The sequence below is a fragment of the Mobula hypostoma genome, chromosome 25 (genome assembly GCF_963921235.1).
Source record: "Mobula hypostoma chromosome 25, sMobHyp1.1, whole genome shotgun sequence".
NCBI lineage: Eukaryota > Metazoa > Chordata > Chondrichthyes > Myliobatiformes > Myliobatidae > Mobula > Mobula hypostoma.
Genome location: NC_086121.1, coordinates 37,697,058 through 37,841,236, shown reverse-complemented (window position 1 = coordinate 37,841,236; position 144,179 = coordinate 37,697,058). Strand labels below are relative to the sequence as shown.

Below are 144,179 nucleotides of genomic sequence, written 5' to 3'. Positions count from 1 at the left end.
GAAAATATAGAGTAAGGAGTTCGTTAATGTGATTCAATATACTGTATCTGGTATTATTATATTTTTTCTTTTGTTTTATAATATGTATTCTCTTGGACTCTGTATTCTATATAGAAATCAATAAAAATATTGGAAAAGGAAAGGAAAAGTTACGATAGTCATGGGAGATTTCGATATACAGATTGGGAAAATCAGGTTGGTCTGAATCCCAAGAGAGAGAATTTGTAGAATGCCTACAAAATGGCTTTTTAGAGCAGCTTGTGGTTGAGCCCACAATGGAAAAGGCAATTCTGTATTAGGGGTTGAGTAATAAATCAGATTTAATTAGGGAGCTGAAAGTAAAGGAACCATCTGGAGTCAGTGATCGTAATATAGTGAAATTCATCCTGCAGTTTGGGAGGAAGGTAAAGTCAGATGTATCAGTATTACAGTAGAGTAAAGGGAATTACAGGGCCGTGAGACAGTAAATGGTCAAAGTTGATTGGAAGGAGATGCCAGCGGGTTGAGAGCAGAAGAGCAATTCAGAAGGCAGAGGATAGATACATCCCAAAGAAGAAGGAACATTCTAAAGGAGGGGATGAGGCCACTGTGGCTGACAAAGGATGTCAAAGACAGCATAAAAGCAAAAGAGAGGGCATATAATATAGGAAAAATTAGTGGGAAGTTAGAGCATTGGAAAAATTTTTAAAAACCAACAGAAGATAACTGAAATGCCATGGGGAGAAAAAAGATTAAATAGGAAGGTAAACTAGCCAATAATATAAAAGGTTATACTAGAAGTTCTATAAAGAGTGAAAGAAAGATGAAAGTGGTCATTGGTTCGCTGGAAAACAACACTGGAAAGGTTGTAATTGGGGACAAAACAATGGCAGATGAACAAGAAGTATTTTGTGTCAGTCTTTACTGTGGGTTACACTAGCAATGTGCCAGAAATTTGACAGTGTCAGGTGGCAGAAGTGAGTACAGTTGCTATTACTAAGGAGAAGGTGAAAGGTTTGAAGGTAGATAAGTCGCCTGGACCAGATGGACTACATTCCAGGATTCTGAAAGCGATAGCTGAAGAAATTGTGGAGGCATTAGTAGTGATCTTTCAAGGATCACTGGAACCTGGAATGGCCCCGAAAGACTGGAAAATTGCAAATATCATTCTATTCTTTAAGAAGGGAGGGAGTGAAAAAGGGAAGTTTTAGGCAGCTAGCTTGACTTCAATGGTTGGGAAGCTGTTGGAGTCTATTATTAAGGGTGAGAATTTAAGGTACTAGCAGGTACATGATAAAATAAGCCAAAGTCAGCATGGTGGCCTGTACTCACTGGAGTTTAGAGGAATGAAGGGGGATCACATTGAAACGTATTGAATACTGAAATGCCCAGATCGAATGGACAGAGAAAGAATGTTTCTTATCGTGGGGGAGTCTCAGACCAGTGTGCACTGCTCCAGAATAGAGGGGCATCCATTTCAAACACGGATGAGGAGGAATTCCTTTGGGCAGAGAGTGATGAATCTGTGGAATTTATTGCCGCAGACGACTGCAGAGGCAAAGTGATTGGTTATGTTTAACACAAAGGTTGATAGGTTCTTGATTAGTCAGGGCATCAAAGGTTACAGAAAGAAGGCAGAAAATGGGATTGAGAGAGATAATAAATCAGCCACGATGGAATGGTGCAACAGTCTCAATGGGCTGAATGGCCCAATTCTGCTCCTTTGTCTTATGCTCTTATGGTTATCCATGTGGATTGAATGGTCTTTACTGCGATGTATATCATATGTAGCTCAATGTGAAGCTATGTGATCACAGGCAATCCTGTGCAGTGCCACTGTACTGTCCGATTAGAAATCAAAGAAAAACTGTCTTGTTTCAAATTTCTTTTTCCCGTTAAAGATGAGTTCAAGGCTATTTCCTCTGTGTGTTTACAAAGAAAGAAACATTTTTATCTGTACTTTGTCTGTTTTCTAGTTTAGGTTCAGCGATGATCTTGACCTGCATGTCACACTTTTGACATGTCTCTTTGTTTGCTTTCTCTCAGCCCTGGTCTCACCCTATCAGAGATATTTCCTTTGTCCTATCCACTCCCCTCTCACTCAATCTGTATCTTAAACCAAATTTGCTTTCTCACTTTTCCAGTCTAATGAATGTTGTTGACCTGAAATGTGTTTTACTCCACAGATATTTTCTACCTCGCTGAGAAATTCTTGTGTAATCTGTTATTACTTCAGATTTCCAGCATCTGCTGATTGATTTGATTTGATTTTTTGATTCTTATTTATTGTTGAAGGTAAATGTGGTCCCTTTAAGAGAGAGCCAGCCTGTGTATATTGCAATTTAAGAGAAGTGAATCTGTGTGTCGGGCAATGATTGGCGACAGAAGCATGCAATTCTGACTCTCATTTACAGAACAGTCATTTCTACTTATGTAGAGATGAGCAAATAATAAATGGTTAGAATTCGACAAGATGCGGAATGAATCATCTCTAATCTCTTGTGACAAGAGAGGGATAGAGGAACTGATATGTCTTCAGGCTTCAGCATCACCATAATGTCAAACCATGAGTTCCACCTTTCGAATTCAAACCATATCTGCAAACCCCAGCATCAAAAGAATTTAACTTGCACAAGAGGATGGAATGATTTCTAGAAGAAAGATCCCCTCAGGTTTCTATTATAAATCAAAGTTAGCACTTACAAGTCCAATTTTCTTCCTAATATCTGGAAGGCACGCACTTTCAGTGAGCTACAGGTTCATCAGTTAACTTATCCTATTCTATTCAAGCCAAGTGATTATTCATCATGTGCAAAGGTACATTTCCGGTTACAGTAGTACGCCCCTTTCAGAAATTGTGCTCAAAGGCATGGAAGAACTTTGTGCACATGGGTTCCTACTTTGCATTTGATACTCCCAAGCCTGCATGTTTCTGTACTAAAGAACCAGGAACTGTGCTACTTGTATGCATACAGCCAGGTATCACTAGTGTGCATAAACATCACATCACCTATGACCACAACTAACATTGGCTTAGAGTCGTCACTTGCAATGTTTCTGTTCTTTGTATACCTTCTAAATCAGTGAACTTTATGCTTTTGGTTGGGCTGGCATATGTTATATACATGAGGGCATTGTGGCCAGAACTTTATAAAAGGGTAAGAATGTCTTGAGGAGGAAAAAATTGTGAAAAATCTGGAAATAAGTAGGAGACTGGTAGGATTTTCACACCATTGTTATTCTCAGTGATTGTTCTTCCTGTTGTATAACAGTGTCAGCAACCATTTCCACCCTGGAGGCAGAGTGGTTTGAAAACTTTACGCCTCCTGAAAAATGACTCTTGGAATGAGTTAGGACTGCCTTTAATAATCCATACCATCAGCAGAGATGAAGCTGAAACTTCAGTCAGCTTCTTGAAAGGTAGTAATAAAGTGATAGAATATTTTAATATACTTTAAATTGGCTGCACTTGTCTGGATAACATAAATTTAAGAAGCCCGATCAACCACATCTCATGGTACATTGTAAACTTTCAGTAAGACTTTTAAACGCTCAAAGAAACCAAGTTCAAAGATAGTTACTTCCCTATAACCATTTGGTTCATGAACTAAACTGCAAAATGCTAATCACTACAGTGTAGCAACACTATGACCAACTTGACCACTTTGTACTGAAATGAACTTGTTTTCTAATATTCTAATTGTGTTCTTTATTGTGTATAATTTGGGTTTCATTTATGTATTTTCTTGTGAATGCTGCTTATATGATACTGCATTTCTTTGATACTGCTGCAAGTAAGTTCCTCATTACATACCTGCATACATGTATTTATGCATATGGCAATAAACTTGACTTTGATTATGACCTGGACTAGTTTGTAGAAATCCCATTGAGATCCCTGCACCCACTTGCTTTTCTCCTTATCTACTGCACAGAATGGGTATTGGCAAGGGCTTGATGCATCCCTTCTAGTGAATAAATAGGACAAACTTAAGCAGGTCAGAAAGAAACCACTACAAAGAAACGCCTAAAATTGACAAGTGAAATAACACTGGCTGGAAATGTGATTTGCCTGGAGGACGCAAGAAGGATTCAGGGGGTAAAACCCAACTGAATAAATACAGTGTGCATCAGACAACAGCTTAGTTTAGAACATGGCTTACAAGCAGATTATTAGGATTTCTAAACGCAAACAACAGGAATTCTGCAGATGCTGGAAATTCAAGCAACACACATCAAAGTTGCTGGTGAACGCAGCAGGCCAGGCAGCATCGCTAGGAAGAGGTACAGTCGACGTTTCAGGCCGAGACCCTTCGTCAGGACTAACTGAAGGAAGAGTGAGTAAGAGATTTGAAAGTAGGAGGGGGAGGGGGAGATCTGAAATGATAGGAGAAGACAGGAGGGGGAGGGATAGAGCCGAGAGCTGGACAGGTGATAGGCAAAAGGGGATACGAAAGGATCATGGGACAGGAGGTCCGGGAAGAAAGACAAGGAGGGGGGGGAACCCAGAGGATGGGCAAGGGGTATATTCAGAGGGACAGAGGGAGAAAAAGGAGAGCGAGAGAAAGAATGTGTGTACAAAAATAAGTAACAGATGGGGTACGAGGGGGAGGTGGGGCATTAGCGGAAGTTAGAGAAGTCGATGTTCATGCCATCAGGTTGCAGGCTACCCAGACGGAATATAAGATGTTGTTCCTAGGTGTATTAGGGTTTCTGTTTTTTTTTTCTTCGTGCTTCAAGTTATTCAATAAGATTTATATTCTAAAATGGTCATGAGTTAAGAAAACTAAACAGTCTTCCAGCAAGTGGAAAACTCCAATCACAGCTGTGTAGCTGAAGCATTTTAGACTCTGGCTGTCTGATTCTCTCAATCCCTTTCACTGTCTCATTTCCTATCGTCATTCAGCATGACCCGTGCAGAATGTGCGCGAAGCTTCTGTCATGAATCAACTCCTGGTGATAATGTCTGATCAGGTCTTTCATTGTCTGGAAGAAATTCTGTTACAAAGTACTGAGGGGACAAGCCATCTCTCTCCTTCAGTCGCTCTCTTTGCCATTTCTTCATACAGCACAACCATTTACTTTCTCTGAAAGGTTTTCAGCCTTTCACAGATGCTTCCTTTCTTCTCTCCACAGCTCCTCCTCCTCTGCAATTTAAAACAAGCCCCATTTCTAACTTTTCTTAGTTCTGATGAAACAACAGCCTGAAACATTAATTCATTTGCTGGCTACACAGATGCTGTTTAACCAGCATTTTTGGTTTTTACTTCAGATATCCAGCATCTGCAGTTATTTTAACCTTTTAATCATGAAACAGGCCACTGCTGTTGATGCATCAATGTTGATTATAGAGTCACATTATCTTAGAGCACAGAAATAAAAACCTTCAGCATTCGGTGTCTGTGCCAGCCATTCCTGTCTGTGTTGATCCCATTTCTCCAGAACTCAACTCATGGCTTTCTATGCAATGATGTCTCAAATACTTCCTAAATATTACTTGCCTGCATCATCACTCAGGCAGTCCATTTGAGATTATATAACCCTCTCGGTGAAAATATTCTTCTTCAAGTTCCCTCAAAATCTCTGATCTTTATCTTAAAACTATGTCCTCTAGTCAGGGAAAAATTTTCTCACCACCTTCTCCTTCAATGTCCCTCATAATTTTACCTATCTTAATCAAGTTCCCAACCTGAATACTCTGCTCCAAGGAAATCAACTCCAGGCTATTCAGTCTTCTCATACAGTTGGATCATTTCATCCCTGACGGCATCAACACACTGAAAATGCTGGAGGAAATCAGCAGTTCAGGCATCACCCATGTAGGGAAATAAACAGTCGGCACCTCGGGCCAGGGTGAAGGATCCTGATGAAGGGTTTTGGCCTGAAATGTCAACTGTTTATTTCCGTCTATAGATGCTGTCTCACCTGCTGAGATCTTCCAACATTTTGGATGTGTCACTCAAGATTTCTAGCACCTGAAGAATTCCCAACATTTTTTTTGTGCCATGGACCCCTATCATTAACCAAGGGGTCCGTGGACTCCAGGTTGGGAACTCCTGACCTAGATGAAGACACAAGAGACTGCAGATGCTGGAATCTGGAGGAAGACAACAAACTGCTGGAGGAACTCAGTGGACCACTATAGAGGGAAATCAATGTTGGGTCGAGACCCTTCAAGTGCACCGCTGTATCAGCTGTCTATTTCCCTCTGCAGCTGCTGCCTGACTCATTGTGTTCCTCCAGCAGTTTGGCTCTTAACATCTTGATGAATCTACTCTGCACCCTCTTTTGTGTAATTCATATCATTCTGAAAGTGTGGCAATTAGAACAGTAAACAATAGCCAACCATGGTGTTTATAAGGTTGTACAATAACCTCCCTTCTTATCTTTTTGCTCCAACTAATGAAGGCAAATCTCCTTCATGTCTTCTTAAGTATCATATGTGCAAAGTGATTACAACTTTTCCGACAGTGACTATATTTCAAAAGTTGAAAGAAAATGATCGAGTCAATATTGATAAAATTTTAACTCGGCTGTCTGAACAACGCAACATTATTTGCAGCAGTTTTACTTATTTTAAGGATATAATTTCACTCTCTACGATGACAAGATTCTCTGAACAAGCACTGATAGAATCTTCTGGTTTAGTGACAAGTGTTGATTGAGTGAGTCGTCAGCCTGTACTCTGTGGATTTAGTTTGAATGAGTAAATATTCTGTGAAGCAATTAACACTAACAGCTATTCTGAGTATAATTAGTGACATAATTACTAACTTAACAAAGCAATGAATTTGCATGAAGCCCTAGGAAATTGTTGCAATTATTAAATGCTTTTGGGCATCCTTAGAAAGACAATCATTCATTACTTTGAACTATTCAGTGCTAAAATCGTACACAGGAAAGATTTATGTGTAGACTAAAGATTTTATCTCACCTCCAAAGGTGATGTGTTATGCTCACCTATTGTTCCATGGGTACTGTGATACTTTGATAACAGTCATTGTTACATGAAAGATTTAGAGTGTGTGTTCACAGATTTTACATTTGAACATGAAAGAGAGATGGGCAATTTGAATGCACAAGAATGCAGAGGGTATTGAACTCAGTATAATACATCACGGGCCGATCCCTCCCCACCATTGGGAATATCCCACAGGAGGCACTGCCTCAATAAGGCAATATTTATCGTCAAAGATCTCCACCATCCAGGCCTTGCCATCTTCTCACTGGTACTATCAGGCATGAGGTACAGGAGCCCGAAATCCCACACCAACAGGTTCAAGAACGGCAACTTTCCTTCAACCATTCAGTTCTTGAACCAACTGGCACAACTTATAATCACTACAGTACAGATTCACTATGACCATTTTGATCACAATAATAAAATGGACTTTTTTATTCTTCTGATGATGTTCTTGTAAAAATTATGAATGCTGCTTATCTGAAGCTATCAGACTATGATGCTGCAAGTACATTTTCTTTGCACCTGCGCATACCTATACTTGTTATAATAACCTCAGATTTGTTTATGACTTTGATTTTGATAATCTCTCCCATCTATGATTGAAAGGACATGGAGCTTGTGGCACTTATTTATAGTTACCAAAGAGCAAACCTTCAAGAAGACCACAACATTGTTGTCGTTTGGAGACTTGCATGCCTCAGTGACTCAGAGAGCTCTGTTGGCTGCAGTCAAGGTTTTATGCTTTGGCTCTTGATAGGGTCACCCATGACGAACAGGTCAAAGGGTAGAGTGGTCCACCCACCTCCAGATTTGGGGGTTCAGCTCAAGGCTAACAACCGTGACAGGTTAAACAAAATTCTCAAGGAAATAGCATTGAAGAATCCTTCTACGCTGAGTGTGATGGTCTCCACCCAGAATTTGCATGACGGACAGTAGTGAAAACTGAGCAGAAGCTACTGACATAATGAAGCCAGTTCTGAACACCACCAGAGATGGTGGACCTTCATTACTGCCCTAAACCCCAGCGATGTAACAGACAGTAAGTAAAGAGCAAAGCCACAAAGGGATCCTTCGGCTTAAGCAGCTGTTTTCATGGATCTATGACATTATGAGCTCTTGCCATCTAATGAAATTGTAGAGGTGAAATCAATGTGACTTTGGACCAAACATATGTTATGTTCTGGGAACACACATAAAAGTTGCTGGTGAACACAGCAGGCCAGGCAGCAACTCTAGGAAGAGGTACAGTCGACGTTTCGGGCTGATACCCTTCATCAGGACTACGTCGACTGTACCTCTTCCTAGAGATGCTGCCTGGCCTGCTGTGTTCACCAGCAACTTTTATGTGTGTTGCTTGAATTTCCAGCATCTGCAGATTTTCTTGTGTTTATGTTATACGGTAGGAAAACTGCTCACAGCCCTGAACAAAAGTGGTGAGCTTCCTAAATCAAAGTAAGCAATTTGTAAACCACTAAGAAAAATAAAGTGCACATTTTCCTGAAGTTGGAGTCAATAACTCACCTGCCCAATTATAAATGAACCTAGTCACCTTATTCTCATTGCATCTGCTGTATCTTGGCATTCGAGAGCATTGCTGTTCCATTTCACAGTCTGGACTTAAATAGAATATTACTGGATGGTCAGCACACAAAATAAATGCAAAACAAAACCCTGTGGAATAAATGGAGATGTAAACTTACTAACCTGTAAAATGTAGAGAAGGCAAAGTGTACTTTAAGATGATCTCAAGTTTGTGCAACTCCACCCCAGCTTCTCTCCCTTCAGTATCGTTCTCACCCGCATATTACCTCAGTCCCTATTATTTTTTGCAACCTTGGGGAAGTGCTATTTAATGGCTCTTTGCCCAGCCTTCTCAACAGTTGAACTAAATACAGTAGTGAACGATTTGACTTTGATATGACTGTACAATGCTGTTAATATTCCATTCACACATATTGCCAATCATCACTACATGGGTGGATATGCTGGATGTGTGGGGGCACAGAATAGACAGGAGCATTGTTAATCGTATTCATATCAAAGGCCAGTAAATGATTTGCTGAGGGTCATTTTCAGGAGCACTGAAGAATGATTCCTGAAATTGCAAGATCCCGATTTCAATCATGTCACTTTGAGCAACTTTGAAGTGGGTGTAAGCACCCTTCAATTATGAGAGGGATAAATTTGAGACCAACTTTAGTAGAACCATTTCTAGCAATATGGGCACAATGTTCTGAGCATTAATAGTGGAGGTAAAGCCAGAATAAACATTGTAACTTGCATTTGCAACGAAAGAGCAGAAAATATTGACTAAAATAGAATGGGGGGATAGATAAACAGACAGAGAGATAGATAGATACATAGACAGATAGATTAGTGTCATATATAGCAGGGAGCAGTGAAACTCCTTCTTCGCACGAAGCTCAGAGAGTAATGTTCAATAACAGAGGAAAACTTTCAAAGAAGTGTGTGAAAGAGAGAATGCTTTGTTTACAGTTAAAGACCATAAGATATAGGAGCAAAATTAGGCCATTCTGCCCATTGAGTCTGCTCCACCATTTCATCATTGCCAATCCAGTTTTCCTCTTAGCCCCATTCTCCTGCCTTCTCCCCGTATCCCTTCATGCCCTGGCCAATCAAGAATCTATTAACCTCCACCTTAAATATACAGCTGTTGCAAAGAATTCCACAGATTCACCACTCTCTGGCTAAAGAAATTTCTCTTCACCTCCATTCTAAAAGGATGCCCCTCTATTCTGAGGCTGTATCCCCTGGTCTTAGACCCTCCTATCATAGGACACATCCTCTCCACATCCAATTTATCAAGGCCTTTCACCATTCAATGGGTTTCAATGAGGTCACCCTTCATTTTTCTGAATCCAAGTGAATACAGACCCAGATCCATCAAATGCCCATAAAGTGACCCAGTGTGGATCTGTCAATGTTTCAGATTCAGGTATGAGCTGCACTCATAAGTTGCAAATTCTGTTATTTTTGTGGAATTTGATGCATACCTGTATATTTGTGATATTTACTATCGATTTTGTTTTAGAGACTAGTGTTGAAATTGCGGGGGCCCTGGCAGAAATATTTAAAATGTCGCCGTCTACAGGTGAAGTGCCGGAGGATTGGAGAGTGGCTTATGTTGTTCCGTTGTTTAAAAAAGGATCGAAAAGTAATCCGGGAAATTATAGGACGGTGAGTTGAACATCAGTAGTAGGTAAGTTATTGGAGGGAGTACTAAGAGACAGAATCTACAAGCATTTGGATAGACAGGGGCTTATTAGGGAGAGTCAACATGGCTTTGTGCGTGGTAGGTCATGTTTGACCAATCTGTTGGAGTTTTTCGAGGAAGTTACCAGGAAAGTGGATGAAGGGAAGGCAGTGGATATTGTCTACATGGACCTCAGTAAGGCCTTTGACAAGGTCCCGCATGGGAGGTTAGTTAGGAAAATTCAGTCGCTAGGTATACATGGAGAGGTGGTAAATTGGATTAGACATTGGCTCAATGGAAGAAGCCGGAGAGTGGTGGTAGAGAATTGCTTCTCTGAGTGGAGGCCTGTGACTAGTGGTGTGCCACAGGGATCAGTGCTGGGTCCATTGTTATTTGCCGTCTATAACAATGATCTGGATGATAATGTGGTAAATTGGATCAGCAAGTTTGCTGATGATACAAAGATTGGAGGTGTAGTAGACAGTGAGGAAGGTTTTCAGAGCCTGCAGAGGGACTTGGACCAGCTGGAAAAATGGGCTGAAAAATGGCAGATGGAGTTTAATACAGACAAGTGTGAGGTATTGCACGTTGGAAGGACAAACCAACGTAGAACATATAGGGTTAATGGAAAGGCACTGAGGAGTGCAGTGGAACAGAGGGATCTGGGAATACAGATACAAAATTCCCTAAAAGTGTCATCACAGGTAGATAGGGTCGTAAAGAGAGCTTTTGGTACATTGGCCTTTATTAATCGAAGTATTGAGTATAAGAGCTGGAATGTTATGATGAGGTTGTATAAGGCATTGGTGAGGCCGAATCTGGAATATTGTGTTCAGTTTTGGTCACCAAATTACAGGAAGGATATAAATAAGGTTGAAAGAGTGCAGAGAAGGTTTACAAGGATGTTGCCGGGACTTGAGAAACTCAGTTACAGAGAAAGGTTGAATAGGTTAGGACTTTATTCCCTGGAGCGTAGAAGAATGAGGGGAGATTTGATAGAGGTATATAAAATTATGGGTAGAGATAGAGTGAATGCAAGCAGGCTTTTTCCACTGAGGCAAGGGGAGAAAAAAACCAGAGGACATGTGTTAAGGGTGAGGGGGGAAAAGTTTAAAGGGAACATTAGGGGGGGCTTCTTCACACAGAGAGTGGTGGGAGTATGGAATGAGCTGCCAGACGAGGTGGTAAATGCGGGTTCTTTTTTAACATTTAAGAATAAATTGGACAGATACATGGATGGGAGGTGTATGGAGGGATATGGTCCGTGTGCAGGTCAGTGGGACTAGGCAGAAAATGGTTCGGCACAGCCAAGAAAGGCCAAAGGGCCTGTTTCTGTGCTGTAGTTTCTATGGTTCTATGGTTCTATAGTAGTAGATCTGGTTGGTGTTTAATGACACCCACCCTGGGTTAGGTTTCCTAAAAGCAATATATAGCAGATATGAAGCAAAATATATCTGTTTTGCTTCAATATATCTGAAGCAAAACAGATATATTGGACTTTATCAGCAGGTCATGGAGATAATTGTAATATTAAATTTTCATATTAATGATGTTACAATAGGTCTGATGAAGGGTCACTGATTAAAAAATTAACTCAGTCTTCCTGGTCTTTTGAGTACTTCCAGAATTTTCTGTTGCAGCTTGGTTTGTACGTTTCTTTATCTGGATTCCAGGGAAGCTGAATGAGCAACAGTAATAGTTACATTTACCATGCATTCAACACAATGTAAGTCTTTGCAATGGTACACACAGTAGTATACAGTCTGTGTCACCCCTGTCATTCATCCCACTCGGCTAAAAGGGAATGTAATGGAACCTGTCTATCTTTTTTGGTTTACCTTTCTTGGGCCTTTGATTTTTGAGAATGCATTGTAAAATGCGGACTTCATTCTGACCTGCTCATTGTGAGGGTGAAATCTTTCCAAATCAAGGTGACAGATTTTGATGTTGTGAGATGGTGTAAATTGAATGTCGAGGAACCAGCAGCAGTTTATTCCAATTTTTGTTTCTGTTACCTTCAGCCAGGAGAGGTTGAGGGCAAGCTTCTTGGAACTATACTCAAACAAGAGAAAATGCACAGATGCTGGAAATCTGAGCAATATACATAAGACGCTGGAGGAACTCAGCAGCCCAGGCAGCATCCATGGAAAAAAGTACAGTCAAGATTTCAGGCCAAAACCCTTCAGTGGGGACTGGAGAAAAAAGGCTGAGGAGTAGATGTAAAAGGTGGGCGGGGGGGGGGAGGGAAAAGAGAAACACGAGGTGATAGGCGAAACCTATCGGGACTTTGAGACTCTTTTTACTGTGCCCATAGTCTGTTCTTTATCAAATTATGGTATTGCTTTGCACTGCTGTAACTATATGTTATAATTATGTGGTTCTGTCAGTGTTAGTCATTGGTTTGTCCTGTTTTTCTGTGATATCACTCCTGAGAAACATTGTATCATTTCTTAATGCATGCATGCATTTCTAAATGAAAATAAACGAGGACTGAGTGTTCTCATAATCTAAATCTAACCTGAATGGGGAGGGGATGAAGTGAAGAGCTGGGAAATCAATTGGTGAAAGAGACAGAAGGCCATGGAAGAAAGAAAAGCACCAAAGGGAGGTGATGGGAAACTTGAGAAACCATTAGGTTGGAGGCTACCCATAAGGTGTTGTTCCTCCAACCTTAGTGTATCCTCTTCACGATAGTGGAGGAGGCCATCGATAAACATATCTGAATGGAAAAGGGAAGTGGAATTAAAATAGGTGGCCACTGGGAGATCCCATTTTTCCTGGCACCACTGGGAGATCCCACGTTTTCTGGAACTATACCACCGGAGAAAAGGTCCTACTTAGTCCTATTCCACTGCCTTGCATATTATTTTCTTTTTCAAATATTTCCTTAGCTGCAAGTTAAAACTTAGAAAAATGCATTCCTCTAGATAATATTAAATGAGGAAAATTTTTTTTTTAATTTTATTTTTATTTGGATAAGGAGTTCACAATTATCATGTACAGTGCAGGTACTCTGTCTCCAAAGTGCATTACTTTCATTTCAGTGGAATGATTTTGGAGACAGTGAACAACAGACTGATGTAACTATAGCTCAAGCAGAAAGAGAAGAGTTTCTAGGCTATTATACAAATATACAAGCTCCCTAAATTGTGAGGCAGTAGCTCTCCTAGATACAGCACTCTACCCAATCTTCACCCCATACTCAGAATCAGATTCAGGTTTATTATCACTGACATGTGTTGTCAAATCTGTTGCTTTTCAGCAGCAAATTAAAAAAAAATACTATAGGTTACAATAAGAAATATTTTTAAAAAGTTGTGCAAAAGGTGAGGTAGTGATCATGGGTTCATTGTCCATTCACAAATCTCATGGCAGAGCTGCTTTTAAAACATTAAGCGTGTGTCTTCAGACTCCTGTGCCCCCTCCCTATCGGTAGCAATGAGAAGAGAGCATGCCCTGGATGGGGAGTGTCCTCAATGATGGATTCTGCCTTCCTGAGGCATCGCCTATTGAAGATCTCCTCAATGGTGAGGAGGCTAGTGCCCGCGATGGAGCTGGCTGAGTTTACAACCCGCTGCAACTTTTCTCTGATCCCGTCCATTGGCATCTCCATTCCAGACAGTGGTGCACCCAGTCAGAATGATCTCCACGGTACATCTGAAGAAATTTATCAGACCGTTTGTTGACATACCTAATTTCCCCAAACTCCTAATGAAATATAGCCACTGTTCTGCCTTCATTGTAATTGGATCATTATGCTAGGCCCAGGATAGATCTTCAGAGATGGTGGAACGCAGGAACGTGAATCGGCTCACCCTTTCCACTGCTGATGCCTCGATGAGGACTAGTGTGTGTTACCTCAATTTCCCCTTCCTGAAACCCATAATCAGTTTATTGGTCATGCTGATGTTGAATGCAAGGTTGTTGTTGTGTCATCACTCAACCAGCTGATCTATCTTACTCCTCTAACCCTCCTTGTCACCATCTGAGATGCTGTCAACTACAATTGACTCATCTGCAAATTTATAGATGGTGTTTGAGCTGTGCCTAGCTACAGTCATGAGTGTAGAGAGAGTAGAACAGTGGGCTGAGCACACATCTTTGAGTTTGCGCCTGTGCTCATTGTCAGTGTCAAGGAGATATTATTTCCAATCCAGACTGGCTGTGGTCTTCTGATGAGGAAGTCAAGGATACAGTTGCAGAGGGAGGTACAGAGGCCCAGGTTTTGAAACATATCAGTTAGTACTGAGGGAATAATGGGGTTGAACACTAAGCTGTATGTAATGAATAAACAGCAGCCTGAGTAGGTATTGATGCAGTTCAGGTGGTCCAAGGCCAATTGGAGAGCCAGTGAGATTGCATCCACTGTGGCTCTCTTGTGGTGGTAGGGAAACTGCAGTGGGTCCAGTTCTTTGCTTAGGCAGGAGTTAATTCTAGCCAAGACGAACCTCTCAAAGCATTTTATCACAGTAGATAGGAGTGCTACTGGGCAATACTCGTTGAGGCAGCTCACCCTGCTCTTCTTGGGAACTGGTACGATCGATGCCCTTTTGAAGCAAATGGGAACCTCTGACTGCAGGGGTGAGATTTAGAAAATGTTCTTGAACACTCTCGGCAGTTGGTTGGCACTGATTTTCAGTACCCTGCCAGGTACATCATCAAGACCTAATGCCATGTGTAGGTTTACCCTCTTGAAAGATGTTCTGACATTGGCCTCTGAGGCAGATATTAAAGGGTTGCCAGATGCTGTAGGGATTTGCAGGGGTGTAGTTTTATTCTCTATTTCAAAGAACACATAAGGGGCATTCAGCTCATCAGGCAGTGAGGTGTCACAGCCATTTATGAAATTAGGCTTTGCCTTGTTGGAAGTAATAGCTTGCAAGCTCTGCCATTGCTGATGTAGAGTATATCCAGTTCTGAATCTAACACCTAGAATTACTCTTTTGCTCTTAAGATAGCATAAGTTTTCTTGAAGGTAGTATAACAGAGGTCAAGTGTGTTGGCTCCTCGGGTTCCACAAGTGACATGTTGTTGTTTGTTGGTCAAACCTTTTCAAGCTGGCCTGGTTGAAGTCCCCTGCAATAATTGGAAAGGCATTATGGTGTGCTGTCTCATAAGTGCAGATCATGGCCCTCAGCTTCTCCAATGCCAAACTGATGCTGGACAGGGCTGGAAGGTACATGAAAGGCAAAATGACAGCAAAAACTCTCTCAGTTGATAAAATGGATGAAACTTCACCGCCAAATTTTCCAGATCAGGGGGAGTAAACACCGTTATCTCTGCCTGTGAAATGGGGACACCCCTTTTTTCCTTATTAGGGAGGGAGAGAGAGAGAGAGAGCCTATGGTTTGTCGAAGTACCGGGTGAACACTACTGCAAGTCTGTGTCTTTATGTTGCATGCTTGAGTGCTCAGTGGAGGGTGCTGATGCCTTTTTGCTGGTGGGGTGGGGGAGGTTTGTTGCCTTGCTGCTGCTTGTACGTGGGAGGGGGAAGCTGAGGATATTGTAGATTGTACATTCCTCTGACATTAAATGTACCTACTGAACCTATTGAACTGGACACCACTGTCTGGCCCATACGGTGGAAGGGGAAGGCCTTGGGCTGAAGTGCTCTATCCAGAGTGCTGAAGGTGAGCCACGTCTCTGTAGAGCAAAGTATGTAACAGTCTCTAATGTTCTTCTTCACTGCAGTCTTGCTCTGAGGTCTTCAATTTTATTTTCCAGTGACTGTACTCTTGTAATAAAAGTCAATATGCCATTTATCGTGACACAGTCCCCAAACAGGGTTTTGAGGCAAAAGGGCAGCAGTTTCTTTCTTCCTTACAGATGCTACCTGTCCTGCTGAGTTCGTCCAGCAGATTGTTTGAAGTTCCAGATTCCAACATCTGCAGTCCCGTGTCTCCTGTGATATGTTTGTCTTCCAAATAGTTAGCTACACCTGCATGCTAACTGTCAGTGGCTACAAGAATACATAGGTCATGATACATGAGCATCAACTTTGTTTAATTTGTCACCATTTAAGAAGATATTCTACTCTTCTTTTTTTTGCTGAAGTGAGTGATAGTTTCTCACATTATATTCCACCTGACATATTCTCAACCTTCACTTTGCTCCACTTGAATCGTCTTTGCATCTTTCTCCCTGTTCAACAGTGCTCAGCATACAAGTCCTGATTCAGAATCATCAGTTCTTGGAAAAATGTCATGTAATCCTCTTGGTCAAATTGTTGAGGTAGGTTTTTTTCAAGCGCGTCGTATCAGACATTCAGCCATTCTTGTCTGCACTTGGTGTCAGGATTAATCGGGTCACGTTATGAACGCTCCTGACTCGACCCTTGTATTTTTTACGAGGCTGTGCGGTTAGCTCGACACTCAACCCGACATGGATGGAAAGCGTGCTCGGGGGTGGCTTGACCTGGATTCGAACTCGGGAACCTTCGTTCTGGAGTCCGGCGCTGATCTCACTGCGCCACCAGCCGGATGTTGAGGTAGACAAATGATACAGGATGTCTCAAGCCAAGATCTCCACATCATTACACCTTTCACAATCCGTCAATCTAAAAAGCATTTACTTATTCCTACACTGTGATTTCTGATATCCAATTTTCAACCAAAATCAATATATTATCCCCCAGTGTGCCCTAACCTTATTGACCAACCTCCTGTATTGATTTTTATCAAACATTTTCTGAAAATACAAATACATCACATCTATTGGTTCACCCTTATTTATCCTTACTGGAATGTAGGAAGCCGAGGAGTGATTCACAGAGGTTTATAAAATGATGAGGTACCGAGATAGGGTGGATAATAAGAATCCTTTGCCCAGGGCAGGAGAGTCTAGAACTAAAGGGAATAGTCTGAGAGGGGTGGAAATTTAAAGAAGATATGAGGGGTAAGTTTTCACATAGAAGCTGGTGAACATCTGAAACAAGCTGCCAGAGGAGATGGGGAGGCAGATTCTTTACACCATTTAAAGGGCATTTGGGCAGGTACTTGGAAACGAAAGGTGCACTGGATTTGGGCCCATTGTGACCAATGGGATTAGTGTGAAAGTATGTCATGGTCGATATTGACAAAGTGGTCCAATAGGGTCCACTTCTGTGTTGTAATGAGATTTCAGTTGGTGTAAACAGGTGGGGCCCCCATAGTCGATGCAGTTGAGAAACTAATTAAGACCAGTGTAGTTTCAGTGCGTTGGTTTTCAAAGGAGTTACTGTACCAGTAAAAGTCTCAGTGCTGGTGAGGATGGGAGGTGGAGCAAACTAACACTGGCATCAGTGAGGTGCCATGACGTAGGTGTAAATTAGGTTTCCGATTGGTTTCACTTCTCTTTTGGCAAATCTTTGCTTTCTAAAGGATCAGTAAAAGTCAATATGAATTTCAACAGAGTGCAGAGATTCAGAGATAGAACACGTTTATTGTTGAATATTTGGCAAATGGTGAATGCCTATTCTATCGGGATAGTTTGAAATGTACAAGTCAGAGCAGTAAGGCAATAATGAATATAAAAAGAAAAAATAACTAATTGCATTACCAAAGTAAGTAGTTAATATATTGATGATGGAAGGACAAGTGATGGGTCATGGCTGCAGCTTGTGAGACCTCCTGGATGTCAGCAATATCCCAGACAATCATGGCATGTCTGATAAATATCTGTGGCTCGTGGAGCCTTGGGTCAGAGTCATTGATTTGGAGTCTGAGCTGTCGACACTCTGACACATCAAGGTAAGTGAAAGTTAGGAGAATGCATTACACCACGAGGTGGTCACTGACTTTGAGATAAGGTCTTTCGGTCAATGGTCAGGGCCAATATGACTGCGAACAAAGGAGATTAATGAACCCAGAAGGTAGGGCTGCAAGGACCTCAGCCTTTCTAATGAGAGTCTTTCAGTCTGTTTTTGTGACAGAGCTAAATGATCATGACAGCAGAGACTAAGCAAGAATGTAGCAATGGGAACAGATGGTAAAATCAAGGTATTGACACTGAGCTACACTGCAGAAAGCCAGTCCACAGGATGTGGCTCCTGCCTGGTTGTAGGTCACACTCATACAGATTGGAAGCAGTCCTTTCAGTCCAACTCACCCTTGCCAACCACGTTGCCAGAGAGCTTGTCCTATCTGCCCCCATTTGGCCCACAGCCCTCTAAACTTCTCCTATCCATGTAGTTATCTACTTAACTAAATTGTTCTTAAAAATTGATAATATACCTGCTTCAACCACTATTTCTGGCTGCTCATTCCAAATACACACAATCCTTTGTGTAAAGAAGTGTGTCTTGATGTCCTTTTTAAATCTCTTACTTCTGATCTTAAACCCTATTGTTTTTAGCAGCTCCTCCCTGGGAAAAAAAGACTGTGTATATTTTTTTTTCAGACAGAAAAGACAATATTTTATATACCTCTATCAGGTCCCTCAACCTTCCATGTTCCAAGGAATAAAGTCCCAGCCTTTGCAACTTCTGAATGGTCAGTCAAGTATAATATTGAATTTGAATTTGAATGATCTTTATTGTCATTATACATATGTACAATGAAACTCTGTTTGGCTTCCTCTCAGGCAATTAAATAAAGCGGTAGATAAAAACAAGACCGTGACAGAAAAACAGTATTAAATAGATAAGTAGCAGAAAATAAGTTGCAGCAGTACCAGAATATCACAGTAAAGCACAAAGTGTCATTAGTGCAAGTATTTGAGTCCTTGCGTGTGTGTGTGTCTGCTCCAGTTTCAGTCATTGTACTGTGGGAGTGGTGTGATGGAGGCCACAGCTCTGGGATAGAAAGCTGTTCCTCAGTCTATTTGTTCTGACTTTTAGTGTCCTGAACCTTTTGCTGGACGGCAGCGGGTCAAACGGGGAGCGGCCGGGGCGTGTTCTTAAATCTTGTTCCCAGTTATGGTGAAATAAATGATGACAGCACTCATGGGCCTATCCAGTCATTTTAAAAAATACTTGAAGTCAACATTTTATATATTGCAGACATCGAATCTGCTAGTGGGCTTTTACAGAGCTGATAAGAGACCCACTAAACTAGAGCACAGGAAAAAGGATTCCAAAAGTACAGGAAAAAGAATTCCAAATTCCAAGGATTTTGGATTCCAAAATCCAAGAGCTGCCAAAAGCTCTTTATCAATAGAATTTGTTATTTTATAAGTTGTACCCGTTCAACTCTATTATTAACACAAAGCATTTTGTATGTCTAGCTCAGAGGAAAGCATGGGAAACACAGGGGCACTCTATATTCATGTCTATACTGTCAGTTACTATAAAGAAACAGTTATTTGGTATAACAACAGGAATTCTGCAGATGCTGGAAATTCAAGCAACACACATCAAAGTTGCTGGTGAACACAGCAGGCCAGGCAGCATCTCTAGGAAGAGGTGCAGTCGACGTTTCAGGCCGAGACCCTTCGTCAGGACTTATTTGGTATAGCTGTGGCTTTAAATAAAGGCCATTGTTGGATATAATGCCATAGAAAATGCATTCACACCACCCCCACCTCAAACCAAATTTTTCTGTGAAATTCTTCGGATTTTTGAATCCTGCACATACGTATTTGGCAAGGTATAAAGGTTAACCATTGAATAAAAGTTTAAATAGAGCAATTACATATTTTGTCCCTTTCAGAAATAGATGACGTATTGCAGAAAGCTGGTTCCTGACACCTTAAATAGGAAATAAGGACTCAGTATCATTATTTTGACCTTCAGCCAGGATATTTCAAATTTCCAACATAACCAGTACATTACCTTTGTTGGATTTGAAGTCTATTTTCAAATCATAAACATAATTTAAATAAAATGGTGTTAATGGGTTGGAAGGGAACTTACAGTGGAGGGGGAAGTCCTGTTTATTGTGATACATATTGAGGCACTGACAACATAGGCAGGACAAAGCATGTCTCAAGGGTATTAATTGCCTTTGCTACTGGAATTTGTTACTTCTCAATGCTTATTTTTTACCCATACCAACGAGGGTGGGGGGTTGCTGTTCTCGTTGAAAGGGATCCATGCTCTTCTTTGTTTAGTGGTTGTCTGTGAGAAGACGAATTTCAGGTTTTTTACTGCATACATACTTTGATAATAAATGTATTTTGAATAGTTGAATCTTTGAATCTTTGTCATGGAACAAGCATCATAGTGATATTATCTTTGCAATATGGGAGGAAACCAGAAGACCTGGAGAAAACCTCATACAGGCACAGGCAGAAAGTGCAAGCCCCATACAGACAACTTTGGAGTAAACCCAACTGAAGAAGCTGTGAGGCAGCATCCGTACTTGCTGTCCCAGTATTCCACTTCATGGCATTGGGGAAGTTAGAAACTGTACCATTAGGAGGGTCTATGCCTGAACTGTGCTGGGCCATTGTTCCAGTGAGCAAAATAACCAGGAAACTAGAGGGACAAGAGCTCAGATTTGAGAAGGTAATTCACATTGGAAACAAGACTAAATCGAAAGGGAGCTAGAAATGGGAAATTGTACGCAGACAATGAAAGTATGGGTTTGAGTGTACAAGTTTAAGAACAAATTAGTACAAATACCAGAAAAGGCCAAAATAACAAAGAGACAAAGTAAAGACTCCACACGAAAAGACAACATGTTTCCAGCAGTTTTATTAAACACCATCCAATATTAAAGTGCAGATCAAGAATTAGGTCATCTCAACATTCAAGATTCAAGATTGTTTAATATCATTTCCAGTACACAAGTGTAAAGGAGAATGAAATCATTGTTACCCCAAATCCGATGCAGCACAAAAAAACAATTAAACAAAGAACACAATAATAATAAAATCAACAAATATACAGAAAATAAATAAGAAGCATAGACAGAAGATTGGCTGACTGGCAGAAGGCAAAGAATGAGAATAAAGAGGGCCTTTTCTGGTTGACTGCTAATGACCAATGGTGTTCTGCAGAGGTTGGTGTTGAGATCGCTCCTTTTCACTGTCAAATAATGATCATATGTGCTAATATAATGAGCATTGCCAGACCATTATATGTCAATGATTTCGATGATGATTTAGGCTTTGTGCCTAAAATGTGGACAATACAAAAGATAGGTGTTAATTGAGTAAGCAGGGAGACTACAGAAGGACAGATTAGGAGAATGGGCAAAGAAATAGCAGATGAAATACAGTAAACACGAGGAATTCTGCAGATGCTGGAAATTCAAGCAACACACATCGAAGTTGCTGGTGCAAAGTTGCTTTCAAATCTCTTACTAGCTCTTCCTTCAGTTAGTCCTGACGAAGGGTCTCGGCCCGAAACGTCGACTGTACCTCTTCCTAGAGATGCTGCCTGGCCTGCTGCGTTCACCAGCAACTTTGATGTGTGTTGTTAGATGGAATAGAGTGTAGGAAAGTTTATAGCCAAGTACTCGATTAGACTTTTTAAACAAGAAACAGATTCAGATATCAGAGGTGCAAAGAGATTTTGGAGCCTCAGTGCAGGATTCCCTAAAGCTTAACTTGCGGGTTGAGTCAGTGGTAAGGAAGGCTAGTGTAAGGTTAGCATTCACTTCAAGAGGATTAGAAAATAAAATCAAGTATATTATGCTGAGGCATTGGTCAGACCACATTTGGAGTATTGTGTGCAATATTGGACTCCTTATCCAAGAAATGATGTGCTGGCTTCAGAGAGGATCCAGAGGTGTTTCAGGAGAATGAAAGAGTTAATGTATGAGGAGTGTTTGATGACTCTGGTCATGTACTCACTGGAGTTTAGGAAAATAAGGGGTAAATCTTAATGAAACATACCGAATATTGAAAGGCCTAAATAGAGTGAACGTAGAGAGAAAGCTTCAAATAGTGGGACAGTCTAGGACCAGAGAACACAGCCCCAGAATACAAGGATGTCACCTTAGAACAGAGATGAGGGGAAATTTATCCAGCCGGAGGGTGGCGAATCTGTGGACTTCATTGCCTAGATGGCTCATTGGGTATATTTAAAGTAGAGGTTGATAGTTTCTTAATTAGTAAGGTTATGGCGAGAAGGCTGGAGAATGGGATTGAAAGGGATAATAAAATGGCTGAGCAGACTCAAGTGACCTAATTCTCCTACTATGTCTAATGGTCCTTTATAGTTTATGGTTATTACCTTCAAAGTGCAATATTTTTGAGGTGAAAGGCAGACTTACAGCTGTAAGTATTTGTGTTCTTTTGCAATGATAAAGGAAAATAGTAAGAAATTCAAAAGGTGCTGCAGATGCGGGAAATACAAAGAAGTAAGAACCTTGAACAGACCTCTGTATGATTAACAAGTGACCTCTCAAACTACCTCATCTTGGCAGTGCATCTTATTTGTCCACTTGCACTGCATTTCTTTGTGACAATACTGTGCATTCTGTTACTGTTTTCCCTTTGTACTTCCTCAACGTACTTATGTTTTGAATTGAGCTGGTATGCATGGTATGTGAAAGCAAATTTTTTCACTGACCTCGGTACGTGTGACAATAATAAGCCAATTACCAACTGCAAAGAGTAGTTTGGGGAAGGATAATTATGCAAGGTCTCCTGTGCAGGCCCTTACCCCTCCTTTGACTTGAGCTCTGTTGGTACAGGTGGTCCAAACACAGATCATAGATCTGTGAGCTCCAGTTAGCAGCTCACAGATGTCTCAATCTACAAGCAATGATTGTTTACATGAATAAAAATTACTGGGGATGTCTTTTACAGCATATTGGGCAGAACACTATAGATGATGCATACGTCCGGTGTGATGAACTGTGAGGATGCATCATGACTTCGTGATTCAAAATCAAACTGAAAGTAATAAATAGGCACCATGCAGCTGGCTGATCTCATCACACAAGCAAAATACAACATCTGCGTTAGGGTGACAGGAAAAGTCCGCTCTGATTTCCTGACTGACGCTAGTGACACTCACAAAATGTAAACAATTGTTTTATTTTTTAACCTTGAGATTTCTGAGGAAGCTTAAACAAGCATCACTCCCCACTAACATCTTAACTACATGCTACAGAGGCGTGGTTGAGAGTGTGCTGACCTTTTGCATCACAACCTGGTACTCCAGCTGCAGTACTGTCGACAAAAAAGCCTTGCAGAGGGTGGTTAGGGGAGCAGAGAAGGTTATTGGGGTCTCCCTACCTTCCGTCCAAGACCTCTTTCAGAGTCGATGCCTCCAGAAGGCACGGTACATCATTAAAGACCCCTCACACCCTCTCCATGAACTGTTTGTTCTTCTGCCATCAGGCAAACGTTGCAGGAGCATCAAAACTAAAACCACAAGGCTACTAAACAGCTTCCTCCCACAGGCAGTCAGATTGCTAAATAGCTGCTCTACCTGACTCTGCTTTGGACACTTTTAACATGCACTGGACACTTATAACTGATTTTAACTGACATGTGGCTGTTGTGTTTTACTATTTATTGTTATGTTTATTATTTAGTGTTGTGTTTGTTATGTTATGATTGCACTGCTCCTGAGAAACACTGTCTCATTCTGCCCTGCAGAGCTGATGTATGGTTAGAATGACAATAAAGTTTTTTGAATCTTGAATCTGGAATCTTCTGCAACATAAAAGGCCAACACTCAAACTGCAATGGGTGTTTTACAGAGTTTTCTAACCCTCCACCAACTAAATCAACAGAGCTCTTCACCTGTTTGTCCATGAAAGTCAAGGACAAAGCGTTGATTCTGTGCCATATTTAGGGAAGTCACCCAGGTGGGGTTTATTCAGAAGGAGACTTTTCCTTCTGAGAGCAGGCGATGTGGGCATGAGCTGCAAGTAACCAATCATCAGACAGTGTGGGGGGGAGGGGAGGTGTGTGAAGAATCTCTATGGCTCCATGAAGATAGAGTTGCCCATCATCCAACTACTAAATCACATGGTCACGATACCGTAAAATGTTGTACAGGCTACTGAACTTTGCAAGCCTGTACATCTTCCAAACCTTTGAAAACACTCTTCCATCCATGTTTTCATAACAGCAAGTCTCTAAAAATGGGAGAGTCCTCCTAGTACAGTGATCAGTCCCGAGATGATACCTGGTGTAAGGCAATGGGAATTTATAAAGGATCAGAGGGAATTACCTACTGCCCATTATCCCATTGGCATTTAGGATAGCAATGAAGGTCCTCCATCTCTGATGGTGCTTTGGGCTTCCTTCATCGTATCAGTAGCTTCTTCTCAGTCTTCACTACTGTCAGTCTGCAAGTCCTGGTTGGAGACTCAGGAATACCATAGCACTCAGATGTAGAAGGATCCCTCATTGCTATTTCTGCAACAATTTTGTTTTACCAGTCAGGGTGGTTAGCCCTGAGCTGAACCCCCAAACCTGGAGGACCGCTGGACCATCCTCAGTCTGGCCTCTACTCTTTGACCTGTTTGGCCTGGGTGGTGTGACCAAGAGCCGAAGCATAAAGCCCTGATCCCAGCCAACATAGCTCTCTGGGTTATTAAGACATGCAAGCCTTCAAACCCAACAACAAGGTTGTGGTCCTCTTGAAGGGATCAATGGGATTGCTGTGCTGAAACTGACAATAATAATGTCAGTTTCACTGGGTGTTACCCAAGGGAAACTAACAGCATCATTCTATGCTTCCACGCATCTGAAACTTTCACTCATCAAGCTGAATCACTCAATGCCTTCAAGTACCTTTCGTTGTTTTTCACAAACAGGGTCAGAGATACCTACAAGGTTGCTCTAACATCAAAAATGTCATGTAACAACTCCAAGGCAATTGGGTGATCCTTGCATTACGATTGTGGCAAATAAAGAACCCTGCAAAGGGGAGGAGTGGTCATGAACCATTTATATAAATCCCTGTGAGGAGAAATTCATCATTGATCGCTAATTAAGATTATGCACAAGTATCAACTGCTGGTTTGACTTTTGAGTTCATTCAAAGAAGGGCCCAGTGGAAGAAACATGGGGAAATGGGTGCAGTTTGCACCTTGAGTTGATGCACTTGATACTAGTAACCAGAGAGAAAGTCCTCTCCCATAATGTTTTAGGCAAGAAGTCCCACTAATTTACTTGTATCTCAGACATCGACTGAGATATTCCTCTAATGCAGACATTTCTGAGAACAAATCCTTCCAAACTTAGCTTTGGAAATTAAACAGGAAAAACTAGAAAAAGAACAGTGATATGAGTCAATGTAACAGCGGATTTGGCAGCGAAGGTATAGTCCAAGCTTGGGTACCTACAGATAGACACTATTTTTCTTATCAGGCTGTGGCTGGAACTATTTCTGATTGTTTACATAATACATTGAACAATAAGCAGACCATTGCAATTGTTCCTTAAAGTGGAGAATTTTCTTCTTTCTGACTGGCTATGAATGTGTAATAATTTACATTTTGTTTACTGCTTTTGAATTGCTATTTCTGCTGTCTAATTGGTTTGTGCACCACTTCATTCCTAGACCTATTACCTTTATTGAAAAGATTTTATATGAAAACTGTATTCAGGTGCCCAGGGGGTGAACTAACTGCAAAAAAATTCTTCTTCATCAACCTAAAATACAAACAGAAAAATTCAAATACTTGTTCATTGGGTGGTTTAAACTCCATTACAAACTCAATTTACCCCTTGGGCAGCAAAAACAATTTCCCATATCTTATCTGGAGTACTCTTGTAACACAATTAAATCCTCTGCTTCTATTTTATGAGAATTTGATTATATTTTTGACCAATGGCATTGTCTGATGTGATGATAAATCTTGGCTCTGATAAATGTAGAAGCCTGGAGTTTAACAATTACCTTTAACACTTACTTCAGTCTAGTGTGCGGACTTCAAAAGCAGATTACTGCAACCGTCTTCCAAAATAATGGTTGATGATATCAATGGCACACATCAAACAGTGAAGCAGTTACAAAGAACTTAAAGCAGAATTTTATATCATTGGAAACGTTGGGCAAAAAAGCTATTTTTTCATCTTTACTTCAGGGTCTATCAGTGACACTGATGTTTGATAAATGGAAAGGAATGGGGAATTACTATTTTATTCTCATCTTAAAGGAATATTAGGAACAGGAGCAGGAACAGACCAGTGGCCCCTCAAACTTTCTGGCCCAATGTATAACATTTTGACTGATCTTCAATATCGACTTCATTTTCCCACTCCATCCACTAATTCCTTGATTCTATTAGTGCTTAAAAATCCATGGAATTCAGTCTTGCTAAGTGGATTTTTTTCCAACTGTGACCGACTGTCCAGTATTAATATCCCATGGTACTATTGGAAAAAAATTGTATGGCTAATTTGTTGGTATCCTGGCTTAGTATTGCTTAACAGCTTCTCCAAAATAACTCCACCTTTCCTGTGGAAAATGGTGTGTTTATTTAAAAGGAATTGTATGAAGGATCACCACATACTTCAGGAGAATATAGGAAAGCTGTCAGAGTGTGTTAGTAGGTAGCGGATGAAACTTTATGCTAAGAATTACAATGCTTTTCATTTTACTAGGAAGATTGGAAAATGTGCCATTGCTAGAGAACATAATTCTAACCATAATCCTGTGTTTATGTGTACATGGTTCATTAAAAGTTGCACAACAGATGTAGAAAGAGGTTAAAAAAGCACATTAGATCTTGGCCTTAAGCAACAAATGTAAGGACTACTTGAGCAAAGAACATGGTGACTCACTGTTAGCACTGTTAGTTCACAGCTCCTGACTTCTGTTGTCATTTGAATGAATGAATGAATGAATGAATGAAATTTATTTTGGTCAGTACAAATGTAGCCCCCTGGTAAGCCTCAGGCTCACTCAGCTCACTTTCGTCTAGGGGGAGCAGCCTTTGGCCCCGCCAAACTGTGTAATCAAGTTTGTGTGGATGCTGTGAGATGTACCCCACCCCGCCAAATAACAGACAATACACCATATACGGGTAAATGATTACACTTTATAGATCTTACTGGAACTATGTAATTAATAGAGATAAAATATAAAAGGAAAATAAAAGGCGCCAAACTTATCAAAGTTCAACCACTTTGTGCACAACAGTTGGAGCTCAATTAATGGAGTCGTCTTTCCGCCATTCGATCCCCTCCGACCTCCTCGATCCGCCACAGTTGTCGACCAGACGCTCCACACTAGTCTGTCTTCGTCTCCTCTCCTCGCCGAAGACCCTGGGCCTCGGACTCCCGCTTGTGGTCCGTCCCGCCAACCAGCTTACAGCATCACGTCTCCTCTCTCTGTCCCCATAGCGCCTTCAGCCTCAATATCCGCAAAAAAAAGCTTACAGACACACAAGAAAGAATAACATCTATCCCAATTGGTTCGTTCCCTCTCTTATCAATAATATAATCCAAACAAGCAGAAAGAGAGAGAGAGCAAACTCCTTACATCACAGTTATTTTTACAGAAAAGCCGCTTTAATTATAACATAACAAAGAAGCCATTTTGCTAGCCTTCGCAGTAACATAAAAGAAGAAACCCCTTACACAAACATAACAAAAAGCATCATTTTCAACAATGATTTCATAGGACAAAATTACGACAAGAAACATAGATATTCGTATGGAGTTTGCACATTCTCCCTGTATGAACTTCCATTGGGTGCTCCTGGTTCCTCCCACTTCTTGGCCTGTGTGTAAGTTAGGTGGCTACTGTAACGTACACGTTAGCTTAGGTGTCTAGTAAAACAATCAAAGGTGATTTCATAGGCTCATGAGAAAGAATAACATGCAAATGCCAAAGGAAAATACTGAGATGGAGAGTGGGACTGGTGGGATTGTTTTACCGGGAGAAGCAGGAACTAAATGTGTTGAATGGTTTCTTTGCCTTTCATAATGAATAGGCAAGACATGATTCAATTTTATGATGAGCCAGGTTGAAACTTTGATTAAAATGGTGGACTAACGAATTGACTCCATTGAGTGTATATTTCTGGTCTTCTGCTGCTGTAGCCTATCCACTTCAAACTTCGATGTGCTGTGCATTCAGAGATAATTTTCTGCATATAGCTGTTGTAACGCATGGTTATTTGAATTACTATCACCTTCCAGTCAGTTTGAACCAGTCAAGCCTTCTCTACTGACCATTCTCATTAACAAGGCATTTTCATTCACAGAACTGACACTCACTGGATGTTTTTAATTTTTGCACCATTCTCTGTAAACTCCAGAGACCGTTATGTGTGAAAATCCCAGGAGATCAACAGATGAGGTACTCAAACCACCATATTTGGCACCAACAATCAAATGCTCGGTCAAAATCACCTACATCACATTTCTTCCCCATTCTGATGTTTGGTCTGAACAACAACTGAACCTCTTGGTCATGTCTGCATAATTTAATGCATTGAATTGCATCTACATGATTGGCTGATTAGATATTAGCATTAATGAACAGGTGTACGAGTGTACCTGATAAAGTAGCCACTGAGTCTACTTTCCAAACATTAATTTTTAGCTTATATAAGTAAGAGTCGTTTTTTTAATGGGCAAAGGTGATGTGGGCAGGTTCGTGACATTTGTGTTTTGATTACTTTCATACCTATCTGCTTTGAAAGGCCAAATGTATTTGCTGTTTAAAAAAAAGTGAGTGATTCCTCTTTATATTTGACTTATCCCTATGAGTCAATGTTGTTTCAGGCTGTAACCAAAATATCATGAAGTAGCACAATAGATGTCACAGAAATCCTGCAAGTACTACAATGTGAATTTAACTGAAAATTAAATTGTTTGTTCACTTCATATTTACTGTCAAGCAAAAGGAGACGTGTTTTCTTAAGAGAATAAAGGAACCTTATTTTGTTTATAAATGAAGGATTGAAGACAAAGAAGATTCACAGTGCAGCTCAGGAAAGAAAGGAAGAGAAGGGAGAGGGGGCATAGAGGAAGGAAGAATTGCATTTGCTTATCACATTTTAAGACCTTCAGCCAGTCCAGGTTGTTATACAGCAAATTAAAACAATAGCTACAATTAAAAACTACTTAGGGTGAGAAGATATCTGCCAATTTACCCACAGTAAGATGCAAATACATTAGGTAACTGACAAAATAATCTCTTTTAGTAGTTCTCTGAAGGATAAACATTGTCAATTAATGTAATGCTATGAATTCTTTCACATCCTCGTGAGAGAGTAGGAGTGATCTTGATTTAATGTCTCATCAGGAAGAGTCTAATGGGGCATTCCCTTAGCACTACCTCGGGGTTTTAGCCTAGATCTGTGAAAACTAAGGTGATTTCTATAAGTGGTTGCTAAAGCACAATATTGGTGCAATGCCTGGCCAGCATGTTGATAATCCAGTCAACTGTATTATTCAATACAGTTCCAATTAAGATCAGACAGTCGAAGAAAACATCTAGCATTTTGTACTGTGACTTTCATCCTAATGTTCTTGATTCAATTTAATGTTCAGCAAAATGTGTTAACAGAAGAGCAACCCACACAAAATGCTGGAGAAACTCAGCAGGCCAGGCAGCATCGATGGAAAAAGTACAGTCGATGTTTCGGGCCGAGACCCTTCAGCAGGACTGCTGAGTTCCTCCAGCATTCGGTGTGCGTTGCTCGGATTTCCAGCAGCTGCAGATTTTCTCTTGTTTGAAGTAGAAGAAGAGTATATTATTGTGCAACGTTCTGAAAATAACTGGCCTACTGTTTATACCTCCCAAACACAAATGCAGAACACAAGTTTGGAGAAAGTTAAGAGTCCTCACATTTTCATCAATCTTCTAGTATTAATGAAAATAGTAAAATACTATCTTGTTTTATTTGTAAAGAAAATACCACAAATAATAAGAAGACGTGTAATGAGATGGGTCTCTTAAGAGATCTCCCTTCTGTAGAAATGTTGGTAGATGACCAAGAGACAGAGGAACGTATTTTGCATTTTGGAGAGAGACCAAAATGAGGAAAGAAGGAAGTGACTACCCTGAGCTTTTGCCGGGTTACCACTGTCATGTCTGGAGGTTGCTCCTGTTGGGAGAAGAAAAGATAATGAAGGAAAATTGGTAGTGAGGAATCAATCTTGAATCTTTTGGTTGAAATTTCAAGGCCTGCCTTCAGAAATCTATCGTAATTTCAATTTAACGCTTGACATCTGTTAACTCATATTAGACCCTCCATATGTTGTTTTCCAGATGAGCTGCATGTATAATATTCACATCTGTTTTAAGTGAAATCTATGTCAGGTTTACTTATGAGAATGAATTAAAAATGAAGGACCTGCATTCCTACAGATCTTCTTAAACTTAAATATATTGCTTTCAATAAACTTTTAACTGACCTTATTTAGCTGCTAAACAGGTTTCAACTAGCATTTCTCTTATCTTGTTAGGCTCTGCAATTTTTGGTTGTCAAGACAACCTGGAGTTTTGAACGTCAGGGTTTCTCCTCTTGACATCTCATTTTCTCAGAAAATCTGTTTTAGTCAAGGAATGAAATGGTAATTATATGGTCACAGTCAGTTATTGGGTCTTCAGCAAAGCCATTAAGCATTAATCCGTTAAAGGTATTTATCTCTTTTCTTAAAAAAAAACGTAAGGTGTCAACCTGTGTTTAAGACCTGCCAGCTCCAGATTAAAGTAAATACAAAGAGTATCTCTGATTTAAACTAAAGTTGACAATAGCAAATCAATTGTCAAATGGAAACTGCTAATACTAGTTTATAAAGCAACAAGTAGTACTGACTATACATTTCACAGAACACAAAGTTAGGAGAGTATAAAAATGACAAGCGGGAAAGATGAACTATTTGCATGAACTTTCAATTGCGGCGCCTGCCATTGATCTCGGCGGCTCCAACACCTCAGGGCATATTCAAAACGCGGACTCCAGCAACGACCATGGACACATTCACAGCGATTACGCAACCACCAACTGCGACTCCAGCCTTGAACACCAGGCCGGGTCTTTATGTGCTGCTGTTGTGACCCCCGTCTCCCCTTCCCCACCACCACTCCGCAGCCCCGTCTTCCTCAGATCCCACCGTCAACTCCTGGGCCCTCAGAGGCTCCATCTTCCTCTCACCCCAACCCTCCCCTCTCCATTGACACCCCCAGCCTCCCCCCTCCCCCCTCTGATCCCAGCTCTCATCCGTGCTGGGTCTTTACCATCCCCTCCGACCTTCAACTGTCGGAGGCAGAACGCTCTGTTCTCAGTAAGGGCCTCACGTTTGTCCCCCTTCGCCCACACCTCAGCGAGTTCCGTGTTCGCCACGATGCGGAACTTTTCTTCCGCCGTCTCCGTCTCCGAGCCTACTTCTTCGGCAAGGACTCTTCCACCCCCACCGATGACCCCTTCTCCCGTCTTCAACCCTCCTCTTCTTCATGGACACCCCGCTCTGGTCTTCTGCCTGCTCTGGATCTCTTTATTGCCAACTGCCGACGGGACATCAACCGTCTCGACTTCACCGCACCTTGTCCCCATTCCAACCTCACTCCTTCGGAACGCTCTGCTCTCCACTCCCTCCGCACTAATCCTAACATTATTATTAAACCCGCCGATAAGGGGGGTGCTGTTGTAGTCTGGCGTACTGACCTCTACCTTGCCGAGGCACAGCGACAACTCGCGGATACCTCCTCTTATTTACCCCTCGATCGTGACCCCACTAAGGAGCACCAGGCCATTGTCTCCCACACTATCAACGACTTTATCCGCTCAGGGGATCTCCCATCCACTGCTACCAACCTTATAGTTCCCATACCCCGCACTTCCCGTTTCTACCTCCTACCCAAGATCCACAAACCTGCCTGTCCTGGCCGACCTATTGTCTCAGCTTGCTCCTGCCCCACCGAACTCGTTTCTGCATACCTCGACACTGTTTTATCACCCCTTGTTCAATCCCTTCCTACCTATGTTCGTGACACTTCTCACGCTCTTAAACTTTTCGATGATTTTAAGTTCCCTGGCCCCCACCGCTTTATTTTCACCATGGATGTCCAGTCCCTATATACTTCCATCCCCCATCAGGAAGGTCTCAAAGCTCTACGCTTCTTTTTGGATTCCAGACCTAATCAGTTCCCCTCTACCACCACTCTGCTCCGTCTAGCAGAATTAGTCCTTACTCTTAATAATTTCTCCTTTTGCTCCTCCCATTTCCTCCAAACTAAAGGTGTAGCTATGGGCACCCGTATGGGTCCTAGCTATGCCTGCCTTTTTGTTGGGTTTGTGGAACAATCTATGTTCCGTGCCTATTCTGGTATCTGTCCCCCACTTTTCCTTCGCTACATCGACGACTGCATTGGCGCTGCTTCCTGCACGCATGCAGAACTCATTGACTTTATTAACTTTGCCTCCAACTTTCACCCTGCCCTCAAGTTTACCTGGTCCATTTCCGACACCTCCTTCCCCTTTCTAGATCTTTCTGTCTCTGTCTCTGGAGACAGCTTATCCACTGATGTCTACTATAAGCCTACTGACTCTGACAGCTATCTGGACTATTCCTCTTCTCACCCTGTCTCTTGCAAAAACGCCATCCCCTTCTCGCAATTCCTCCGTCTCCGTCGCATCTGCTCTCAGGATGAGGCTTTTCATTCTAGGACGAGGGAGATGTCTTCATTTTTTAAAGAAAGGGGCTTCCCTTCCTCCACTATCAACTCTGCTCTTAAACGCATCTCCCCCATTTCACGTACATCTGCTCTCACTCCATCCTCCCACCACCCAACTAGGAATAGGGTTCCCCTGGTCCTCACCTACCACCCCACCAGCCTCCGGGTCCAACATATTATTCTCCGTAACTTCCGCCACCTCCAACGGGATCCCACCACTAAGCACATCTTTCCCTCCCCCCCTCTCTCTGCATTCCGCAGGGATCGCTCCCTACACAACTCCCTTGTCCATTCGTCCCCCCCATCCCTCCCCACTGATCTCCCTCCTGGCACTTATCCGTGTAAGCGGAACAAGTGCTACACATGCCCTTACACTTCCTCCCTTACCACCATTCAGGGCCCCAAACAGTCCTTCCAGGTGAGGCATCACTTCACCTGTGAGTCGACTGGGGTGATATACTGCATCCGGTGCTCCCGATGTGGCCTTTTATATATTGGTGAGACCCGACGCAGACTGGGAGACCGCTTTGCTGAACACCTACGCTCTGTCCGCCAGAGAAAGCAGGATCTCCCAGTGGCCACACATTTTAATTCCACATCCCATTCCCATTCTGACATGTCTATCCACAGCCTCCTCTACTGTAAAGATGAAGCCACACTCAGGTTGGAGGAACAACACCTTATATTCCGTCTGGGTAGCCTCCAACCTGATGGCATGAACATTGACTTCTCTAACTTCCGCTAGGCCCCACCTCCCCCTCGTACCCCATCTGTTACTCATTTTTATGCACACATTCTTTCTCTCACTCTCCTTTTTCTCCCTCTGTCCCTCTGAATATACCTCTTGCCCATCCTCTGGGTCACCCCCCCCCCGTCTTTCTTCCCGGACCTCCTGTCCCATGATCCTCTCGTATCCCCTTTTGCCAATCACCTGTCCAGCTCTCGGCTCTATCCCTCCCCCTCCTGTCTTCTCCTATCATTTTTCATCTCCCCCTCCCCCTCCAGCTTTCAAATCCCTTACTCACTCTTCCTTCAGTTAGTCCTGACGAAGGGTCTCGGCCTGAAACGTCGACTGTGCCTCTTCCTATAGATGCTGCTTGGCCTGCTGCGTTCACCAGCAACTTTGATGTGTGTTGCCTGAAAGTTTGTCAAACCTGCCTCATGATGTGTCTGGACAGTAACTGCACTGTATTAGTTATAACCACTTGGAGATATCTTGAGATCATGATAAGCACTATATAAATGTGTGTGCTCTTTCAAGTAGCATTTTATCACATCTTCAGGAAGTTGCAATATACTTCAAAGCTAATTAAATGCTTCTGAAGGATAGTTATTGCTGTTATGCTTTGAATCTACACAGTGGTCAGCATAAAACAAATTAGATGAATAACCCTTTAATTCAGCTGTTTTCACAGTTGTTAGCCAAGTCACCAGACAATCTGTCTTTCTTTAAATGGCACCATATCGCCAGAACTGGTAGCCAAGACATTGGTTAATTTTGTATTGAGCAGTGAAAGAGACTTAATGAATAATCTGGATGAATAGGAGTCTTTTCTGTAGGGGTGACAATAATTTAGTCGGATATTATATCAAGATTAAATTTGATGTAGGCTTTAAATCTAAATGAAGGGAAACTTAGTGTGACAGGTGAGTCATTGTTTGGGAAAGTTGTTGATATGATTGTGAACAGGCAATTAGAGGAATCTATAAGGCCCGATGATACACATTTCAGCTTTGGCTCCTTAACAAGAATCACTGAAATAGATTACAAAATATTGAGACCCAAGTGCTGAACTGAGGAAGCAACTACTGCTACAAAAGCAAAAGACAAACACTCAATTGGTAATATGGATCATGGATGTTTTATTGTTAGACCTTTCAAAGTCTTTCTACAGAGTCTGACACCACTACAGACAAGTAGTTTTCTGTATGAACACAGGTGCAATGTTCCAGCATTTAATTATATGCTGTAGAGGCTGGCAAATGAATGCACAGAAAAAGTTCAAGCTTTAAAGTTCAAAGTAAAGTTTATTATCAAGGTACATATATGTTGCCATGTACAACCCTGAGATCATTTTCATGCGGGCATACTCAAATCTATAGAACCTATAACAAGGTCAATGAAAGATTAACCGGAGTGCAGAAGACAACAATCTGCGGAAATGGAAATATAAATAAATAGCAATAAATATCAAGGACGTGAGATGACGAGTTCTTGAAAGTGAGTTCGTTGGATGTGGGAACATTTAAATGTTGGAGCAAGTGAAGTTGAGTGTAGTTATCCCCTTCTGTTCAAGGCCCTAATGATTGAGGGGTAGTAAAGTCATAGATATTATTGAGTTTCAGGGGGGTTTGTGTGTAAGTAAAAGCTGTGAAAATCTCCATCTGGGGAAATCAAAGAACGGCAACTTCTGGAAATCAGTTCAATGACCTGAAACTGTTTCCCTTTCCAAAGTTGTTGCCCGACCAGCTGAGTATTCCAGCATTTTCAGTTTATAGTCATTATTGCTCTCCGATGGTGCCTTTCAACAAATGTTGCCATTGCTCTGACAATATCCTGCTCTGATTCACATTCTGAAATCACTCAATGTCAACTGCATCACCAGTTCTCAGCCTAGCCACATAAATCACATAAACCTCAGCATGCCAGCCGACATGTTACTGGATCACCACTGTAGTCCTGCTCACGAATCTTCCCCTGCTAACAATCATCAGACTAAGGAAACTAGAAGCAATATGTTGTGAGGAGTCAGGTAGAAAGAGTTGTTGAGACATGGCTACAGAAAATTCACAAAAATGAATTACTGTAGGTATAGCAGAGTGAAATTCATAAGGGAAGAGAATGGAGAGACAGAGGAGCGGCTGAAGAAGGTGAATGACTTGTGCTTTATGTCATAACCTAACGGCAGAGAAGAAAAGTATCGCTCGCTCAAGCACATCCATAATCTGGCACCTGGTGACCCCCTGACCACTTTACGCGATAAAATTGCTGCAAGACGTAAGATCAGAAGCTTATTGTTCCATAGAAGAGAGTGGAACAATAAGAATTAGTGTCATAGCTAATGCAAAACTGTGGCAGAATCCACGAGGAATGAAGAAAAAGATGAGAAAGGACCTAGGGCAGCATGCGAACCATATCACTGCAGAACGGAGAACTCCCTGTTGATTTAGAACACGTTGTGAACTTTGGGAAGTTTCTCAGGAACTTGCGCTAGGTTCTGAGGCTGCCCAGTCGTGGCTTCTGATTTTAGCATTGTGTCTAATTAAACAATGATAAAACCAGCAAAATAATACAATGGATTTTACCAAAACTGTAATGTGGCAGTACAGGTTTCATTCCTGAACATCTGTTTATGTCAATTGAGGTGGAAACAGGTATTACACAAAACATTAGCCACGTGCCCTGTCTCAGAGATGCTAACATCAATAGAGAATGAAAATTGCTGGTCCATTTGCATGGGCTTGAGCTACTCCAGATCTTAGGGACAGCAACACAACTCCCTGAATTCTACTTGTCCTCAGGTTCAATTCTAATGAGGTTTTACAATAACTACAGCAGAGCTTGGTTATCTGAAAGAATAAAAAGCTGTATATCTGAGCATTTGAATGCAACATATCAAATTGGCTATATTGAAAGAATTATTGTTAAAAGCTGATGCAGAAAATTCAAAGTCGAAGCCAATTTGAACGGTACTCAGTTATTACCCTCAGGGCAAAGAGCTAGTTTTCTGCACGAATAAACCTTCAAAAAGTTAGCAACAAAATACTTCTCTTCATCTCACTTCTAGCTGTGACAATTACTTCCATTCCTTTTGATGTTTGCTGTGTCCAGTCACCTCTGACTTTTGTCAATTATTGTTCATTTCAGGCGTGTGGCATTGGAGATTCATGTTGCACATGATTTATGATGAAGAAACACAGTTGCTGCCCTTTTGCAGGTCGGGTCCACTCTCTCCCATGGAACAATAAGCTTTCAGTCTTATGTCTTGCAGCAATTTTGTAATGGAAAGTGGTCGGGGGTGACTAGGTGCCAGATTATGGATGTGCTTGAGCCAGCGATGCTTTTCTTCTCTGCAGTTAGGTTATGCTTGCTCTTTGGGTGCTTACTGATGATGGATTTCTGGCTTTTACTCCATTCCAGGCAGAACCTCATCAGCAGGATTTCAGGTAGGTAATTGGACACTGAATGCAAACCTATTAAAACATCAGAATATTCACAATGAAATCTATTCCAGGCTCTTTAAAAGGGAATACAAGAGCATAAGTAAGCAGGAGCTGGAGTCAGCCACCGGCCCTGCCATTTAAACTCCGTGACTGTTCTATGCTGGTCTCAACTCCTCCTCTCTGCCAGTTTCTCATAACCTTCAATTCATCAGTCTTTCAAATATTTGCAGTATCTCTCTCCATCTTAAATATATCCAATGATCCCATCTCCAATGCTCTCAGGAGCAGAGATTTCCAAAGAACAGCATCCTCTGAAAGAAGCAATTTCAATCCGCTTCAGTTTTAACCAGCCCATTTCTTTGAAGGACAGTGACAGTACCTGAACCCAGCCAGAAGAAGTACAATACAAGGAATGGCATTCTGGCTGAACTTCAGGACTCCAGCAAACACACTTCACTGCTCTGTCGAAAACGGGAGGAACGCAGTAGATAAAGCAGCATCAATGGTGGGGGTGGTGGCGCAGAAATGGTTGACGATTCAGGGTGGGTGAAAGGGGAAAGTAGCCAGTATAAGGAAGTGAGTTGGGGGGGAGGGTGGTTGACAGGTTCAGTAGGTGACAGGTGAAACCAGATGAGGGGAGAGATGATGCCCAGATAGTTCTACTTATCATCATTCAGACACTGTCTCTACCCTCCTCTGTTCCTTCTCCCCCCAGCTCTATCCGCTAATTATCCCCCACCTCACTTGTTTTCACCTAATAATGTAGAGACCACACTGTGAGCAAAAAAAGCCGTGCTCTATATTAAGCAGACAGGAATTTTATATGTTATGTTGTAGCCTGTTCAATACAGAACAACAAAAACAATTTGTCACCTCTCATGCACCTCATCAAATGCTTCATGAAAACTAAATATACTACATAATCTATCCGTCCTGTGCGCAATAATGGACTCCATCTATTTCATCAAAACAAACTTTCTTTCATTAAATCCATGTTAACTTTGTTTGATTTTCTTATGATTTTCTAAAATGTTTAATGCCTCCTTAATAATATGTTCCAATATATCCCCATGGGTCTAGTCAATAGATTCCTGCTAACTATTTCTCTCCTTTCTTGATTAGTGGTGTATTACTTATGATTTTCCAGTGCTGGAGGACCTCACCAGAATCAAGCAAATCTTGGAAGCACTCACAATAATTCCAGTTCACCATACTGTCATGGTCCGGATCGGGTTCCCTGTAAATTTCCTTTGTTTGTGTTACGATTCAGACCGTTGACTCCCTGTTTCCCTTTGGTTCCCTATTTTCCCGTGTCCCTTGGGCTAGGTGATTAGAGGCAATTTACTCTCAGCTGACTGGCAGTTTATAAGTCTCCAGCTTTCAGCTGTTCTGCATGAGAGCGTTAACGCAGTCTCCGAAGGTAGTGCGAGCTAATGTCGTCTGGCCGGAGCCAACTAAGTCTCCTCCCGGAGCAAGCGCCAGCAAGCCGCCTTCCCTTGACAGAGCGGGTCAGTCAAAGTTAACCCGCCGGGGTGAGTCAAGAGCTCGCCGCTGCTTGGAGCATACTTGTGCCCAGTTATAGTACTGTCCATCGTTGTGTGGTCTCCATATCCATGTCCTGTGTCTGAAAGGGGTCCCGGCCCTGTACCCTGGAAGGATCCTGACCCTGTGACAAGAAGAGTCCTGACTCCGTCCTGTGTCTAAGGAGGATTCCCGGCTCAGTGTTTTATGTCCTGTGTCTGAGTCTGTCCCCTGAATAAGAAGAGTCCCTGGCTCCGAGGTTTCAAGTATCAAGTCCTGGCCCTGGACGTTTCAAGTATCCAGCCCTGGCTCTGTAGGTTTCAAGTATCAAGTCCTGGCTCCGGACATTTCAAGTATCAAGTCCTGGCTCTGGAGTTTTCAAGTATCCAGCCCTGGCTCTGGAGGTTTTAAGTATCGAGTTCTGGCTCCGAGGTCTATGTTCCGAGTCCTGGCTCCAGACCCTTAGTCGCAGCCTAGTCCAGGGCCTGAGTCCTTGAACATTACGCTTATTCTCGCTTCTGCTTTGCTCTGCTTGTAACGAGCAATAAACTCAATTTAGTTAACCTCACAAGACGTGCTTGTGTCTTGCATTTATGTCCACCCTTGCTCCCCACCATGTGACACATACCCTATTTCATTGAGATATGTCACCAGATCAATGAGTGGTTATTGGGAGATAAGGACTCTCTTCTCAACATTTAGTTCTTGATTTCAATGTGATGCATAGACAACATGTCTGCAATGTAGTCATTCATCTATAGTAACCTACCTAAGCAGACCATCAGATCAAAGGTCTTGTTGCTTGTGGCACTCTGAAAGGAGCATGCTCTACACAACACAACAAGGCTACGAGTCTGTAGAGACTCTTGTGTGCTCCAAGATCCGATAACTATTCATGCTGTATCCTTGATTGCAGCTGCGGGGGAGGATGTGGAAGACCAGAAGCAGGAGGATGAGGGGTAAGAAGGAAAGGAAGTGAGAGACCATCCTAATATTTCCGGTGCATCTGTAGATTATGGTGACAAAACTCCCTTCAATTCTCCCTTGATCATAATTCCCAAATTATTGACTTTATTGATGGTTATCTCAGGGTCTGCTTGGCCACAGTGACAGACTCACACAACATAAACATTCCCAAGTTATTTGCCCTTGGACAAATAAACAAATAAATTTTAGTTATTTGGTCAAATAATAGGCCTGTTGTATCTGTGTAAGTCTCCCCCATTTGCTTGCCTCATCCTCAAGTGGCACGACACACCTCGCAGCGGCCACTCTGGTGGTGATGTCTGTTATTTGTCAAGTAGGGTGCCGTGCACAATCCTGATTTGATGGAGACGGACGTGAGAGCACGGAGGAACATCTGGTGAAACTTCTGAAATGCCTGCTCTGCTGCTGCTGCTACTGTGTAGTCCAGAATCTCTGGAGGAGAAGGCCCAAGTCCTCGGCTTTGCTTGTTGCTTGGCGGTCGGGGCGGGGTCGAAGTGCTCGGAGAGATTGTGTCGGGGGGCCTGGTTGGAGGCTCGAAGTTTTCAGATGGACTCAGAGTCCGCTGCGGTCCGGTGCTTCCAATGGTGCTGCATCGGCAAGTTGGCGGCGCTTGGAGGTTCATGGCAGGAAGAGTTTCTCCCTTCCACCGCCTGCGTGAGATGATGAGTCTATCGGGACTTTGAGACTTTTTTTTACCGTGCCCATGGTCTGCTCTTTATCAAATTATGGTATTGCTTTGCACTTGTTTATAATTATGTGGTTTTGTCAGTTTTAGTCTTGGTTTGTCCTACGTTTTCTTGTGATATCATTCTGGAGGAACGTTGTATCATTTTTTAATGCATGTATTTTTAAATGACAATAAACAAGGAATGAATGTCCTTATAATCTAATCTAATCTCACTCTGGCTGCAATGTGATTTGTGCGAGAGTGATGGGGTTGGTTAAAGATTCTCTGGAGCATGGCCTTTGCCAGGTATTGTTCCAGGGAGTCTTAGCTGTGGACTGAATGAATGATGACTGCAGATTCATGTTACAGGGAGGCCTTCTGCAGGAGCAGTATATCCTCGATCTTTGTGGGCTGCAGGAGGGAGGAAGTACTGCTCAAATGTCTTGATACCCTTAACGTCCCTTTGGATATTGACCTCCAGAACCAAGATGGCAGCAGTCTACTTTCACATGCGTACATGAGAGCTTCCGCAGAGGCAACTTGACGTTGGATGATTTCCTTGTGTGCTAAAATAGAAATGAAACAATAGGTATTAGAAGCTTCATGATGGTAGGTTCTACGTGTATTAGGATGCTACTGGCTATCACTAACATTCTCCATGTTCGTTGGCCTTGCAGCGCATTAACAAGCTGGCTTGTCAAGGCATTCAAACATTTCATGCCATCAACAACTTCTCTTGAGTTCTCTGCAGCAGAATTGCAAGAAACTGTTGCCCACACCATCCACTGCATAGCTCATCATCTCAAAATCAGAGTCGAGTTCATTGTCAATGCACAAGTACGTGTATGCACAGGTGGAAAGGAAAACTTAATTCAGCATCACAGGCACATAGAGAGATAAACTGCATAAATTATACAAAATTACACTAGAAGTAACACAATTAGATCAAAATCGAAGTCCATTGTAAAGACACAAACAAGAGAAAATCTGCAGATGCTGGAAATCCGAGCTACGTGCACAAAATGCTGGAGGAACTCAGCAGGCCAGGCAGCAGCCATGGAAAAAAGTACAGTTGATCCTTTGCCCCGAAACGTCGACTGTACTTTTTTTTCCACAGATGCTGCCTGCCCTGCTGAGTTCCTCCAGCATTTTGTGTGTGTTGCTCCAATGTAAGGTGATAATAGTGTCGTTATGCTGAGGGAGTGATTCGGATTGTGGAGAACGAAACACTTGGAGGAAAGTCGGTGTAAAAGAACCTGCTAGTGTGGAAAATCAGGCTTCTGTACCTCCTGCCTTGATAACAGATGTTGCCTTCTTGTGGCAGTGCCTATTGTGCATGGTACTAGTAGGGAGGGATGTGCCAGTGATGTACTGTGCTGAATGCACTACTTCCTGCAGCTTCTTAGATTCCTGTATGTTCAAACTGATGTATCAATCAGGATACATCTAACTGTAGATCTGCAGAAGTGCACAGTGCATATCAGCTGGTCACTCCTGCCCAAAATGTCCAGTCCTTACATCGAAGATAAATGAAATTGGTGAAGGAGAAGGTGAAAGGAGAGTTACCGTAGGTTTAGCCACATTATCTATTTTCTGTCTCCTCAGTACGATGAGTTTCTGAAATAGCTGGTTTAATATTAACCAATGCTCCAGGGATGTGAGGCATTGCTGCCGGGCTTGTTGCTGTTTGTGTTCTACCTTCTCCTGCAGTTGAAAAGGAATTGTGTTAGTGAGTGTACTTTAGAGGGTCCATGTAATATGCTGGCCATGATTGCAATACAGTTTTTGACATTTACTTAAAAACATCATAAAAATCGGTCAAATGTGCAAAGGATGCCAATCTAAACCAAACAAAGCAGAACGGGTACTTCAGAAGTTCCAGAATTAGATTACAAAACCTCTGTGAACAAAGCAATGATACAAGGATTTTTTATATAGGTAAATGTTTGGGAAATGAAGCAAGGCAAATGTTTTCAGCTCTGCTTGTGGTAGACCACAACTACAGGTGGTGCACATCATATCAGATAAACCCTTATCTATCAAGCTCTACCCAGTTCTATTGAACTCTTGCGGGATCATCAAGAGGTAAGTCTTTCATTAACATATGTCAGAAAACTAATGCCTGTTTGGCACCATCCATGAGCTTCTAAATGTGATTTGAACCAATAAATGATCACATACTTGTGTGTGGTTCAGATATTGCAGGTGATTGCTCCATTTGTCTTGCATCAGTACAATGTGCAAAGAGGACTACAATGTTGGCATCTCTGTTTTTTTTAATCAAACAATTTTGTTCCAAAGTTGAAGCATGTCTTGTCCCAACTAGCTCACGGACAAAACAAAATAAGTTGTTTTTTCTTAGTTTGTGCAGGATGGGATACAAAGCCAAAATTTTATTTACTGAAGTGGCATCTCAGGCAAACACAATCCCTCCAAAGATGATTATTTCATTACTAGATCAAAATGATAAGCATGTTGTGTACAAATAAGGTTATAATTTTATTCACAGGGAATTTGCTCACCTCCTTCGAATATCTTATGTCAGGCAATCTTAACACTTTTTGTTTCTCACTTTATTCTCTTTCATCCCCTCTCCCCCTACCCACCCATCTTCCTCCTCGCCTGGTCTCACTTATCACCTGCCAGCTTGAACTCCCCTTTGCTGCCACCTTCTTATTCTGCTACTGCCCCCTTGCATTCCAGTCCTGATGAAGGATCCATTCCTAAAAGCCTTCTGTTCATTTTCCTCCATAAATACTGCTATGACATGTTGAGTTCCTCCAATTTTGTCTGTGTTGCTCAATCTTTGGTCTAAGAGAGACCTACCATACTCAAATATCAATGGCCTGCAGCGCTGGGTAATGAACAAGTAACAAAGCAGCTACAAAGGAGGCATGACAGCAGCTATATTTCATTAGGAGTTTGAGAGATTTGGTATTTTACCAAAGACTTTAGCAAATTTCTACCGGTGTATTTAACTGAAGAGCATTTAACTGGCTGCATCATCATCTGGTTTGAGGGGACCATCGCAGAGGATCGAAATATACTGTGGAGAGTTGCAAACTCAGTCAGCTCTATTATGGGCACCAGCCTCCCCAGCATCCAGAACATCCTCAAGGAACAATGACTCAAAATTGTGGCATGCGCGCGCGCGCACACACACGCACAAAACCGCAACTCACAGTTTTTATTATTGTGTTGTAATGTACTGCTGCCGCCCAACACCAATTTTCACGACACATATCAGTGACATTAAACCTGATTCTGATCTACACTCTTGGCTGCTTCTACCGACATCTTGTGGTATGAAATTACAAGTGCAGGGTCAGAAATAAAACATGTTTATTGACCCAGGCATTTACTGTGTAATGCTTATGTTCAGAAAATAGCTTGGGCGAAGATTTTCTTATTTCACCTTTGTGTGCTTTGCATTACCAGAGGCATGGTCATTAAGGTGAGGCATCTACACTCTCACGTAAGTGTAACAAATAGTCATGCAGTAACACGGTGGTCTGGGCTAACAATCAAGACATAAGGTCAGTCTGTTTCAATGAAGAGGGAAGAAGAGCATACTAGGAGCAGAATCAAGCACTGTCATTTTGTTATAGGTCTGTTTTGTGAATTGCTTTTAGACCTACGAGGGGTGATTGATAAGTTCGTGACCTAAGGTAGAAGGAGTCAATTTTAGAAAACCTAGCACATTTATTTTCTCAACATAGTCCCCTCCTGCATTTACGCACTTAGTCCAGCGGTCGTGGAGCATACGGATCTTGGACCTGCAGAAAGTGTCCACAGCAGGGGTGATTGATAAGTTTGTGGCCTACAGTAGAAGGAGATGAGTTATACGGCTCTCATTACATGCACATGCAGTTCAACTCTTTGATTATGCAGAAAGTTAATACCTCATCAGTTAATAACTCATCAGGGGTGATTGATAAGTTCATGGCCTACAGTAGAAGGAGTAACTTCAAACTTTCTACATAATCACGCAAAGAGTTGAGCTGCATGTGCATGTAACGAGAGCCGTATAACTCACCTCTTTCTACCTTAGGCCACAAACTTATCAATCACCCCTCGTTTGTGTGTGCTAAGCAGCAAAAAAAATCAATCTTACAACCAACAAATCAGATCTAAGATTTGCTCTCCTACTATATATGGCAGAGGACTATTAAATAACTAAGGTGAGGAAGAGAATTCTAGGACACCTCCATCCCTTGCTTCAGCAGATGAGTGGGCTGAATCATTAGCAACCACCTTCACACAAAAGTACTGAGAAGGGATGCATCCCGGCTTCATCCTAACATCCTCACTATTACAGAAGGCAGTCTGATTCACTCCATGTGATATCAGGGGAATGTGAGAGCACTGGAAATAACAAGGGCTACTGGATCAGACAACATCCCAGTGGTACTAAACACCTATACTCCAAACTTATAGTAGTTACACCTCTAGCCAATCTATTCAGTACAGTTGCGGCACTAGCATCTGCCTGACAATGTAGGATTTCGCTCAGATTTGTGCTGCTTATAAAAATTGGAACATTTTTTTTTCTTCCAAGTACTATCTAATCATCTAATCTCAATCATCAACAGAGTACTGCACAACATTTACTCAAAAACTATTTACTCTCCGGTGTTTAGTTTAGGTTTTGCCATTCTGCTCCAATTCTCACAGCCTTAATCCAAAAGTGGATCAAATAAGAGAGGAAGGAGAATATAATTTAACTTTATGCAACATTCTTACACTAGTGTTGGTTAGGCTGCTGTTGGAGCATTGCCAGAGCACTGGAGTGGGTGGATAGGAATTACATGAATACATTGCCTCGGATGAAACTGAATCACAGAGGCGAGACTGATTCACCCTTGTCAAATAGTAGTAAAGTGCTCTGGTCAAACTGAAGACAACGGGCATTTAATTGCAAATAGTCCAATTATTGAAATCACAGCTCACTTAAAGAAATTTAGGTCGTGGCAACTAGAGGCCAATCAATTCGGTTACAAACATCTCTGCAGGAATTCCACAGGGAAGTAGCCTTGACAATCTGTCTTTAGCTGCCTCATTTATGACCTTCATTTCTGAGCAAGTTTCAATTTCATTCTCAACTCCTCGGCCAACTAACAGTTCATTCCTGCCTGCAGCAAAGTCTAGAAAACATTCAGGTAACGGCTGAAAAGGGACAAGAATATTCTTGCTGGGCAATGGCCATTTCCATCAAGACAAAGACATACAACCTACCTTTGACATTCACCAGTATTACCATCGGCAAACTCCACCCACCACCATTATTGGCTTCCTGAGAGTAATGGCTGATCACAGAATCAACTCGACCAGTCACAAAAATACCATGGCTACAAGAGCAAGTCAGACTATTCTGTAGTAGGCGAGTCGTCTCTTGATGCCCCATGACCAAAGGCGTCTCCAAGGCACAAATCAAGTGACTGTTTGAATATTCTCAGTTTGTCAAGAACAATAAGCTCAACATCATCCAGTGTGGTTTGACACCCCATTAAACTCCCCTAAATTTTCATTCCATACACCACCAATACAGAGTGTCGGCAGTGTATTCAGTCTACAAAATGCACTGCCTTTAATTGACGTAACTACTCTGAGAGTAATTCTCAAACCTGTGACCGCTGCCAGCAAGAAGGATGAGAGCTGCTACATGGGAATACCACCTCTTTTAGATCCCCTTTCAGTTCACATACCATCCAGGCTTCCACCACTTGTAGATACCCCTTCAGTTCACATGACATCCAGGCATAGAAATATGAAAAGTAAGCTTAGGGTTGTTAATGCAGTGCAGATTTATACAGCGTGGTGTTGCTCTTGTTGTTGGCGAAGGATACTTAATCAAACTCTTGACTTTAGCCTTGGAGATATGTGGAAAGACCTTGAGGTGCCTGGAGATGAGTCACTGACTACAGGACACACTGCTCTTCTAGCCATGGTGCTTATGTAACTGGTCCTGTTTGTGATCAATTGTGACTGCCAAGACATTGATAGTACTTATCACCACTGGGTATATATCATGGAACTCGCTTCCCATAATACAGCGGAAACACCTTCAAGATGTCGCCTGATGCAGCTGCCCAGGAGAGGAGACGTTGGAAGTGATGCGGGAGAGAGCACTGGAATCTGTGCTGGATTGGGGACTCACCTCTGCCATTCATGCTGCCCTCCAGAGGAAGACAAGCTGGAATGATTTTGTCTGCAGCTGCATTAGCACATGATGAGGAAGCGATGCGTGCTTTTTCTTGCAGAAACATGGCTCCGGGACAACATCCCATGCACCTTCAATCTACAGGCCATGCCACTCAGGGATTCTGCCTAATTTTTTTTCCTGCTATTGTAACTATATACTGTATGTGCTATATGTACCAGGTGCAGTGCGTCACTGTCAGCACTGCAGTTTGCACCTTGGCCCTGGAGGAATTAAAGTTGAACTTGAATACTTGCTAGCGTCCTGAACATACAGTATTTTTTTCTCGATGTTTCTTGGAAGATTTTTCTAATGTGTCAAATTTCACACAGATGATCTCATGTTCCTCGCACTTCTAACGTAACCATAGGAATCATCCTGTGGACTGATGTCTGTGGCGAGTATGATTGCGGGTTGATGTTCCATCTTTCTGTATCCTCATCATAGGGATGCAACTGTTAAGTCACTCTTTATTTCTTTTTTTTTAATTTTATTTTTATTTGGATAAGGAGTTCACAATTATCATGTACTTTTTTCACATGTATAACCTTTTCCATTTTTTTATATGTATAAAACTACAATTATTTATACATTCTTAAGTACACATTGAGATGATATAAAAGCAAAATAAACATTTAAATAGATAATTATGTACTGGGGTAAATCTAACCTATTAGGCTAAGTAATGAAATTAGTTGTTAAGAAAAATGGTAATAATAGTTTCCATACAACCCTTCTGGACCATTTCCACTGGTCCAAAATGTTGCATACAAGCCTATATACCAACCATTGTAGGTGTTTATATCCCAATTTGTTCGTGCTTGTTCCTGCCCGCAGACATAATTATCCAATCCCTATGTACTTATTTACTTAATTTTTTCATTTTTTTTTATCCCTTTAGTTTTCATTTCCTCCTCACCAGAGAACCTCACATATTTAACTTTCTATAAATATGGAGAGTGTTTGTATGAAATATAGAAAATTCAGTCAGGTGTATCTCATTCATTCCTGTCGGCTTTCTCCTCCACCCAATGCAATCACAACTGATCGTTTGATCAGTCAAGGATTGGATGACTGGTCAAATGATTTGATTGCTGATCACCCCCTCAACCATCAGGTTCCTGAACCAAGGGGGATAACTTCACTTGCCCCATCATTGAAATGATGGCTTCAGCCACAGCCTATAGCCTCACATTCAAGGACTCTTCATCTCATGTTTTCAATATTTATTGTTTGTTTGTTTGTTTATTTATTATCTCTTTCACTTCCTATTTGAATAGCTTGGCTGTTGCTTATTGTTTGAACACACAAGTTCATGCAGTCTTTTACTGATTCTGTTATTTTGTACACTTCATTTGGGTACAGGAGGCAGATGAACTTCCCGCCGCTGCCTCTAACAAATTTGCATGTTCTTCCCGTGACTGCACGGGTTTCCTCTGGGTACTCCGGCTTCCCCCCGTGGTCCAAAAAAGTACTGGTTGATAGGTAAGTTGCCCATTGTAAATTGGCCAGTGATTAGGTGAGGATTAAGTTGGGAATTGCTGGAGGAATTTGATCAAATGGACAGAAGGGCCTATTCCATACTGTCTCTCAATAAATAAACAAATAAACTATGCTTATTGTATTTTGGATTTATTGAGCAAGAAAATGAATCTGTATATGGTGACATACATGTCCTTTGACAATTAATTTACTTTCAACTTTTTGATCTTTGAACTTTGTCTGAACACCATATTCCCACCCTTTTCAAATGTTTGACATCAAAAATATTTTCTTTGACCTTCTTAAACAACCTTGCTTCTACTGCCTCTCATTGAAGAATTTTTTTCCTCACTTCAGTCCCAATTCTTTTCTCCTGTATCCTGAAACTGTCACCATTTGCTATCCTCACACACACATAAATGTATGCACACACACAGTAGCAGGAGTCTCTAAATACAGATCAGAAAATACACTCTGTGCCCACTTTTTTAGGTATATCTGTGCACCAGCTCGTGAATGGAAGTATCTAATCAGCCAATCATGTCTAATCACTCAATACATAAAAGCATGCAGACATGGTCAAGAGGTTCAGTTCAAACATCAGAATGGGCAAGAAATGTGGTCTAAGTGACTTTGACCATGGAATGATTGCTGGTAACAGATGGGGTGATTTGGGTATCTTAAAAACTACTGATCTCCTGGGATTTTCACATAAAACAGTCACTAGAGTTTACAGAGAATCGTTGGAATTTTTTTTTTAAAAATGCACTGAATGGCATTTCTGTGAGTGAAAATGCCTTGTTAATGAGTGAGGTCAGAGAAAATGACCAGGTCGGTTCAAGCTGATAGAAAAGCAACAGTAACTCAAATAACCACATGTTACAATAGTGGTGTGCAGAAGAACATTTCTGAATGCACAACATACTGAACTTTGAAGTGGATGGGCTACAGCAGCAGAAGACCACATTCAGTAGCCAGTTTATTAGATACAGGAGGAAGATAAACTTTTAATACAAATAAAACTTTGGAAGTAACTGCTTCTCCATCCATGGATGCAAGGTAAAGGTTTCTGCCTCTGCAGATGTTAGAGTGTAAGTACCTAGGCTGGACGATTTGGAAAATTTGACAACAACCCAAAGTTAGAAACTCTGTCAGAGCTCCAATCAAACATAGACCTTTCAGTAGTTTTCCCAGCATTTTTGATTTGTTGGGGTGAATTTTAAAAATTCTTGCTTTATTCCACCAGTATTTCCATGGTCTTGATGCACGTTCCAGATTAGATCCTTCAATGATTTCACTCTGACTCAGCATAAACAGGAAGTCTGAGCATACAGTACATACTTTAGGAGTAAGAGCTGACAGGTTAATGCATAACCTGCTATTGCTTCACCTACGTTGTAGAGAGGTGAGACGACTGTGGCATTGGGGCCACACTTACAGTTAACCTTTGGTGTCCTGGCTAGAGAGGAAGAACATACAAGTAAACTTGGTGCTCATTCCACTGAATAGCAACCTCTGGACTGAGCTAGCATTGGGATTGACAGTGAGAGTCAAATAACCCTCTATACATCAGGTCTCATGTTCAAGATAAAATTACTTGGATCTAATAATTTGCCGAATCACTGGACTGAAGAGTTGGCTTATCCTGCTGTTTGCATTAGCAGCTCTGGAAGAGGTTAACTAAGAAAAAAATGCAGGAAGAAGATGAAGGAGTTGAAGATTTTTCATTTATTACAACCTTTATACAGCTGGACATTGGAGAGCTGAGTCTATTGTTCGGTCAATCAATGTGAAGTGAGATATGTCGAGTCTGAGACACAACATGACATTGGAGAGCCTGGAGCCTATTGTCGTCCAAAGGGCATTCTGTACAATGTTGATTATGGTGGTTCATACTTACAGTGCCTATAAAAAGTACTCACCACCACCACCACGCCCCCCCCGCAAATTTTCATGTTTTATTGAGTTACAACATTGAATGATATGGGACTTAATTTAGCTTTTTATGACATTGATCAACAGAAAAAGACTCTTTTATGTCAGAGTGAAAGGAAATCTCCACAAAGTGATCTAAACTAATTACAAATATAAACACAAAATAAATGATTGGTACAAGTATTTTCCCCCTTCAAGTCAATATTTAGTAGGTGCACCTTTGGCAGCAATTACAGCCTTGAGTCTATATGGATGGTAGTTTGCCTCCCTGGTGCCAGGGTCCAGGATATTTCTGATCGTGTCCAAGATATCCTGAGTGGGAGGGTGAGGAGCCAGAGGTCGTGGTACATATAGGTACCAATGACATAGGTAGGAAAAGGGATGAGGTCCTGAAAGGAGAATATAGGGAGCTAGGAAGGGAATTGAGAAAAAGGACCGCAAAGGTAGTAATCTCGGGATTACTGCCTGTGCCACACGACAGTGAGAGTAGGAATGCGATGAGGTGGAGGATAAATGCGTGGCTGAGGGATTGGAGCAGGGGGCAGGGATTCAAGTTTTTGGATCATTGGGACCTCTTTTGGCACAGGCGTGACCTGTACAAAAAGGACGGGTTACACTTGAATCCTAGGGGGACCAATATCCTGGCAGGGAGATTAGCGGGGGCTACTGAGGTGACTTTAAACTAGAATGGTTGGGGGGTGGGAATCAGATTAAAGAGGCTAGGCGAGAGGAGGTTAGTTCACAACAGGGGGATGGGAACCAGTGCAGAGAGACAGAGGGGTGTAAAGTGAGGGTAGAAGCAAAAAGTACAAAGGAGAAAAGTAAAAGTGGCAGGCCGACAAATCCAGGGCAAGCATTAAAAAGGGCCACTTCTCAACATAATTGTATAAGGGCTAAGAGAGTTGTAAAAGAGCGCCTGAAGGCTTTGTGTGTCAATGCAAGGAGCATTCGTAATAAGGTGGATGAATTGAAAGTGCAGATTGTTATTAATGATTATGATATAGTTGGGATCACAGAGACATGGCTCCAGGGTGACCAAAGATGGGAGCTCAACGTTCAGGGATATTCAATATTCAGGAGGGATAGACATGAAGGAAGGGGAGGTGGGGTGGCGTTGCTGGTTAAAGAAGAGATTAACGCAATAGAAAGGAAGGACATAAGCCGGGAAGATGTGGAATCGATTTGGGTAGAGCTGCGTAACACTAAGGGGCAGAAGACGCTGGTGGGAGTTGTGTACAGGCCACCTAACAGTATTAGTGAGGTCGGAGATGGTATTAAACAGGAAATTAGAAATGTGTGCAATAAAGGAACAGCAGTTATAATGGGTGACTTCAATCTACATGTAGATTGGGTGAACCAAATTGGTAAAGGTGCTGAGGAAGAGGATTTCTTGGAATGTATGCGGGATGGTTTTTTGAACCAACATGTCGAGGAACCAACTAGAGAGCAGGCTATTCTGGACTGGGTTTTGAGCAATGCGGAAGGGTTAATTAGCAATCTTGTCGTGAGAGGCCCCTTGGGTAAGAGTGACCATAATATGGTGGAATTCTTCATTAAGATGGAGAGTGACATAGTTAATTCAGAAACAAAGGTTCTGAACTTAAAGAGGGGTAACTTTGAAGGTATGAGACGTGAATTAGCTAAGATAGACTGGCAAATGACACTTAAAGGATTGACGGTGGATATGCAATGGCAAGCATTTAAAGATTGCATGAACTACAACAATTGTTCATCCCAGTTTGGCAAAAGAATAAATCAAGGAAGGTAGTGCACCCGTGGCTGACAAGAGAAATTAGGGATAGTATCAATTCCAAAGAAGAAGCATACAAATTAGCCAGAAAAAGTGGCTCACCTGAGGACTGGGAGAAATTCAGAGTTCAGCAGAGGAGGACAAAGGGCTTAATTAGGAAGGGGAAAAAAGATTATGAGAGAAAACTGGCAGGGAACATAAAAACTGACTGTAAAAGCTTTTATAGATATGTAAAAAGGAAAAGACTGGTAAAGACAAATGTAGGTCCCCTACAGACAGAGACAGGTGAATTGATTATGGGGAGCAAGGACATGGCAGACCAATTGAATAATTACTTTGGTTCTGTCTTCACTAAGGAGGACATAAATAATCTTCCAGAAATAGTAGGGGACAGAGGGTCCAGTGAGATGGAGAAACTGAGCGAAATACATGTTAGTAGGGAAGTGGTATTAGGTAAATTGAAGGGATTGAAGGCAGATAAATCCCCAGGGCCAGATGGTCTGCATCCTAGAGTGCTTAAGGAAGTAGCCCAAGAAATAGTGGATGCATTAGTGATAATTTTTCAAAACTCGTTAGATTTTGGACTAGTTCCTGAGGATTGGAGGGTGGCTAATGTAACCCCACTTTTTAAAAAAGGAGGGAGAGAGAAACCGGGAAATTATAGACCGGTTAGCCTAACGTCGGTGGTGGGGAAACTGCTGGAGTCAGTTATCAAGGATGTGATAACAGCACATTTGGAAAGCGGTGAAATGATCGGACAAAGTCAGCATGGATTTGTGAAAGGAAAATCATGTCTGACGAATCTCATAGAATTTTTTGAGGATGTAACTAGTAGAGTGGATAGGGGAGAACCAGTGGATGTGGTATATTTGGATTTTCAAAAGGCTTTTGACAGGGTCCCACACAGGAGATTACTGTGCAAACTTAAAGCACACGGTATTGGGGGTAAGGTATTGGTGTGGGTGGAGAATTGGTTAGCAGACAGGAAGCAAAGAGTGGGAATAAACGGGACCTTTTCAGAATGGCAGGCAGTGACTAGTGGGGTACCGCAAGGCTCAGTGCTGGGACCCCAGTTGTTTACAATATATATTAATGACTTGGATGAGGGAATTAAATGCAGCATCTCCAAGTTTGCGGATGACACGAAGCTGGGTGGCAGTATTAGCTGTGAGGAGGATGCTAAGAGGATGCAGAGTGACTTGGATAGGTTGGGTGAGTGGGCAAATTCATGGCAGATGCAATTTAATGTGGATAAATGTGAAGTTATCCACTTTGGTGGCAGAAATAGGAAAACAGATTATTATCTGAATGGTGGCCGATTAGGAAAAGGGGAGGTGCAATGAGACCTGGGTGTCATTATACACCAGTCATTGAAAGTGGGCATGCAGGTACAGCAGGCGGTGAAAAAGGCAAATGGTATGCTGACATTCATAGCAAGAGGATTCGAGTACAGGAGCAGGGAGGTACTACTGCAGTTGTACAAGGCCTTGGTGAGATCACACCTGGAGTATTGTGTGCAGTTTTGGTCCCCTAATCTGAGGAAAGACATCCTTGCCATAGAGGGAGTACAAAGAAGGTTCACCAGATTGATTCCTGGGATGGCAGGACTTGCATATGAAGAAAGACTGGATGAACTGGGCTTGTACTCATTGAAATTTAGAAGATTGAGGGGGGATCTGATTGAAACGTATAAAATCCTAAAGGGATTGGACGGGCTAGATGCAGGAAGATTGTTTCCGATGTTGGGGCAGTCCAGAACGAGGGGCCACAGTCTGAGGATAAAGGGGAAGCCTTTTAGGACCGAGATTAGGAAAAACTTCTTCACACAGAGAGTGGTGAATCTGTGGAAGTCTCTGCCACAGGAAACAGCTGAGGCCAGTTCATTGGCTATATTTAAGAGGGAGTTAGATATGGCCCTTGTGGCTACGGGGATCAGGGGGTATGGAGGGAAGGCTGGGGCGGGGTTCTGAGTTGGATGATCAGCCATGATCATAATAAATGGCGGTGCAGGCTCAAAGGGCCGAATGGCCTACTCCTGCACCTATTTTCTATGTTTCTATGTTTCTATGGATGGGTTTCTATCAGCTTTACACATGTGGGCCCTGCAATTTTTCCCCTATTCTTTACAAAACTGCTCAAGCCTTGTCAGATTGTATGGGGATCATGAGTGAACTGTCCATTTCAAGTCCAGCCACAATCCTCAATTGGATTGAGGTCTGGACTCTGACTTGGCTACTCCAGGAAATTAACTTTCTTGTTTTTAAGACATTACTGTGTAGCTTTAGCTTTATGCTTGGGGTCATTGTCTTGCTAGAAAATAAATCTTCTCCCAAGTTGCAGTTCTCTTGTAGACTGCATCAGGTTCTCCTCCAGGACTTCCCTGTATTTTGCTGCATTCATTTTACCCTCTTCCCTTATAAACCTTCCAGGGCCTGCTGCAGTGAAGCATCCCCACAGCATGATGCAGCCACCACCAGGTTTAATAGTAGGGATGGTGTGTTTTTGATGATGTGCGGTTTTTGGCTTACACAAAACATAGCATTTAGTCTGTTGGCCAAAAAAACAGTTTTGGTTTCATCAGACCATAGGACCTTCTCCTAGCTGAGTTCAGCGTCTCCCACGTGCCTTCTGGCAAGCTCCAGCTGAGATTTCATGTGAGTTTTTTTTTTCCAACAGTGGCTTTCTCTTTGCTGCTCTCCCATAAAGCTGCAACTGGCGAAGCACCCAGGCAACAGTTGTTGTATGTGCAGTCTCTCTCATCTTAACCACTGAAGCTTGTAACTCCTCCAGAGTTTTGATAGGTCTCTTGGTGACCTCCCTCGCTGACCATCTTCTTGCACGGTCACTCAGTTCTTGAGGACAGCCTGCTCTAGGTAGATTTACAACTGTGCCATATTCTTTCCATTTCTTGATGATTGATTTAACTGTACTCCCAAGAGATATTCAGTGACTTGGAAATTATCTTGTATCCATCTCCTGACTTGCGATTTTCAATAACATTTTTGAGGAGTCGCTTGGAGTGTTCTTTTGTCTTCATGGTGTAGTTTTTGCCAGGATACTGCCTCACCAGCAGTTGGACCTTCCAGATACAGGTGTATTTTTACTACAATCAATTGAAACACTTTGACTGCACACGGTGATCTCCATTTAACTAATTATGTGACTTCTAAAACCAATTGGCTACACCAGTGATGATTTGGTGTGTCATATTAAAGGAAGTGAATACTTATGCAATCAATTATTTTGTGTTTTACATTTGCAATTAATTTAGATCACTTTGTGGAGATCTGTTTTCACTTTGACACAGAAGTGTCTTTTTCTGTTGATCAGTGTCAAAAAAGGCAAATTAAATCCAGTAAAGCAATAAAACATGAAAACGTCCAAGGGGGAGAATACTTTTTATAGATACTGTACTTACTTGGGCCCTTAGCTCCCAGTGGAACATAGGCCATTGATGACTTCCCAACTCCATTGTCCTCTGAAGTTGATTGTATGGTTGGAGTTTATCAATGCTTCTGCAGTCCATTGCATCCACTGTACAGGAGATTGGCCTAGCAGCTTCATGTTGACTGCCCTTATCTGTTTCCACCTCTCACGATGGGGACATAGAGTTTGACTTTGAGAGGCGCTGTAGTTCAGGAACAGAACTAAATCCTCTTCAGCTGATTCTCTTATAACTGCGGTTGGATCTCAGATTTCTGCCCTGTTACCACACAACTAGAACAGAAGGAGAACCTGCAGATGTTTATGTCTTAGATTGTATTCAATTTCCATTTGTCAACTCCCGTAGTATTGTCAACCATTTACAGTCTAATTACCAGAATCAGCACAATTCCAATATGTGCAGTGGGCAAGGTAAGATTTAAAAGAACAAGCTACCATCCGTTAACCTTTTGCAACAAATTGTTCAATACATACTTCCAGAATGCTTCTAGTCTCCTCCTGATACTGAACAAGGGAATGTAAAGGTGAAAATAGGGGAATTGCTGAAGTTGTTTAATGATGGCTTGAAGATGGGGAGAAGCTCCAGAAGAGAACTGGAGAGATAACACCAGAAACAACGGAGAGGCCAGTGAAGTCTGAAACTATTTCTCCAGTAAAGCCTAGGTAAATTTATGCCCATAAAGTCATAAAGGGTCTGATAAGATAGTTAGAGAAGACATAATCCAAACTTGAGGATGCAAGTTGACAAGGGTTATTAACAAAGCCAAATAGGAATTCAGGAGAAATTTCTTTAATCAGTCAGTAGATAGGTTCTTACTTATTCACAGGATATTGGTATTGTTGTCCCTGTTGTCCATGCCCAGGAACTCTTGGACGGAATGACTTGATGCTGTTTCAGAAGGCAGTTCATATTGGTATTGGCGATGGTATTGGTTCAATATTGTCACATGTAGAGTGAAATATTGTGAAATACTGAGGGGAGGAGAAGATGACGGCATCCTACTTCACAAATACGATATCATTTCACGGCCGCTCCAAAATGATATCGTGTTTGTGAAGCAGGATGCCATGCACAATCCTGATTTGATGGAGACAGCTGTGAGAAGCATGGAGGAACATCTGGAGAAACTTCTGAAATGGCCGCTTCGCTGCTGCTGCTACTGTGCGATCGAGAATCTCTGGAGGGGAAGGTCCCAAATCCTCGGTTTTGCCTGTTGTCGGGGCCGGGCTCAAAGCGCTCGACAGAGATGGTGCTCAGTGCTCGGTGTCGGAGGGCTGGTTGGAGGCTCAAAGTTTTCAGACGGACTCAAAAGTCGGCTGTGGTCAGGTGCTTCCAGGGTGCTGCATCGGCAAGTTTGCGGCGCTAGAAGCTCATGGCAGGAAGAGAGCTCATCTTTCTTCTACCGTCTGCATGAGGTGATGGAACTTTCAAAAGACTTTGAGACTTTTTTTTTACCATGCCCATGGTCTGTTCTTCATCAAATTACGGTATTGCTTTGCACTGTTGTAACTATATGTTATAATTATGTGGTTTTTGTCAGTTTTTTTAGTCTTGGTTTGTTTTGTGTTTCTGTGATACCGTACCGGAGAAACATTGTATCATTCTTAATGCATGTGTTACTAAATGACAATAAAAGAGGACTGTGTGTCCTCATAATCTAAATCTAGTCTAAAAAAAAATCTTCTCTTGAATAGTATTCACGTAGATCAAGTATATTGAACTAGAACAAGTTAAAACAACAACAATACAGGAATACAGTGTAAAAGCTACAGAAAAATTGTGGTCTTATGGTCTTCTAGTTTAAACAATGAAGTGTAACATCATACAAAGTAGATTACAACGTCAAGAGTATTTATTGTACAAATGGTCTGTTCAAAACTCTGATAACAGTGGGATAGAAGCTGTTATGTGCATTCAAGCCTTTATTTTCTGTCCAGGGAGTAAAGAGGATGTCTGGGATGGGTGGGGTCTTTGATTAGGTGGCTGCTGTATGGAGGCAATGAGAAGACAGAATCCATAGAGGGGAGGTTGTTTCTTGTGCTGTGCTCACCTGTGTCTCATTGCTACCAGCAAAGTGGAGGTAGAAGAGCCTGAAGACACACACTCAACACTTAAGGAACAGCTTCTTCCCCTCTGCCATCCTACTTCTGAATGGATAGTGAACACATCAATATCACTTCACTATTTTTTTCTTTTTTGCTTTTTTTATATAATTTAATTTTTAGATCTATTTCTTGTTGTAATTTATAGTTTTTATTATTATGTATTGCAATGATCTTCTGTCGCAAAACAACAAATTTCATGACATATGCTAATGATATTAAACCTGATTCTGATTCCTTCTTGCTGGACGTGCTTCACCTGAAGATGCATAACCGCATAACACATTATCATTAGGTGAGAGCATCCAGTGAGGTACCTTTCTCTTTCTTTCTGAAGATGGAAAATCTAACTCACTATACTCTTTTCATAACCTGTCATCTTCTTGAACTACAGGTGGGTGAAAAAAAGCTTCATCTGGTCAATGTAAGCAATTAGCTCTTGTAGACAATTGCAGGACATTCCCATTAGACATACAGTGCCTTATAAAGTCATAAGAGTTATACAGCATGGAAACAGACCCTTCAAATCAACTTGTCCAAGATGCCTACCTAAACCTGTACTATTTGCCTGCTCAGACATAGCCTACATCAATGCCATTTGGTCCCTTGTAAAGGGGATCAACGTCTCTCACTCTCGCATTGTTTCAGATGACTATGTAGCTCCCCTCTTGCCACTCCAGAAACTTTACTTGGAGCAAGCTGTATTTGGCTGTAATAACAGAGAGACGTTTTCTCCATGTCTCCAAAGGGATTTGCCCAGGAAATTTCTGTCTGCATATTAAAGTAGGGTCCATTGAGTCAATCACACAGCATTGGAAAAGGTTCTTTAGTCCAATTGATCCATGCTGACCAAGATGCCCAACCAACCTAGTCCTATTTGCTGTAACCTTCCTATCCATACACCTGTCCAACTGGCTTTCAAAAGATGTGTTTTAACCTGCCTCAACTACTTCCTCTGGCAGCTTATTCCACATATATACCATCCTCTGTGTAAAAGGCTAACCCTCAAGTTCCTAATAAATCTTCCCCAATAGATAATTGACTTTAGTTTGGCATTCGATACTGTGATCCCCTCCAAGCTGATCACCAAACATCGCCAGCTTGGTATCAGCGTATCACTCTGCAATTGGAGCTTGGACTTTCTGACTAACAGACCCCAATCAGTTAAGTTAGACAACCTCTCCTCCTCTACTCTAACCCTGAACACCGGCGTGCCTCAAGGCTGTGTGCTGAGCCCTCTTCTGTACTCCCTTTTCACCTATGACTGCGTTCTTGTACACGGTTCTAACTCCATAATCAAGTTTGCAGACGACACCACCGTGGTTGGTCTGATCAGAGATGACGAGACGGTTTGCAGGGACGAGGTCCAGCACCTGGCTGCGTGGTGTGCCGACAACAATCTGGCCCTTAACACCCAGAAGACCAAGGAGATCGTTGTGGACTTCAGGCATGCCAGGAGTCACACTCACGTCCCCACCTACATCAACGGAACTGTAGTGGAGCGTGTATCAAGCTTCAAATTCCTTGGTGTCCACATTTCCGAGGATCTCACCTGGTCCCTGAACTCCTCCATCCTGATCAAAAAGGTGCAACAGTGCCTTTATTTTCTGCGGAGCATGAAGAAAGCTCACCTCTGTCCCAGGATACTAACGGACTTTTACCGCTGTACTATTGAGAGCATACTCACCAACTGCATCTCAGTGTGGTATGGCAATTGTCCTGTATCGGACCGCAAAGCACTCCAGTGTGTGATGAAAACTGCCCAGCAGATTATTAGCACCCAGTTGCCCACCATTGAGAACATCTACCATAAACGCTGCCTGGGCAGGGAGAAAAGCATTATTGCGGATGCATCTCACCCTAACAATGGACTTTTTACTCTCCTCCCATCCGGTAATTGCTACAGGAACCTCTGCTCCTGCACCAGCAGGCACAGGAAGAGCTTCCCTGAGGCTCTCATCACAGCGCTAAGCAGTATTGCATCCATATTGTACTGTCTCAGTACTTTTATATTTGTGTGCTGTAGCACTTTTTTTATTCGCAGTTATTTTGTAAATAACACTATTCTTTGCATTTCTGGTCAGATGCTAAATGCATTTCATTGGCTTTGTATCTGTACTCGGCACAATGACAATAAAGTTGAATCTAATCTAATAAATCGTGATTTGCACTACCAGTTCTAGACAGTTAGAAACCCCACACATCTATTGTTTTAGTCTCTTGGCTCCATAATCCATGAGAATTAGATAAAACCACTGTTAACTCAGTTCTTCTTGGATGGCAAGTCTAACGTAGAGTTGTTCTTTCATGACGACTGAGGATGATGAACTATATCCCATGTGAGATTCCAGAACATTGAACAGTACAGTACATAAACCGGCCCTTCAGCCCACAATAATAAGAATTAGAATCTTTTATTTTTTACATCTATCTCTCTATGTTGTGTCTCCATCATTTTGTACCAGCAATAAGGAAGGGAAATGTGGGAGGATATTGCCCAAACACTATAAGATAGTATACATAATTGTTTTGTATACATGTATGTACAGGCAGACATGCAATCAGGTCAATGTTGTTCCTCCAACCCAAGTGTGGCCTTATTCTAGTATAGGTTGGAGGAACAACAACTTATATTCCATTTGGGTAGCCTCCAAACTCATAGCATGAAGATCAATTTCTTAAACTTCCAGTAATGACTCCACCACCCCCCTTCACGATTTCCCATCCCCCTTGTCCCTCTCTCATGTTATCTTCTTGCCCGCCCATCGCCTCCCTCTGGTGCTCACCCCCCCCCACTTCTTTTTCCAGTGTCCTCTCTTTCACCATTCAACTTCCTAGCTCTTTGCTTCATCCCTCCCCCTCCAAGTTTCAGCTATCACCTGGTGTTTCTCTCTCCCCTCCCCCTCATCTTTCAAATCTACTCCCCGGCTGTTTTCTCCCGTCCTGCCGAAGGGTCTCAGCCCGAAACGCCGACTGCACTTTTTTTCCACCGATGCTGCCTGGCTTGCTGAGTTCCTCCAGCATTTTGTGAGTGTTGCTCGGATTTCCAACATCTGTAGACTTTCTCTTGCCTGGTGAAAGAAGCTGTCCCGGAGCCTGTTGGTCCTGGCACTTAATGCTTTGGCACCACGAGCCAGACAGAAACAGCTGAAAGAGTTTGTGGTTGGGGTGTCTGGAATCCCTGATGATCCTCCAGGCCCTTTTTACACACCTGCTGCTGTAAATGTTCACATCCACAGATGCACTGGGTTGTCCACACAATTCTCTGCATTACCCTGAGATTGGGGGTAGCACAGTTTCCGTACCAGGCAGTGACACAGACAGTCAGGACGCTCTAAATGGTGCCCCTGTAGAAAATCCTGGGGATTTGGAGATTCATGCCAAACTTCATCAACTGTCTGAGGTCAAAGAAACATTGTTGTGTTTTATTCACCACACAGCCAGTATGTACATTCCAGATGAGATCCTCAGTGATGTGTATACCCAGGAACTAGAAACTACTCATCCTCTCAACTACAGCCCCATTGACAAAAATAGGGACTACCCTGTCTCTGATCCTCCTGTAATCCACAATCAACTCCTTTATCGACGTTGAGGGAGAGGTTGTTATCTTGGCACCACTGTGTCGGGGAGTTGACTTCTCCTCTGTTGGCTGCCTCATCATTGTTGGAAATAAGGCCTACCAATGTTGTGTCATCTACAAATTTGATCAGCAGATTGGAGCTGTGCGTGACAACACAGTTGTGGGTATGTAAGGAGTAGAGGAGAGGGCTCAGGACATAGCCCTGCAGGGCTCCTGTGTTCAGGGTCATAGGGGCAGAGGTGAGGGTGCCCATCCTTACCACATGCCAGCGATCCAACAGGAAGTCCAGAGTCCAGCTACACAAGGTGGGGTGCTGGCCGGGGTCTCTGTGCTTCTTGTTGAGCCTGGGGGAAAATTATGGTGGTGAATGCTGAACTGTAGCCTAAGAACAATATTCTAACATAAGCAACCTTCTTCTCCAAATGAGAAAGGACAGTGCGTAGTGCTGTGGCTGTGCATCGTCTGTTGATTGGTTGCAAAATGTGAATACGTTGGTAGGATTTTTGCTCTAACACTACACAGATGTTGAGTGTGTACGGTAATTGGTGCTGGGAGGGCCAAATACACCAACATCATGAGTTCAAAGTCTCAAGTGTTTTTAACTCTGGCTGCACGTTTTTCCACCAGACAGCAAATCACCCAAATTAATATGGGTTCTATATTTAAGAAAGGATGTGCTAGCATTGGAAAGAGTACAAATGAGGTCCATGACAATGATCCTAAGAATGGAAAGATCAACATACAAGGAGTGTTTAATGGCTCTGGGCCTGTACTTGCTGGAGTTTAGAAGAACAAGGGTTGACCTCATCGAAACCTACCAAATATTGAAAGGCCTGGATATTGTGGATGTAGATGATGTTTGAAATACTAGGAGAGGCAACATTCAGAGTGCATAGCTTCAGAAATAGAAGGATGTCACATTAGAACAGAAATGATGAGGAATTTCTTTAGCCAGAGGGTGGTGCATCTGTGGAATTCATTGCCACAGATGGCTGTAGAAGCCAAGACATTGGGTATATTTAAAACTGAGTTTGATGGGTTTGATTAGTATGGCATCAAAGGTTAAGGGGAGAAGGCAGAAAATGGTGTTGAAAAGAAAAATAAATCAACATCTTTGACTGGTATGGCAGACTTGATGGGCTGAATAGATTAATTCCACATCTACATGCATGGTCTTATAATCAAAGTTTCAATTCAAGGCCAGCTTTAGCGGTTTCAGTAATTTAAGGAAAAGGGAGAGGAGCTCAGAAATTGCAAAAAGAGGGCGATTTATTTGGGGTGTGTGCGTGTGTGTTAAATCAAGACTCAGGTTTTCTATGTTGGACCCAAGGCTAAGGTCAAAATAACTTCCATCCCAAGCTCCACTGATCCTGAAACAAAAACCGAAACTCCAATATTCTACCCCGCCCCACCCCAGATGCCATCTAATGTACTATTTCCAGTTTGATTTTATTTCAGAATTTGCAGTGTTACATCTGCAGTGTTTTGACTTCCATCAAAGTGCAGTAATTTACACCAGTTATTCATCGGAATGGCATTGAATTACTGGTGACACTACTGAAACCTCATTTACAGACATTAATTTGGCCTCTGACCCTCGAGTGAGCACCTTTTCAGTTGAAGATATAGCTCCAGTTAACAAGCAATATCTGCTGTACAGACTCAAATATTATGAAGTCCCTCAAAGTATTTGCAAAGCCAAGTTTCAATAGAAACATAGAAAACCTACAGCACAATACAGGCCCTTCAGCCCACAAAGCTGTGCCAAACATGTCCTTACCTTAGAAATTACTTAGGGTTACCCATAGCCCTCTATTTTTCAAAGCTCTATGTACCTATCTAGGAGTCTCTTAAAAGACCCTAACGTATATGCCTCCACCGCTGTCACCGGCAGCCCATTCCAAGCACTCACCACTCTCTGCGTAAAAAAAAATTTACCCCTGACATCTCCTCTGTACCTACTTCCAAGCACCTTAAAACTGTGCCCTCTTCTGCTAGCCATTCCAGCCCTGGGGAAAAGCTTGATTATCTACACGATCAATGCTTCTCATCATCTTGTACACATCTATCAGGTCACCTCTCATCCTCTGTTGCTCAAAGGAGAAAAGGCAGATTTCACTCATCCTATTCTCATAAGGCATGCTCCCCAATCCAGGCAACATCCTTGTAAATCTCCTCTGCACCCTATGGTTTCCACATCCTTCCTGTAGTGAGGCAACCAGAACTGAGCACAGTACTCCAAGTGGGGTCTGACCAGGGTCCTAGAAAGCTGCAACATTACCTCTCCACTCCTAAACTCAATCCCACAATTGATGAAGGCCAATGCACCGTATGCCTTCTTAACCACAGAGTCAACCTGCGTGCAGCTTTGAGTGTCGTATGGACTCTGACCCCAAGATCCCTCTGATCCTCCACACTGCCAGGAGTCTTACCATTAATGCTATATTCTGCCATCATACTTGACCTACCAAAATGAACAACCTCACACTTATCTGGGTTGAACTCCATCTACCACTTCTCAGCCCAATTCTGCATCCTACCAATGTCCCGTTGTAACCTCTGACAGCCCTCCACACTATCCACAACACCCCCAACCTTTGTGTCATCAGAAAATTTACTAACCCATCCCTCCACTTCCTCATCCAGGTCACTTATAAAAATCACAAAGAGTAGGGGTCCCAGAACAGGTCCTTGAGGAACACCACTGGTCACCGACATCCATGCGGAATATGACCCGTCTACAACCACTCTTTATCTTCTGTGGGCAAGCCAGTTCTGGATCCACAAAGCAATGTCCCCTTGGATCCCATGCCTCCTCACTTTCTCAATAAGCCTTGCATGGGGTACCTTATCAAATGCTTTGCTGAAATCCATAAACACATCTACTGCTCTACCTTCAATGTGTTTAGTCACTTCCTCAAAACAATTCAATCAGGCTTGTAAGACATGATCTGCCTTTGAAAAAGCCATGCTGATTATTCCTAATCATACTATGCCTCTCCAAATGTTCATAAATCCGGCCTCTCAGGATCTTCTCCATCAATTTAACAAACACTGAAGTAGGACTCACTGGTCTATAATTTCCTGGGCTATCTCTACTCCTTTTTGGATCCTCTCCTGTCCCCATTGATGATGCAAAGATCATGCCAGAGGCTCAGCAATCTCCTCCCTCGCCTCCCACAGTAGCCTGGAGTACATCTTTTCCAGTCCCGGTGACTTATCCAAATTGATGCTTTCCAACAGTTCTAGCACATCCTCTTCCTTAATATCTACATGCTCAAGCTTTTCACTCCACTGTAAGTCATCCCTATGATTGCCATGATCCTTTTCCATAGTGAATACTGAAGCAAAGTACTCATTAAGTACCTTTGCTATCTCCTCCCGTTCCTTACATGCTTTTCCACTGTCACACTTGATTGGTCCTATTCTCTGACCTCTTATCCTCTTGCTCGTCAAATACTTGTAGAATGCCTTGGGGTTTTCCTTAATCTTGTCCACCAAGGCCTTCTCATGGCTCCTTCTGGCTCTCCTAATTTCATTCTTAAGCTCCTTCCTGCTAGCCTTATAATCTTCTAGGTCTCTATCATTACCTATCTTTTTGAACCTTTCGAAAGCTCTTCTTTTCTTCTTCACTAGATTTACAACAGCCCTTGTACACCATGGTTCCTGTACCCTACCATCCTTTCCCTGCCTCATTGGAATGTACCTATTCAGAACTCCACACAAATAACCATGAACATTTGCCACATTTCTTCTGTATGTTTCCTTGAGAACATCTGTTTCCAATTTATGCTTCCAAGTTCCTGCCTGATAGCCTCATATTTCCCCTTAGTCCAATTAAACGCTTTCCTAACTTGTCTGTTCCTATCCCTCTCCAATGCTATGGTAAAGGAGATAGAATTGTGATCACTATCTCCAAAATGCTAAACATTGGAAAAAAAAACTAAAGTTTAGGATTTAGGTTTGGAATATCTGAATAAATTTATACCTCCAACTTTTCCCTCCTATTTTGGCTGCTGTGGATTGCACTGCATTCATATAATCAAGTGGATGGAAATTAAATCACCACCTGCTGCAAACATACCAGGTGGTACAAAAACTCAGCTGGCCATTCAAGTTATTTCAAGTCAGCTTCAAAAGTATTTTCAATGAACTAGAGTGATTGAAAACTGGACTGCAGGCAATTAGCAGCTATTAATTCCATCTAACAGGTCCAAAATGAAAGCTGACATCCCATTAAGCTGCTAAATCAAGAGTATTCAACAGAGAACCAGTCAACACTACATGGAAAGAAGAATGCAGAAGTTGTTAATAATGGGGGAAAAAAAGTTATGTTGTCAAATATTAGTGATAATATGCCAATTTGTTATTGTGAAATTTCTCCATTTAGTATCTAAAATAACTATGTTTTGCCTGTTTTTAAAATGTGATGTTTAAAACAGAGAGAAGGCTCTTCAACAAATGTCTGGCAAATCATTCAATGATTCCATGACTTTACTCCAAGTTGCTTTTCTTTTTAGCTTGACTTCTGCAGATCTTCGTTGTGTTGTTTTCAGATCCAAGTTAAGCTTTACAATTCCATACACTGTCCACAATATGTTTTACACCTTGGTGTTAAGCCCTTCAGGCTTTAAGACCATAAGATACAAGAGCAGAATGAGGCCATTTGGCCCATTGAGTCTGCTCTGCCATTTCATCATGGCTGATCATTTTCCCTCTCCGTCCCAATCTCCCACCTTCACCCTTGTATCCTTTCATGCCCCGATTAGTTAAGAATCTACCAACCTTTGCTTTAAATATACCCAATGACTTGGTCTGCACAGGCACCTATATCAGACATCCCACCCTGCAAAAACACATTTCAGGGAGGTAGTACCACCATTTCAGGGAGGTAGCACCCCTGCCCCCCCCCCGCAACCCCATATTCCGCACCCCCCGCCCGTCAACCTCCAAGGATGTATGTAATACTTTGTTTAGTGATTTTGTCTAATCTGTAAACCAAGTTGGGTATACACAGAAAATGTGACATTAAAATATGTACTTATATTATATTATCATGTTTATTCTATTACAACCTTAAGCAAGTCTACAGGGAGTTTGGCCTCATCACGTAGGACGTCAATAGAGTAGCTCCTTAGCAGCCAGCCAGCTAGGTTAAATAACGTTAGCTATGCTAATAAATGAATGACACCTGTTAAACTCACCTCAACATATCTTTTACATTTTAACCCACCATGGGCAATAGAAAAGTCACTGTTGCAAACACTACAGTGAGCAACACTGTTATTATTTTTGATGTCGACTGTAAAGCCCGCCCACAGAGAAAACTGATTGGTCTCTCTTCGTGCTAAGTAGACCTATCAGGATGCTCCTTCTCCCTCTCTCCAAAACAAAAAAAAATAATCGATATCTGGGATATTGTGTATAATTTCCAGGCGTCAGGGAGCTGCCATTGATATGTGGGAGACTCCTGGAACTTCCGGGAGAGGTGGGATGTCTTCCTATATAAACAAATTCCACACGTTTACCACTCTCTAGCTAAAGAAATTGCTCCTCATCTCTGTTCTAAAAGAATGCCCCTCTATTCTGAGGCTGTCTCCTCTGGTCTTTGACTCCCCCACCATAGGAAACATTTTCTCCACATCCACTCTGCTGAGACCTTTTAACATTTGATAAGTTTCAACGAGGTCACCCCTCATTCTTCAGAATTCCAGTCAGTACAGGCCCAGAGCTATCAAATGCTCTTCATATGATAAGGCTTCCAATCCTGGAATCATTTCCGTGAACCTCCTTTGAACCCTCTCCAATATTAGTACATCCTTTCTTATGAGTGTCTGGTTTTGGCTTTTATAACTGTGAGTTAGTGGCTTCTGACAGAACATTCTAAGGTCAAGAAAATAGGAGCAGGAGTAGGCCACTTAGCCCCATAATTAAATACAACTATTGTTGGTATAACCAGGCCTCAGCAACCCATCTGTGCCACATCCTCACCAGCCTCCATCATCCAATTGTTGAAACCTTTATCCATCTCCATTTTAAATACTTTCAATGAGCTGATCTTTGCGACTCTCTGGGGCAAAGTGTTTAAAGGTTCATCACCCTTGGAAAAAATAAATTTCAAAATACCTCTACTAACTACCTTCTTTTGTTTAAGTCTCCAAACAGGTGGAAAAATCTCAAAAACCACTGTTATTCACCCTTAGGATGTACATGTTCCTCACCTTCCTAAACTCTACAGAATATGGATCCAACCTGGTTGGCCTCTTGATAGTTTAATCACACTTGAAACCTTTGACGCCTTACTATTTGTATTGATTTACAGAATAAATCTATTGTTATTAAGGTGCCTGAAGAAGATATGAACTCACCATCAGATTACTGTTTTCGAACTGGAGGCTTATCACAGAAAAAAAAATGTGAAGAGAAGTTTCAAGTGCTGTAAAGTGTTTGTTATTCCTCTTATTAATTACTCTGGCTGTTTAATAAAATTTCTCAGTAAGATCCAAAAATTCCATTTCATATCATGCATTGTCCATTGATTTACTTCCTGTTCCTGCTACCTGATGCACTGCAGTGTCTTTCAGATATGTGACCTAAGCTCATAAACAAGCTCGACATTGATCAACTAAGTTGGTGGTATTTGTAATTTTGAAGCAATTTGACACAATCTTTAAAAAAATATTGTTCCAAAATAAAAGCAGTCTGATGTTCCCCTTTCACAGGATTACTGTTAAACTGGTAAGAGCTACTTCCCTATTTTTCCCCACTGTAGCCAGTAAATTCTTTTCAGATAAAAATTCAGCTCCCTTTATATATTACAATTGAATCTCACTGCCTTCTCTGCTGTTCTTGCTCAATTGTAATCATGTACTATATTAAAAAGATTATCACAACTTTTGGTTGTTTTAGCAACCATTTTCACTCTATACTGATTCTTGAACCTTCTGCCCATGTAATCAACTATGCAGGTATGTGGTGGGCATTGATGGATTCAGAGTTTAAGATTCAAAGCACTTACTTATTATCGAAGTATGTATGCAGCACATAATCCTGAAATTCATCCTCTCCGCATACAGACCTGAAACAAAGAACCATGGAACCATGTTTAAAGAAAAACATCAAACCATCAAAGCCCCCATCCCATGTGCAAACGGCAACCTAAAAAAACATAAGTCAATACACAGAAAACAAAATCAAAAGGCATATTTCAGTTCAAATTATCTGTAGGCCAAAAGTAGCAAGAAAAAGGAGTAACCAGAATAGATCGTAAACTGAATTAGAATCCAAATCTGCTAACCATGGCAATTAAACATAGGGAGGTACGGAGATGGAGACTGAGACATTCTGGACAAGATTCCCAAAGATTTACTGCCTTTTGAGTAAAGAAACTTCTCAGCTCATCCTGAATGACATATCCTGCATCATAAGACTGTGACTCATGGTTCTTGATCCTCAGCCAGGGAAACATCCTCCTTGCATTCAGCTTGTTGATCCATGTCAGAAATTTACATATTTCTATTAGATCATCTCTTATTCTTCTGTACTATATCAACTGAATTTCTCTTCATACAATGGTTCTGCCATTCCAGAAATCAGTCTGGTAAATCTTCAGGCCAGACAGCATCAATGGAAAAGTGTAAACAGTCAATGTTTTGGGCAGAGACCCTTGTGACTTCTCATCTTTTTTTCTCCAGTCCTAGGCAGGTGTCACCAGGACCCTGCCTAATTGTAGTAAGACATCCCTGACCCTGTACTCATGACCCGTTTTCTAGTGAAGGCCAACATATTACTTATCTTTTTATATGCATGTGAGCTTACTTTCAGTGGCTGGTGATACTTATTGCATTTTTTAAAAATATAATTGTTTCTTCATCTACCATTCCTTCAATAATACTCGGTCTTGTTGATTTGTCTACCTTAATGGATAACATCACAGTTCATTGCATTATATTGGATTCACCATGTATTTTTCCCATTCACCCAGTTCTCTAAATCACCTTGACATTGCTTTGTCCCACTTGCAACTCACAATCTTGAAGAAATCTCTGCCCAAATGCCATCAGCACATCACCTGAGGCACCAGAAAACCCAACACAGTTAACCACTGCTACACTACCATCTAACATGCCAACCGTATTTCCAGAAATCTGACCATCTGGCTGTCCTCCTACTTGCATAAAGGCAGAGACTAAAGACCAAGGCACCAGAGGCAAGGACAACAAAAAGATGGTCACAAGTGGCAGAGGATTGGTTCATGAGTCAGTAGACTGGCCATATTCAAGGACTCAGAAGATCCGAATGAATCACTACGGTTGTCGCAGACACTCATGGACAAGTGAGTATCATAAGATCATTCAGTGTCTTCCCCAACAAAAAGCCATGGATGAACCAAGATTTGAAATCTTTTGAGGGCTGGAATGATGGCATTTACGACTAGCAATCCAGGAAACCACTGGAGGTTCAGGCATGACTTCCAGAAAGCCGTCAGACAAACAAAGTGGCAATTCCAGACTAAATTCAAATCACAGAGGGATGCTTGACAACTGTGGCAGGACCTGAATGCCATCACCCCCTACAAAGAACAAACCAAGCGACATCAACAAAAACAAGCTTTTCACTGACAGGACCCTACTAACCCTGACGACCCTGTGAACTCCCTCTCTGAAGCGTTTGTGAGAGCATCCTTCACGAGAGTGGATCCATGGAAAGTATCTGGCCCCAAAGTTGCCCTGTCGAGTAGTAAAGACCTGTATTAATCAAGAGGCTGGATATGGTTAATACAGGTTTACAGACATCTTCAACCTCTCACTTCAGCTGTCTGAGCTACCTACCTGCTTCAAGCAGGCTTCCAGTATAGTGGTGCCCAAGCAGAATGTGGTAATCTGTCTCAATGACCATTCAGTAGCACTTACATCCACTATGAATGAAGTGCTTCGAGAGCTTGGTCATGAAGCACATCAACTCCTGTCTGAGGAGTGACCTGGATTCTCTCCAGTTTGCCTACCATCACAAGTCAACAGCAGATACCATTTCATTGGCCCATCACACAGCTCTTCTCACCTTAACAATGAAGATGCATATATCTTATACTTTCATTGATTAAAGTTAGCATTTGACACCATCATGTCAAGTAGGGGACCGTGCACAATTCTGATTTGATGGAGACGGACATGAGAGTACGGAGAAACATCTGGAAAACTTCTGAAATGCCCGCTTCGCTGCCACTGTGTGGCAACCGGAATCTCCGGAGCAGAAGGCCCCGAAATCCTCAGCTTTGCGTGTTCAGCGGCCAGGGCGAAGTTGAAGGCGCTCGGCAGAGGATGGTGCTTGGGAGGCTGTATCGGAGAGGCTGGTCGGAAGCTCGAAGTTTTCAGACAGGTGGACTCCGTGTCGGCTGTGGTCGGTTGCTTCCAAGGCATTGGCAAGTTGACGGTGCCTGGAGGTTTATGGCAGGGAGTTTCTCCCTTTTGCCGCCTGCTATCGGGGACTCGGGAGTCGATTGACACGGGGACTTTTGAGACTTTATTTACCGTGCCCATGGTTTGTTCTTCATAAAATTATGGTATTGCTTTGCACTACTGTAACTATATGTCATAATTATGTGGTTCTGTCGGTGTTAGTCTTTGGTTTATCCTGTTTTCTGTGGTATCACTCCGGAGAAACATTGTATCATTTCTTAATGCATGTATGCATTTCTAAATGACAATAAAAGAGGACTGAGTGTTCTCATAATCTAATCTAATCATCCCCTCAAAACTCATCTCTAAGCTTCAAGTGCTAGATTGCAGAATCTCCTTATGCAACCGGACCCCGAATTTCCTTGGCAGATCCCAGTTAGTATGAATTGTTAACATCTTCTCCACATCCACCATCAGCACAGAAGCATCTGTCTTTCTTACTTTATAGAAAGTAAGTAATGCTTACTTTAGAGTATGCATTATGATCAGAGATTAAGGGATCTAGGGCTTTACTCTTTGGAGAGGAGGAGGATGAGAGGAGACATGATAGAGGTGTACAAGATAATAAGAGGAATAGATAGAGTGGATAGCCATCGCCTCTTCCCCAGGGCACCACTGCTCAATACAAGAGGACATGGATTTAAAGTAAGGGGTGGGAAGTTCAAGGGGGATATTAGAGGAAGGTTTTTTTACTCAGCGTGTGGTTGGTGCGTGGAATGCACTGCCTGACTCAATGGTGGAGGCAGATAAACTAGTGAAGTTTAAGAGATTACTAGACAGGTATATGGAGGAATTTAAGGTGGGGGCTTATATGGGAGGCAGGGGTTGAAGGTTGGCACAACATTGTGGGCCAAAGGGCCTGTACTGTGCTGTACTATTCTATGTTCTTTATAGCTATGATTGTGTTACTAAGTACTGTTCCAATGCCAGATTTACATTTGCTGATGACACCACTGAAGTTGGCTGAATGAAAGGTACTGATGAATTCGCATATAGGAGGGAGATTGATGGTGTGGTGCCACAACAACCACCTTCCAGTCAATGTCAGCAAAACCAAACAGCTGATTATCAACAGGAGGAAAAGGCCAGAGGTCCATGAGCCAGTCATCATTAGAGTGTCGGAGGTGGGGGGGGGGGGTGTCAGTAGTTTAAATTCCTTCAAAATTCTTTGGCGTTTTCATTTTAGGAGATCTATCCAGGGACCAGCATGCAACTGCCATCATCCAGGCGGTACTACAGTGCCACCACTTTCTAACAAGTTTGCACAGATTCAGAATGTTGCAGTACACTTTTGACAAACTTCTATAGATGCACAGTTGAGAGTAATCAAACTGCTTGCGTCACAGCCTGGTACGGAAACATACATACAAGCACAAACAAGTAAAAATAAAAATTTAAATTTAAATAAAAATCACTATTAACAGTTTTAACCAACTCAAAACATTAAAGCAAACACACACAATTTATTCGTAAATTTTTTTGTACATGTCCCAACAATTGCCGTTGTACTTTAGCTTGTTCTGTGCTAAAGTCCTGAACTTTTAGCTGTTCCACACAAAACTCCATGAAAATTCCAATGCAACCAGGCAGAGCGTAGGTGTTCAGCAAAACAGTCTCCCAGCCTGAGTCGGGTCTTACCAATATATAGAAGGCCACACCAGGAGCACCGGACGCAGTATATCACCCCAGCCGACTCACAGGTGAAGTGCCTGTCCGCCAGAGAAAGCAGGATCTCCCAGTGACCACATGGAAAATTAGAGTTTCAGTTTTTGTTTCAGGATCAGTGGAGCTTGTGATAGAAGTTATTTGACCTTAGCCTTGGGTCCAACATAGAAAACCTAAGTCTTGATTTAACACACATGCACACACCCCAAATAAATCATTCTCTTTTTGCAATTTCTGCGCTCCTCTCCCCTTTCCTTAAACTATTGAAACCACTAATGCTGGCCTTGATTTGCAAACTTTTTTTTAAGCAGAGAATGCTGGAATTGTTTGTTTTTTCAAGAAAACAGGACAATGCTGCCTCCCAGTGGCCATCATCTACCTTCTTTAACTTGTAGGCTAAGGAGGTTTTACTAACACTGAAGCTAAAGTTAACTGCTGCAACAATCTTCAAAGTTCTATTATAGCTGTACTTGCTCTGTTAAATATTTTAAGCTTTCTGTGAGGTCACCAATACTGATTCAGTGTTTCAACCCAAAACATCAACTCTTTTTTTGTTGCACAATGCTGCACAACCTGCTGAGTGCATCCAATAAGGGGTCCGTTTTTGGCATGGATTCCCTCAGGGATCAGTGCTTGGGCTCCAGCTATCCATAACACATATTGGGGCACCATGGTAGTGTAGTAGTTAGCTTTACGCTAATACAGCTTGGGGCATCGGAGTTTGCTCAATTCCAGCATTCTCTGTAAAAAAAAAAGTTTGCAAATTCTTCCCATGTGCACCTGTGGGTTTTCTCTGGGTGCCCCAGTTTCCTCCTGCAGTCCAAAGATTAATTAGTTAGTAGGTTAATTGGTCATTATAAATTGTCCTGTGATAAGGGTTAAATTGGTGGGTGGGAAAGGTCTGTTCTGCACTGCATCACTAAACAAATCAAATAAATATCAAAAATTTGAATGAGATAAGAAAGAGTGAAATTTACACATTTGTAAACACAGATTTGGGAGGAAGTGTGAGGATTAAGAAATAGAAGCTTTAGTAGGATTTGGGCAAGTTGGGTGAATGGAAAATGCACAGCCTTCACAAGGTTCAATGCAGTCAGCCACTTCTGTTCTAAAAATCAAGATTATTATTTGAATTGTGGTAGACTCAGAAAATGCAGATACAACAAGATCTAGAGGTCCTTGTGCAGCAGTTGAAGAGCAAGCAGTTAAGGAGGTAACTGGTCTGTTAGCCTTTATTGCAAATGATTTTTACAGAAGCAACATGTCTTGCTGCAACTGCCCAAGGCCTTGGGTGAAACCTCATCAAGCTGTATGTATGGCTTTGGTCTCATCTGGAGGATGTTCTTGCTATGAAGAGACTGCGACAAAGATTTACAAGATAGGTTCTTGGAGGGAAGCATTGATGTATGAGGAACTGAACTGATGGAATTCCTAATTCATTGGAGCTGAGAAGAATTAGACAGAATCTGTAAAATATTAACAGGCATATCAAGACTAAATATAGGAAGAATATTACTGATGGATGGAGACTTCAGAACAAGGAACCACAGGTATGCAGTAAAAGTCAAATTCAGTGAAAACTTTTTACCCAGGTGGTGAACCTGTGGAGCTATAGCACAGAAAGTAGTGAGGGCTAAGTCATTAAATATATTCAGGAAGGTGGTAGATGTATTGATTGTTGCTATTGGTATCAATGAAAACAGGGAAAAAGCAGCTTCAGGGTTCTGAGTGGATGACCAACCATGGTCAGAATGAATGGTGGAGTAGGCCCGAAGGGCTGAAAGGCCTGCTCTTATTTTCTTTGTTTTCATGTGCTGCTCCAAGTAACATTAAAGGCTTTTTCTAAAAAAACTAGATTCTGGAGCAACAGACATTCATCATTCCTGCAGGATGCATGGTGTTAAGAGTTAAGAATATTCTAGGAGGACTTCAGTCTGGACTCACTGAGAACCATGCAAAAATGGGTAGAGTTTAAAAAAAATGTGCATTTATGTAATACATTACTTCATTAACTGAGTATCATTATTAAGGAAAATCATTATTGTTCAGAGAAGTATTGGCAAACTAATGCAGGGTGTATGATATCCCAACCTGCAATAGAATTGATAGGGTTAGCACAAGGAGAACTGTATCTCTATTTCTATTGGGCACATGCAATCACTTGTTGTCAGCTGAGTGCACCGAGCCAGGTTGGCTTAACCATGTACTCAGAAGAAAGATATACCAGAGTGCACTGGGAAGTTAGGATTGCATTTTGCCAGCTACAGAAGCAGCTCATGCATCCCTATTGGATGGTGGAAGTCCAGTTGCTACTCTGTCTTAGTTAAGCACCATTTCACAAGGGAGAATGCATCTGGCATTTAACTGTAGGGATTCCTTGTCCTTTTGGTATCTTGTTAGGTGGAAATGAAGATTATTCAAGGATGATAACTCAAGGATGAGCTGTGTGCTCTATTACTGACATTTGTTGCTGACATTTTATATATTAGTTTTCTATTGAGTAATGTAGCGATTCAGGTAATGCATTTAGCACGTGTCAGTAATCATATTTCTTCAGCGTTCAATATATTGTCCTTCTGAATTTAGTGGTGGTTGGCAGTCCAACTTAAAGGTGCATTACCACCACCAATTGGACTGGAGTGGGGTGCAGAGAGTTAGGAAATAAAATCTCTACTAGTCCTTTATCAAATGAAAACTAAAGTACCCCAAAAAGCCCAATAGTTTGTAAATAATGAGAAGAATACTAAAGTGACTTGCATAACTTAAAGTTTTTAAAATGAAAACTATCAACCCTCAAAGATAGTAGTGAAGCTTGCATTTAATTTCAAGCTTATATGCTTCATTGTAATAGTAAGTCGTCAACTGATTCCTAATGATGATTGTCATGTGTGACGCCAAGCAGAGCTACCAGACGGATGATGCTAATGAGAGAGATAATGAAAGACAATGGAGAAACATTCAAAATGCTAATAAGAGAGAAGAGAGGGATTAACTGGAAAGAAACAATTCAGATATTGACAGACCGGTTGCTTTGAACCTGAACTGTTTGAAGTTTGTTGGACAGGTGATACCCCAGCAGGGGGATAAAAGCAGCAGGTTTGCTAAGGCACGAGACACGCCACAAGACCCTGGAAAGAGCAGTGTGCCCCCACAAGTGGTGGGAGTTTGGAGGACCGGTTCGTGGGAACTGATCAGAGGCTCACAGGGTGTAAAGGTACGATCAGTGGGAAGCTGGGGTGTGTGTCCGCCCTTGCCTGGGTGCCGGGTTCACCGCGGAAGAATGATCGCATCCGAAACAGAGGGGTCACAGTCGGTGACCACAGCAGGATTAGAAGACATCAGAAGGTCTGCCCGAAACCAACTGCGAAGACATCAAAAGGTCTGTCTGAAACCAACTGCATCTCCCACTCTCTCTCTCCAACGGTACAACAACAGCAACTACTTCGAACTGCACTAAACTGAACTGAACTCTGCTTCACTTAAGACTGATCATTTTACCCCTGGACTGCGACAGAACTTGGTTGATTCCTACCACCCTAGTTCTGTGAATATGTGTGTATTATCATTGCTAACCTGTTACATTTATATCCTTATGATTAGTGTACTGTATTATTTCTTTCTTTAATAAAACTTTATTAGTTCCTAGTAATCACAGACTCCAAGCATTCCATTTCTGCTGGTTTGGCAACCCAGTTACAGGGTACGTAACATGATAAAACCTACACAATGCAAAGTGTTTTCCAATAAGATACAAGGAATAATTAGGCATGGTATGCCCAATTCTAAGTCAAGCGAATACAATGCTACCCCCTTCTTCCATCAACCCAAAGGTTTTATGTATTCTGTAGAAGTTTCTCCCTTTGTGCCATTATCCCACCAGTCTTGCCATAATCCCCTAATTCTTAACCCCACCCCCACCAACCACTTAGCTTTTGATTTGCTAAGTGGATGGTCTATATCCACAGCTGGACTTTTAACAGCTTTTTTTTAAAAAGCTGAACAATCAGCCCACTCATTTCCCTCAGCACCTCCATGTGCAGGGACCCCACAAGGTCAATACTTTGAATATGAATTTAAGTTTGAAGGGCTTCCAGCAGTAAATCTGGCCTACTGCTAGAATGCCCTGTTTTACCACTAACAAAAACCAAAAAAGAATCTGAATAAATTACAATTTAGGAAGGACAAATTTCTTCCACCCATTGTAAACTCAAAATGGCGGCAACCAATTCTGCTGTATATACTAAAAAGTGGTTAGTAAAGTGTTTCTTTATTGTTACCTGTAATTCAGACAAAAACAGTCACACCAACATTCCCAGTTGTCTTTCAGCTATGCTGTCAGCTAGGAAGAACCCAGTAAGACGAGGCTTTCAAAACACTTTTGTAGGCTTGATTATTCAAATAAATATGGCTTCATCTATCAGTAGTCCAATCATAGCATTGGTGAACTGTTCAATGATGAACCCATATGAGCCTATTTACTGACAGAAGGAATGTATATTATGACTTGGGTAGCAGCAACCACCATTTGCTGAGTTATGGGTCCCTCTTCAGCGGATTGCCAATTGGCATCTGATCCTTAATATGGTTCGTCGATGGTTCTTCTTGATTGCATCTCCATGTTTTCTCTTTGGTAAACAGTTTGACATTGGGCCTGAAGAAAGTGTTGGCTCAGTTGCACTTTCACCATTGCAGCTTGCCAATGAATGCAGATCTTCATAAGATCTGCAGCAAGTTTGGAGATAGCATCATTCTCCCTACAGTTTTGGTACCGTTGTTTTCCTGAAGAAAGCCTCAAAACTTTGAATTTTTCCGCAGGAACTGGGCTACTCAACTCGGGTGCCATTATGCAGCTGTTTGGATGGAGTACATCAGGAGTAAAACATTTTGCAAGAAGAGTAATGATTCAAGATTGCATTAAGTGTAGAATATCATATTTTCTCGACGGTTGATTGGGACAGGACTGCGCAAGTGTGTGCAAGTCAGTCCGTGAGGCAGCAGGACTATTTAAAAGAGAGCAGTTTGATAGAGCGGGCGACAGAGTAGAGGGAGACAGAGTAGGAAGGCTTTGTCTCAAGAAGCTTTGGCAAGCAGAGGCTGAGGACGAGCTTCACTCCTTTAAGTTCCTTTAAAAGGAGAACAGTCTGTAGCGGTATTTTATTTGAAGCAAGGAAGGCAGCAAGGCTGTAGTGTATTGGGTAGGTCATGACAGCTGAGATCGGCCCCATGGTTTGTTCCTCCTACAGCATGTGGGAAATCAGGGATACCTCCATTGTCCCTGACGACTATGTGTGCAGGAAATGTGTCCAGCTGCAGCTTCTGGCAGACCACTTTGAGCAGCTGGAGCTGCGACTGGATTCATACTGGAGCATCCGCGATGCTGAGAAAGTCATGAATAGCACATTCAGTGAGTTGGCCACACCACAGCTAAAGCCTACACAGGCAGAAGGGGAATGGGTGGCCACTAAACAGTGTAGCGGTAGGCAGGTAGTGCAGGAGTCCCCTGAGGTCATCACTCTCCTAAACAGATATACTGTGTTAGATACTGTTGGGGGGAGATGTCTCATCAGGGGAAGGCAGCAGCAGCCAAGTTCATGGCTCCATGGGTGGCTCTGTGGCATAGGAGGGAAGGAAAAGAATTGGGAGAGCTATAGTGATAGGGGATGTTGCCTCCCTGATGCAAGGGTCAAGGATGTCTCTAAGCTGCTGCAGGACATTCTGGAGTGGGAGGGTGAACAGCCAGTGGTCGTGGTGCACATAGGTACCAACGATATAGGTAGAACAACGGGATGATGTCCTACAAGGTGAATTTAGGGAGTTAGGAGATAAACTAAAAAGTAGGACCACAAAGGTAATAATCTCTGGATTACTATCAGTGCCATGTGCTAGTCAGTGTAGAAATAGGAGGATATTTCAGATGAATACGTGGCTAGAAAAATGGTGCAAGGGGAAGGGATTCAAATTTATGGGGCATTGGAACCAGTTCTGGAGGAGGTGGGACCGGTCTGCGCTGGACTGGAACCAATGTCCGAGGGGGAGCATTTGCTACTCTTGTTCAGGAGGATTTAAACTAATGTGGCAGGGGGATGGGAACAAGTGCAGAGAGACAGAGGGGTGTAAAATGAGGGTAGAAGCAAAAAGTAGTAAGGTGAAAAGTAAAAGTGGCAGGCCAGCAAATCCAGGGCAAAAATCAAAAAGGGCCACTATTCAACATAATTGTATAAGGGCTAAGAGTGTTGTAAAAGCAAGCCTGAAGGCTTTGTGTGTCAATGTGAGGAGCATTCGTAACAAGGTGGATGAATTGAATGTGCAGATAGTTATTAATGAATATGATATAGTTGGGATCACAAAGACATGGCTCCAGGGTGACCAAGGATGGGAGCTCAACATTCAGGGATATTCAATATTTGGGAGGGATAGACATGAAAGAAAAGGAGGTGGGGTGGCATTGCTGGTTAGAGAGGAGATTAACGCAATAGAAAGGAGGACATTAGCCGGGAGGATGTGGAATCGATATGGGTAGAGCTGCATAACACTAAGGGGCAGAAAACGCTGGTGGGGAGTTGTGTACAGGCCACCTAACAGTAGTAGTGAGGTTGGGGATGGCATTAAACAGGAAATTAGAAATGCGTGCAATAAAGAAACAGCAATTATAATGGGTGACTTCAATCTACATATAGATTGGGTGAACCAAATTGGTAAGGGTGCTGAGGAGGATTTCTTGGAATGTACGCAGGACGCTTTTCTGAACCAACATGTCGAGGAACCAACTAGAGAGCAGGCCATTCTAGACTGGGTATTGAGCAATGAGGAAGGGTTAGTTAGCAATCTTGTCATGCGAGGCTCCTTGGGTAAAAGTGACTATAATATGGTGGAATTCTTCATTAAGATGGAGAGTGATAATAGTTAATTCAGTAACAAAGGTTCTGAACTTAAAGAAGGGTAACTTTGAGGTATGAGACGTGATTTAGCTAAGATATACAAGCAAATGATACTTAAAGGGTTGACAGTGGATATGCAATGGCAAGCATTTAAAGATCGCATGGATGAACTACAACGATTGTTCATCCCAGTTTGGCAAAAGAGTAAACCAGGGAAGGTAGTGCACCCGTGGCTGATGAGGGAAATTAGGGATAGTATCAATTCCAAAGAAGAAACATACAAATTAGCCAGAAAAAGCAGGACACCTGAGGACTGGGAGAAATTCAGAGTTCAGCAGAGGAGGACAAAGGGATTAATTAGGAAAGGGAAAAAAGAATATGAGAGAAAGCTGGCAGGAAACATTAAAAACTGACTGGAAAAGCTTTTATAGATATATGAAAAGAAAAAGATTGGTTAAGACAAATGTAGGTCCCTTCCAGTCAGAAACAGGTGAATTGATCATGGGGAACAAGGACATGGCTGACCAATTGAATAACTACTCTGGTTCTGTCTTCACTAAGGAGTACATAAATAATCTTCCGGAAATAGTAGGGGACAGAGGGTCTAGTGAGATGGAGGAACTGAGGGAAATACATGTTAGTAGGGAAGTGGTGTTAGGTAAATTGAAGTGATTAAAGGCAGATAAATCCCCAGGGCCAGATGGTCTGCATCCCAAAGTGCTTAAGGAAGTGGCCCAAGAAATAGTTGATGCATTAGTAATTAATTTTCCCAAACTCTTTAGATTCTGGATTAGTTCCTGAGGATTGGAGGGTGGCTAATGTAACCCCGCTATTTAAAAAAAGGAGGGAGAGAGAAATCAGAGAATTATAGACTGGTAAGCCTCACATCAGTGGTGGGGAAAATGCTAGAGTCAGTTACCAAAGATCTGATAACAGCACAATTGGAAAGCGGTGAAAACATCGGACAAAGCCAGCATGGATTTGCAAAAGGAAAATCATGTCTGATGAATCTCAGTATTTTTTTGAGGAATTAACTAGTAGAGTGGATAGAGGAAACTAGTGGATGTGGCATATTTGGATTTTCAAAAGGCTTTTGACAAGGTCCCACACAGGAGATTAGTGTGTAAACTTAAAGCACATGGTATTGGGGGTATGGTATTGATGTGGATAGAGAATTGGTTGGCAGACAGGAAGCAAAGAGCGGGAATAAATGGGACCTTCTCAGAATGGCAGGCAGTAACAAGTGGGGTACCGCAAGGCTCAGTGCTGGGACCCCAGTTGTTTACAATATATATTAATAACTTAGACGAGGGAATTAAATGCAGCATCTCCAAGTTTGCGGATGACACGAAGCTGGGTGGCAATGTTAGCTGTGAGGAGGATGCTAAGAGGATGCAGGGTGACTTGGATAGGTTAGGTGAGTGGGCAAATTCATGGCAGATGCAATTTAATGTCAATAAATGTGAGGTTATCCACTTTGGTGGCAAGAACAGAACAATTATCTGAATGGTGGCCGATTAGGAAAAGGGGAGGTGAAACGAGACCTAGGTGTCATTGAAAGTGGGCATGCAGGTACAGCAGGTGGTGAAAAAGGCGAATGGTATGCTGGCATTCATAGCAAGAGGATTCGAGTACAGGAGTAGGGAGGTACTACTGCAGTTGTACAAGGCCTTGGTGAGACCACACCTGGAGTATTGTGTGAAGTTTTGGTCCCCTGATCTGAGGAAAGACATTCTTGCCATAGAGGGAGTACAAAGAAGCTTCACCAGATTGAATCCTGGGATGGCAGGACTTTCATATGATGGAAGACTGGATCGACTAGGCTTATACTCTCTGGAATTTAGAAGATTGAAGGGGGATCTGACTGAAACGTATAAAATTCTAAAGGGATTGGACAAGCTAGATGCAGGAAGATTGTTCCCGATGTTGGGGAAGTCCAGAACGAGGAGTCACAGTTTCAGGATAAAGGGGAAGCCTTTTAGGACCGAGATGAGGGAAAACTTCTTCACACAAAGTGGTGAATCTGCGGAATTCTGTCACAGGAAACAGTTGAGGCCAGTTCATTGGCTATATTTAAGAGGGAGTTAGATATGGTCCTTGTGGCTAAAGGGATCAGGGGTATGGAGAGAAGGCAGGTACAGGGTTCTGAGTTGGATGATCAGCCATGATCGTACCAAATGGTGGTGCAGGCTCGAAAGGCTGAATGCTCTACTCCTGCACCTATTTTCTATGTTTAACCGAGTAAGAGATGGACAACAGAGCATAGGTATTCAGCAAAACGCTCTCCCAGCCTGTGTCAGCTCTCGCCCATATACATAGAAGGCCACATCGGGTGCACCAGACGCAGTATATCACTCCAGCTGACTCACAGGTGAAGTGTCTGCCCGCCAGAGAAAGCAGGATCTCCGAGTGGCCACACATTTTAATTCCACGTTCCATTCCCATTCTGATACGTCTATCCACGGCCTCCTCTACTGTCAAGATAAAGCCACACTCAGGTTGGAGGAACACCACCTTATATTGTCTGGGTAGCCTCCAACCTGATGGCATGAACATTGACTTTTCTAACTTCCGTTAATGCCCCACCTTCCCTTCGTACCCCATCCATTATTTATATATACTTTTTTCTCTCTCTGTCCCTCTCACTATACTCCTTGCCCATCCTCTGGGAATCCCCCCTCCTCCTTTCTTTCTCCCTAGGCCTTCCATCCCATGATCCTCTCATATCCCTTTGGCCAATCAACTTTCCAGCTCTTAGCTCCATCCCTCCCCCTCCCACTTTCAAATCTTACTATCTCTTCTTTCAGTTAGTCCTGACGAATGGTCTCGGTCCGAAACATCGACTGTACCTCTTCCTATAAGGTGCTGCCCGGCTTGCTGCGTTCACCAGCAATTTTTACATGTGTTGCTTGAAATTCCAGCATCTGCAGATTTCCTCCTGTTTGCGTCTCTAGCACATATGGAGCTCATGACCACCAAGGACAAAGTAATCTATCAAGGGTTCTACTTACTGGCAGGTCAGCAATAGAAAGAGTGCACAGTCTCAAGTTCCTGGGTGTCAACATCGCAGATCTGTCCCAGGCCCAACATATTGATGTAATTACAAAGTTAGATCTGCAGCTATATTACATTAGTTTGCGATTAGATATGTCAAAGACTAACAGATGTCTACAGGTGTACAGTGCAGAGCATTCTAACCGGTTGTATCAGTGTCTGGTATGGAGGGGCCTCTGCACAGGATAGGGAAAAAAGTTAGAGGGTTGCAAACTCAGTCAATTCCATCATGGGCACTGCCTCCCCAACTTCAAGGTCATCTTCAAAAGGCAACACTTCAAAATAAACAAACAAACAGCAACTGAAGGATTAGTATCACCCAGAACACGCTCTTATTACTACTAACGGAAAGGAGGCACAAGAGCCTGAAGACAAACTCAAATGTTTTAGGAACAGCTTTGTCCTTTCTGCCAATGAATTATTTTTACACCACTTTTTAAATGTTTATCATAATTTGTATTTTTATGTATAGCACTGTACTGCTGCTACAAAACAATAAATTTCATGACATATCAGTGACATTGAACCTTACCCGCCGAGTGGTCAAATCATCTTTCAACCAGCTTAACTTTCCCCAATACTTTTATAGAACTCAGCATTAATTAAGTTCACTTGGAATTCTAATATCCACCCCAGCTCAGAACACAAGCATGACTTACGTATAACCGCTTAGAATCACACCAAACCTTAATCAATGGCATCCATAATAAAGTATCTTAAGACAACACACCCCATTTTCTCCAAACTGCTTCAACAATCTTAAACAGCACTGGTACCCTGGACAAGCCCCCACAAATGTAACCCTCACTGGGGCTCGTACCCCAACTTGGCTTATTAACTAACTCTGCAAACAGCCACATGACTCAGTGAGAAGACCGCCTTCCGCCTTTCATAAGCAATACATCATTGGGTCAGTATGATTTGGGGTACAACCAAACAGGAATGTCATGTTCCAATTAAAGGAACCTCCATTTGATCGAAGGCCGTGCAAATACTGCCTAATTATCAGTAGCCCAGAAACGAGAGATTGGTAAATATGCTTTTATGCAGGTGTACAATGTTCAACTTCACCAGTTAACAGATAAAGATATAGATAGATAAGAGCCCATTACAGTTAATGGAGCTCATTCGTGTATCAGCTGGGTATATTGCTTTACTCAAGCCGCTGAATTCTCATCACCAGTGGTAGGACTTCCCTTCTTGGGATCCTCCACCTCAAAGCATTCCTTGCAATCGGGTCTCCCTTTGGATGGGATTCTCCAGCTGTCTTCCCTGGTGCTCTTCTCTCCACACCTCCCACCAAAAGATAACTGTCCTTCAGAAAACTCTTAACCCCTGCTCTCCAGAACCTTCTCTCACAAACTACAATCTTGATTGGCTGGGAGTACCTGGGAGTTCACAGGTGACCTCACAAGCAAGCACAGGCTCAGGGAGGTGATATCATGGCTAGGTGTACTTTAACTCTCCATGGAGGAGCCATGCACTCAAGAGGGGGGTGGTTGGTTCATCTCCACCTTCCTAAGCCTACAATTTCATTTTCTCCATGTTCAGGCTTAGGTGTTCTCATGCCAATCCACTTCCTCTCTAAACTGCCTTGAAATTATTATTTATAAGGCCAACCACTGTTGTATCATCCACAAACTTGATGACAGGGTTTGAGCTGGATTCTGCATCAGTAGTGGGCTGAGCAGTCTTAGGGAGGGCCAGTGTTCATTGTAATGGGACTGAAGATGGTGCTGCCCACACAAAATATGGCCTTATTATTAAAGACTGATATCCAGTTGCAGATGAAAGTACTGAGACCCAGTGAGGACAGTTTACCCACCAGTTTGAGGTATGATGGAGTTGAACACTGAACTGGTCTATAACATAACAGCAAGCTGGCATACGAGACCCAATTTTCCAGGTGGGACAGAACAGAGGCCATTGCATCATCAGTGTATCAATTTGAACAGTACACGAACTGGGGAGGGTCCAATGTAACCAGGAGAAAGGTTTTAATGTGCTCCACAATTAGCTGCTCAAAGCATTTATTGGTTGATGTTACTGCCACCAGCAATAGTGATTTAAGGCAGGTTACTGTCGCCACCTTTGGCATTGGAATGATGGTTTTTGCCTTAAACAGAAGGGGCAATGGATTGTTCCAGAGATACTTAATATAGCACATGGTACAATTGATAGAATATAAGCAGTGGCACTAGTATAGTGCTGTGCTTCACACCCCAGCCACTTGGAACCACTGTAAGTGGTAACAGATTCTTTTGTCCAAAGAGCTCATTTGCATACTGGGACACTAGTGGCCTCATTGGGTCATCTAAACTTCCTCAAAACTAGAGCCAACTTTCAAAGGCACTAACTTCAGGACACAGCATGTTATCAACAATCCCTACTAAAGAACCATGCCATCTTCACAGCTGCCAGATAGTAGGTACAGAAACTTTAAGTCTGAAGAACAGCTACTTCCTTTCAACCATTGGCTTCTTGAACAAACCTGCATAAACCTCAGTATAGCAACCTGACAATCACGTAGCATTACAATGCACTCTTTCCCCCACTAATTGTGTTCTTCCTCAATACAATTTGTCTTCCCTGTGAATGATGTACACCTCAAACATGCCTGAGGACACTACAAGTTTTTAAATTGCAGTTAGGTACACATATACTGATGACAGTTAACTCAATTTTGACTTTATCTAATACCCTTCTGTGTAGAAACCTACTAATGTTTTCAGAGGACCACCCCCCCCCCAAAAAAACAACTCGTTCAGAGGAAAATAGCAATTTTCTTCCAACTACCAGACTTCAGTCAATTAATCACTTATCATTCACAACTGAAATCAGTGGATCGGGGTAAAGACCTCAGTCCTTCAACTGAGGAATTGCCTAAATGTAAGCAGATAAAAAAAATAATCTATAATGCAGCTTCACTGGAGTTATGAAAATTCTAGGGATCTCTTGATTAAACAAATTACAATGATTAGTTATAATTAGTTAGAATTCAGTTATAATTTCATAAATGGATTACAAAAGTGCCAAACAATCTTCAAAGCTAAAAAGTTAAAACAAAAAAAGATTGGGTGCAAACTATGTAACATTAGGAAATGACTTTATCCTTTCATGTAAAAAGTATAATTTAACACAAAACTGAGAATGTGAAATAATTTAAAACAAATCTGGTCTGGCTGTAATAACTACTGCTTACAATCAAGGAATTCTTTTTCAATGAGCTAATAACATTAGATAGAAAGGTTAAATGAATTTCAGATACTTAACTGGCAGCAAACCCACCTAATTGTTACTGGAGTGGGTAATATATTTTTTTTTTACCCAGTCCAAAAGTTAGAAATATCCTGAATGATGAGAATTGTAAACATCCTGACAAATCTAAATACACAGGGTACTTACATTAGTAGACCAAAGCACCCACATCTATACTTAGTTTTCACACGATTTAAAAAATCAAATTAAAAGAGCCAAAACACGGCAACAAAATTAACGTGGATTTAATAGAATGACGGTGAAAGGTAGTACAAGTTTTGGTTGGGGTTTTAAACCCCCTATACATGATCAATTATGTCTTTAATGACAAGTACTTGTGATTGAAATATAGGTGATGTCATTGCTGAGGCAACATCTGAAATAGCATGCACTTTTACTCTACCCAAGGATAGTATGCTGAGGGAATGGCCAAGATTCCTAAAGAAACCATTTATACATATAAATTAGGAATAGGTCACTTGGCTCCCCGAGCTTTTAACAATTTAATAAGATCGTGGCTAATTGAACCAAACACTCCACATTCTTAACCTGGCACACCCTTGCATAACCAACTATTTTGTGAAGTTAGAGCTATATTGCATGCAAGTTTAGTTCACATGAAGTAAAAGTGTATTTTAATTTAACTGTAAAGTAATAAGCACAAAGAACCTACCTTATAGCCATAGGTACAGAAATCTTTGTCCCTAAGTAGCAAATTCATCCACAAAGGCAATATAATTGCTTGGTGTGAATGATACTTTGAGCACATCGCCCATTCTGAATAGCTAAAATACATTTGCTTTGGTTACGCATGTTTAGGTATTTTGTGAAATCAATCAAGGTTCTTTTTCAGATTTTGGTGAGATAATTCTACACAAATGCACATAAGCCTAGTTTTCCAAAGTTCATTTCAGACTTTGTAGAACCTTGACCATAGATTGGATGGGAGTGCTTTGAAGCAGCCTTTCAATCATTCTGGAGCCAAAGTAGGAAGAGACCAAATGGAAAATCAAGCTGCACAGAGCAGTTGATGAGAAGACATCTTCACCCTAAAAAAAAACATTATAGCAGACAGCAAATGATCAATCCTTAAGTTAGTTATTTTTTATGGATGTTTCTTCATGCCCCTCTGCAGTTAATGTAAATCCTGTGAAATAAAATTACCTTTGAATATCTTTGGTAGATTTAATACATAATTTTCCAGCAAGGTCCAAGACATGGCACCTATTTGTTTTACTGGAGATCCTTACAGCATTTGGATTCCTTTATAAACACAGTAGAAAACTTTGAAAATAGTGTAGGTATCTCAACATGGAATGCAGCTGAAAATTGCTTATCCTGCAGTAGAAACCATAATAGAAACAACAGGTGTTAAAAGGGGAAATCTTCCCAAAAACACTGCTTTAATAAAATTGATGCAACTGCTCCTCTAGTACAGCATATTTTGTCAGTTTGCCTAAAGAACAGAATGTATTTAAGGATGGGAGTCTATTGGGAGCTAAGAAAATTAAGGAAACAGCCCACATTGTGATCAAAAATCCTGTATACAAAAAGATTTACCACAGGTCTGTATTAGTGAAGAAAACCAAGATAGCAGAAAACCTAGTGCAGGTTTGCAAGTAATCTTGCATTAAAAAATATTTTTATCATAGTACAAGTCAAATGCAACAACCCCTGGAGCACCAGAAGTTTTAATGTGTAAGCTTGTGCCACATATATACAAAATATGTTCAATCATACTTGGACTGAAAAATCTAAAAATGTACTCCAAAAATTTACATCATGCATTGGTTTTACAACTTTTGAAGTATGACATGGTGGGAAGGGCCTTGATATAGAAAATAAATGCAAAAACCTCACGTTGTTGTGGAACCATGTACAACATGTGTTCTTTTTAAATCACGGTAAAGATATAGGAAAGAATCTCTTTACTGATGCACTAAGTTTCAACTGAACGGCTAATGAATCACTTTCAGTATGTAGTCCCTACACAGAGGGAAACCACAAAGCCAATCTCACAGATGAGATAAACTAGTTAAACCTATTTTGGCAGTTCTGTGTTGGATACACGATAGCCAGGATAATAGGACCAAACAGCAACTGCCAGATAATAATTATCCTGGAGTCCCAATGGTCTTTTGGGCTTTATACTTAACTGGAAATGTTGCAAACTATTTATGCATTTCTTTCCTCTACTACCCATTCCAAGGACAAAGCTAATTTTCTCAATATATTGACAATAATTATCAATTGAATGAATTCAAGTGTCACAATTATTTCTTTGAAACAAGAGGAATTGTCTAACCTTTGCCAAAGGATCTCCAACAGGTGAAAGCTTACATAAAGCCCTTCTGAGTGAGTTAAACATTTAGCTGAATTGGTAGGCTAAGCCAGCTTGGCTCTTTGCTGCCAAAGAAAGTATTATGCTACAGCAACTTAATGAGAAATAGAAGCCAGTGTATTTCCTTTATTCTTGGAGTACACATGAGTGCAACCTAAACATGTCAAAATTAATAAGAGATAGGCTAAACATCTGCCAGGTTTTCTTAAATCAAACTTTTAGATGGTGCTGCAAATGAATTACAGCTTTTATAAAATGAAGTCATTTGCTTCGGGTGAACTATTGTGACCACAGATAAAAACCCCAGTTTAAATGCTTATAATTTTCCATTGGGAATGTCAACTTTAAACAAAATCTGAAAAAGTTCCCACTTAGAATCCCTAAATGAGACTTGTAAATAAACTTAAGACAACAGCATCAGTCAAGCAGTTAAAAATTTCAGAGTGATGACAAAATTCACATACATATAATAAATAAGCATTAAATACTTTCAAGCAGAACAAGGCAATGGCCAAGTTCAATATTCAGTTTGCAAATAATTTGCCCAGGACTGAATTGGAAACACCCAATATTTAAGCACAAGCTCAAAGATCTCTACAACATCTAAAAAGGTATTTGCACTGGGTTAACTGCTAATAATCTATAAAGACCCTGTAACAGTAGAAACTCCATTTTGCATCATTATCAAATCTTGTACTGCTCTAAGATCATTTTTCTGCCTATCATGTCAGAATGCAGAGACAAGAATGTTCAGTCAAGTTAAATTTTTTATTAAGAATTACCTAGTGACATTAAAAAAAAGGGCTTCAAAACACTCTTAACTCAAGCAGTCATTTATTATGCATTCGCAATAAACTCGCAGAAAACACAAACGTACACTCTTGTCCAAGATTGACACTGTGCTCACCCAAGTCATCTCTGGCAGGCACAATACACTCCACAGAATATTGTTCCTTCATAACACCACATCATTTCACTTTTCCACACTTACAAATCAGTAATACAAAAATACATCACCAACCATTCGGCACACACAGTTAACAGGAAGGGAAGGGAAAGATACAAAATATCAGGGGTTGAAAACATAAGTAAAAACATTAGTGGTCCTCTCTACAGCTTTTTAAGTACTGACTGGATGACATTAATTTACAATTAATTCAAGTTTAAAGTAAAACAATTTTATTGTGCACTTTTCATAATTAGAATGGTTACTTCAGTTGGAACATAAATTTGCAAAGGGTTGAATTCTAACCTATAACTTACAACTGAATGCTCTGAGTTTTTGTGTTAACTGGAGAATGAAAATTTCTTAGTTTCAACCCCTGAAAATATTTATTTCACTGAACACATTCAACATTTTCCAATTACTCAAATTACAAGCAAATATCACCACTCCAAAGTCTTTTCCCTCATCAGCCACGGACGTCCTTTGTGAATACAAGAAAATCATTCGTACTGTATCCCACTTCTCCTCTGCATTCTCTCACCATGCCAAGGGATTGAGAGCCACATCTTGCCATGTTTAATAACGCCATAATGCAACACCAAGTCTCTGCATGCGCTCTCTCCTTCATCGCTCATACTAGCCCTCTCATTCGCTGGCACCACCATAGCATCAATCCCACACCAGGCTTCAACTTAAGTCATCACAGCTCTGTATTACATCTTGTTTCACAGGGCTGATAAACGAATCGATGAAAAGAACAGTAGAGGACAAAAATGGAACACCCACCGTGGTCCCTTTGAATACAACCTGCAACTCCATGCAGCCTGCAGTTATGTGGCGAAATGGTTTAGAGAAAGCATTTTCTATACATGTGTAGATGCTCATGCCCGGAAATCCAGAACATGCCTTAAAAAAAATTTCAATTTATGAAAACTCTACATAATATTCCATTAAACATAAGATCTAAATTTTGCACTCTTATTTAAAAAGATTTCTACACAACACTCTCCATTTCCTATTTGTAACTACCCAAACCATGATATAGTGGATACTCTTTCACATCCTTCCTTTGGTTTGCAGTGCTAGTAAAGAATACACTCAGCACTGAACATTAATCCTCTTAAATTTTAAGGTGGACAGTACAGAATGTAATTAATAACCCAGGGCGCACAGATCACTACTGGACACTGATGAGCATTCTGTGCAAAGAAATCATATAAACTGGAATGCCAGTAGTTCAAATTCAACCCCGCAGATTAACAAGATATCTACAGCTAAGGTCTTTTCTGATTTACCCATACTTTTCATAGGTGAAATTGTTTTGATATGCATAACATGAACGGAAGTGTTATTTGCCAGCATAAAGCCAAGAAAAACGTTTCAAAGAATCTTAAACCTGGCAATACTTAAAATTGTGACAGCCTGAAAAACTTATCCAATTATCAAGAAACTGGTGCACATTCCAACTTTAAAAAAAAAGTTTTTAAACCGTAACTCAGTCACATACAATTTGTTTTCCAAAACCTCTGCCCACATCCTTACAGATATTTGCTTAAACACCAAGTCAATGGGAAATCATCCAAAGTACGGTAGTAGCTTCTTTGAAGGGATTACTCCTAATTGTATTGAAGGAATAATGTCAATTTGGCTATTAATACAAGGAGAGAAACAGCAAAGAGGCATGGAAAGCAGGCGCAAATTATCCAAACTGTAGGTCAAATTATAAGCCTAGAAAGATGCAATGTGTGATACAAATAGAAATACTAAGTGATTTTTTTACAAGTCAATATCCTTTTTAAATATCTGCAATCCTTTGGATGATTGAACTCTACTGAAAACTGCCATCTTGCATTTGTAAAAAAGAACTGGTCAAGAGCATTCGCCCCTTCAACATAAAATGACATTTCACTCAGAAAATTAGTTTCTAAGGAGACAAATAATAGCCCTTCTGAGATACAGGTGCCACAAGCGCAAAATCGACATTAAAGGTCCACCATGGGTGGGGGGAGGGAGAGAAGAGAAAGAAGAGAAGAATTGGGGAATTGAATATAACCAGATGCAATGGACTACTTAGCTCGGGTTTCTGACATTTGGCCCTATGAAATGCCTTTTCACCAACTCCCTCCTTCATGGAAATTCTATGAGCAGATTTCAAAAAATTTCTATGAGCAGACTGGGAAATTCACCTACATTCAATGTCAGCTTTGTTCAAATACATGTCAAGTGCCAGAAAGACTGACAATGGAGACAATGCAGTGCCAACCACTCTGAGCAAATGTCTTCAGTGCTATTGTGATCGGCAGTCAATAATCGGGGACTGGTGATGGCGCTTGGTCTACATCATAGGAAAGGATTTGATTGAAAACACATTTTCCCAATTTAGTTTAGATTTGTCTCAGATAAATACCAAGTACATCCTGGGTTGGGAGAAAATATTCAACCAATCTAAAAAAAAAGTCATCTTGGTACAATGAGGACATTACTACAAAAATATGCAATTTAGCAAGGTAGAAATCTTTGTCACTTAAGAGGTAAACTGCACCTCACTTGAGTGGCTGAAATCACAACTTAATAACCTGTAACTGGGTTCCCCATGCTGGTGAGTACTAACTTGGACATAGTATCAAATTCTTAACGCAACTGGGGCGGTTGGGTTCTCAGGAGGATTAACAAATGTGTGCGTATACAAAGTACAGATCATTATGAACTAAAACTCATGACAGAACTACATACTACAGTACGAGTCAGGAACAGGAAGAAGCATTTCCAAAATGCAAGTTCAATTGCTTATTAGTGATTCTCAAAATTCACCTCGTGTCTTGAATGACAATTCCAGGTAACCACTAAAAACTTCTTTCAATTATGTAGCAGAAAAAGTTTGCGAAAACCTACTTTTGTTTTTACTTACCATTATTCAAATCTCTACTCTTTCTCCACATTTGCTAAGGACCTATAAAACTTACATTCCCCACCCTGATGATTTGGACTCCATACTGGATCCAAAACCAGAGCTGAAACCAGGACCACCAGAGTTTGATGCTGACCCCCAACCTAATGCACCCGAATTTGAACTATAAGAATTATTATTTGTTCCAAATGGCTGATTCTGCTCCCTTGGTACATTACCCTGATTTTGTTGTGGGTTTGCCCCAGCTGCCCCAGATTGGCTCTGTTGACTAGCCAACATTCCCATCATTCCCCAACTACTCTGCAAGGCTGCCTGGGCAGCCGCCATCATTGCTGGATTGATGCTAAAAGCCCCAAAATTCATTCCACCCCCACTCATGTTACTATTTGGACTGCCACCTAATCCTCCACCACCTCTGTTATTTCCAAACCCACCCTGATTGCCAAAGCCTCCCTGGCTGTTTGTGAATCGTCCTCTATCTAGCTGTTGTCTAGCATTCAGATGCTTAGGTTCTGCATTGGAAATATGCACGCTGACCCCTTTAATGATCAGATCTTCACCACACAGAGACTGGGCAACCTGTGGAAGAAAGCAAACCACAATGAAATTATGCAAGATAATAAATCATTAATGAATAAGCATTAACCACACAACTCTATTCAGCTCACAGCAATACAGAATCCCTCTAAGTTAACAAATAAGTTCACATTTTTAAAAACAGATAAATGAGAAAGCACTAACAGTGAAAGAAAAGGACAAGTACCCTTCGTACAATACTTAAACATAATTATTCCTGACCTTGCTCCCAGATTTATAGCAAATAATGACATAGCTCAAAATAGCTTACAATTATAGCTGTACAATCTGCCTAATTAAAGGCCAACAGCTTGAAAGTTCCTTCATAAACATGCACCTATAGTGCAAAAAACTAGAGCACTAAAATAAAAACATCAGGATTATGGTTTCAAAATTAATGTTGACCATATTAAATGCTTCTACAAATGCCAGATTAAAGCAATGAACAGTAAACTATATCACCTGGTAAAGTCCTGAAATTGGTCAAAAGTACACCACTTAGTTTGGTTAAGGTTCACGTGAAAAAAGGAACATTAAAGCTCAAACACAAGGAAATCTGCAGATGCTGGAATTTCAAGCAAAACACATAAAAGGTGCTGGCAAACACAGCAGGCCAGGCAGCATCTCTAGGAAGTGGTACAGTCGACATTTCGGGCCGAGACCCTTCATCAGGACTAACTGAACGAAGAGCTAGTAAGAGATTTGACTCTTACTAGCTCTTCTTTCAGTTAGTCCTGACGAAGGGTCTGGGCCCGAAACGTCAACTGTACCGCTTCCTAGAGATGCTGCCTGGCCTGCTGTGTTCGCCAACAACTTTTATGTGTGTTGCCCAACATTAAAGCTCTTCCACTGGCAATAAATTGGACTTTAACTTCACATAAGAGTAGGTCCCCAAACATGAATTAATGACCAATTTAATACAATGTGCAATGATATGGAAAAGTCACTAAAGACAAACTATGTGACCCCCACACACTTTTTGCATCATCTTTCATGGCTTGTCACAGTTTCGTACTTCACATTCAGGTCTGCAAATGTGATCGGATTATCAGATACTGCCTCAGAGTTGAAGTATACTATAAACTTTGGGTCCATTTTCCCAACTTTTTTCTCAAAACCACCTTTAACATTTTTTTAAAAGCAGATTTTGAGAACTTACTGAAACCTTAGAAAACCTAAAATACGAGTTCAGCATTTCACGTTTATAAAAACCTACCTGGTCATCAGCAAATGTGACAAAAGCAAAAGCACGAAAAGGTTTTGGTATAAATACATCCGTCACATCTCCAAACTGGGAAAAGAACTGACGAAGCTCATCAGCACTCATATCCTCTGTGCAACGGCCCACAAACACTTTTCTGCTTCTTAAAGGCTCATCTGCATTTTGCTGCAAAAATAAGATTGCAAATCAGTTATCAAAATGTTTCTGAACACAAGAGAGTCTACAGATGCTGGAAACCTACAGCAACACACACAATATGATGGAGGGTTCAGCAGGTCAGGCAGCATCTCTGGAGGGGAATAAAATGTCAGTGTTTCAAGCAGAAATCTGAAAGGTCTCTGCATGAAACATTGTTTATTCTCGTCCAAAGCACTGCCTGACCTGCTAAGTTCCTCCAGTATTTTGTGTGTTAGTTACAATGCATCCTTTCTTGGTGAAAACAAATTTACTGCACAAGAAGGTTTGGAACTTCAACAGTGTTGGGACTAGATTATTTTCAAGGCTATTAATACTGTAACACACTTAAATTACAATAAAATAAATCTGGCAAACTAAGAATAGTTAATTAAGGAGAGTGCAAGATCTGAGACCCTGAGGAAAGAGTGGTGACAAGTAAAAACCAACTGGTGAGCCAACTGCTGAACCACCAGAATTTTTGAATAGCTCAATGATTCAAAGTGCATTTATTAGTCAATGAATGTATAAATTATACAACCTTGAGATTTGTTTGTTAACAGACTCACAAAGCAAGGAACCCGTTAGAACGCAATTTAAAATAGAGACCAGCCCCCAGAGAGAGAAAACTGAAAACAAATCATGAAAACAATAGAAGTAAGCAACAGCAGCAGCACTCTGAATGAAATTGAGTCCTTAGATCCAAATTCCCAGAGCAGCCCGTAGTCGGTCCAAAGTCTCGGTATTCAGTTCATCATATTAGCAAAAAGTCCCCCAACATGAAACACAGCAGCCGCAGGTAGTCTCACAGCCTTAGTGTTGTGGATAGAGAAGCCTTCAGTTGCAGTAATAGCTTCAACTAGACCCTGGAATTCCTTCCCCACTCTTCTTTGAAATTCTGTGGCATTTTTGTTCAACCCATTAATGAGTGCTCCTTAATTTTCCTCACACACCCCAAGCATAACTTAGTATGTTAACTATCTACAGTGTTAATATCTCCCAATTTAGAATCAAAACAGAACCATGATACAGCCGTCTGGAATGCAATTGCTGCAGACCCTATTATTGATTGGTCAAATCAATGCTATTAAGATGATTATTTTACCTAAATTTCAGTATCTATTTCAGGCGGTACCAATATTCATCTCTAAATCCGTTTTTGATATTATTGATTCTAAAACTTCTTCATTTATATGGCAGAATAAAAATCCTAGATTAAGAAGAAATATTTACAGAAATCAAAAGAGGATGGCAGTTTGACATTGCCGAACTTTAGATTCTATTATTGAGCAAATAATATTCGATACCTAACATCCTGGACGCAGGATTTGGATAAAATTCAATGTCCATGATGGGTGAACCTCAAGTGTGAGTCTGTACAGGGGTTCTCATTGGCTTCTATTTTAGGAGCTTTGCTTCCCTTTGCACTTACTAAGCTGAATAAACAAACGATTAATCCAATAATTAAACATACAATGGTTTTAATTTCGTAAATTTTTTGGATTGAATAAATTTATCCTGTCAAGTCCTATTATATCCAATTTTTTCTTCCAACCATCCAGAACTGATCAAGCTTTCCTTTTATGGAAAATGAAGGGAATAATATGTTTTCCTGATTTATTCATGGATAATTGTCTTGTCCTTTGAACAGTTGTCTAATAAATATAATTTGCCAGACTATATTTTTTCAGATATTCACAGATCAAAAACTTTTTGGAGGTTATTTTATCTACTTTTCCAATATCACATCAAATTGAGATTACAGAAAAATGTTTAGGTTTAAACCCCTATCAGAAGAGGTTAATAGCAATTGTTTATGATTTAATTACAAAAATATGTTTAGGTATGTCTGATAAAATTAAGAATGAATGGGAAAGAGAACTTCAGGTATCTTTACCCAGAGAGAAATGGGAGAAAATTCTCCAAATACTTAACACCTCTTCAATGTGTTCTGAACACATTTTGATACAATTTAAGGTGGTTCATAGGGCCCGTATGTCTAAGGATAAGTTAGCTCCTTTTTATGGTCATATAAATCCCGTCTGTGACATATGTAATTCTGAGGTAGCTTCCTTGACACATATGTTCTGGTCTTGCCCTACATTTTTGATATTATTTCAGTAGTTTTACGTATTGATTTACAACCTCATCTTATTACTGCAATTTTTGGGTTACCAATGTCAGACTTTATTCGTTTATCCAGTTCAGCTTGTCGTTTGATTGCATTTGTTACATTAATAGCCAGAAGATCCATTTTATTTAAATGGAAAGATTCTAATCACCCTGCAACATTTCAATTGTTTTCCCAAACTATAACATGTTTAAATTTGGAAAAAATTAGGAGTGGTACAACTGATCCTTCAGTTAAATTTGAAGAAACTTGGAGGCCATTTATTCAACATTTTCATATGATGTAAGTTGACCTTTTCCAAATCCTTTTTAGTAACTTTTTCTTTGTGTATAGAGGAGCGGAGTTAATGACAAATAATGATTTCAACCGATGAAATATGGCAGCCCAGTTTCTGTTTTGTTTTTTTTCTAGTGTAGGGGGTAGAAACTTTTTTTTGAATCATTTCATGTTCAGTTATTAAGAGATTGGGAGGTTTAAATTAAATATGTTACTCGGAGTCTGTGTCTGTATACGTTAACTGTTATTAACGTAATCCCAATCTCTATCATTATCATTATGTTTATCAATTTGAAACTCAATAAAAAGATTGAAAAAGAAAGAATTGCTGAGAGCTGGAATTACTTTTCTTGCAACATATTCAACAGGTTTTCTACCTATAATTGGTTTCAATCACTTGCCCTGACACACTTAAAACTCTCACAATCCTTTGACAATTATTTTACATTGAATGAGCATGGGAAGAATAAAAAATTGAAGCAGAATACAAACCGTATTTCCAGAAAAGTTGGGATATTTTCCAAAATGCAATAAAAACAAAAATCTGTGAGATGTTAATTCACGTGAACCTTTATTTAACTGACAAAAGTACAAAGAAAAGATTTTCAATAGTTTTACTGACCAACTTAATTGTATTTTGTAAATATACACAAATTTAGAATTTGATGGCTGCAACACACTCAACAAAAGTTGGGACAGAGTTAAAATAAGATTGAAAAGTGCACAGAAAAGTCATGCTACTGTGACAATTATAGCCACCTGGCTCAGGAGTACTTCGGAAAACCATTGTCACTCAACACAGTCCGTCGCTGCATCCAGAAATGCAACTTGAAACTGTATTACCCAAGGAGGAAGCCATACATCACTCTATGCAGAAACGCTGGCGAGTTCTCTGGGCCTGAGCTCATCTCAGATTGACCGAAAGACTGTGGAACCGTGTGCTGTGGTCAGATGAGTCCATATTTCAGCTAGTTTTCGGAAAAAACGGGCATCGAGTTCTCCGTGCCAAAGATGAAAACGACCATCCAGATTGTTATTAGCGAAAGGTGCAAAAGCCAGCATCTGTGATAGTATGGGGGTGCATCAGTGCCCACGGCATGGGTGAGTTGCATGTATGTGAAGGTACCATTGACTCTGAGGCGTATGTTAGGATTTTAGAGAGACATATGTTGCCATCAAGGCGACGTCTCTTCCTGGGACGTCCATGCTTATTTCAGCAGGACAATGCCAGACCACATTCTGCACGGGCTACAACAGCGTGGCTTTGTAGACAGAGTGCGTGCGCTTGACTGGCCTGCTGCCAGTCCTATTGAAAATGTACGGCGCATCATGAAGAGGAGAATCAGACAACGGAGTCCACGGACTGTTGAGCAGCTGAAGTCTTATATCCAGCAAGAATGGACAAAATTTCCAATTGCAAATCTATTACAATTAGTATCCTCAGTTCCAAAACGATTAAAAAGTGTTATTAAAAGGAAAGGTGATGTAACACAATGGTAAACATGCCTCTGTCCCAACTTTTGTTGAGTATGTTGCAGCCATCATATTCTAAATGTGTGTATGTTTACAAAATACAATTAAGTTGGTCAGTAAAACTATTGAAAATCTTTTCTTTGTACTTTTGTCAGTTATATAAAGGTTCACGTGAATTAACATATCACAGATTTTTGTTTTTATTGCATTTTGGAAAATATCCCAACTTTTCTGGAAATGGGTTTGTATTTAAGACCAAGGAGGGGTTCGAAATTCAAGAAAGCTTATATTAATGCAGTATGAAGCTATTAAGCATTTTATACCAGACTGATAAACAGCAGAACACCATAATCTGTACTCAAAGAACATGCCACATACATCAAAGTTGCTGGTGAACGCAGCAGGCCAAGCAGCATCTATAGGAAGAGGCGCAGTCGACGTTTCAGGCCGAGACCCTTCGTCAGGACTAACTGAAGGAAGAGTGAGTAAGGGATTTGAAAGCTGGAAGGGGAGGGGGAGATGCAAAATGATAGGAGGAGACAGGAGGGGGAGGGATAGAGCCGAGAGCTGGACAGGTGATACGCAAAAGGGGATACGAGAGGATCATGGGACAGGAGGCCTAGGGAGAAAGACGGGGGGGGGGGGTGACCCAGAGGATGGGCAAGAGGTATATTCAGAGGGACAGAGGGAGAAAAAGGAGAGTGAGAGAAAGAATGTGTGCATAAAAAGGAGTAACAGCTGGGGTACGAGGGGGAGGTGGGGCCTAGCGGAAGTTAGAGAAGTCAATGTTCATGCCATCAGGTTGGAGGCTACCCAGACGGAATATAAGGTGTTGTTCCTCCAACCTGAGTGTGGCTTCATCTTTACAGTAGAGGAGGCCGTGGATAGACATGTCAGAATGGGAATGGGATGTGGAATTAAAATGTGTGGCCACTGGGAGATCCTGCTTTCTCTGGCGGACAGAGTGTAGATGTTCAGCAAAGCGGTCTCCCAGTCTGCGTCGGGTCTCAGCAATATATAAAAGGCCACATCGGGAGCACCGGACGCAGTATATCACCCCAGTCGACTCACAGGTGAAGTGATGCCTCACCTGGAAGGACTGTTTGGGGCCCTGAATGGTGGTAAGGGAGGAAGTGTAAGGGCATGTGTAGCACTTGTTCCGCTTACACGGATAAGTGCCAGGAGGGAGATCAGTGGGGGGGGGGATGGGGGGGGGTGTGTTGTTCCTCCAACCTGATGGCATGAACATTGACTTCTCTAACTTCCGAGTAAAGCCCTGCTCCCTTAATCTCTGATCATAATCCATACTCTCTAAACCAGGCAGCATCCTGGTAAATCTCCTCTGTTCCCTTTCCAATGCTTCCACATCTTTCCTATAGTGAGGTGACCTGAACTGGACACAGTGCTCCAAGTGTGGCCTAACCAGAGTTTTATAGAGCTGCATCATTACCTCGCGACTCTTAAACTCTATCCCTCGACTTATGAAAGCTAACACCCCATAAGCTTTCTTAACTACCCTATCCACCTGTGAGGCAACTTTCAGGGATCTGTGGACATGTACCCCTAGATCCCTCTGCTCCTCCACACTATCAAGTATCCTGCCATTTACTTTGTACTCTGCCTTGAGCTTGTCCTTCCAAAGTGAACCACCTCACACTTCTCTGGGTTGAACTCCATCGGCCACTTCTGCAACCTATCAATGTCTCTCTGCAATCTTCGACAATCCTCTACACCATCTGCACCACCACCAACCTTTGTGTCGTCTGCAAACTTGCCAACCCACCCTTCTACCCCCACATCCAGGTCGTTAATAAAAACCACCAAAAGTAGAGGTCCCAGAACCGATCCTTGTGGGACACCACTAGTCACAACCCTCCAATCCGAATGTACTCCCTCCACCACGACCCTCTGCCTTCTGCAAGCAAGCCAATTCTGAATCCACCTGGCCAAACTTCCCTGGATCCCATGCCTTCTGACTTTCTGAATAAGCCTACCGTGTGAAACCTTGTCAAACGCCTTACTAAAATCCATACAGATCACATCCACTGCACTACCCTCATCTATATGCCCGGTCACCTCCTCAAAGAACTCTATCAAGCTTGTTAGACACGATCTGCCCTTCACAAAGCCATGCTGATTGCCCCTGATCAGACCATGATTCTCTAAATGCCCACAGATCCTATCTCTAAGAATCTTTTCCAACAGCTTTCCCACCACAAACGTAAGCCTCACTGGTCTATAATTACCCAGACTATCTCTACTACCTTTTTTGAACAAGGAGACGACATTCACCTCCCTCCAATCCTCCGGTACCATTCCCATAGACAACAAAGACATAAAGATCCTAGCCAGAGGCTCAGCAATCTCTTCCCTCGCCTCATGGAGCAGCCTGGGGAATATTCCATCAGGCCCTGGGGACTTATCCATCCTAATGTATTTTAACAACTCCAACACCTCCTCTCCCTTAATATCAACATGTTCCAGAACCTCACTCATATTGTCCTCACCATCATCAAGTTCCCTCTCATTGGTGAATACCGAAGAGAAGTATTCACTGAGGACCTCGCTCACTTCCACAGCCTTCAGGCACATCTTCCCACCTTTATCTCTAATCGGTCCTACCTTCACTCCTGTCATCCTTTTGTTCTTCACATAACTGAAGAATGCCTTGCGGTTTTCCTTTACCCTACTCGCCAAGGCCTTCTCATGCCCCCTTCTTGCTGTTCTCAGCCCCTTCTTAAGCTCCTTTCTTGCTACCCTATATTCCTCAATAGACCCATCTGATCCTTGCTTCCTAAATCTCATGTATGCTGCCTTCTTCCACCTGACTAGATTTTCCACCTCACTTGTCACCCATGGTTCCTTCACCCTACCATTCTTTATCTTCCTCACCAGGACAAATTTATTCCTAACATTCTGCAAGAGATCTCTAAACATCGACCATATGTCCATAGTACATTTCCCTGCAAAAACATCATCCCAATTCACACCCGCAAGTTCTAGCCTTATAGCCTCATAATTTTCCCTTCCCCAATTAATATTAATGCTTTTAGAATTGGAATGCAATAGGATACTGGCCGCTTCAAAAAGAAATAAAAAGCCAATTTAATTTGATGAAAATAAAAATGATGTAGGCAAATTTGTAATTAAACCAGTAGAAACCTTTATGTAGAGGTGCTGGAACTAGTCTCAGTACTCTCTATAAAACAGAGATAGGGAAAACCAAAGCTAGAACTCCCCTGACAAAGCAGTAAACCAATGTGTGACAGATGGCAGGTTTTAATGCAAGACAGAACCTGGCAATTATAGCAAACTGAAAGAATGGAGTTTTAAAAAAAAAAGACAGACAATTTGCATGGAAATAATTTGCTTTCAGCTTTATGTTAGCAACTTTTTTTGCACTCTAGAAAAATGTCACTACAAACCAACTAACAATCTAGTTGAGGGGAGAAGTACAGCTTTCTACCTTGGAATTGGGGAGTTTGCAATCACACCATCGTCCATCAATCATGTGTCGCTGTGACATCACTTTCACTTGAGTTTCATATTCTGTGAATCTGACAAAGCCAAAGCCTTTTGAATTCCCAGTCTTGGTATCTCTTTTCACCTGTGAGAATAAGTATTTAAAAAATATAAATAGGTGACAACTTGCTAGAAGTCTGTGTACAGCAAGTACTAACTAATTTCATCATTTCTATTTAAAGTCTAAATTCAAAAACAATTTCAATCTCAGCACACCAATTAGGAAGAATAAAATCTACTCAACATAAACCCATGTTTGAGTTTGTACAAACTGCAATACAATCAAAATAAATGACAACACTAGCAGCAAGTAACACTGCCGCCTCACAGCTTCAGAAACTCAATATCCGTCCAAATTTTGGTGCTATAAGTCCATGTTTTTGTGATGACTGCATCATTTAAGTTCTCCCCCCCTCCACAAATATGTAAATGATTAAGATTAACTGGCTACTGTAAATTACCCTTTGATGTAAATTAATACACAAAAGGATGATGGGCTGTGACACAGAATAAATTGCAAGATTAGAGTTCAACAAGCTGGGAAATGGGACAAGTCAATGTGGAGACCGACAGGGCCAACAGCCTCATTCTACATCATTGTTAGAAAAACCAAGATGCTTCAAAAGCAGTAAAATCCTAAAAAAAAATTTATGATCTGAAGTATGAACAAAATCTCAGATATCATTTATACGTAATAAACAATTTGGCCAAAAAATGTTTTAAAGTACTCAAAATTAAATATGCTACCTTCCTCCCTTACCAGATAACAAAAAAATTTGCAAGCAGAAATGATTTCCCAGTTTTGAATAAAGTCAATGAAGTGCATAAACTGCAAAATCTACATGATACAGCAGTAAAATAGAGTTAAAATTTCAATTGTGTTGATGCACATGTTCATTTCTGGTATATCTGGTCAACATCACAAACTTATAAACACCCTGAAAACTTTAAATTAAATTGATCGGCACTATCATTGAGAAAGCAGAAATACAGATTTGAGGAAAATTTGCTGCCAAAGCACATATACTAGAACAATACAATGTCACCTGAGACATGAATCTCACCTGCACCATAATGACTTCACCAAAAGTACTGAAGTAATCTTTTAAATCCTGCTCTGTTGTCTTCCAGGGAAGGCCAAGAACAATAAGGTCTGATGTCTTCTGAACTGCTCTCTTCACTTTCACAGCTGAAGATGCATCCGTTTCATCCATTTTCCTTTTGTTGTCTAAATACAGTGACAAATATGTAAGTGTTTAGAAGGTGTTCAGCACTTTTGGATTGCTATTGGAAAAGACTATTTCAACTTTTAGATTGCTATGGAATGAAAACATTTTCAATATCATAAAACATCATGGAAAATGGAGCAGGGTATGAGTCATTAAATTATAGACATACACATGTAAAGAAAACATCAGGACTAATATTTATGCTCATGCAGCATTTAAACTGGGTTCCATATCCTTTTTCCAACAAGTTGCCAGTTAAAAATAATGAAAAAGTATTTTCCATCACTCTGAAATTATCTCCCACATCTGTTGCAGCAAATGCACAGAGAATTTGTTATTTTATCAATTATCCTGCATTTGTATCATTCCAGATGGATTCTTATTAAAGGTCTACCTGACATTTGTGCCCATTTTCTTTTAAAACTAACTGCATTCCTTTGCAAAAAGTTGCTTTATCCTCCAACTCACTTTCCCATATGGCTCTGAATTGTTGGCAAACTTGTTCAGTTGGGTTTTAACAAATCTGCCAAATGAAAACAAAACCCCACTTTCTTCCTTTGCTTAATCAAGTCTCCTTTAGTTGTAAGAACCCTCACCAATTGCCCTGCACTTCCCCCTATAAAGTATATCCCCAAAAATCCTCAATGCAGAATAGGGTGCCTTGTCACAAAAAAAATCAATAGCCCTTTTGATGAGTGAATTTGCTACTGTGTCACCAACTGACATCAAGTGAAGTGCCCCAAGGCCCCTAGTTTCTGTGACTTGCACCCTCAGAGCACACTAACAAATCCCACAAGGGATAACTTGGTTGGAGAAACCTCGAGCCATTGTTTAGCTACATAATGCTAGTCTGACATTGCAGCAATGGATGCAGAAGGAAGGAGACAACTCACAGGAAGGGCTTTCTGGACACAAACAACAAGAACAGTAGCACATTCTATATTTTAACATAAAAGGACAAACAAATAATCAAAGGAACAGAATGCTGAAAATAGGACATCAGGCAGCATCCAGACAGAATAACCGTTTCAGGTCAAAAACTTTCAAGCAAAAGCAACCACCTCTGAACAGGAACTGAAGCAAGCAACAACTGTTGGGGGTGGGGGGTGGGAGGTGGGAACTCAACATCACAGGTTCAAACCTACATCAGGACTATTGGAACATTAACAATTCCACCCTCAAGCACTACCCAATCCGGAGTTCCTCTAGCAGCTCGTCTGTTGCTCCAAATTACAGTATCTGCAATCTGGTGTGTCTACCTCATACTAGAACTCAGAACACAGTGGATTATCCACAAAAATCTGATTGTGGAAATCTGAAACAAAGAAAAAATAACGTTTCTCCTACAATAAAAATGCTGGGAAAGTCCAGAAATCAGTCAGAATCTTCGGAGAAGGAAACATCCCCCTCTCATCTATTGAAAGCTACCTTTGTTCTCTCCACCTCATCAACAACTTACTGCACAAACCTAAGGTTATTGTCACATTATCTAGCAACTGGGATAGATGCAAGATAACGTCCAGAAGTGTGAGGGATGTGCAAAGGAAAGGGTCCTGGCTTAAATCAATATCCCTCCATATATGCTGCACGATGCACGACTTTTGTGTGCCGTTGCAGATTTCAGCATCTGCAGTATCTGGTGTCGGGAACCGGAGAGATCTGTTACTTATTACCAGCACATTACATTCTGCATTTCCCCCTTTTTGTTCTATACTACCTCGAAGTACTTGTGTATAGCACGACCTGTCTGAACTGCTGCAAAACAAAAGGCTGCTATGACAATCATAAACCAAAGCTGTTCCTGCAGCCAATAAATAAAGAGATGGAAGGAAAATAAACTATCTTTCATTAAGGGGTTGTGAAGGGGCTGGAAAAGGAGGAATATTTTCCCATTCGGATTCTCCCCGATTTACAGATAATTCCCAACATAAATTTTACTAGGAGCACTAGCAAGCGCGGCCTGTGCCGGGGCCACCGATGGCGCCGCCGTCGTCCCCCACCGGGCAAGGCCGCACCTTTCGGGTAGTTGACCACATAGACGAGGTTGCCCCAGCCGTTATCAGGGGCGTGCAGTATGCCCTCAACCAGGCGCACCCCGCGCATACACTGGTTATCGGGGTTGCGGTAGCGAAGGCCGCATGCCCCCGGGAACTGCGCCGTCACCGTAGAGAGCAGCACCGTGCCGTCGTCTTCCGACGGGATCTCCATCGGCTCCTCTGACTCCTCTTCAGCTACACGGATGTACTCTGCCATGGTCAGGCTACAAATTGAAGGAACGAAAAGGAAAGGCAAGGCAAAGTATGGCAGGCGCCGACCGTCCCCTCAGACACGACCACAAAATGGAGGCGGCTAGCGCTCGACAACGCGCTTTCAAACACTTCTGCGTGCCGCGTCACCAGTTCTTGGGCGAAGCGTCATCCGGACCCGCGCATGGCGTCACCACCTTTTGCGTACAACGTCATCGCACCCTGCAGACGCCCTGCGACAATAAAGAAAGTTGTGGTTTGGGCTTCTTCTTAAGTGGAGCTTCATGTTTCTCGCTTCTAAGTTATTCTTTTTGAATTATTATTAGGTGTGGTGTGGGGAAGGATTGGATATTACCTGTTTCATATATAGCAAAGCGTTTGAGAAGGTCCCGCATGGGAGGTTGATCGAGAAGGTTCAGTCACGGACATTCAAGATGAGGTGGTAAATTGGATTAGACATTGGCTTTGTGGGAGCAGCAAGAGGTGGTAGATGGTTCCCTCTCTGACTGGATGCCTGTGACAAGTGGAGTGCTGCAGTTGTTGTTTGCTGGGTCAGTCGTTACTCGCCATCAATATTAACGATCCGGATATGTTTATGTAGATCCGCAAATTTGCCGGTGACGCCAAGATTGGGGCTTTAGTGGACAGTGAGGAAGGTATCATGGCTCGCAGAGGGATTTGGACCTGCTGAAATAATGAACTGATAAATGGCAAATGGAACTTAATGCAGATAAGTGTGAGGTGTTGCACTTTTCCGTGCTGGTGGAAACCATTAGTCTTGCAAGACCATGGATCTGCGCCTGGAAGGTCTTCCTCTCCAGGGCGCAGGTCTGGGCAAGGTTGTATGGAAGACTGGCAGATGCCCATGCTGCAAGTCTCCCCTCTCCATGCCACCAATGTTGTCCAAGGGAAGGGCAAGGGCTGATACAACTTGGTACCAGTGTTGTTGAAGGAGTTGCCAGAATGAGGTTGAAGACAACGTCGGACTGCCTTAGGGACTCCAGCTCCGAATTTGTCCTCAGGGTTTACTCCCGAAGCCTTTCCTGTCAGTGGGTATGGCCGCAATGCAGCGGAGGTTTGAAATCAGAGTTTCCCTGTCTTAGATGGACTGCCATCCCAGACTGACGAGCTCCATCTACCGGAAACACTGGTTTTAAGGCGCCAAGACACGCCTTCGCCCCTTCTCCTGTCGGTAGAAACAGTTCCGCCGGACTTAGAGGCAAACCACACGAGAAGGCCAGGAGTTGGACTTAGTTGTCAGAGGCTATTTGAGGTGCATGCCGTGAGGAGCACGTTTCGGTAGGACCAACCTTACACGGTGAGCGGTAGGGCACTGAAGAGTGCGGGGGCACAAAGGGATCTGGGAATACAGATCCAGAATTCACTGAAGGTGGCATCACATGTAGATAGGGTTGTAAAGAAAGCTTTTGGCACATTACCATTCATAAAAAAATGTATCGAGTACAGGAGTTGGGATGTTATGTTGAAGTTGTATAAGACTTCGGTGAGGCTTAATTTGGTGTGCCATTTTGGTCTCCTATCTAAGGGAAAGATGTCAATAAGATTTTTAAAAGTGCAGAGAAAACTTACAAGGATGTTGCCAGCACTTGACTTGAGTTGTAGGGGAAGGTTGAATAGGTTAAGACTTTACTCCTTAGACCATAGAAGAATGAGGGAAAATTTGACAGAGGTATCCAAAATTATGAGGGGTACAGATAGGGTAAATGCAAGCAGGTTTTTCCCATTGAGATTGGGTGAGACTAAAACTAGAGGTCATGGGTTAAGGGTAAAAGGTGAAATGTTTAAAGGAAACATATTCACTCAGTGTTTGATGAGAGTGTGGAACGAGCTCCCAAGGCAGTGGTGGATGTAGTTTCAATTTAAGCATTTAAGAGAAATTTGGATATGCACATAGATGGGAGGGGTATGAAGGCATATGTCTGGTGCATGTTGATGGGACTAGGTAGATTAATAGTTTGGCATGGACTAGATGGGCCAAAGGATCTGTTTCTGTGTTGTTGTGTTCTTTGACTATGACTATATATAAAAACTTCACCTGCATTATAATGGTTGATGAGGGAAGGCTAGGGGACGGGGAGATGATAATGAGGAGGAAGAGGAGCATTGGGGAAGATGGGGAGGAGGAAATGGGCTGATGGAATTTAACTCAGACAAGTGTGTAATTTGATACATTTTGCAAGTTAAATCAAGATCAGACATGCACCGTGAACGGCAATATCTTAGGGAGTGATGTAAAACTGAGAGACCTTAAGGTACAAGTACATGACTCCCTGAAAGTGGTGGTACAGCTAGACAGAGTGATGAAGAAGGGAGAATGACACACATGCACTCATCAGTCAGAACACTGAGTACAGAAGTTGGGAAACCTTGGTACAGCTATTCAGGACATTGGTGAGAGCATTGTGTGCATTTCTGGTCACCATGACATGGAAACAAAGTGATCAGGCTAGAGAGAGGGCAGCAAATGTACGCTAGGTCATTGCTGGGACCGGAGGGCTTGAATTACAGTATAGGGAGAGCATTGAACAGCTTGGACTGTTTACCCTGGATAGAAGGAAGCCGAGAAGTGATCTCTTAGAGGTTAAGAAAATGATGAAGGGCATGGATACGGTGAATGGTCATAGTGTTTCTCCAAGGGTATACAGTAAAATCAAAATCTGGACTGCATGGGTTTGAGGTGAGAGGGAAAGATTTAAAAGGGGCCTAAAGGGCAGGATTCTCACATAGGTGGTGGGTACATAGTGTTATGTACCCTGTAACTGGGTTGCCAAACCAGCAGAAATGGAACGCTCGTTGGAGCCTGGATTACCAGGAACTAATAAAGTTTTATTAAAGAAGTAAGTAATACAGTACACTAATCGTAAGGATATAAATGTAACAGGTTAGCAATGATTATACACAGAACTAGGGTAACAGGAATCAACCAAGTTCTACCGCAGTATAGGGATAAAATGATCAGTCTTAAGTGAAGCAGAGTTCAGTTCAGTTTAGTGCAGTTCACAGTAATCGCTGTTGTCCTACTGTTGGAGAGAGAGAGAGATGCAATTTGGTTTCAGGCAGACCTTTTGATGTCCTTGCAGTTGGTTTCAGGCAGACCTTTCGATGTCTTCTGTCCCGCTGTGGTCACCGACTGTGACCCCCTCCGTTCCGGATACGATCGTTCTTCCGCGGTGAACCTGGCACCCAGGCAAGGGCGGACACACACCCCAGGTTCCCACTGATCGTACCCTTACACCCTGTGAGCGAAGGGGTCCTCCAAACTTCCACCAACTTGTGGGGCACACTCCTCTTTCCAGGGTCTCGTGGTGTGTCGTGCCTTAGCAAACATGCTCCTTTTATTCCCCTGCTGGGGTATTGCCTGTCCACCAAACTTCAAACAGTTCAGGTTCAAAGCAACCGGTCTGTCAACATCTGAAATGTGTTTCTTTCCCGTTAATCTCTCTCTTCTCTCTCATTAGCATTTTGAATGTTTCTCCATTGTCTTCTGTTATCTCTTTCATTAGCATCATCCGTCTGGTAGCTCTGCTTGGCGTCACACATGACAATAGAAGAAGCTGCCAGAGGGGGCACTAGACAGGTATGATTACAATCTTTAAAAGACATTTGGATGGATAGGAAAAATTTGGAGATTTATGGACTGTGGGAGATGCATTTTATTAGCTGTTCAAATAATTAATTCAAATTGGTCAGACAGGATCTTCTGTTTAAAAAAAATCCATACCATAGAACCATTGAAACTACAGCACAGAAACAGGCCCTTTGGCCCTTCTTGGCTGTGCCGAACCATTTTCTGCCTAGTCCCACTGACCTGCACACGGACCATATCCCTCCATACACCTCCCATCCATGTATCTGTCCAATTTATTCTTAAATGTTAAAAAAGAACCCGCATTTACCACCTCGTCTGGCAGCTCATTCCATACTCCCACCACTCTCTGTGTGAAGAATCCCCCCCTAATGTTCCCTTTAAACTTTTCCCCCCTCACCCTTAACACATGTCCTCTGGTTTTTTTTTCTCCCCTTGCCTCAGTGGAAAAAGCCTGCTTGCATTCACTCTATCTATACCCATCATAATTTTATATACCTCTATCAAATCTCCCCTCATTCTTCTACGCTCCAGGGAATAAAGTCCTAATCTATTCAACCTTTCTCTGTAACTGAGTTTCTCAAGTCCCGGCAACATCCTTGTAAACCTTCTCTGCACTCTTTCAACCTTATGTATATCCTTCCTGTAATTTGGTGACCAAAACTGAACACAATACTCCAGATTTGGCCTCACCAATGCCTTATACAACCTCATCATAACATTCCAGCTCTTATACTCAATACTTCGATTAATAAAGGCCAATGTACCAAAAGCTCTCTTTACGACCCTATCTACCTGTGACGACACTTTTAGGGAATTTTGTATCTGTATTCCCAGATCTCTCTGTTCCACTGCACTCCTCAGTGCCTTTCCATTAACCCTGTATGTTCTCCCTTGGTTTGTCCTTCCAACGTGCAATACCTCACACTTGTCAGTATTAAACTCCATCTGCCATTTTTCAGCCCATTTTTCCAGCTGGTCCAAGTCCCTCTGCAGGCTCTGAAAACCTTCCTCACTGTCTACTACACCTCCAATCTTTGTATCATCAGCAAACTTGCTGATCCAATTTACCACATTATCATTCAGATCATTGTTATAGACGGCAAATAACAATGGACCCAGCACTGATCCCTGTGGCACACCACTAGTCACAGGCCTCCACTCAGAGAAGCAATTCTCTACCACCACTCTCCGGCTTCTTCCATTGAGCCAATGTCTAATCCAATTTACCACCTCTCCATGTATACCTAGCGACTGAATTTTCCTAACTAACCTCCCATGCGGGACCTTGTCAAAGGCCTTACTGAAGTCCATGTAGACAATATCCACCGCCTTCCCTTCATCCACTTTCCTGGTAACCTCCTCGAAAAACTCCAACAGATTGGTCAAACATGACCTACCACGCACAAAGCCATGTTGACTCTCCCTAATAAGCCCCTGTCTATCCAAATGCTTGTAGATTCTGTCTCTTAGTACTCCCTCCAATAACTTACCTACTACTGACGTTAAACTCACCGGCCTATAATTTCCCGGATTACTTTTCGATCCTTTTTTAAACAACGGAACAACATGAGCCACTCTCCAATCCTCCAGCACCCGTAGACAGCGACATTTTAAATATTTCTGCCAGAGCCCCCGCAATTTTAACACTAGTCTCCTTCAAGGTCCGAGGGAACACCCTGTCAGGTCCCGGCGATTTATCCACTTTAATTTTCCTCGAGACAGCAAGCACCTCCTCTTTTTCAATCTGTACAGTTGCCATGGTCTCACTACTTGATTCCCTCAATTCCATAGATTTCATGCCAGCTTCCTTAGTAAATACAGACGCAAAAAACCTATTTAAGATCTCCCCCATTTCCTTTGGTTCTGCACAAAGCCGACCACTCTGATCTTCAAGAGGACCAATTTTATCCCTTACAATCCTTTTGCTCTTAATATACTTATAAAAGCTCTTTGGATTATCCTTCATTTTGACTGCCAAGGCAACCTCATGTCTTTTTTTTGCCCTCCTGATTTCTTTCTTAAGTATTTTCTTGCACTTCTTATACTCCTCAAGCACCTGATTTACCCCCTGTTTCCTATACATTTCATACAACTCCCTCTTCTTCTTTATCAGAGTTGCAATATCCCTTGAGAACCAAGGTTCCTTATTCCTATTCAATTTGCCTTTAATCCTGACAGGAACATACAAACTCTGCACTCTCAAAATTTCCCCTTTGAAGACTTCCCACCTACCAATCACATCTTTGCCAGAGAACAACCTGTCCCAATCCACACTTTTTAGATCCTTTCTCATTTCTTCAAATTTGGCCTTCTTCCAGTTCAGAACCTCAACTCTAGGACCAGATCTATCCTTGTCCATGATCAAATTGAAACTAATGGCGTTATGATCACTGGAACCAAAGTGCTCCCCTACACAGACTTCCATCACTTGCCCTAATTCGTTTCCTAACAGGAGATCCAATATTGCATCCCCTCTAGTTGGTCCCTCTATATACTGATTTAGAAAACTTTCCTGAACACATTTTACAAACTCTAAACCATCTAGACCCCTAACAGTATGGGAGTCCCAATCAATGTATGGAAAATTAAAATCCCCTACCACCACAACTTTATGTTTCCTGCAGTTGTCTTCTATCTCTCTGCAGATTTGCTCTTCCAAGTCTCGTTGACTATTGGGTGGTCTGTAATACAGTCCCACTAATGTGGCCATACCTTTCCTGTTTCTCAGCTCCACCCATAAGGACTCAGTAGACAAGCCCTCTAATCTGTCCTGCCTGAGTACTGCTGTAATATTTTCCCTAACAAGCAATGCTACTCCCCCACCTTTCATTCTTCTGCCTCGATCACATCTGAAACATCAGAACCCTGGAATATTAAGCTGCCAGTCCTGCCCCTCCTGTAGCCAAGTTTCACTAATTGCTACAACATCATAATTCCACGTGTCAATCCACGCCCTCAACTCATCCGCCTTCCCCGCAATACTCCTAGCATTGAAATATATACACCTCAGAAGATTTTTACCACCACTCACAACCTTTCTATCAGCGGATTTGCTGAAACTTTAAATATCATTTATTTTCACCCCAGCCACACTGTCAGCTCTGGCACTCTGGTTCCCATCCCCCTGCAAATCTAGTTTAAAGCCTCCCCAACAGCACTAACAAACCTCCCTGAAAGGATATTGGTCCCCCTGTGGTTCAAGTGTAACCCGTCTCTCTTGTACAGGTCCCACCTGCCCCAGAAGAGGTCCCAATGATCCTGAAATCTGAAACCCTGCCCCCTACACCAGTTCCTCAGCCACTTGTTCCTCCTCCAGAGCATCCTATTCCTACCCTCACTGGCACCTAGCACAGGTAGCAATCCTGAGATTACCACCCTTGAGGTCCTGCTTTTCAACTTCCTACCAAGCTCTCTATACTCACTGTCCAGGACCTCTTCACTCTTCCTTGCTATGTCATTGGTGCCTATGTGCACCACGACATCTGGCTGGTCACCCTCCCACTTCAGAATGTCATGCAATCGATCAGAGACATCCTTGACCCTGGCACCTGGGAGGCAACAAACCATCCTGGATTCTCTGTCACGACCACAGAACCTCCTATCTGCACCTCTAACTATCGAGTCCCCTATCACTACCGCTCTCCTCTTTTCCCCCCTCCCTTCTGCACTGCAGAGCCAGACTCAGTGCCAGAGATCCGGCTACTGCAGCTAGTCCCAGGTAAGTCATCCCCCCCAACAGTATCCAATGCGGTATACTTGTTGTTGAGGAGAATGGCCACAGGGGAACCCTGCTCTGCCTGCCCTTTCCTCTTCCCTCGCCTGACAGTGACCCAATTTCCTGTCCTCTGCTCCTTTGGCGTCACTACCTCCCTATAGCTACGATCTATAATCTCCTCATTCTCCTGAATGATCCGCAGGTCATCCAGCTCCTGCTCCAGTTCCCTAACGCGGTTTGTCAGGAGCTGCAGCTGGATGCACTTCTTGCAGGTGTCTTGCAGGTACCTTTCCAAGATAAAATCTATGACTCTTTACGAATCTGTCCTTCAGAATTGAGGACCATTTTAAATGTTCCACTTCTTTTATTCACCCCAGTAAACGCTCTTCTGAGCTATCAGAGCTTTGCTCATTGAGATTTAAACCATAAGACCATGAGATATTGGAGCAGAATTAGGCCATTTAGCCCATCGAATCTAATCCGGATATTGTCATCAAAGCCAACAAGTCAATGTAAATTTGCTATCAAACTACATGTTACTATATCCTACCATGATTCAATTTCTTGAATACAGGAATAAAGAAATACAACAGCATTTTATGAAAAACTATATATAAACAGCAAAGACTGACAAATAACAAATGCAAAAGAAGACAAACTGCAAATAAAAATAATACTGAGAACAGGGGTTCTAAAGGTCCTTGAAAGTGAGTCTGCAGGCCGGAATTAGTTCAGAGTAATGGTGAATGAAGTTATCTTTACTTCATAGTAAATCCATACCTTTTACTTCCTGAGAAAACTAAAGAAATTTGGCCTGTCCCCTAAAACCCTCACTAAAGAAATTTGGCCTGTCTCCTAAAACCCTCACTAATTTTTATAGATGCACCATAGAAAGCATTCTTCTAGGGTGCATCACAACCTGGTATGGAAGTTGTCCTGTCCAAGACCGAAAGAAGCTGCAGAAGATCGTGAACAGGGCGCAGCACATCACACAAACCAATCTTCCGTCCGTGGACTCACTTTACACCGCACTCTGTCGGAGCAGTGCTGCCAGGATAGTCAAGGACACGACCCACCCAGCCAACACACTTTTCGTCCCTCTTCCCTCCAGGAGAAGGTTCAGGAGCTTGAAGACTCATATGGACAGATTTGGGAACAGCTTCTTTCCAACTGTGATAAGACTACTGAACAGATCCTGACCTGGGTCTGGGCCGTACCCTCCAACTATCCGGACCTGCCTCTCGGTTTTTTTTGCACTACCTTACTTCCCATTTTTCTATTTTCTATTTATGATTTATAATTTAAGTTTTTAATATTTACCAATTTTAACTATTTTTAATATTTACTATCGAATTGTAATCCAGGGAGTGTGAAGTGCAGAGTCAAATATCGCTGTGATGATTGTACGTTCTAGTACCAATTGTTTGGCGACAATAATGTATAGTATCTATGCCAGTTCAGGAGCACGTACTATCAGTGTACTCAATGGTGGGAAAAGTGGCGCTGTTGTAGCCTGCAAACTGACCTGTTTCATCTTTCAGAAACGTCTTCATACCTTGTTCTAGGCCATGATTTTATTTATTGAGATACAGTGTGGAATAGGTCCTTGCGCCCCTTCAAGCTGCACTGCCTCGGAACCCCTGATTTAAGCCTAGCCTAATCACGGAACAATTTGCAATGACCAATTAACCCATCAACTGGTGCATCTTTGGACTGAGGAAAGAAACCCACACAGTCATGGGGATTACGTACAAATTCCTTACAGGCAGCGGCTGCACTGCAAAGCATTGTGCTAACTACTATGTTACCGTACCACCCTATCTCATTACCAACCAAGACCTTGTCTGGCACATTGTCATGGACTTTATTTCCTCCAGGGATCTCCCCTTCACAGACTTAATCCTTGTAGTATGCAGGCCTGCACAGCCTGTTTTTACTTTCTGCCAAAGATTCACAAAAAGGACTGTCGAGACAGAGTCAATGTTTCAGCCTTGTTTTGCCCCACCAAGACTATTTCTTCATTCCATGACTCTTTCCTTTCTTCCCAGACCAATTCCTTTGCACTTACATTTGTGACACTTTGCCCTTCATCAGTTAGCCAGTTTGCAATTTTATGGCCAGTCTTTACCATGGACATAAAATCCTTCTATAACTGTACACTACCTTAGGAGGTCTTCCTCGTTCACATTCAATAAGTGGAGTCCTGGTCTTCTCTCCCTCACCAGCCAACTCATTCACCTAGCTGAGCTCATCCTCATAATGAACGAAGTCTCCTTCGACAAACTTCCTCCAGACCAAAGAGAACTTATGGGCTCAAGTTGTATTTTTTTTCTTACAGGATAACGGAATAGTATTTTTCTCAGTCCTACTCAAGTCTCTTCCTTATTTTTTTTTCCTACGTTGCTGATACTTCCTGCACTCATACAAATTTTTTAAAAATTATGACTTTTGCTACTTATTTTGACGCCGCCCTTAGCTTTCCATAGTGCATTTCTGACTTCTCTTTCAGATCTTTCATATTAAAAGGGTAGGGTAGTTACAAACATCCATTACGGGGCTAGAGATTGCAGTTTGAGTGAGGAGTAAGGGAGTTAGTAAGGACAAAACAAAATTATCCCAAGGATTTTAGAACGCAAAAAACAGAAACTCTGCAGATGCTGGAAATTCAAGCAACACACATCAAAGTTGCTGGTGAACGCAGCAGGCCAGGCAGCATCTCTCAAGGCATGCTATCCCAAGGATACTTGCAATGAGAAACTGCATGAGAAGATAGTAGAGGCAGGTATTCTCACTACATTGAAAAAAATATCAGGATAAGCACTTGAACTGTCACGTGCTGGTGAGTGTATATGGTTACTAGATGGCTGGCAGTGAACATGATGGGCCAAATGGTCTGTTTCTGTGCTGTATAATTAAAACTGATCATCTGGCGCCATCAGAACTTTAGTAATGTTAGACTGTCAGATATTCTAGACCAATGGCTATTATTCCACTTATATAACTTAAATTCACTTTTTCGTAGATCAGTTCTGGTCACCCCACTACGGGAAGGATGTGGAAACCATAGAAAGGGTGCAGAGGAGATTTACAAGGATGTTGCCTGGATTGGGGAGCATGCCTTATGAGAATAGCTTGAGCGAATTCGGCCTTTTCTCCCTGGAGCGACAGAGGATGAGAGGTGACCTGATAGAAGAGTATAAGAAGATGAGAGGCATTGATTGTGTGGATATTCAGAGGCTTTTTCCTAGGGCTGAAATGGCTAGCATGAGGGGGGACAGTTTTAAGGTGCTTGGAAGTAGATCCAGAGGGGATGTAAGGGGTAAGTTTTTTTTTAACGCAGAGAGTGGTAAGTGCGTGGAATGGGCTGCCGGCGACAATGGTGGAGGCGGATACGATGGGGCCTTTTAAGACACTCCTGGATAGGTACATGGAGCTCAGAAAAATAGAGGGCTATGGGTAACCCTAGGTAATGTTTAAGGTAAGGACATGTTCCGCACAGCTTTGTGGGCTGAAGGGCCTGTATTGTGCTGTAGGTTTTCTACATTACTCTGGAGCATAACAGACTTTCCAATGAGCCAAAAGAGTTGAAAAGGGGGATGTGAACAAAACCCAGTGGATTTCAAGGGAGAGTGGGAAACAGAGATAAAGTGAGTTTTGAAGGAGCATGGAGACAGGTCATAAGTTAATGACATGTGTTGATAAGGGTAGACATGCTGATGTTGTGTACATTGACTTCAAGAAGGAATTCCACAACTTTCCATATGGGGGAAGGTCCTAAAGCTTTGAGCACTTAGGATCCATGGCAAGTTTACACTTTCAGTCAAAAGTTGACTCGGCAATAAGAGGCAGAGTGTGGCAGTGGAAGATTGCATTTATGATTGGTAACCTGTGTCCAATGGTGCACCACAGTGATTGGTGATATAAATGTTGGAGTACAGGTGACCCACATTCAATCCCTGCCGTTACCCGTAAGGAATCAGTACGTTCTCCCCGTGACGGGGAGGAAGATGGAAATGCAATGAAGAGCAGTTTGGCTCTTCTCCAAAGACCAGGAAATTTTGTGTGACAATGTGCCACATACCACAAAAGCTGACATTTTTGAAAAACATTTTGCTTCTTTGTCATTCTGAATTTCAATAATTTCTTCTTGGAAGCTCTCTTCCTGTTCTTCTACCTTGCAAAGAAATGCATTGATTACCCTTTCCAGAATTTCCAGATCATTCAAATCCTTGAATCGATTCTGAAAATCCTTCCTCATTGACTGCAGATGTAAGTAGTACTCTTGCAAGTCATTGTCTGAAAGAGAGTGTCATACTTTCCATGCAGGGAAACTGAGAACATTTTTCTTTTTCGAATGTTTTGCTTATATTTTTCCAATAAAAGCAGATGGAGCACTTTTTGCCTGGATTAATTTGAAATTCTCACCCTGTAGTTTTATATTTAGAATGTTCATTTGGTCATACAGATCGGCTAGGTATGCCACATCACCACAGTGTCAAAAAGGTCAAAGTAACATTTTAAGCGGTAGCCTTTTGACAGCCAACCCACTTCAGTGGGAAGAAGAGAGCATTCAAATTCTTCATCAATATCTTGGCTAAACTGGTGAAATATTCTGCTATTTAATGGATGAGCTTTAATTTTGTTGATAACAAATATTACAAGAGTCATGTCAGAAATGTCGCTTCTGAGATTTTTGGCTGCAAGATGTTGACAGTAAACTACACAATGAATTACACACAGACTTGGAATTTCTTTTTTTCATAAATGCCACCAAACCAGCATGGCAGCCCAGACCGTAAGACATGGGAGCAGAATTAGGCCATTCAGCCCATCAAGTCTGCTTCATGACTGATCCAGGATCCAGGATCCCATTCAACCCCATACACCCGGTTTGTTGCCTTATCCTCTGATTCTCTGACTAATTAATGGCCAATGACGCAGTCTGTGGCAGAGCATTCCACAGATTCACTACTCTCTGGCTAAAAAAAAAAATCCTCTTTCCCTCTGTTCTAAAGGGTCGCCCCTCAATTTTGAGGCTGTGCCCTCTAGTTCTGGATACCACCCACTATACAAAACATCCTCTCCACATCTTCCCTTCAACACTTGGTAGGTTTCAATGAGATCCCCCTGCATTCTTCTAAATTCAAGTGAGTGCAAGCCCTAAGCTGCCAAACGCTTTCATATGTTAACCCCTTCATTCCTGGAATCATCCTTGTGAACCTCCTCTGGATTCTCTCCAATGACATGTAGCCCCCCCCCCCCCCCCGGCCACCCTCAGAGTCGCTCGGCTCGCTGTCGTCTAGGGAAACAGCCTCGGCCCCGGCAAACTGGGTAATTCGTTTGCGTGGATGCTGTGTGAGGTACCCCACCCCGCCCAAATAACAGACAATACACCAGATGCAATTAAATGATATACAGTTTATAGATATTACTGGAACTATATAATTAAAAGAGAATAAAATATAAAAGGAAAATAAAAGGCGCCACACTTATCAAAGTTCAATCTCTTCGTGCACAAAAACCGTTGGAGCTCAAGGACCTTCTTCTTCACCCTGCGACCCCTCGGACCACCTCGACCGGCCGCCCGGGACCAACAACGGTGGTCGACCAGACGCTCCACACGAGTCCGTCTCCATCTCCTCGCCGAACGTCCCGCTCGGGGTCCGACCCCGTTAGCGGACTCACAGCACCTCGTCCATCCTCTGTCTCGCTCTCTGCCTTCTGCCCCCAAACCCTGCGCATACAGTATCTTCAAATACACCAAAACCATAACAACTATCCCAATTGGTTAATAGCACTCTCTTATCACACTCTAAAGCAAAAACGAGCTGCTAGCGCAAACTTTCTCAGCGTTTAACACAACAAAGCCTCATTCCCCAGATTAACATAACAAAGACGCCATTTTAAATCTAACAAAAAGAAAGACCCCGTACACTCTTCCTCCACCACAAAAAGTCATGCCCTCATGACGTTAACATAGTTCACTGCTCTTTGTAAAACACAAAACCCAACCCAGGTGCATAAAGCAGTGAGATAACTTTGCAGGGCAGTAGAGATCACACCCTGCTCTCCCGGCGCTGTATAAATTAGTCTTTCCAGGGGATGCCTACTCCTCTGAGGCCTCTGTACTTCCTCTGCGGACTCTTCCTGTTCAGACACCCCAGGTGACCCCCCGGGCCTATCTGTCGGACCTTCCCCCTCACCAGGATCCCTCTGCCCCTGTGAGCCCTCTGGCTCAGGTTCTGGTTCCACCCTCTCCTCCCCCAATTCCGGCTGTAATACAGGCGGCTCTGCAACACCCTCTCTCAGTTCCCCTGACTCAGTGATGGAAGGGCCAGGAGTCTCTTCTCCCGGCACCGGGGAATCAGCGAACGGAAGCAGGTACCACACTTCCGAATCATCATCTTCCAATGACGTATCCCTTCTCGAGGTGGGGACCGGCCCCGTTTTCTTCGCAGCGGGCTCTTCCTGCGCCCCGCGCCCTCGCAGAGTCCTTGTAATAGGAGTAAACTCCCATTCGGGCTCTGGGTCCATCTTCACCTCTCGACCCAGAGGCAACAGGTGGTTCCGATAGAGTATCTTGACAGGCCCCTGCCCACCCTCAGATCTCACCCGGTAAACCGGGAGATTCGGCATCTGACTCTCCACCACATAGGGGGTGGCTGCCCAACGGTCTGCCAACTTGTGCTTACCCGGTAGTCCAAAATTCCGGATAAGGACTCGGTCTCCCGGCAATAGCTGGACGAACTTTACTTTCTGATCATACCTCTTCTTATTCCGCTGGTTCAGACTCAACCTGCAAATTAACCTTCTGGGAGTCCTGCATGAACACGCACAAGTCCCTCTGCACCTCTGATGTTTGAATTTTCTCCTCATTTAGATAATAGTCTGCACGTTTGTTCCATTTACCAAAATGCATTACCGTACATTTCCCAACATTGTATTCCATCTGTCACTTTTTTGCCCATTCTTCCAATCTGTCAAAGTCCTGCTGCAATCGCATTGCTTCCTCAGTACTACCTACCCCTCCACCTGTCTTCGTATCATCTGCAAACTTTGTCACAAAGCCATCAATTCCATTATCTAAATCACTGACAAACAATGTGAAAAGTAGTGGTCATATATATAACCTGTCATACATATATAGTGCTTCATCTGTTACACAAGAAATAATGTTCCTAATCAAATTACTTTTATCTTCAATTTACATTTTAAGCTCATCATAGGTTGATTCTCCATTGATATTTTTAACATTTTACAAAAGAGAATCTCTTCATAAACTTTTCCATTTTTGATAAACTGTACATATGCCATTAGCAATGCCTCATTTTCTCGCACAGCTGTATCCCAAATTCTGTTTTATGTAGCTCTATGTACAGTCGATACTCAATGTCTTCACTTATTTCATCAATACGATGAGCTACATTTTGAGAATGGTGATGAGCACTTCTGATACAGCAGGCATTATTAATCTTTCACCAATTGTATGAGACTTTCCACACTTTGCTATCATTTTGCAAATGTTATAAGAAGCAATGAGACCTGTATCAAGGTCATTTTTAGCTTTCTTGGCAAATGACTCAAGTGTGCAACCCTTTTCAATTGCTTCTTTCATCTTCTGGATCTGAGTAATACCATATGTAGCCTTTTCAGGGGGTCTTTTACGGAATGTTCCTGCAATCTTGATGGTCTCATACCTTCATTTGACAGTACAATATTACAAATAAGACACATGGGGTGTCACAGATTTGAAAGAAACAGAATAAAACCATACTCCAGGTATGTAACATTGTATTGATGCACTTTCTGTAGTTTCTGTTTCTTAGCAGGATTAGAATTCAAGGCTTCACTGCTTTCATACTCATAGAGATCAAGCCATACCTATTTATCCATAATTAATGGGCTAAACTAAAATAAAAATAACACAAACTGGGAATACTTATCAGATGTTGATGGCGGCAGCGAGTTGTCACAGTTGGAACGATGGTAGTGGAACGTTAACTAATGGCGATGCAAACATGAAGACAATCACAACCGTGAAAATTACGTTGACAAGGATTCAGATTGGAATCTGTGTGTTAGTCGGGATAGAGCTGGTGTTCGGCAAATTACCTGTATACTATACCAGTTAGTGTGATTGACCAATCATCTAAGGTCTCATAACCCCCAAAGATGGTTCTTGACCGCACATATGAAGCTGAGGTTGCTTTGAACATCTCAAGAGGAATCCTCAGAGTCCAGATGTTAACCGATTGGCTCTATTTCACCGTTTGGTTCTGGCTAGCACTGTGTTGTTGCGCGACCTTTTTTCCATAGATCTGTAGAGAAAGTGAGAGGGTGTACTTGACTTACCAATTGTTAAATTGTCGGAACTCATTCCCTGCCAAGAGTCAAGGGGAACTATTGGGCACCCTGGTTGCTAATCCCCACTAATGTCTGTTTGGTTGGTGAGTCTGATGACATTGCCGAGATTCAGATGCATTGGGAAGACGAGTGCTCACCATCTGCAGAGCTATGGTTCTTCCTGTGTCCCTTTTTATTGAAAGTGTCTGCTCTACTAACGGTTGGACAGGTCTAGTGCTTCAACTTAGGGTGCCTCCAAGAATCTTGAAGGCCCCCTATGACTTCTACTTCCCCTATCATCCCCTTAGGACACATAACCACTCCCTTGCGGGGCAGTAGCACCTCCGTTGGAAATCACTTTTCTACACTATCCACAACACCATCAACCTTCGTAATGATTAAATTATCACTTGCCTTCACATTCCTCTTATTAAATGCCTGACTTCCTATTTCCCCTGTTACGTACCCCGTAACTGGGTTGCCAAACCAGCAGAAATGGATCACTCAGTTGGAGTCTGGAGTACTAGAACTAAGAAAGTTTTATTAAAGAAACAAGCAACACATTAATCGAAAGGATAATAAATGCAACAGTTCAGCGATGATAAACGCACATGTGCACAGAATTAAGATAACCGCATCAATCAAGCTCTATCGTTGTCTAGGGGTAAATGACCAATTTCAAAATGACTCAAAGTTCAGTCCAGTTTGTAGTTCAGTTCGCAGTAATCGTTGTCATGGCGATGGACAAGGTGGGGAAGAGAGACATAGAATAGGAACAACTCATCATTCAGCACAGCTTCACTCACAGACCAGCGAGATGGCTCACAAACAGCATTTGGGCGGGTCCTTGGTGATGTCACCTGAGGTCACCGACTGTGACCCCTCCTCCAGATGCGGTCGATCCTCTGCAGTGAACCCGGCACCCAGGCAAGGGCGGACACACACCGGGTTCCCGCTGATCGTAGCTTTCCACCCTGCTCGTTGTCTGGTACTTCTCACCCACTCGTGAGAAGCGCACCGCTTCCAGGGTCTCGTTACCTCGGGTGGCGTGTGTGTCTGTCTTAGCGAACCTGTCCCTTTTTATCCCCCTGCTGGGGTATCGCCTGTCCATCACTTCAAACAGTTCAGGGTTCAAACGGGGGAGCCGCTCCAGACAGCTCTTCCTCCCACATCCCTTCATTACACATCTCCAGACGCTGCTCCATTGTTCCTTATCTCTCCTTCCCCTGAGGGCAGGTGGCAGACCAACTGCTGATGCCACTGATGCTAGCCCAGGCCAGCAAACATCTTAATTTTAGGTGTATTCTCGTAACACTTCCCCCCTTTAAGGATTTTTACCGGGAGGTAAAAATTACAAACATGACTACATTATCTGATACATACACAATATACATCTTTAACAGTTATTTAGCTAATACAGAGAATTTGAAATTGTCAACACCTTGACAGACAGTCATCACATTTTCTGTTCCTTTTACACGTGTTATTAATAATCCCTTAGACCAGGCTCCAACTCAGCAAACTTCATAGTGGCCAAAAACACTGATGAATTGCGACCAATGTAACCTCTCATTTGGTTTTGTCCCGGACCACAACAACAAGGGTCGTCCCATTCCGACTCAATTTTCTCTCGCAAGGGCTTAGTAGGAGGGGGACGGGTATTGACCGCAGAGTTATTGCAAAACTTCCTGCAGTACCCCACCATCTCCAAAAGCCTTCTGAGGGCCCTCTTGTCTGTCGGGGTTGGGAGGTCAGCGATAGCCTGCACTGTAGCTTGCATCACTGCCAGCTGCCCCTGTGTCACCACAATTCCCAGGTAAGTGACTCTCGTGTGGCCGAATTCATTTTTTTCAAGGTTCACTATCAAACTGGCTTCAGACAGCCGTGTTAAATTGCCAATACACACCTCTGTGTTCATCAGCCCTTTAGTCACTGAATTACTCGAAAAATATGGGTGTTGTTTACTTGGCTGCCCTATTGTAACAGACATAACCCAACGTCCCAGTTCTTTGCATTTCCTCGGGACAATCAAACACATAGGTGCGAGTCGTTTAATTACTCCTTCGGGGATTAAGGGAGAGACCTTATCAGTAGACCTGGCCAAAACAATAGCCTTCTCCCATCTGACCGATCCCATCCTAATCTTTTCAAAATGGTTTTTTCCTCTTATCAGGGGGCCCCTAGCTTCATTGATTTCCACGCTAACACCGACTAGGTTTGTTAGCATATCAAAAGCCGGTGACCGTCTCAGTTCGCGTCGGTCATGATCAATAACATTCTTCCCCCTGGGCAGCCGGTAACTCTCTTTCACCAACTGTTTCCTCCAGCACCGCGAAATGTCCACCGGGGGGTACCTCGTGGGCCATGTTAAAAACCTCATCCCCATAACTCTTTTGCACCACCCCCCACTCCTCATCTGCGGATGCTGTACTTGATTTCCCTTTCTTCCTTAGCACTTCCTCATCCGCACAATAGCCTACTAGTTCCCTTGTCAAGGCTGTGTCAGAGAGAGCTGTCTCTGCAAAACCCATCAGCCGCTCGCCTCGCTCCTGCGTCTGCACAAATTCTTTCCCGGCTACTGCTACGTCCGTCCCAGCTCCCTCACTACCTCTTATCTCACTACACCCTGTCTCATACAAGGTTGGCAGAAATGTTTCAGCCAAATTCACCATCGCGGGCGGGGCCTCCATGCTGGCAGGCTGACCCGTCAATCTCATGACTGGGAACACGATTCCTCCGGCGATGTCATTACCGAGCAAGACTTCCACGTCTTTCATTGGTAATTCGGACCTCACCCCGATCGTGACTAGTCCAGAGACCAGGTTGCTCTGTAAATGTATCTGGTGCAAAGGGACTGACTCTGTCCCTTCCCCAACACCTTTGACCTCTACCTCCCCAGTCTGGGTCTCTGAGCTAAACTCTAATACACTCTTCAGTATTAGTGACTGACACGCTCCCGTGTCTCTCCAGATCCGCACTGGAACTGGTTTTAACCTCTCCTTCACCGACACCAATCCGGCCGAGATAAACCTCTCGCGCCCTTCCTGGACTTTTTCAGACCTGTCCTTCCCTAGCGGTTCGCTTAACAGCTCAATACAGCCATTCAAAATTTCCGCTTTTCCTTTCCCCGTCTCCTTCCTTGGGGCAAAGCACCTGGACGCAAAGTGTCCGGCTTTCCCACAATTATAACAGACGACCCCAGGAGACTTCCTACCAGACTGCTCCCGGTCTACCTTATCCTTTTCACTAGTCCCCGGCTTACTTTCTGACTTTTCCGGTGGACTCTCCCCGCCGTCCTGACTACCCTTCTGGTAGCCTTTACTCGGGGCAACCTTCATTTTATGCGTCAACGCATACTCATCCGCTAACTTAGCAGTTGCGGCTAACGTGGCTGCCTCTTTCTCATCGAGGTAGGGTCTCATACCCTCAGGGACACAACTTTTAAACTGCTCAATCAGAATCAGTTGCAGCAGTCTGTCATAATCCCCCTCTACCCCCTTCGAGGCGCACCAACGCTCACAATATGTTTGCATCTCACGAGCAAACTCCAAATACGTGCGGTCCCACCGCTTCCTCGCATTCCGGAACCTCTGCCGGTATGCCTCCGGGACCAACTCATAAATCCTGAGGATGGCCTCCTTCACCACCTCATACTTCTGGGCATCTTCCGCGGATAAAGCGGAGTAAGCTTGTTGGGCTTTCCCTTTCAGTACACTCTGAAGTAAAACAACCCACTTATCCCTCGGCCAGTCCTGACTTATAGCTACTTTTTCGAAGTGGAGAAAGTACCGATCCACATCGGTATCGTCAAAAGGGGGAACCAGCCTAACCTCCTGGGTCGCCCGGAACCCTCCACCTTGGTTCGGCACGAGCCCCTGCTCGGCCCTTATCTTTAACTTCTCCAGCTCAAATTCCCTTTCCCTCTGTTTCTCCTCTCTCTCCAACTGCCTGTCCCTCTCTCTCTCTTCTCTCTCCAACTGTCTTTCTCTCTCTTGCCTTTCTACCTCTTTCTCTCTCTCCCGCCTTTCTAACTCTTTCTCTCTCTCCCGCCTTTCTAACTCTCTCTCTTTCTCCTGCCTTTCTAACTCTCTCTCTTTCTCCCGCCTTTCTAACTCTCTCTCCTGCCTTTCTAACTGCTTCTCTTCGTGTTCTAACTGCCGTACCAGGAACTCGTGCTCGAGTCTCAGTTTTTCAAGCTGTACCTGTACCGCGTCTCCAGCAGGTTTTTCAATAGACACCTCCCCCAGCTCACCTTGGGGAAACACACCTTTAGATACATAGTGCTCTACAATAGCTCTGTGTATCTCCTCTCTCCTCATTGTCGACTTCACCTTAGCAAGATTCACCCGTTTGGCCACAGCTATCAATTCCGATTTCCTGGCATCCTCTAATGCCTCCAAGGTCGGCGCCTTTATAAATTCCTCAACCTCCATTTCTGCTGTTTGTCTTTTCTTTCTTTCGGGAATTTTAACCCAATCAATTTACTCCGTCCCAAATTTAGCGTTCAAAATCGCGGACGAGAACCCCACTTATGTTACGTACCCCGTAACTGGGTTGCCAAACCAGCAGAAATGGATCACTCAGTTGGAGTCTGGAGTACTAGAACTAAGAAAGTTTTATTAAAGAAACAAGCAACACATTAATCGAAAGGATAATAAATGCAACAGTTCAGCGATGATAAACGCACATGTGCACAGAATTAAGATAACCGCATCAATCAAGCTCTATCGTTGTCTAGGGGTAAATGACCAATTTCAAAATGACTCAAAGTTCAGTCCAGTTTGTAGTTCAGTTCGCAGTAATCGTTGTCATGGCGATGGACAAGGTGGGGAAGAGAGACATAGAATAGGAACAACTCATCATTCAGCACAGCTTCACTCACAGACCAGCGAGATGGCTCACAAACAGCATTTGGGCGGGTCCTTGGTGATGTCACCTGAGGTCACCGACTGTGACCCCTCCTCCAGATGCGGTCGATCCTCTGCAGTGAACCCGGCACCCAGGCAAGGGCGGACACACACCGGGTTCCCGCTGATCGTACCTTTCCACCCTTGTCGTTGTCTGGTACTTCTCACCCACTCGTGAGAAGCGCACCGCTTCCAGGGTCTCGTTACCTCGGGTGGCGTGGGTGGCGTGTGTGTCTGTCTTAGCGAACCTGTCCCTTTTTATCCCCCTGCTGGGGTATCGCCTGTCCATCACTTCAAACAGTTCAGGGTTCAAAGGGGGGAGCCGCTCCAGACAGCTCTTCCTCCCACATCCCTTCATTACACATCTCCAGACGCTGCTCCATTGTTCCTTATCTCTCCTTCCCCTGAGGGCAGGTGGCAGACCAACTGCTGATGCCACTGATGCTAGCCCAGGCCAGCAAACATCTTAATTTTAGGTGTATTCTCGTAACACCCCGTATTAAAAACTATTTGCCAAGTTTTAATCCACTAACATTGCAGCAGAGTGAAGAAAGCTTCATGGCTATAAGCCCTCCCTCAAAATTTATGGTCATTGGCAAAAACTTGGATACATTTCATTTTGTTCTCTGCTTCAAATTATTAATATAATTACTAAATAATTGAAGGTAAAAAACTTAATTCATGGACACTACACGTTACATTCTTCTAGCCTGACAAAAAAACTGTTGATCTTTGTGGTAACCTTCATGCTAATGTATGAGCGTATGACCATAAGACATACTGTCCAAGTACCATGAGCTCCAATATTGTGGGCTAGGCTTTTATGGCTGTGATGCAGCCAGTCAGTGTATTCTCCACCACACATATATAGAAGTTTGTCAAAGTGTTAGATGTAGTATCAAATTTTCACAGACTTCTAAGTAGAGGTGCTACTGTGCTTTCTTTGTAATTGCCTTTATGTGCTGGGCCCAGGACAGGTCCTCTGAAATGACAACTCTGAGGAATTTGAATTTGCTGACCCTCTCTACCTCAATCCCAAATGAGGACTGGCTCATGGACTTCTGGTTTCCTCCTCCTGAAGTCAATAATCAGTTCTAGGTCTTGCTGACATTGAGTATGAAGTTTGTTACGTACCCCGTAACTGGGTTGCCAAACCAGCAGAAATGGATCACTCAGTTGGAGTCTGGAGTACTAGAACTAAGAAAGTTTTTATTAAAGAAACAAGCAACACATTAATCGAAAGGATAATAAATGCAACAGTTCAGCGATGATAAACGCCCATGTGCACAGAATTAAGATAACAGCATCAATCAAGCTCTATCGTTGTCTAGGGGTAAATGACCAATTTCAAAATGACTCAAAGTTCAGTCCAGTTAGTAGTTCAGTTCGCAGTAATCGTTGCCATGGCGGTGGACAACGTGGGGAAAGAGAGAGATAGAATAGGAACAACTGATCATTCAGAACACTGCTTCACTCACAGACCAGCAAGATGGCTCACAGACCAGCGAGATGGCTCACAAACAGCTTTTGGGCGGATCCTTGGTGATGTCACCTGAGGTCACCGACTGTGACCCCTCCTCCAGATGCGGTCGATCCTCTGCAGTGAACCCGGCACCCAGGCAAGGGCGGACACACACTGGGTTCCCGCTGATCGTACCTTTCCACCCTTGTCGTTGTCTGGCACTTCTCACCCACTCGTGAGAGGCGCACCGCTTCCAGGGTCTCGTTATCTCGGGTGGCGTGTGTGTGTGTCCTGTCTTAGCGAACCTGTCCCCTTTTTATCCCCCTGCTGGGGTATCGCCTGTCCATCACTTCAAACAGTTCAGGGTTCAAAGGGGGAGCCGCTCCAGACAGCTCTCTCTCCCACATCCCTTCATTACACATCTCCAGACGCTGCTCCATTGTTCCTTATCTCTCCTTCCCCTGAGGGCAGGTGGCAGACCAACTGCTGATGCCACTGATGCTAGCCCAGGCCAGCAAACATCTTAACTTTATGTGTATTCTCGTAACAAGTTGCTGTGGCACCACTCGGCCAAGTTTTCAATCTCTCTCCAACGTGCTGATTTGTCACTACCTTTGATTCAGCCAACGACAGCAAACTTGAATATGGCATTGGAGCTGTGCTTAGCCACGTAGCCATGAGTGTAAAGCATGTTGAGCAGGGGCTAAACTCACAGCCTTGTGGTACACATGTGGAGCTGGAGATTGTGAAGGAGATGTTGTTGCCAATCCGAACTGACTGAGGTCTGTAAGTGAGGAAATTGAGGATCCAATTGCACAAGGAGGTATTGAGGCCAAAGGTCTTGATTTTGATTGTTGAACTGTAGTCGATAAAGAGCATCCTGATGTACAGTATGCATCTCCGATGTCCAGATGTTCCAGGTCTGAATGAAGAGCCAATGAGACAGCATCTGCCGTGGACCTGCTGTGCTGGTGGGCAAATTAGAGCGGAACCTGGCAACTTCTCAGGCAGGAAATCAATGACACAACATTGATACCAATTGTTTTTGCTGGATGTAGGGCTGAAGTTACTGACTGGCTATCCAGATCTTCAGTTTATTTTCCTTTGAGAGAGAAAGGGACTATCTTTATTTGTTACTCATACATCAAACCATACAGTGAAATGTATTGTTTTGCATCAAAACAAATCAGCACAGATTGTACTGGTCAGCTGAAAAGTATCACTATGCTTCCAGCGCCAATGTAACATGCCCACAACTTAAGCTAACTGTATACCTTTAGAATCTGGGAGGAAACTGGATCACTTGGAGGAAATCCAAATGGTCATGGAGAGGATGTACGAACTCATTACTAACAGTGACAACTGGTGTTGTAATTGCATTATGCTAACTGCTATGCTTTTGTGCGTCTGGTTCTAGTTTCTGGAGCTAGATACAACCCTAATAAAGATGAACTCCGGGCTACATAATATTGGGAAAACATTCGCAAGTACACAGAAAATGAGTAAAAATGAATTATTCCAAAATTATGAAAGATCCAATGTGCAGAGAACCCAGTTAATCCTGAATTCTAATGTTAGATTCTGGTAGAGATATTAATGACTGCTAGATATTCAGTTTGTACCCTATATTGAAACAGAAATTGCCAGGAATGGAAGCATAACTTCTTAGAAAGGAGGGAGACTCTCTTGGATCTAATGCCATCTCCTACTCATGGCAGAGTTACCACTAAGGTGAATTCTTCATTAGCTACATTCTCCAAGTAGCAGAGTCTGAGTACATTAGCAGATGTCTGAATAATTTCCAGTGAAGTCCTGTGAATTGTCTTGCTGGAAAATAAATGGCTGTTTGTGACATCAATAACTAAAACCCACTGGCTTATATTCATTGTCTGTGTTTGTAGTTGCCAAATACAGTTTTTTTTTGTGGAATGAAAAGCAATCTATTTTGGGAAGGGATCAAAGATGCAATGCACAATTGCAATCGTATGGTATGCATCTGATACTGGGAAAGCATCTGACATAGTGATATAAATCTGGACCAAATATACCTGGATTTGTAATTACTCAAATTCCACCCAGAAGTGATTTCATCCAAATTTTAAAAGTATAGTGTTGGGGAAAATAATAAAGTAATATAGTGTTTGTGATCTAATCCTTATGCATGTATGTGTGTCTATCAAATGTTAGCAAGAGATTTCATTTGGTTTCTGTTTAATAGAGTACCAGACTTTATTAAGCAAACTCTTCCCAATATTTGTAAATCATTTTTGATGAGCAGTAGGGAATATACAGATGAATGTGCATGGTGTATCATTTTATAGTATGGCTTTCAGCTTAGTATCAATATTTCAATTTATTTTTTGAGATTTCAAAATAAAACAATCAAATTATGCTGTTGAAGCCATCCTTTGTGGGGAAAAATACCAATTTAGTTGTTACATAATGTGTTTGTACACCCATTGCGTGATATTGCGGCTGTTCCTAACTAGTATAGTACATGCAGGTAGGCTGTTTCCAATAAATGGGCTGCCCAGAACAGATGTAAATAGTAAGGTATCCCAGTGAGTTGGTAGTAAGTTCACTATTCACTAGAGGTTTGAAAGTATTCAGTTAGAACTTTGTGTGTGTGTCCTCATTTAGTTGTGAGAGGGTAGTAGTTGAGGCATAAGATTTGGGTGTGTTCGAGGTAGGGGTAAAAATAGCAAGCTTCCAATGTTTTCTGAAACCATACCATAGAAACCATAGAACCATAGAAACTATAGCACAGAAACAGGCCTTCTGGCCCTTCTTGACTGTGCCGAACCATTTTCTGCCTCGTCCCACTGACCTGCACACATAGAAAACATGAAGTAGGATAGCTTAGAGTTAGCTTTGGCTCAGTTGGCGCAGAATGTTTTTAATGTATTATGCTGTTGCTGCACAAAGCTAATTTTCAATGCATTTATATCCTGTGTATGAATGTTAATGACAATAAAATTGAACTGGAACTAGAAAAGCCCTCAGCTCAAGCTCTGTTTTGATATTTTGTCATTCTTTCAGAACTGTTAGTAGCACAGTGCATTATTCTCTCTGTATTTTTCTACATTCAAATCCCCCACACAATAATAAAAGGATCTTGTTTCTTCTTCAACTTATTGGAGTGTAAAAAGTCAAAATACTCACCTGCTTCTTGCAAATCAATTTCCAGTAAGTCCAGATACATCACTTTCCAAATTGTGATGTTAGATTCAAATCGTGTGTTGGCCTCTGAGGTCAGAATCAGAATAAGAATCAGAATTAGATTTTATATCACTGGGAATAAATGTTACATAATTTGTTGTTTTGCAGCAACAGTACATTGCAATATATAATAGTAAAATCAACTATAAATTACAGTAAGCAGTACAGTATATGTTCAAAAATTAAATTAAATAAGCAGTGCACAAAGAGGTCAAAAAATAGTGAGGCAGTGTTGGTAGGTTTGTTGTCTATTTAGAAATGTAATGGTCGAGGAGAATCTGTTCCTGAAATGTTGAGTGAGTGTGTCTAGACTCCTGTGCCTCCTCCTTGATGATAGCAATGAAAGGAAGGCATGTCCTCAGTGAAGGGAGTCTTTAATGATGGATGCCACCTTCCTGGGGCGTCACCTTTTCAAGGTGTCCTGGATGCTGGGGATACTCGTGCCCATGCTAGAGCTGGCTGAGTTTACAACTTTCTGCAGCTTTTTCTGATCATGTGCAGTGGCCCCTCCATACCAGACAGTGATGCAATGAGTTAGAACGTTAGAACGCTCCGCACAGTGCACGGTATATCTGTACAAATTGGCATGAGTCTTTGGTGACATGCCCAGTATCTTTAAACTCCTAATGAAATATACCTGCTGTTATGCCTTCTTTGTAATTGCATCAATATTTTGGGTCCAGGATAGATCTTCAGAGATGTTGACTCCCAGGAACTTGAAACTACTCACCCTTTACACCCCTGATCCCTTGACGAGGATTTGTGTGTGTTCCCTCGACTTCCCTTTTCTGAAGTCCGCAATCAATTCCTTGGTTTTACTGATGCTGAGTGCAAGGTTGTTGGTGCGATACCACTCAACCAGCTGATCTAGCTCACTTCTGTACGCCTCCTCGTCACCATCGGAAATGCTGCCAACAGTGGATGTGTCACTGGCAAATTTATAGACGGCATTTGAGCTGTGCCTAGCCATAAAGTTGTGAGTGTAGAGAGAGCAAAGTGGTGGGCTAAGCACACCTCCTTGAGATGCACCAGTGTTAATTGTCAGCGGGGAGGAGATGTTATTTCTGATCTGCACCGACCGTGGTACAGAGGCCCAGGTTTGGAGCTTGTTGATTAGAAATGAGGGAATGATTGTGTTGAACGCTGAGCTGTAATCTATAAACAGCAGCCTGATGTAGGTATTACTATTGTCCATGTGATCCAAGGTGGAGTGGCAAGCCGGTGAGATTGCATCTGCTGTAGAACTATAGTGGCGATAGGCAAATTGTCCAGGTCCTTGCTTAGGCAGAGGTTGATTCTGGCCACGACCACCCTTTTAAAGCAGTTCATTACAGTAGATGTGAGTGCATATGGGTGACAGACCTTGAGGCAGCTCACCCTGCTCTTTTTGGCCGGTGGTATGATTGTCCTCCTTTGAAGCAGATGGGAAGCTCCGTCCACAGCAGAGAGAGATTCAAGATGTCTTTGAACTGTCCAGGCAGCTGGTTGGCACAGGTTCTTAGTGCCCTACCAAGTACATCTTGTCCATACTGCACCAGCTGTCACCGCTGGGCTATAAACGTCCAGGAGCAATGTGTGGTTAAGTGCCTTGCTCAAGGACACAACACGCTGCCTCAGCTGAGGCTCGAATTTGCGACCTTCACTAGTCCAATGCCCTAACCACTTGGCCACGTGCCGACATCACCAGGGCTTGTTGCCTTGTGAGGGTTGACACGTTACCTAAGAACATAAGAAATCAGAGTAGGAGGAGGCCACCTATCTCATCAAGCCTGCTCCACCATTTAATATGATCTTGGCTGATCTGGCCATGGGCTCATCTCCCTCCACCCCTTAATTCCCCTACTATGCAAAAATCTATCCAACCTATCTTAAGTATATTTACTGAGGTAGCCTTCACTACCTCATTGGGCAGAGAATTCCTCAGATTCACCATCCTCTGGGAAAAGCAGTTCCTCCTCATCTCTGCCTTAAATCTACTCCCCTGAATCTTGAGGCTATGTTCCGACGTCAGGCTCCAGGACAGAGATCACAGGTCACCAGACGCTGCAGAAATTGGCACTGGTGTAGCTTTATTCTTCCTTTCAAAGCGAGCATAAAAGGCATTGAGCTCCTGTGGGAGTGAAACATCACAACCATGCGTGGGATTAGACTTCACTTTGTAGGAAGTAATGGAAAACTTCAATCAGAATTGTTTTCTTACTCTTAAAATAGCCTTCCTTATGTCATACCCTAATAGATAGATAGATACTTTATTGATCCCAAAGGAAATTACAGTGTCACAGAAGCATTAGAAGTGCACAGATATACAAATATACAAATATTAGATGCGAAGTAATGAAGAATTAGAAATGAGTTACCTCAAACAGTCCAACAGGAGGGGTATTAACTTCCCCAGCTATAGGTTGACTCATTATAGACCCTAACAACTGAGGGTAAGAATAGTTGCAGTTGTCTTATTTTATGCTGCTGTACTGTCAGTGTCACAGCCACGGGATTTGGCAGCACAGTAGATATGGCAATTGTGCCTGTTAATTTGCACGCCAGCTAATTATTATTTAATCGTGAGAATATTTAACTCCATTCTTGTCGTCGTAGTGCTTGTCGAGATTTGGACAGAGCATAGCAACGCTTTGCTGCTTTTCACACTTGGCCTTCCCTGAAATATTGGACTTTCAAATCGACTGACTCTGAAGACTAGCGGTATTCTTTTAATGTTTAGATGTTCTTTTCAGCCGCAGTGTAGGCTTTGTTTTCCTTTTGAGTTTTAGTTAACGGCCCTGTTTGGCCCTGCGTTTATTGTTTTATTTTCCCTTTAACACTGTTTGTATTAAGGTCTGTGAACTATCGACCTGCTTCATGTCTCTCACTCCACACTTGTGCCCTATCCGAACCTGCTAACAGCAAGTCTCGACCACAAAAATGGATCCAGCAGGGCGAGAGCAGCTGTTCTTGGCCGTGAGATTCATTGGTGAGGTAGGAGACAAGCTACAAGCAATGGAATCTGTTCCCACTAAAGTTATGGAGGCAATGAGGCAGATAACCTCATGCCGACAAGCCCAGTCTCAATTGGAGGAACAGGTATTGTCCCTAGCTGTTCAACAGCTCACCACAGACAATCGGACTCAGGTGTCTGCGATTTCTGCACTCACGGCCGCCGTCCACGAACTGACTGAGAACAGCCAGCATCAGCTGACAGCGATTAACATTCTGCTAGGTTAATTCAGCAGCTTCAGGCCACCTCAGTCCCACTCCCAGCATCTCGCAGGTCCTCGTTTTCTGCTGCCCCGACAATCTTTACTACTAATGCTCCCACTCCCTCACCCAGATCAGAGCTGACTCCCACGACCGTTCAGGAACCGAGTATTCCAGCATCAGGCAGATATTCTGGTGATCCCGATGGTTGCAGGAATTTTATTACCCAGTGTGAACTGACATTCCAAGTCCAGCCTGGTCGTTTTGGTGATGATGCACGAAAATTGGCGTACATGGTCAATCTTCTTGATGGACCTCCACTCAGCCTGTTCAATGCTTTACTGGAGCAAGGATACCCCACAGCCCAGTCCTTCTGACATTTCGTGGCGGAGTTAAGGAGGGTTTGTGATCTTCCAGTACAGGGTCAGGAGGCTGCCCACTGACTCTTGGACCTGCGCCAAGACAGAGGAATGGTGAGACCTGTGCAGTCAAGTTCCGTACCCTTGCAGGAGAGACGGGATGGAATGAGAGATCTCTCATCACTACCTTCCAGCGTGGACTGAACGCAGGGGTCCGGCAAGAGGTCACTGTCCGGGACAAGCAGAATAGTCTGGATGACCTGATTAATCTGGCTATTTGAGTTGTCGACTGGGTAACTGAGTGGTGTAGCGAAAGAATGTTTCAAACTTCCTACACACCGCCTGATCACCGTCTTTCCTCGCCCTCTCCCCCTCCCTCATCACCCAGCACCGAGTCCACGGGCACGGAGGAGCCTATGCAAGTGGGGCGCATGCGCCTGTCTCAGGAGGAATGAGTGCGGCGCTGGAGAACAGGTTCCTGCCTCTACTGTGGTGATCCAGAACACTTCCGGGTGGCATGTTCCAAGCATCCAGTAAAAGAGAAAACCCGTCAGCAGGGAGGGGAATCCTGACGGGTCGGTCCTCTCTTCTGTCAGCTTCCCCTAATTCTGTACTGCTCGCAGCTTGCTTGTCGTGGAGGTCTCAGACCCATGAACTTCAGGTGTTTACTGACTCTGGTGCAGCCGGGAATCCTATGGACATCTCTCTTGCTCAAAGATGGGGAGTTCCAACTCAGGAATTAAGGGAAAAGGTCAACGTCATGGCGCTGGATGGTCGACCTCTGGGAACTGGCCAGATCCACCTTTCCACCCAACCTCTCCAACTGGTGCTCGATGGCAAACATCATGAAGAAATATCTTTCTATCTGGTTAATTCACCTGAACTGCCACTGGTACTTGGTCTCCCCGGTTATCCCGACATTACCCACGGATCGATTGGCCTCTGAAGGTACTCCGAGAGTGGGGACCGGCATGCCTGGCTACCTGTCTGGGTCCAGCTCAACCTCCATTCCATGAATCCCCTCCTGTGTCAGCTAAGGATGTGGACCTGTCTGAGATTCCGGCTGAATATGCCGATCTCCAGTAAAAGAAAGGCCACCACCCTGCCCCCACACTGGCCATATGACTGTGCCATAGACCTCCTACCTGGCACTAGTCCTCCCCGGGGCCGGCTCTTTTCCCTCCCTCGTCCTGAAATGGTTACCATGGAGGAAAACATTAAGGAGACTCTGAGCATGGGGTTTATCCGTCCATCAACCTCGCCGGCAAGAGCCGGCTTCTTTCTTGTGAGCAAGAAAGACGGCAAGCTCTGTCCCAGCATCGATTACCGGCCCCTGAACAACATCACTGTGAAGAACCACTACCCTCTTCCCTTGCTGGCGTCTGCGTTTGAACGTCTCCAGGGAGCAACAGTATTTTCCAAAATTGATCTGCGCAATGCTTACAATCTGCTTCGCATAAGAGAAGGGGATGAGTGGAAAATTCAGCACCTCTAATGGCCACTATGAATACCTGGTGATGCCTTTTGGTCTGGCAAACGCCCCCCGCTGTATTCCAGGCCTTGGTTAACGATGTGCTCAGGGACATGTTGAACCAAGTGTTTGTGTTTGTGTATTTAGATGACATCCTCATCTATTCCCACTCTCATCAGGAGCACGTCCAGCATGTCCGGAGAGTACTCAGACACCTTCTTCAAAATAACCTGTACACCAAGCCTGAAAAATGTGAATTCCATAAAGACCAGGTGTCGTTTTTGGGCTATATACTTACCCCAGCCAGTGTTCAAATGGACCCTAGTAAAGTTTGACTGTCTACAGTCAGACAGGTACGGTACTTCATGGGGTTTATGAACTTTTATCGTTTCATCTGAAATTTTGGCTCTATTGCGGCTCCAATTAATGCACTCACCAAGAAGAACTCAGCAGGATTCCACTGGACGTACGATGCTGACCAAGCATTTTCCGAGCTAAAGTGACGTTTCACCACTCCCCACTGCTGCAAAACCCAGACCCATCTCGGCCATTCATTGTCGAGGTGGATGCATCCACTGTAGACATTGGAGCTGTCCTCTCTCAGCGCTCGTCTGCGGATAGCCGGCTGCACCCTCATGCCTTTCTTTCCCATCGCTGACTCCGGCTGAGAGGAATTACGACGTTGGGAACTGGGAGCTTCTGGCTGTCAAGGAGGCCCTGGAGGAATGGCAACACTGGCTGGAGGGGGCAGAGATTCCATTCCTGGTCTGCACAGATCACAAGAACCTCTCCTACATTCAGGATGCTAAGAGACAACTCTCATCAAGCCCGGTGGGCTCTCTTTTTCACATGGTTCAATTTCATCCTCACTTATCGTCCCAGCAGCAAGAATACAAAGGCTGACACTCTCTCCCGGCAGTTCGACGGATCTGAGGACAATGCCAATCCAGAGCCCATTCTTCCTCGCTCGTGTATCGCTGCTCCGGTGATCTGGGGAATAGAGGCAGAGGTGAGGGCCGCCCAACAATCAGATCCAGGCCCGGATGGGGTTCCTCCCAACCAGCTGTTTGTCCCTGCTGTGGTGTGTTCCAAAGTGTTGGAATGGAGTCACTTCTCCCGTCTGGCCCAGGAATTCAATGGACTCAGGAATTTATAGAGACAATTTTATAGAGACATCTATGTCCCAGGATGTCCATGACTTTGTATCTGCCTGTCCCACCTGCGCTCAGAACAAGACATCACGCCAGCATCCTGCGGGTCTGTTATGTCCACTACCTGTGCCCCACCGCCCCAGGTCCCACCTCTCAGTAGATTTCATCACTGGGATGCCCCTATCTAATGGAAACACCACCACTTTGGTCGTAGTGGATCGATTTTTCAAGGCTGCCCACTTCATTGCCCTCCCCAAGCTCCCATCAGCTTGTGAGACTGCCACACTCATGGTTCAACATGCGTTCAGGTTCCATGGCTTTCCCCAAGACATAGTGTCTGATCATGGACCACAGTTCACATCCCACTTTTGGAAGGCTTTCTGCTCTCTTGTAGGAGCCACGGCCAGAAACTCATCTGAGTTCCACCCCCAATGTAATGGCCAGACTGAGAGAGTGAACCGGGAGTTGGAGACAACCCTGTGCTGTCTTGCCTCTTCCAACCCCACATCCTGGAGCTCCCAAATGGTTTGGGCAGAAATCACCCACAATAACCTCCAGTTGTCCTCCACCAGTATGTCTCCCTTTGAATGCCAGAAGGGATTCCAGCCCCCGCTCTTCCCTGATCAGGAGATCGATGCAGGAGTTCGTGCTGCTGACCAGCTGATCCAGCGCTACAAGCGCAGCTGGAGATGAGCCAGGGCTTCTCAGCTGCACACCCAGGAACAACATTCCCGGCAGGCTGATCGGCTCCAACAATATAATCCAGGAGAGGAGGTCTGGTTGGCTTCAAGGAATCTTCCCCTGAAAGTCGAGAAACGGAAATTGGCACCGCACTATGTGGGACCGTTTGTAATGTAAAAGGCTGTCAACAAGGTGTCCTATAGATTGCGTCTACCAGCATCACTGAAGATCCACCCAGTATTCCATGTTCCCCAGCTTAAGCCAGTTACTACCTCCCCCTGGCCCCATTTACCCTATCTCTCCCTCCTCCCCGCCTGGTAGATGGTTCCTTTGTCTATACTGTGTGGCGCCTCCTGGCATCTCATCAGGTACGTGGTAAGGTCCAGTACTTTGTGGACTGGGAAGGGTACAGCCCAGAAGAACGTACTTGGATCTCGGCGAAGGACATCTTGGACAAGTTGCTGATCTGGGACTTCCAGCAGACACAGGTCTGTGGCGCCTCAGGGACTGCGCCTGGATACGGGGGGCCTGTCACAACCACGGATTCGGCAGCGCAGTAGATATGGCAATTGGGCTTGTGTACTTGCATGTGGCTACTAATTATTATTTAATTTTGATAGTATTTAACTCCATACTTGTCGTCGTAGTGCTCGTCGAGACTTGGACAGAGCATAGTAACACTTCGCTGCTGTTTACATTTGGCCTTCTTTGAGATATTAGACTTTCAAATCAACTGACTCTGAAGACTAGCGGTATTCGTTTAATGTTTAGGTGTTCTTTTCAGACGCAGTATAGGCTTCATTTTCCTTTTGAGTTTTAGTTAACGGTCCTGTTTGGCCTAGCATTTATTGTTTTATTTTCCCTTTGACACTGTTTATATTAAAGTCTGTGAACTATCGATCTGCTTCAGTGTCTGTCACTGTGCAATTGGGCCATATCCAAACTTGGTGACAGACAGATCCTCTCCATTATTCTTGAAAGGAGAATGTCTACAAAAGGTATTCTACACCACTGAATTAACTTCTAGGTATCTGCTTTATTCAGAATATTATTATTATTATTATTATGAGGACATGCAGTCCCCTTTTATTGTCATTTAGTAATGCATGCATTAAGAAATGATAAAAATGTTTTTCCAGAACAATATCATGAAAACACATGACAAACCGACTTAAAAACTAACAAAAAACACACACATAGTTATAACAGTGCAAAGCAATATTGCAACGTCTTAGTTATTATGTCCTTTTCGAGTTACAGTTGTCTTGGAGTGGCTGGTGAAATAAATCACTGAAATCTACAGAGCGGGCACAGCCATGAAATGAAATGCTCACAGCTTACTTTTTTTCCAATCAAAACAGTCCTTTGTTACAACCTAACTTCTGCCTTCAAAGTGGGACTTTGTGATTCATTACTTCCAGGATTATTACCCAGGTCCTATGAGCAGCATCATGTAGAGCAAGTTTTAAAAGCCTAACAGTAGCACATTAACGTAGCATTCTAGTCAATGTTTAGAAGCCTCCTTTCAATTCTGTTTAATGTGCTGGTTACATAAGCTAAGAAAATTAATTTGTTTCATAGAGTCTCCAGATCATAAAATATAGAAACAGGCCCTTTGGCCCCACAATGTCCATGCCAGTGATCAAGGGTCTAATTTATACTCATCCTGTACTTAGCCCTTAGCCTTGTACGCGCTGGCAGCTCTTTCTAGATACTTTAATGTTATAACTTCCTCTACTCAGGCAGTGTGTTTCAGAATCAGAACACAGATTGAATGAAAAAAAATGCTTTCTCATTTCTCCTCTAAATCTCATAGATCTGTGCTGAAGAGAAAAGTTTTTCATGATCTGAACTCGTTGTGCCCTATAATTTTGTATACCTGTTTCTGGTCCTTCCTCCGCTCCAAGGGAAATAAACCTATCCAGTCTTTCTTCATAACTGAAACACTCCGTCCCTACCAACATTCTGGTGAATCTCCTCTGTACTCTCTCCAGTGTGATCACGTCCTTCCTATAGCACGATGACATGAACTTAGCACAGAGCAACGGTTGTCTGCTAACCAGTGTTTTATAAAGTTGTACCATAAAGTCTCCCTACTTGTGTTCATTGTGAATGTTCTATTTTTATTAATCCACCCAAAGTGTGTGAGCTTCTACTGGGAAGGACTAAATTTCATCTGCCATTGCTCTGCCCATCTTACCAACTCCCCAATATCATACTGTAGCCTAATGCTACTTTCCTCATTAAGAATAACAAGCATCAGTTTCTGTTCCACTTTGTCAATTTGCCCTGGACCTAATATTTTGGACTGATCTTCTATGCAGAACCCTTGTTGAAAGCCGGCAGAAAGTCCTTGTAAACTACATCAAATGCAATGCTCTCATCAGATCATTTCAATACCCTCTTCATAAATCTGAATCAAATTGGTGAGACGGACACTTCACTTAACAAAATCATGCCCGTTATCTTTGATTAATTTCTACCTTTCCAAATGCAGATTGATTATTGTCCCTTGGAAATTTTTCTAAGAATTTTCTTACTATTGAAATTAGACTCACAGGCTTGTAGCTACCTGGTTTATCCCCACTGACCTTCTGGGATAAGGGGACCGCATTTGCTCTTCTCCAGTTACCTATTACCTCACCTATGGCCAGAAAAGATTTTAAAGATCCACGAGAATGGATGAGATATATTCCAGATGCAGAATGCTTAATGGAAGAAGATGGGGAGGACAAGCCATGGGGAAGATTTATTCAACTTAAAGCTTGCTAACACATCTTAAACTGACTAATCTCTGCCTTAAATGCACCCAATGACTTGTTCTGCACAGCCCTCTGTAGCAATGAATTCAGAGATTCACCACGTCCAGCTGAAGAAATTCCTCCTCATCTCAGTTTGAAAGAGAACTCCCTTCATTCTGAGGCTATGCCCTCAGATCCTATATTCTCTTATTGGACTTCTACTTTATCTAGGACTTTCACTATCTGGTAGGTTGTAATGATTAAATTAGATTAGATTATGAGGACATGCAGTCCTCTTTTATTGTGATTTAGTAATGCATGCATTAAGAAATGATACAATATTCCTCCGGTGTGATATCACAGAAACACAGGACAGACCAAGACTGAAAAACTAACAAAAACCCACATAATTATAACATATAGTTACAACAGTGCAACAATACCATAACTTGATGAAGAACAGGCCATGGGCACAGTAAAAATGTACAAAGTCTCTCGAAAGTCCCACATCTTACGCAGACGGGAGAAGGAAGAAAACTTTCCCTGCCATGCCCGACCACAGTCTGACTCTGAGTCATCCAAAAACTTCGAGCTCCGATCAGCCCTTTGACACCGAGTACCGAGCACCATCTCTGCCGAACACTTCGACCTCAGCCTCGGTCACCAGCAGCAGGCAAAGCCGGGGATTTTGGGGCTTTCCCTCTGGAGATTCTCGATCACACAGTAGCAGCGGCAGCAAACCGGGCATTTCAGAAATTTCTCCAGATATTCCTCTGTGCTTCTCATGTCTGTCTCCATCAAATCAAAATTGTGCATGGCATCCTACTTACAAATACAATATCATTTCACCGGAGAGCTGTGCGCTGCATCGCGCCGCCATCTTCTCCTCCCGCCTGTGACATTGCCGTTCAGGATTTTCCTTAATCTCTTCAAGCCTCCTCTTTGCCATCCTAATCTCTTCTTTAAATCCTCCCTTACATCATGCTGATCAATACTTATGTTCCCAGCAACTTCTTTAGGATGGCTTAAAACCAGCAGTCACCCCGTAAATGAAGGGGCAAAAGAGAGACCAAATATTCTGCCAGAGCAGGAGTTCCAAACCATTTTTATGTCATGGACCAACACCACGAAACAAGGCGGGGTGTGGGTTCTGGGCACCTCAGGTTGGGAACCCCTGCACTGGAGGAAATAGGTCCTTTGGCCCAGGAACCTGTTTGGTCTTATTTTATTCTCCCCTATGCATGTGTGTAGGTGTGTTGTCACCTACACACTAGGGACAATTTAAGGTACTAAGCCATCATCTTTGATAGGATATTGATACAACTGAACAAAATACCTACAGTCAAGAGGAGTATGCAAAATCCACTCAGACAAAATGGGAGATGAAGACTGAACCTGGTTTGCAGGCTGTTAGAGAGCATCTCTGCCAGCTGCCCTATCTTCTTTATTTCGTTAGTCAGAGGGTGGTGCATCTGTGAAATTCATTGCCACATTCAGCTGTGGAAGCCAGTCATTGAGCATATTTAAAGTGGAGGTTGATAGGTTCTTGATTAGTAAGGGCATCAAAGGTTATGGGGAGAAGGAAGGAGAATGGGGTTGAGAGGGTTAATAAGTCAGCCATAATTGAACTCAATGGAGTGAATGGCCTAATTCTGCTGCTATGTCTTAATGTCTTATGGTCTATTATGCCAGGTCAAATTTACCGTCTTCAACTTGGACAATAAGCCTGTCAGCAGGTTAAATAATGGCCTGTTCAAAGAACAAGATTATTCCCAGGCATGCCATTGTATTGTGAAACAGCAATTCACACTTTGAGATGGCTCAAAGGTGAATCAAAATGTGTTTTTCTCTACACTGCTGCTGCTGCACATGCTTTCTTTGTAAAAGCGTTTGGTCTGAAAGTGAGAAAAGTAATACCGATGGGAGGCCAATGTGACTAAAAAATTGAAACATAAAACTGAAAAATTTATGAGTCAAAAGGCGATCGTCATGTCTGTGCTAGTCAAGAAAGTCCTCCTCAGCTTAATCACACCTGTCAACACTGGGTTTGTCTTCTTGTTATGGGTCACCAAGCATACACCCAAATAGTGTTTAAATGGGGTGAGAATTTTTTGCTTTGAAGCTTCTTTTAAGGCAGTGCATTCTTGGTGCCCCACTATCCACTGGATGAAAATTTTTTCTCTTTTCCTCTCTCTAATCCTTTAAATTGCTGCCTCTTTGTTTTTAATTCTCCTCTTTTCCTCTTTCTAGGATGCGCAATTTTATATGCCCCATTTAAGTCTCTCTTTAGTCTCCACCATTCAAAGGAAAGCAACTCTAGTGTATCCAATTTCATTTTCAGTTGAGGCAACATCTTTATAAATTTTATCTGGATCCCCTGCAACACAATCACATCTTTTCTGAGAAAGAAACTTGCTCCAGAAACTATAGTAACTTTGAGGATGGAAAGCCAGGTTCAAGCACTATAAGGTGTAGACGTGCAGGCTGAGCTGTCACTTTAGATAACTCTTGTTATGCTGCAAAAACTAATTGAAAGAAAAACATAGGAGCCCAGAAGAACGTGCATGCTTAGTTTTACTGTAGTGAGGTGCACACATATCAGAATCAGAACCATGTTTGTTATCATCGGCATGTGACGTGAAATTTCTTCACTTGCATCAGCAGTTCAATGCAATCTAGCAGAGAGAGAGAAAAAATATCAATTACGTATATTGAATAGATTATTTAAAAATGTGCAAAATCAGAAATAATGTATATTAAAAAAAGTGAGGTAGTGTCCAAAGCTTCAAAGTCCATTTCGGAATCAGATGGCAGAAGCTGTTCCTGAGTCACTGAGTGTGTGCCTTCAGGCTTCTGTACCTCCTACCTGATGGTAACAGTGAGAAAAGGGCATGCCCTGGGTGCTGGAGGTCTCTAATAATGGATGCTGCCTTTCTGAGACACCACTTTCTAAAGATGTCCTGGATACTTTGTAGGCTAGTACCCAAGATGGAGCTGACTAGATTTACAACCTTCTGCAGCTTCTTTCGGTCCTGTGCAGTAGCCCCTCCACACCAGGCAGTGATGCAGCCTGTCAGAATGCTCTCCATGGTGCATCTATAGAAGTTTTTCAGTGTATGCCACTTTGGTGCTTTTAAATATGGAACACAGAACATAGAACAGTACAGGCCCTTCAGCCCACAATGTTGTCCCAAAGCAGCTAAAAAAGTGAATCAAAAAATCCCAAAAAACTAATCCCTACTACCTACACAATGTCCATATCCCCCCAATTTCCTCATATTCATGTGCCTATCTAAACATCTTTTAAATGGCTCTAATGTATTTGCCTCAACTACCATACCAAGCAGTGCATTCCAGTCATCTACCACTCTCTAAGTAAAAAAATTTACCCCTCACACCCCCCTTGAACCTACCCCCTCTCACCTTCAATGCATGCCCTCTGGTATTAGACATTTCTACCCTGGGAAAACGATACTCCCTGTTTATTCTATCGATGCCTCTCATAATTTTATAAACCTCTATCAGGTCTCCCCTCGGCCTCCTCCACTCCAGAAAAAACAACCCAAGTTTGTCCAGCCTTTGATGATAGCACATGTCCTCTAAACCAGGCATCATCCTGATAAACCTCTTCTGCAACTTCTCTAAAGCCTCAACATACTTCCTATAGTGGGGCAACCAGAATGGTGTGCCATACTCCAGATATGGTCTGACCAGAGTTTTATAAAGTTGCAAAATAACCTCTTGACTTTTGAACTCAATGCCTTGACTAATAAAACCAAACATTTCATATGTCTTCTTAACTACTGTATCAACCTGTGTAGCCACTTTCAAGGAGCTATGAAGTTGGACCCCAAGATCTTTCTTGTTAACAGTCTTGCCCATAGCAGTGTACTGTCTTCTTGCATTTCCTTTACCAAGATGCAACACCTCACATTTATCTAGGTTATTCTCCTTCTGCCATTTTTCTGCTCATATCTGCAACTGATCTATATCACACTGTATTCTTTGCCAGTCTTCTACACTTTCCACAAACCCACCGATCTTGTATCACCCACAAATCTACTAATCCACCCATCTATGTTTTCTTCCATGTCATTTATATAAATCACAAACAGCAGGGGTCCCAGCATAGATCCTTGTAGAACACCACTAATTGCAAACCTCTGACTCAAATAAGTCCCTTCGACCACTACTCTCTGTCTCCTCTGAGCAAGTGAGTTCTGAATCCAAACAGTCAATTCATCGCACTTCATGAATCTTAATCTTCTGGATTATTCTCCCATGAGGGACTTTGTCAAGTACCTTACTAAAATCCATGTAGACAACATCCATTACACCACCTTCATCAATCTCTCTCGACACCTTGTCAAAAAACTCAGTCAAATGGATAAGACACGATTTGTCCCGCAAACAGACATGCTGGCTCTCCCTAATTAAGCCATGGGTGTCCAAAAGCTCATGTATCCTATCCCTAAGAACTTTCCCTAGCCATTTCCGTACAACTGACGTGAGACTTGCCGGCCTATAGTTTCCAGGATTTTCCCTTGCTCCCTTCTTAAATAGAAGTACAATGTATTAGCCACTCGCCAGTCCTCCGGGACCTCGCTTGTGCCTCGGGAGGATATGATGAAACTGGTCAAGGCCCCAGCAATTTTATCTCTTGCCTCCCTCAATAATCTGGGGTAAATCCCATCAAGCCCTAGGGACTTACCCATCTTAAGGAGACCGAACACTTCCTCCTCCTTGACCCCTAAACGCCCTGACATATTTAAACCCTCAGTACTGATCTCCTGATCCTCCATGTCTTTTTCCTTTGTAAATACTGAAGTAAAGTACTCACTAAGTACCTTACTCACATTCTCCATATCCGAACAAATGTATCACTTAATGAATTATGTAACCAACAAAGAATGCTTAATCAAACAATGTATTTACAATATTACTCAAATATTACTGAAATGCTATATACACACTATCTCCCTTCTGCATGTTCCAAAGAAATTGAGCCAAACTGCTGGGTTAATTGAGTCCTTATCCACAAGTCTCAGTCCTGAGTAGCTCATACTGTGCTGTAGTTTTTCTATGGTTTCTATATGTGCAGATCAGTGGGACTAGGCAGAAAATAGTTTGGCACAGCCAAGAAGGGCCAAAAGGCCTGTTTCTGTGCTGTAGTTTTTCTATTGTTTCTATGGTTTCTATATTCGTCCCTCCACAACTCCTTTGCCAAGATTTATGACCTCTTCTCATTCACGTTTTGGGCTGCCATTCTTTGAATAAGTGTAAGCTTTTGCAACTATTCCTTTAAAACCAAAAACTCCTTTTAATTTGTTTTGTTTTTTAAATACTTGAATTTTATTTCAATCTTAAAATCAAGTATTTATTTGCAAGTGAGCTATTCCATTTTACAACTAAGTGGTTATTCCTCACCATTGCTCTCTGATCATCTAGTTTTGACTTTACCTTACTGCCTTCTACCTAATGAGGCTCCTAGTGCACATTCCAAATGCAGTT

The 144,179-nt window shown here is 42.4% G+C and overlaps 1 protein-coding gene and 1 long non-coding RNA gene across 5 annotated transcripts; both read right to left on the bottom strand.

Moving 5' to 3' along the window:
• Positions 1 to 38,985: 38,985 nt before the first annotated feature.
• Positions 38,986 to 71,691, bottom strand: LOC134337863 (uncharacterized). Its single transcript, XR_010016094.1, has 3 exons — positions 71,557 to 71,691; positions 67,479 to 67,538; positions 38,986 to 40,530 (listed from the first exon to the last, which is right to left on the bottom strand). It is a non-coding gene; the product is annotated as an uncharacterized LOC134337863 (long non-coding RNA).
• A 13,326-nt stretch (positions 71,692 to 85,017) lies between these two features.
• Positions 85,018 to 103,953, bottom strand: tardbpa (TAR DNA binding protein a). Of its 4 annotated transcripts, XR_010016119.1 has the most exons (8): positions 103,587 to 103,952; positions 101,407 to 101,570; positions 100,287 to 100,427; positions 92,761 to 92,931; positions 91,403 to 91,547; positions 88,847 to 88,966; positions 85,938 to 86,111; positions 85,018 to 85,822 (listed from the first exon to the last, which is right to left on the bottom strand). XR_010016119.1 is itself a non-coding variant. In XM_063033515.1 (6 exons), the coding sequence occupies exons 1-6, from the start codon at positions 103,822 to 103,824 to the stop codon at positions 86,107 to 86,109; spliced, it is 864 nt and encodes a 287-aa protein (XP_062889585.1). In that variant the 5' UTR covers positions 103,825 to 103,952; the 3' UTR covers positions 86,092 to 86,106. The 4 variants fall into 4 exon arrangements, 3 of the variants coding, with proteins under 3 accessions (XP_062889585.1, XP_062889584.1, XP_062889583.1); XM_063033515.1 differs by lacking the exons at positions 85,018 to 85,822; positions 88,847 to 88,966 and having other exon boundaries at positions 86,092 to 86,111; XM_063033514.1 differs by lacking the exons at positions 85,018 to 85,822; positions 85,938 to 86,111 and having other exon boundaries at positions 86,150 to 88,966.
• Positions 103,954 to 144,179: the final 40,226 nt, after the last annotated feature.

What these genes read in the sequence shown, in the direction of transcription:
- tardbpa (XM_063033513.1), bottom strand. Translation starts at nt 103,824, where the DNA reads ATGGCAGAGTACATCCGTGTAGCTGAAGAGGAGTCAGAGGAGCCGATG. An exon ending in TGTGGTCAACTACCCGAAAG is followed by an intron (nt 101,571 to 103,586) that starts GTGCGGCCTTGC and finishes CACTGTATTTAG; the next exon opens with ACAACAAAAGGAAAATGGAT. An exon ending in GTGAAGTCATTATGGTGCAG is followed by an intron (nt 100,428 to 101,406) that starts GTGAGATTCATG and finishes TTATTCTCACAG; the next exon opens with GTGAAAAGAGATACCAAGAC.